Below are 102,779 nucleotides of genomic sequence, written 5' to 3'. Positions count from 1 at the left end.
CTTTGTAACAGAAGCAGCACTACATGCAAGAGCTTGTTTTCTGAACAAACCCATTATGCTTGAAGGCCTACTCGATAAGGAGAAAAGTAAGGTTGAGTTGCTCAGTTACATTAACAGGAGGGATCAGAGCTGGGATTTAAGCCAGAGGTGTCTAACTCTTGAGCTTTTATCATGACACCAGATTTCACAACTACAAGTAGCACAAGCAGACCTTCTGTAGGAGGCTTCTGCTGAGCTCCTGTGGCCCAAGCCACCAGGCTGAGTGTGCCATTACTTGGGCTTTGCCATCTGCTGGTTCTTCACAAACACTTTGGCTTCTGCAGGGATCAGAAAACTTTTGAGATTAGAAACTGTTGACAATATGTTTAAGAGGGCACATGATTTTCACTTCTACAAACTCAGATGTGCTTAGTTTTGGGGATTCTGAATTCAAGAATGTTAGTGTTTCTGTGACTGACACAGCACTACATTAAAACACCAAGTTCATGTTCCTTAAGTCATAGAATTGCAAAGCCCAGGCACTTGTTACTGTAGTAACAAGAGTATGCGAGTCCTTGTTAGTGTAAATTTATTTCCATTCACTATCTTAGAATTGTGGATGTAGGATGTGACAAGCAAATCCTAGAGTACCTAGTACTGTGAGGTGTGGCTGACCCTCAGCCATCAACATAGGAACCTGTCAGCCCTTGGGAGATGTCCTTCCTCTTGGATTGAGAAAACAAGGTTTCCTAGCCAGTTCCCGCCACAGAGCAGACTGATTTGTTTGGGCAATTTTCCATGGGAATTCTACATACCATGTGAAAATTTTAATCAGACCCTGCAAAGATTTGCTTTGAACAGTAACGTTTGTCTCTCTCCAGGGTAAAAGTCAGACCAACTGACTAGTAGACAGTGGCTCTTCATGTATGTGTCCTCAGCTTGAAATGCAATAGTTGTGGTACAGTTCATGTGGAGTACAGTATCCACTTAGCCTACCCATTGCCTTCTTAGGGGACTTTGGAAGGCAAGTGGAATAGATGCAAATAGCTTATGCCTCTTGGTATGACCAGAGGCCTTAAACTCTGACCAGGAGTGCCGCCAACCATCACGCTGTGTGGCAGGCCAGATAAGGTTAGCTTATGTTGCACCTATGCTACAGAAGTTCTTTGATATACTTATCACCGAGCCCTTTGGAGCTAATGGGCTTGGACTCAGGCAAGTCCTTGGGACAGCTGCCTCCTCAGAGGCTTATGTGAAGGTAAGTCAAAGTGAATGATGTACATTTCCATAGAAATTATTAAGTAAACTGATATAAATCATTTGCCCTGTTGATCAGATGGGTCTGAGCAAACTAGGTTTTTATGTAGTGGAAATCTACATAAACATATCTAGCTTTCAGCTCTACCTCTTTTTTTTCTGAGGACCTCAACCTGCCTTAATGGTTGTGGTTCTTACTGGTAGCAGTGACACCTGAAGTTGTTTCCCTAAAAAGACTGAGCAAGACCAAGCAGGTGTCTGAGATGTCACCACTACAAGAACCTTATGGAGCATTTAAGAGAGTTTAGGTTCCAGGTACCATGGCGCTGTGCATACAGCACTTCTGAGAAATAAATAGGAGGTGCAGACGCATTAGATTCTGGTAGATCTGACGCAGACCACAATTAGAACTCTTGCAGCTGACATGGAAGCATCCAATTTGGAGGCTCAGACTGTTCCAAAAATGCATCTGCAGTAGGGCATGACTATCAGTAATTGACAAGAATTTAAGTGTTTTTATTTACCAGTGAAAGAAAAGCCATTGATTTTCACATGTATTTTTAGCTTCTGAAATTTTCTTGAATAATGGTAAAATATTGCCTTATATTTTATCACATAGGTTGGGAGTATCAGTGGTAAAGCATTTGCCTAGTATGTGTGAGGCATACCTAGGGTTCAACCTCTGGCATCACAAGATGAAGGTATTTTTTAAAGAAAATGACTACCCAATACCAATAGATGGTTAAGTGACTTAAGGCCTGATAACTTTATTTCAATCTGTGGTACTTATATGGTAGAGGAAGAGAGCAATTCCATAAAGTTGTCCTCTGACTTCATGGTATATACACGTACTATAATTTTAATTACCACCTGGTTATGCTTCTAAATTTATTCACAGTGCCTAAAAAATTAATGTCAGGTTTGATAGCATGTCTATAATCCTAGTATTTGAGGTCAGGAGTTCAAGGGCATTCTCAGCTACATTGCTAGTTTGAGGCGAGCCTGAGCTATGCTGAGACCTAGTCTCAAAAATAAAAGTAAACTGAAGATGTCAATAAGACTCAGGTCAAGAATTGTAAGTTGTAATTTCAGACATAAAGCATGCTAATAGACTGGAAAATCTGTACCTTTGAATATTCATTATGTAATTTTCCTTCATACTTCTCATATTCATTTCATAATTTAAAGGAAATGTAATGAATTTTTTACTATGTCCCCTCCAGTTTACCTCAGCATGTTTTATAAACACTATTCCTTTACATTTATTTAATATGTATGGGCATAATACTATTTTACATGTAGTGGTCAGAGGACAACTTTGTGGAGCTGGCTCTCGACCTCTCCTCTACCATATGGATTATGGGGATAGAACTCAGGCTTGGTAGCAAGTACCCTTATCCACTGAGTCATTCATCAGCCCACAGACATCTTATTTTTGTATGCTTTGCATAACATGCAAGCAGGAAAATGTCAGCATTCTGATTGCTTCACCAATGGACTGACTTAATAACTGTCTTGTGGTTTCATATTTGCTGTTGTAAGATAAATGTTCAACACTGATTTTTCTCAGAGTTCCTTTAGGTTTAGGAATCTAGATGGAAAGTGTTTCTAAACTTTGCAGACAATTCAGCAGAAGCCAATACCTGACATGGCTCAAGACTGTTACAGTGTTATGCAGATGCATGAGTGAATCCAATAAAAATCTTGTCAAGTATTTAAAGTGGTGCTGCACAATGAGCCTTTAATCCCAGAACTCAGGAGGCAGAAGCAGGTGGATCTCTTGAGGCCAACCTGGTCTACAGACCTAGTTCCAGGGAGTCCAGAACTACACAGAGAAACTGTTTTGAAAAACTCAAACAAAAGGATTTATATTCTTAAAAAAACCTTTTAGTACCCCTTTTATTACAGTGGTCTTAAGGTTTTGGACTTCTGGTGTATACATATTGGGAGTCACATTAGTGGGTTACTTAGTTGTGTCAAGTCTACCTCAGATAGATGTGGATAAATCCAATAAAATTCATTTTGCTAAATGAGTAAACCTGGACTATTGTTTCCATTCTTCATATTAGTCTTTCTTAGGTGGCCATGATATCCAGACATCAAACTGACTGACTTGAAAAACTTCCCCTTTTCATTCAGCTTTAATTAGCTTTATTAATGTCTGATTAATACTCTTTTCCTCTTCCTTCTCCTCTCCTTTGGCAGAGCTGATGGTCATGGGACTTTGCTCATGGTAGAGCTCTACTCCTGAGACACATGCCCAAACCCTTTCATCCTCTTTAGCGGTTAAGCCTACTCGCTATCTTTTCAGTCACTGTTACCAGTCATGATCAGAGTTGTAAAGCCAGAGGTCAGAACTCAACCCCTCTACCTGCTGTTTCCCCTAAATGGCTGGTTTTAAAATGCAAATCAATGTTGTTCTGAAATCATGAAGGGCACAGCTTGTGGGCTAATATTAGTAAAACTCCATTCACTTTTTCTAGTGACTTCTAGAAACTTCTAGTGACTTCTGTCATTACCTGTCTTAACCTTTTAGATTTTACTTCTAGATGTGTGTGTGTGTGTGTGTGTGTGTGTGTGTGTGTACCAGAATTTATGTGTGCCAGGTGCACGCAGATACTCACAGAGACCAGAAGAAGGCATCTGATGCCCTAGAGCCAGAACCAGAGTTGCAAGTTGTGAGCCATTCAGTGTGGGTGCTGGGAACTAAACCCCATCCTGTCAAGAGCAGTAGGAGCTCCTAAGTGCTACATTCGTTCTAACCTTACTCCCATTTAAAAATAATTTCCACAGTACACTTAGTACTGAGAGATTTGAAATCCTCTACCCAGACATTGCACAATTTCTCCTTCATCGGCCTGCTTCTTCACTAATTTCATAGCATTTTTCACAAAAAATTCCAACTAACCAACCAACCAATCAAACAAACAAAAAACCTCCATATTTGGCCTACAAACATGGACTTAGAGGGCCTCACAAATGACAGATGTCCTATTTAATCCTTGCTGCAAAACCATACAATATTACTAGGATGTTGATACAAAACGTGTATTACAATTTTTGTCCTATCCCATCATTTAACAACCCAAAAACTAACAATCTGGGAAATGTCAAATAAGACACAGAACTAAAAATATAGTCACTGGGCCATGAGACAGCTCTGTGGTAAAGCTGCTTGCTGCCAAGGCTAGAGACCTGACGAGTTCAGTTCCTGGGGCCCACATGATCGAAGTAGAGAACAGACTCCTGCAAGTTGTCCTCTGAACTCCCCAGTGTCCACCATAGTATACATGCATCCCTCCACAAAATTAACAATTTAATGTATATACACATGTATATTATATAAATAACAACTTAATGTACATGTTTGTTTAAAAACAAGCAGATATTTTGGTTTACTGTTTTAATAATACTGCAGGCTAGTTCCTGAGTCCCCATTTGATCAGTACACTCTCTGCAGTGCCCTACTCAACCCAGTTTCTTCAGTAGCAGGAAAACACTGAGGATAAGAGTCTACTGACTTTAGGGTCAAAGTTGCTCAAGTCAGAGGTAGAGAGGTAGAAGAGAGTTCCAGCTGCTCTAGAGAGCTTATGTAAGGTGGTTTTACTCTGCCTAGTACTAGAAGTTACTAATTAGCAGTCAGTGGTAGGTGAGTTTACAATAACACCTCTCTTCTAGAACAAATCTGAAAACGTGTGCTTCCTCTCATGTTGATGCAGACTTTAATGTATCATATTCTCTTAGATATTTTCAAACCACGGAAGGTAGATTCAATCTCAAAATTCCTTTTATGTACATATCAAAGGTATTTATTTTTTAAAAAGCAATGCAACTAAGAAATAATGAAGTGTGTGCTTTTCACAAGAAAAATACTCTCCATTCACACATTCGATAGTCAGTGTATCGTTATTCTTCATGCCCTGATTTCTTAACATTAAAAAATGTTAAGTCACAATTTTGGAATAAATTCTAAACTACTATGAACTTGTCAATTTAAATAAAAATGCAATTCAGAGTTTATGTAGGATATATATTTATTAACAGTGAAAAATCATTTACCCAAAGTGAATGTTACAAAATACAGAGTCCCTCCTCCACAGTCTGGGTAGTTCATTATGGTAGCATTATCTCATTATCTCTATCTACATAGAGTTGTATCTTATTTATTGGGGTTTTTTTTCTCTATTACTAACCAAAGTTTTAACTTAAAATTAATACAAACAGAAATACTTTAACTTCCTTCCAAGCAATACTTACTAGAAAAAACATGTTACACACATTGCCTGTTTTCAATCTCTGGGTATATTAAAACTAAATTATCCACTAAAATACAAAAACAACAAACTAGATATAGATAGCAGTTAGAACATAAGTCAGATAAACTAGTTTGATAAACTCACAGGTGCTATGGTAGTAGCTAATATTAAATACAGCCCATCCGCTGTATGCATGCAGAGAGAGCAGGAACGGGAGGGAGAGCGCACTACAGTATGTAAGGCCTGGCATTAGGATTAAAGTGAAGTTTCTTGTTTTGAGCCTGGAAAAGACACAACTTGTTTGTACATATAAATTACTGGTCTAATGTCCCTGAAGTCTATCCAATTGTGTAAATTCTGGATTAGAAGTTTTGCAAATAAATTTTAATGAAGTTTGAGAGATCTGGTCCTAATTTAAATTAAGTAATACAATAAAATTCTTCAGAGAAAATTCATCATTTGTTATTTACTGACTGGACATTTATATTAAGCTATCAAGTAAATGAGAATCTTATTTATTTATTTTGGGTTTCGAGACTTGGTTACTTTACTGGCTGAATAAAGATTGATTGGCTGAATTCAATCTGTAGACCAGGCTGGTCTTGAACTCAGAGATCAACCACCTTCTGCCTCTGGAGTGTTGGGATTAAAGGCAAGTGTCACTACTGCCCAGCTGCAAGTGAGAATTTTAAAGGAATACCAAATAAGTTCTTATAGAATATTCTAGACAACTACTTAAAAATTTAAGCAAATACTTGAACACTTAGTCCTTCACACTACTACTTTTTCAAGTAAAAGTCTCAAAGACTGACATATTCATGGTTGACTGGCTTTGCAATATTACAGGAGGTGGTAAGTATAGAGAGAATTAGAAGGCAAAGCACTCTTTGAAAGTTGGTTTACTTAGTGATGAACAACTCACAGAAACTTTAACACTTGAACTGGCTTCTCTCTCAAAACACACAAAAACAACTACTAGGCTTTGGTTTTAAGTTATTATTTCAGAAGACATGTTTGTCCATAGCATTAAAAATCTTAATATTCTGTTACATAAATTTAACTCTATTTATCCTAACTTGAGTTTATTTTTTTTTATTTTAAATTAATTAGAATGCTACTTGTCTGTACAGAAATACATATAAAGCTTTGTTTAATTTTTAGAATGAGGCAACATAAGACAGGATTTAATTCTGAAAAATATTAATCTAATAGACAATTTTGTTAAGTTCTAGTTACTAACAGTGTCTAAACTTTGTACACAGTCTGAGTTATTAACATGTTCTAAGACCACTCAGATCCCTGGTTACCTTTATAATCTGCTTTATTCTTACACAGAAGCAGGAACTATGAGAACGTCAGACCCAACATCAGCAACACTGACATTATTTGGAAGACTGGTCTAAGGCAGAGCTTTAGAATAAATAAGAATCAGAAGAAGTAAGAATTTCTCAAATTCTTAACCACTGCTGTTTCTGAATAGTGTTGTTACATAAAAGAGCAATTTGCTGCATAGAATTCAACAAAATTTCCCAAAAGCATACTTTACAGATAAGTTCAAACTTTATTTAAAACTACACTTTAAAGTTAACACACCAAATGTCACAATGAGGGGTGGGGGCAAGATCATAAGAAAAAATAATAATAAAAGCAAAAGAAAAATCCCACAGTGTGTCAAGGTTTGAATCTGTCCAGGATTCAGATTCTAATGTTTTAAACTGCCATGGGCAGAAATTAGCACACCCATCAAAAATGCAGTGTCAAACTAATTTACATTTTATACAGATCAAAACAAATGTTTATTTAGTGTCTTTTTTTTTTTTTTTTTTAAATGTGCTGACTATGTAAGAGAGATGAGTCTCTGAAGACATTTCATACACTCTGGGCTCCCACTGTTTCTGAAAAGAAGAATAATGATCAATGTTTTATAAATTAGTGAATTAAAATACTACTAACTAATATTTACGCTTAAAATTCTTTTTCATAAAAGTTCTTACATTACATACAAGATCACAATTTAAAAAATGTGAATTTAGTTCAAATTCCCTGACATACAGTGATGGGAGGCAGACCAAATATTTTCTAAAACAACAACAACAACAAAAAAAGACCAAAAAAAAAAAAAAAAAAAAAAAAAAAAAAACCCACAAAACTCCATTAGAAGAAAAAGAGTAACTATAAAAGTGATAAAACGCAGACAAAAGAAAAGTGGCTGGAAGAAAACAGAAGAGATGCCAACAATTTCCATGAATGACTTAAGTACAGGAGGCTGTACCGAGAGAGCTGCACTGTAGCCCACCAGAACAGGCTGCCACTGCTCTGGATGCCATAGATTCAAATGGACAGACTGAGCTGAAAGGTAAAGCGCTGGTCTATTTAAATATTCTCATCAGCACCCCATTTCCAGAAAAACAAGGGAAAAAAATCTTATATGATTTTTAACTATTGACAGAGAATAACAAAAAAGAAATCCTTTGATTTTGATACAAGAAATACTCTGAGCATATATACATATATGTGTGTGTGTGTGTGTGTATGTATATACACACAAATATACATATATACATACATATATATTTATTTGGGAAACAAGGTATAATTATTACAATTATAAAAACAATGTGTTAATCTGAATAAAAATTTATAATGTAAAATAGGGGTTTTTACTTTTTACATCAAAGAAGGTTAAAGGATATTTAAAACAATAAAGACAAAACACCCCAAAATAATGTGAACAATGACAGGAGGGGAAAAATGTATCTCAATAAACACTTTTTACAAGGGAGATAAAAGATATTACATGAATTTTAAGCATTAAAAAAAGCATTGCAACTAGTACTTTATTAAACTAAAGATTTTAAAAATAAAAAACATAATCTTACATAATTTGAAAAAGAATCAAGCACCTGAATTAATTGACAAAACATCTCCTTTTCCAATAGGAGGCTTAGATTTTCTGGGAAGTAACAGTATATTTTTCAAAACCAAACTAAACTGGTAGGATCATGATTTTTCAATACAAAATTAAAATTGGTAAGTTTTACCAGGTTCTTTCAGTATCTGAGAATTTCCAGCTAATTCTTCAGTCTGCATTTCACATATTTCACCAGATAAATGGTTTTTCTGTTCTTCTTCTATCATTTTCTTCCTCAGCTCTTCCTTTAGAACAAAAATTAAAAATATAATCTTCTACCTCAATATTTGTTATAAAGGCAAGCTTAGTTGAAGAGAGCCCAATACCTCTGAATAAACTGTCAGTTTGAGCGGCAAATCCTCAACTTTCACAAAGTCTTCTTCATCGGACTTTTGACTTATGTTACCAGATTCTGCTTCCTATGAGATAAGTTAGAGATAATGAAAAAAAAAATGACAACACCTACTTCTGTAAATCTAAATCACTCATCCCAAGAAAGTGGATTCTTACATAAAATGTATAGTTCAGAAAACAGGGTACATATGCACTATGAACATACTATTGAGCTTTTTTTCTTCACTGAAGATCAGTTTACAAAGGCTGAATGAATAATTAATAGTAGTTACAATGCTGGAAGCTAAATGACTAACCAACAATTATTTCTTTCCTCTTTCTTCCTCTTTTTTTTTTTTTTTTTTTTTTTTGGTAGTACTGAGGATTGTACCCAGGATCTTGCATATGCTAGACAAAAGGTCTTTCACTAACCCTTACAATTTATGTTCACAGGATGCATCAGAATTATATTCAGAATATAACATTAATAAGCTTTTTAACTTACCATGTTTAAGGTTCTTATAAAGATACTAGTTATGAATTTAGTAATTCACATCTCAATTTTTTTTCTTCAACATGAATTCTCTTTTCTCCCTAATTATCACTTGCAATTTTTAAAGGTCTTAGTGTATCAGCAACCTAAGTAGAAACCTGAGGTTGTTTTCCTCCCTCCTCCACCATCATCACCACTCACCCTCCTATTCAGGTGCATACCTCTCTTTGACAACATCTTTTTTAATTTTTAAAAAATTCTTATGTGCACATGTCTGTCTGAGGATGTCAGATCCTCTGGAACTGGAGTTACAGACAGTTGTGGGCTGCAATGTAGGTGATGGGAATTGAACCTAGATCATTTGGAAGTGCACCCAGTACTCTTAAACACTGAGCCATCTGTCCAGGTCCCAGATATCTCTCATACAGTCATTAATCTTCAGAGAGAACATAGCACTAATCATTTCACTGTTTTGTGAAAAAAAATTGCAGCATAGATCTCTGCCTAAAAATTCAAACTCAAAAACCCTTGTAATCTAGTTTTCAGGTATTATCAATAGAAAATCTCCTATGGTAATTTTATACTCATCAAATGATAGAATAAATCAAGCTGGGTGTAAGAGCACATGACTTTAATCCTAGTACTCAGGAGCTCAAGGCAAGCAGAGGTCTGAGTTTCAGGTCAGTTTGCTACAGGCTAGTAGGAATACACAGAGACCACATCTCTCAAAGACAAACAAAGACACAAGAATAAATTTGGTGGGGGGCCCATGAGATGGCTCAGCTGGCTCCCCAGACCCACACTGTGGATGAAAGAACATCCACATCAACGGCAGGCCTCTGGTCTTCACACATGATCTAGCACATGCATGCTCATGCACATGCACACTCCCAACTAATTCTTAAATGTAATAAATATTTTTGAAAGGGGCTAGAGAAATGACTTAGTGCTTAACCTCACTGGCTGCTCTTCTAAAGGACTCAGATTCAATTCTCAACACAGTGACTCACAGCCATCTGCAACTCCAATTCTAGGGGAATCCAGTGCCCACTTTTGATTTCTATGAGCTCTTGAACACACACTGTGCACATGCATATACTCAAGACACAAACACATAAAATAAATATTGCAAAAATGTTTTAAAGATTAATTCAAGCAATTTTCAGAGCTTTGAATACTTAAGTGTATACAGCACAAAAACAAAGCAGTTTAAAAGTGTAAGTTTCTACTGATGTTTTTGAAACATTACCTTTCTGGCCAATCTTGAAGACCAAAATTGATTTTAATTTTTAAAGAAGAACTGAAGTCACAGAGGCAGGGGGCACACCCAAAGTTCCAGGCTAGTCTGTCTACCTATCAAGTTCCAGATTGGCCCAATCCATATAAACGAACTCAAGAAACCACACCAAACAACAACAAAAAGAAGAGAGGGGTACACTGTACCCACTGGGGCTAAAATATGCTAAAACTTTTCATTTCCGCTAGGAAACTTTGTATTAAAAATATACGACCCATGTATTTGCAAAGTAACCTGTTTGCTATAAAATTTAAGTGAAATCAAGGTTCAGAGTAAAACCAAAGTACTTTTTATTATAAGTGCAATTCCTTAGTACATTGTCATGCAATTTGCTATATAAAAATAATGGCTCTGTCAAACAGGTTTCTTTCACACCCCAAATTTAAACCTGTAGATATATCAAAGAATTTAAAAATGCTCTAAATGGCTAAAAAGTTAAAAAAAAAAAGTGTAAGAGAGTAACTGATTTATCGTCTATCATTAGCATTTCAGATATGAACATGAACTCTCTTAAAGTTGTCACCCAAAACTAATTTTTTGGTTTTTAAAACTATAAAATCTTTCAGATTTTGAAACGGCCATGTAACTTATTATCCCTTTACTATGAAAGTAAGTTTAAAGAGTAAATGTTCTGAACCTAAGCACAAAGTGGAGTTTAATTTATATATTCAATGTGTTACTCTTGAAAATGAAATATACACACATGCAAAAGCAAGAATATGTGGAAATGTAAACATTACATACATAGTCATTCACTAACACTGGAGATTCAGTATCAGGACTTCCAGCCAGAGAGCTCTCGGGAGTTTCCTGAGCAGATTTAATTTCTTTGACTCTAGGCACTAATGTTTCGCTTGCAGTCAAGGGTAATGGCATAGGGTCAGGCTGTTTAGATGAATCAGTAGTGGTGAGTGAGTCTTTATGGGTAGCATTATTTAAATGTTGTTCATTTTCCAAGATATTGAGATAACAAGGTTTCACAGGAGAGCTGTCTTGATCATCTGCTATTAAAAGAAAAGTCTCAGCATTAGAGGAATGAAGCATTTGTTCCATTTTACTCTGTAACACTAAGGACCAAATATATGAATGAGAGTAATCATGACGTTTAAGATCCAAAGGAAAAGATCCCTATCCCTTTCCTTACTCATGGTTCCCAAGTTAATTGAACAGATTTAGCTAGGAACATTTTAATTGAAAATTTTCAAGGCAAACTGTTTTAAGGCTCAAGCCCTAGAATGAATATCATTTTAAAACAAACTGAAACAAAACATCCCTCTCATTTGTATCTAAACAATAAAACTCTGGATAAATTTTCTGTATGGTAATATTTGTCACATATCTATGAAGAGGGTTAGGGGTACTGAGGAAATAGCTTATCAATTAAAAGCACTTGCTGAGTTCAGGCCCCAGCAGCCACACAAGCAGTTCACAACTGTTCCACATGATCTAGTGCCCAGTGGCCTCTTCTGGCCTGAGGGCACTACATGCATGTGATACATGCATATATACTTAGGTACATATGCATTAAAAAAGATGAATATACAAACATAAAAATAATTGTACTGGGCAAGGGTCCTATGTCTTTAACCCCACAATGCAGGAAACAGAAACAAGCAGATAGATCTCTCAAGTTGGAGGACAGTCTGATGTATATAGAGACCCTGCCTCAAAATAAATACACAAACAAATACAAAAATGGAAAATAATTGCTAGTTAGAGGCACAATATGGGTACATGTACTTGCATTTGATGATTCAGGAGGGTAGAGGCAGGAGGATTGAGGTTTACCTCAAACTCTATAAAATAGAGTTCAAGGCCAGCTTGGGCTACATGAGATCCTGTTAAAAAAACACTATACTAAATTAAACAAAAATTAACCAATTAATCACTGTTATCTTACATTACAAAATATTTATGAGGAGAACAAAGATAGACACCAAGTCCAAAATGCCTTTACATGTACTTACATTAGCTACAAATTAAAAATGACTTTTTTTAGTTTAAGGACAAAAAAGATATTTTAAAGAATTAAAGTTAGAGTTCTTTAGATTTCTTACTCTTACTAGTTGATTCTTGGTCTGATGGTACATTTGTACTTTCTGGTGTTTTTTCAAGATCATGTTGCAGAACCTAAAAGAGAAATATGTTTTAAAAGCAAGACCTTAAAATATAAGTTCCCTATAGAATAAAATAATACTGTGTGGTTTTTTTTCTAACCCCAGGACTATAAAACAGGAAATGTAACAGTATCTAAAATGTTTCCAGGAGACTTTGGTTAACAGTTAAAAGATGGGTAACTAAACCATATGCTAGTTAAATAAGCACAAAACAGTTTAGATGACTAGACTAAAACAAATCCTACAAGTCTTTATTATTTTTCTCGGGATCCTCTCTTAATATTAAAGGATGTATTTGTAACCTTTAATTGAAAAGACACAGAAGTGAGAAAGAAGAAAAAGATGAACAAAGTCAAGTGCTTATAGCAGAGGGAGACACAGAATCTGAGATTCACCCCACAACAGGAGTACCAGTTACTAGGGAGGACTATGACGGTAGGACATTGGTTGATGATCACAGGAGTGGTGCTGGTAGTAGTTCTAGTCTTTTAAGGAAGGATCAACTTCTAGTTTTTCATGGAAGATTACATTTTAGAGACCCGGATTAGCTTCACATAAAAGGTAGAAGTAGAGGGAGGTAGAATTTAAAAAAAAAAACAATGCATAAATAAGGACATGGTAAAAAAAAAATCACATTGAAAATAAGGATTTAATGTAAGTCTACATAATGATGGAATACCTACTCTATCCATTTAACTTAAGAACACCAACAACAAAACTTCCATTACCCAACATGGAGAATGGAGAACCTTTTCAAAATAGAAACCACTCCAAGGAAAGTACCAACACAGACCAACAACTAGGATTTTCTACCAGAAAGCAAGCTGTCTACAAAAAAAATGCCTTATAGAGAAACTCCAAGGAAACTAAGCCATTTGTTTCAAAACATGTATATGAGTGTGTATATCTCACATGAGTGTGTATATCCCACATACAGAGTGTATCGCTATACATCAGTGTGTATATCCCACATACAGAGTGTATCGCTATACATCTTAAACACGCAAGGTTCAGTAGATACATGTCTACAGCAGGAACAACTACATCAGGTATAGCCTCTGGGGCTAAAGTAAAGGCAAGAAAAGTACTATTCTAATTCATGACTAGGAGAAAAATACGAAACTTTAACTAAAAATTCAGATCTTCTGAAGTTATCCTATAGTTTTAAAACTTGTTACAAAGGAAATGAAGTGTCTTAAAGATATTTAGATATAAAATAAAACCAGTGCTTCAGATTTTTTTTTTTCAATTTTGAGACATGGTCTCCTTATATAGCTCTGCCTGGCCTTGAACTCATGAGAGATCTGCCCACTTTTGATTCCAGAGGGCTGGTATTAAAGACAAATGCCATATGCATGACATGTTTCAAATCTAAATACATATATTACTTTTAAATAAATATTTTTTTATTCCTGAAAATAACAATGGAAAATAAGTATACACTTTAACAGCTTTCAGAACGCTCTTGGTTTCAGAAGCTGAAATAGGACTCGTTTGTAACAAAATACCTGACTGTCGTGTTCATTTTCTTCTGTAGTTTCAGTGTTAGCCTGAAGTGAAGTCTGGACATCTACAGGACTCTCTTCAAAGTCTTCCATTTCTTCATCCTCATTCTCATCTTCTCCACTTCCATAATTAGTTAAAGCCTGACTTTCAGCTTTAGATAGATCTAAGTTGATTACATACAATTAGTTAACTCACAACTTAATCTTCAGGATTGGGGATGGGGTGTAGAGGAGAGTCTCTCTGTGTTGTTGGTACAAACTCCTGGACTAAAATTACAATCCTACTTTGTTCTCCTACTGTTGTACATCACCACATCTACCCACTAAATCTCAAGAATGATTACTGTCTGTTGCATCACTGAGTGGTACAGGTACTTTATACACTGTATCTGAAGTAGTCAAATCGTGCACACTAGAAGATGTGGTGCTGAATGGCAATGTAATTTAATCAGGTCACACAGATCATTCAGTCAAGATGGTGCTAGGATGCAAATCCAGAGTTTGGCACAATACTCACTGCACCCCTACAAACTTGAAGTGAACTATAGAAAACGTATGCATAAATGTTTCAAAGTCTTTAAACTTACTAATAGACACTGGACACCGTTCACTTTCTTCATCTTCCTCTTGATCAGAAACATCAGATCTTACATTTTTGGAACCTTTAGCATCATATATATCTGAAGTCTGAGTCTGCTTAACAGTTTCAGTCTCATCCTTGTCCTGTAAACAATGTAGATAATTAACTCCTGAGAGTACTTAAAAAGGTATATATGGGAGAGCTTTCATAGTAACAATAGTCACTGTGAACTGATTGCTTTTGATATTCTAGTTTGTTTTTAAAGAAAAAACATGGTTCTTCAGAAGAAAAGAGATTTAACTGTATACTTTAAATGTAAAAAAAGATAAAAACTGTTAAAATTTTGTTTTGTTCTAAAAGTATTACTGATAGATACTAATTAGCACATACTTTGTCTTCATCATCAATCTCTCCAGCAGGTGAGCCGTGATCTCCTTCAAGAATCCTTTTGGCCTAATATAATAATAGCAAATCAATTAAGAAGATTTTAGCAAGAACACGTTTGTAATTCTGGTTTTTCTAATCTCAATAAATAAATCAGTCTTTGTTGCCTGTAATTAGCCACATCTAACCCACTAAAGACTTTAGCTTATCAATCCTTTAAAAAATTTATTATTTCTCAGCTTTACACAAATAAATGGCATTCTTTATCACACCCCCTCATTATCCTCTCTTAATGTTTGGCTTTCTTTAAAAAAAATGTATGTGCACTGTATGTGTCTGTGAAAATACTGCTCCTTGCTCCTTGAGACAGTCTCATTTTGTTGTTTGCTGCTATATACTAGACAAGTTGTCTGTCAAGCTTCCAGGGATTCTCCTATCCTGCTATAGAAGTACTGAAGTTACAGGAATGCACAACCATGACTGTGTTTTACATGAACTCTAGGGATTTGAACATGAGTTCTCATGTTAATCCAAGTCCTTTCTTTGCTGAGTTATCTCCCTGGCCCAGCTTAACACTTCTTTTAAAAATTTTTTTATTTATGTGTATGAAGCGTTTGTTTGTTTGTTTTTTGAGATAGGGGCTCTCTATGTATCCCTGTCTAGAACTTACTATGTAAACCAGGCTGGCCTTGAGCTCACAGAGGTTCTCATGCCTCTGTTTCCCAAGTGGTGAGATTAGTGGCATGCATCACCATACCCAGCCGTATGAAAGTTTTGTTTACATGTATATATGTGTACCACATTCCTGGCTGGTGCCCAAGGAAGCCAGAAAAGGATTTAAGATTCTCTAGAACTGGACTTATAGTAGCTATGAGGCATGTGTATGCTGGGAACCGAACCCAGGTCTTATGCAAGAGCAAGAGGCACTCTTAACTTCTAAGCCACTGCTCTAGATCTCAAGAGAAAATATTTTATGTATTATATGTATAAAATCACTTGTCAATTAAAAAAAAAAAACATACAGCCTATAAGAAAGAGTAGACTAGAAGGTGGGACATCTGGGCGGCAGAGAGAATTCTGATATACAGCCGGGCAGGGGAGTTCACCCGGGAAGATGTGACAAGACTGACTCATGACACTGGAGCACAGGTAACCAGCAATGTAGCAGAATGTAGATCAAAATAAATAGGTTATCTTAAGTTAGGATTTTAGTGAGAGAAGAGCCTAGCAATATGGCCAAAGTATTTTTAAATATATTTTTAGTCTGAGTCTTACTTCTAGCAGCATGGGCTAGGAGGAAGAACCAGACTTAACTTCAACTAGCTCCCTATAATTTCTAATCTGGAAAAATATGATTTATAACTGGTCTACCCAATTCCATGTCTACTCTGACAGTCCCCACTAAATATATTATCTAGAAGATTATTTTAAACTTTACATGAAATAATGTTATTCTACTTTAGACTTTTCCACAATGTTTAGAATAAAATGACCATATTAAGATTTCTCAAACACCGTAACTTGGTCTTTACTATCCCCATGACCTCACTTCCTACACTCTTACCACACTACTTTCTTTCATTAGCTTGGTTCAGGACCTATATGCATGCTCACATTACCACTCTCCTTAGTATACTGTTGCTTTTATGACCATACTTTGTTCAACTGCTCGACTCAGCCTTAGAATCACTATGATGAGTTTTCTTCATGATAGACTCCTGTCTTTGGGGTCATCTTCTATTTCAGGACCTGGGAGGACCTTCATGAGATTGCCTACCCAAAACAGACTGAAAAACTTCTTTCCAGTAACTTACTATGGTATTCTATTGCTTTATCTTCTTTAAGTACTTGGCAATGTTTGAAATACATCTATATCTAGAATAAAAACAGGAGCAATGTGGCAAAGATGGGCTAACATCTTAGAAGAGTTTCTCTCTCTCTTTTTCTGTCTGGGTCTTAGCCTGCTTCCCCTTCTCAAGGTCAAAGGGTAAGGAAAAGGGTGCCTACTATGAAAAAGCCTCCTAATAAGCTTTATATTATAGAAGAACTAACTGATCTAACTTTGCATGCAGTCACAATTAACAAGGCAGAAAAACTACATATAAAAAACTAAAATATCAGCTTGGTCTTCATGTGGGTCCCAACAACTGGAACAGGGGCTATCCCAAAAGCTGTTGCCTGTAAGTAGGATATGTTCTAGCTGGGCTGCCTTGTCTGGCCTCAGTGGGAGAGGATACATCTAGCCCCGCAGAGACCTGATGTATCAAGGTTGGGGGATACTTAGGGAGGCCTCCATCCTCTCAGAAGAGAAGGGGAGAGGGGTGACAGAGAGAGAGTAGGGGCAGTGAGCAGGATGTAAAGTGAATAAATTAAAAAAACAAAACAAAACCCTAAAACCCTAGCCAATAAACACATGTATTTGTTAACTGGAAATGACTTCTTTATGAACATATTCTTGGAAACTTTGTGGCATTTGTCAACAGATATGGTAGGAAGCTGGCCAGGAACAAGATCCCAATTCTCCCCTCTTTGGAGCTCTTAATAAGCAATACTAAAATGAACTTACAATTCACAGTAAGCACCAATTCCTGTCTACTTTTGTCTTGCTTTTGTGAATCCTAGGTTTGGTATGTAGACCACATTCTGATACACAATTTGACTAACTGGTTTTACTAAAAATAACTTATTAAGGTTAAATGAGCGTTTATTTATTAATAATGGCCAACAACAGTACTTATACACTAATGATAGCTACTCTTAAAGGCAAAGTGAAACTGACCTCTTTTGCATAAGACTGTATTACTCCAGCTGCTTCAATCTTCTTCTTGCATCTCTGCTTAACAGCTATGCTATTATTATCCAAATCTTGCATAAGCTTAAAGAAAGCCAATTCATTAAACAACACTTCCGATATCTCCACAAGAAGATCTTCTCCACAGTCTTTGAGTTTTCTTCCTGCAAATTTTGCTAGTGAATCCTGTTTAAAGGGAAAACAAGTACTTTTAAGATATAGTAAACTTCAACTGTGTATAAAACAATACAGGTAACTTTAAAGGTTAAAATAGTTGCCTAGAGAAAACCAGTATTTCTAATATTTATATAGACTTCCTTCAAGACCTTCCTATCATAGCTGTTGACAAATGCAATGAACCAAATAAACCCTTTTCCCCCACAATTTGCTTTTGGATTATGGTGTTTCATTGCATCAATAGAAACTCTAAATAAGCCACATATATAAATGTATATGTATGTGCAGATTAATGAATGTGTATGTACACACACATATATGTATATATTCCTTAATACATAAGTAGATCCTGTTCAGGCTATATAATAATATTACTTGTACACTTGGTGTTTTCTGCGTATGGGCAAGATCTCCTGGGGTTCCCCATATTCATATTAACATGTCTAACATGGTTGCCCTTGTTCCTAATATTTCTTTTTAAGTACTGGAAAACTTGAAATTAATAGCCATGGTGTTATAAAGACAGATTAGTATTACTATAAAATATTCTTACTACAAAGCAGGAATATTTCTAGCCCCACATACAATTGGGGAAGAAAAGAACACACAGTTATCTATAAATACAGTACTTCCTTAATATAAACAGACTACTAATCTCCCAAAAGTTCCCAGAGAGTACATGTAGGAACTACTTATGCACTACAGTAATAAGTCATTTAATATTCAGTGAAGAGTCTTCCTCATCTACATGGTGCCAATTATTGTTAGTTTCTTCTTTATACCAGTCATTCTCATTGAAAGTTTTATTTAAAGTAAGTTTACAAGTAAGCATTAACTTTATTCAAGTTGACATTCAGCATAGTCAAATGAACAAATGTGTTATTTTATATAAAGGGAGCTATGTTACTTAGAGAAAAGGTAACTATGATGTAAACTAGCCCCAACTCCCCAAAAGAAAACAACAGAAAAACACTATCTATACATCAGAGAAAGAGAACGTATTGAGGAGGCAAAAGCAGGAGTATCCGGGTTTGAGGCCATTGTGGTCTTCTGTGTGAGTTCCAGCGCTACAAAGAGAGCAGGCATGCTAAGAGACTCAAAGCACAAAATGTCAGAAAAGATTGCAGAAGAAAAAATGAGAAGTCAATACTTTAAAATTAGAAGCTCACAAAAGAAACAAAATAAAGATAGAGAGGAGCAAAGATAAGGGGAGAGAGAAGAGTCTAGGTAAAATTTAATTTAAATTAGCTTTTGCTCTTAACATGCTTGATCCTGTGATGTGATAAAAATCAGAAAAGAAACAAAAGTAGTCAAATTTTCTTAGAAGGGTTGACCAAATATTGATTAAAATGAGTTATGAATAATTTCTTTTGATCATATTCTAAAATAGTTATATCTTTCTCTTAGAATAAGTTAGCTAAATTTATAGAAATTCATTACCTATAAGTTATTTTAAGTACTTTTAATACTTCAGATATTTCCTTAAGAATACCTTATTTATAGTCTTTCTATGTCATGCTAATAAATCCTATTCTACAAAGTACAAGATTATTGATAAATTATATATTATATATCAACATTCTAAACAAAAGGCAGAACAACTTTGAGATTATTATTGAATTTGTGCTTTAGTCTTAATACTAACAAAATGGAAGATTAAAATGAAGAAAATTAGTATCTCACTCGGATTTTAAATCAGCTAACAGGCAAAGTGATAGTACTACACTTAATCAGTTTAAGAGGCAGCTTGTGGGGTCAACTGGGCCCAAGTAATAGGATCATGGTGCTGAAATGGTTCTAGAAGGAACTGACTGGCTTACTGTTCTGTAAGTGACTGCTTAGTGTTCTGTAGGACCTGTGAGTGATGACTAGTGATTGTCCTTAATAAAGAGTTGGGTTTTTTCAAAAAAACCCAAAGGTATAAGACAGAGTTCTTGGACTGGCTGAAGATGGCACGCGAGGGACCCTCAGAGAAGCCTAAGAGACCCATAGTGATTCTGAAAGCATATGGGCATATCAGAGTGCAACCGCACCAGACAAATAACATGGCATTACTGAATAGGGCAGTCAGCCCCCAGCATGGAGCCTCGGAGCCCATGCTGCTCATTTTGCTGGAAAGAAGGGAGCACAAGGCACATTATTGCCTACAGGCTATAAGCACAACTGTCATGACTAGTGAAAAGTAAATGTGATTTTGGTGCATGTGAAATTCTTAAATAATCAATAAAAATATTATATTGGTAAAAAAAAAAACAGTTTAACCTCTGAAACAAGAAGCAAAACAAAATTTCTTAGAGAACTTCATGTTAAGAGAAAAATGTATTGCTTTATTTCTGATGTTCCTTCTCTCTGTTCTTCACATATACTCTCTCTCTCTCTCTCTCTCTCTCTCTCTCTCTCTCTCTCTCTCTCTCTTCCCCCCCCCCCCCGGCTCTGCTCCCTATCTGCTTGTCTACATGTCCATTTGTCTGCCTCTCTCTCTTCCCCTAGGTCCTCCTCCTCTCCTTTCCCTCAATAAACCTTTTACATCAGATCTGTTGCATAACCACTCTTTCTCAGGGGTACACCTTGACTTGAGGCTGCCAAAGATAACCCGTCACTGCATTATATTATAAACAATAGTGATTACTAGAGGCTGGGCAGTGTAAGAGAAAAAGAAATAAAGGAAGTGAGAAAATAGGTATAAAACAGAAGGTTCATTGTTAGTCATAGTGACATGACCACAGTCCACTGTAATGGATAACTGTTGCCTACTTATGAATATCTGAAAGAGAAGAGCTTAAAGGCCCCTTAAAAAAGTGATAAAAGTGAAATGCCAGTTATCCAATTTTTATTAAGACATTTAGTTTAAAAACCTTACTGTTATGCTCTAAGAAGTTTCTCTAATTAAAGAGGCTGGTTTCTAATGTCTAAAATTTCTCATATTATTTAAAATTAAATCAGAGCATGCTAAGCATTTCAGTCTTGAACTATTCTTATTGGTAAAATAGCAAACTAGTAAATGTAAACATTTTTAGTCATATGTATGTGTACCTATCTATGTGAGTATACCTTTAAAAAAAATCAGAACAGAGTGCCTAATATCTAAGCTCTGGAGCTAGAGTGACAGGCAGTTGTGAGCCTCCTGACATGGGTGCTGAGAACCAAACCCAGGTTCTTTGGAAGAGCAACAAGTGTTCTGAACAGCTGAGACATCCCTCTAGCCCTTTAAACCAATAATATTCTACTGAAGTTGGGATAGTCCCTCTGGAGATGGCTATTTTAAATGAAAATATAGAAAATCCTCTTATCATTTTTAACTAAGTAAAGAGATAATATTAAAATGCCATCCAAACTGAGCATCAGGATAGAATATTGAATCAGTTCTATAATATCAGAAAATGTTAAGAGCCCTAACCAAATGGAATATAGGTAACTCATACAAAAATAAACTCTTACCTGTAATATACTTCCTAGTTGTTTATGAAAGAACTTCACAAACTCTTTGCTCTCATCATTCTGTTGAGTAAGGGTCAAAACCATACGTCTTACTGAAGTGAGAAGTTGAGAAGAACATACTTCATCCATGTGCTCCTAAGAAAAATCCTAGTAGGTTAGGATATAAACTTATCTGTTATTTAAAAAGTATTAGTCTACACAATTTGAAATTCATTTCTCTTGCATAGTTTCTCATTTTTGTGATAAAGATTTGAAAGATTCATTCATAAGCATAGCCATTCTTATAGTATACATACTAAAAGGTTTAGTGATTTTAACCCATACACCAGAAAATGACCAATAAAACAAATTTCCTGTTCTCATACTCTTCATCATTTCCTTTCTGTAGTAAGAAAACTATGCATGCTGACCATCTTCTGCTTGTAGTTCAGTTACTCTCAATTACTCTTAAAAATCTTATCCACCATCTACCGATTTCCTATTATATCTGTGGTGGTTTGAACAAGAATGGCCCTCAGCATCTCATATAGTTGAATGCTTAGTCACCAGGGCTGAAACTTTCTGATAGGATTAGATGGTTTAGGAAGCATGGCCTTGTTGGAGGAAGAGTGTTAGTAGGGATGGGGCTTTCAGGTTTCAAAAGCCCATGCCAGGCCCAGTATGTCTCTGCTCATGGATCAGAGCTCTCCACCTCCTCTAGCACCATGCCTGCCATGTCTTCCATACCTATCATCATAGTCCCTGTTAGGATGATGACAATGGACTATCTTTCTGAAACTGTAAACATGTCCTCAATTAAATGCTTTTTCTTGTAAGAGTTGTTGTGGTATGGTATCCTAGTAATTTCACCAGCAACACTCACATAAACCAACAATTAAAAGTATCTCTAGATAGTATGAAATGTCTCTTTTCAAATGCCACTTTAGGCAAGCCTCTGAACTACACCATAAAAACCTTGTGAAAACCAAGTGTCGTGGCATGTCTGTGATTCTAGTACTTTGAGTGTAAGACAGGAGGATTGTTTTAAGTTCTAGGCCAAGCTGCTCTATCCACCAAAATTCGTCTCAAAAAACCAAAACTGTGTGTGTGTGTGTGTGTGTGTGTGTGTGTGTGTGTGTGTGAATTATGAAATAAGCCTGAGTCTGGTTGGCTTCTCAAGGTCAGTCTAGAATAGACTTGAAACAATCTCACAGTTCTCCTTTTTGGCTATTTAATTTATTTAAGCAGGTTCTGTCACCCTTTCTCCAGGTCAAATTCCCCTCCCCCCACTAACGAGGTAGCCAAACCAGATGATACCAAGGGGTGTGTGTGTGTGTGTGTGTGTGTGTGTGTGTGTGTGTACCCAGTGTCTTGAGGCCAGGAAATGGCATTGAACTTGTAGACACTTGCAGACTAAGCTTAAGAACAACAGTATTTGATGTAATATCCTTATCTTACCAAAGACAGATCATCAAGCTAAATGATATTATAGATCAAATTTGTCTAACAGATATCTCATAATGCTTTGCCTGGGCTTTTTTTCTTAACTTTACTGGTCTTTTACTTAGATACTCTGGTTGAAAGAAGGCATGGAGTTAGAAGAGTGGGGAGGTAGGGAGGATCTAGGAGGAGATGAGGAAAGAAAACCATAAATATATTGTATGAAAAATCTATTTTTAAAAAAAGTAACAGGAAAAATTAAAATGAGCTTGACTGTAACACATTTTTATAGTTTTCTATATCTGGATGCAATGCAAACTATGTTTTCATTTCCAAGTTTTAAAATTCCTTAGATTATTGCAATTTTAAATGAAAACATGATGTGGGGTGCAATTTCAGGTGTAAATTCACCTCTTCATCTGACCTAGAACTCATTGTGTATACCAGGTTGGCCTCAAACTCACAGAGATCTGTCTGTCTATGCCTCCTGAAAACTAGAATTAACAACCATAGTCCACTTTCCCATTTTTTTTCTTTGCCCTGTTAATTTTAATGGCACTATTTATAAGTAAGTCTCATATGGTCATTATTAGAAATTATATATGCTTTTTTGTATTGTTTACCTTCAAAAAAGGAATGACTTCTTTCATAATTGCTTTAATTTGACGGTCCAGTTGCTGAGTGTCAATTCTAGGACAGGTGACGGCAGAAATGTCACTTATAGGTTGTGGTGAACTGTGATTCTCAATAATGGGAGTTGCTATTTTTTAAGATAAAAATGGTATGTCAACAAAAGCCAATGACATTATGTACATAGATACATAGACATTTAAATAAGACTTCATAGACTATTATAATAAATTTATGTTAAAATATTATAAAGGAAAAACCAAATAGTTTTAAAAGTCCTTATAATTAAAAGAAAGCAATAACAAAACCACTAGCATTAAAAAGGGCTTAACTTTTTTTAAACATAGGGTGGCCAGTCTATAGTTCAAATTGGTCCTGAATTTGCAATGTAGCCAAAACTAGGTTTAAACTCCTAAGACGACTCCTTCATCCTCCTGAGCTCTGGGATTATAGCTATGCCTAGCTAGCTTTAGAGTTTTTATTTGCAACTCTAATTATTACTTTTAATCACACTAAAAATATACCTTCTGAATTATTGACTGTGGTAGTGGCGGCAGCACCATCTTCATCCTCAATAACCCTGCAAGTGCAGCTCATATTTGAGTTACCTTCTGTCTCGGTCTTCATGCGTTCATATTCTCTCATTCTGGCTAATGCTTGATCCAAGTGAATCACAGTGTTACCTAAATTTGGAACAAAAATATTTCTAGAACATATTAAAATCAAATCCTTTTGCATACTCTCAAAAATATAAAAACATAAACATAAGCTTTTTTCAAACTCCTCTTTTTATTTATGTGTATGTAGGTGTCTGTGTAAGTGAAATGACACGTGTATAGGTAGCCCACTGAGGCCAGGTTGGTTCCCTGGGAACTGGAGTTACGAGTAGCGGTGAACCACCTGATGTAGGTGCTAGAAACCAAATCCAGGTTCATCTGGAAGAGCAGCAAGTGCTCTTAAGTGCTGAGCCATCTCTCTAGCCCAGAATTAGATTTTAAAGTATTCCATTTACTGTACTAATGAGACACTTCATGTACATCATCATAATTATCTGTTTAATCCTTAAATGACCCTACAAAGGACAGCACTTAAGTAGCTTGCCTCAGATTGCACAACCACCTAAATAAAGGGATTATTACAGAATCTGAGTTTTTACCTCTAACTTTTAACTTCTTATTTTATTTTATTAACTTTCTTATTTTATTGAAAATATGTTCAGAGGGTCTGGAGACAGAGCTCAGTGGTTAAGAACACTGACTGCTATCCCAGAGGTCCTGAGTTCAATTCCTAAAAACCACAAGGTGGCTTACAACCATCTGTAATGAGTTCCAATACCCTCTTTCTGATGTGTGTCTGAAGACAGAGACAGTGTACTCCTATAGATAAAATTTAAAAAAAAAAAAAAAAAAGAAAGAAAATTTTTGGAGAAACTGAATTTTCAATAACTAAGTAGGTGACCTTTCTCCTTAAGGTAAAATAAAGTTCAACTTAAAAAAAAAAAAAAAAAAAAAAAAAAAAAACCTACTATTCATATTTGAAAGTCTACATTTTTACCAAGAACACAGCAAATTAGATAAAGTCCGACTTTGTCAGCATGTGCACAGCTACAGAGAGTTCATCCTAGTTATTCCCTTATTCAATCAACTCTGCCCAGAAAGCATCTCAACCATGTGCTAGGTGAAGAAGAGAGCTCGCTTACCAAGGTCGTCTGTTGCAAACGGCTCAAAGTTGGAGGACACAAACATGACACTCATGTCAGCATCATTTTGTTCATTTACTTTATGTGTTTCTCTTTCAAAGTTCTTCTCAAACGTTTCCTAAGTTAAAGAAACAATTCCTAAATACTCCTTCTAAAACCTTTCATAAACATTAAAGATTTAACACAGAAACTGTTATTTGCATAAAACCATACATTTAAAAGGGATACTAAAAAAATTGCAATGAGAACTCTACTCAGACAAGACTGCAATATACCCATTCTTATTAAAGAACCATAATGAACATTAAAATATTAAGTAATCTTGGAGAACATTTTGGCTAAATGAAAATAAGAAAGCCAACTTTCAATAAAGATTATAAATTGACAGCCTTTTAAATTATCTATACATCTCATGGACACTTTATATCCTTACTGTATATATCTCACTGTCGTATCTGACAAAAAACATGACATTCATAATTTTATGAAATTACATTTTATTGGTACAATTAACATACAATAATGTATCAATTTTAAGCATATAGTTTGATGAGTTTGGACAAATGGATACACTAACACGATCAGGTTCTCTAAAGCTAAAAACCATTATCTGATTATAGTAGTTTTAGACACAGTACTTAGGAGACAGAGACACACATATTTCTGAGTTCAATGCCAGCCTGGTCTATATAAGGAGTTCTAAGTCAGTCAAGGCTGAAAAACCTTTCCCAAAGCACGCGCGCGCACACACACACACACACATACACACATACACACACACACACACACACACACACACACACACACACACACGTTTAAAAATAAACACATATACAAAGACAATTTGCATCAGTCAAGAAGGTCCTTTTGCATTTTCTATAGTTAATATCACCATCTCTCATCAATACAATTTCTATCACTCGATTATAGTCTTTCCCAAGTTATTGCGATACCCGATAACAGTTATATCGTAATATAATCCAGTAATTCTTCCCCATGCCCCAAATAAATTAGATTGATGGCTAGATAGACAGACAGTTGTCTGCTTTTTTTTCATTTTCTGCAAAAAGAAACATCATTTCCAGCTAACTGTAATAAGTAGTCATTTCCTAATTTATATTTAATATTATAAAAATAAAAACTATGGGACTGAGTCTTTCTCAAGTGATCACAATATCCAGTAATCAGCAAGCACCAGGTTCAATGAGAGATGCTGCCTCAGAAGACAATGTAGAAAGCAATCAAGGAAGACACTCTGTGTCAACTCCTGGCCTCCATACGCAGGGACACAATCACATACTACTACTACTACTATTACCACTACCACACTGCACTCGCACATGTACATGCACTACATATGCACACACACAACAAAACATGAACTGTGTAACTTTTAGACACAGTTTCTTTTATAATAGCATATGATTTACAGCATAGTATAGAACAATCTTAAGAAAAAAGGGACAGTTCAGGAGGTACTGTATTCAGCATGAGTTTAAGAGTAAAAAATAAAAGAAAATCCTCGATAGTTTCTAAACAGATTATTCTTTCCTAAAAAGGAGATAGAATATTTTTTTGGAAAAATACTATCTTCAGAATACTTTGTGTTAATATTACAATATTGGTAAAAATCACAACAATGCTATTTCAACTATCTATAAGCAGATATCTGTTAATCCATTATTTTATTCTTTCTTAGAGATCTCCAGGTGCTTGAATTATACAATTATGTGCTATACAAGAACTATAAATCAATATCTGAACATGTAAATTGGTGTTTTTCAAATATCTAGTACATAAAAGTATCCTATCATTTTTCCCTAGTCTTTCTATTTTATCCACAAATTTGTCTAAGTAGAATATATTAAATTTCATTTTTTCCTGGATGATTTTCTTTTGTCCAGGTTTTTCTTTTATACAAAGATTTGATTTATTTTATACTTATATATTTAAAGGTTTTCTGACTTGACTGCTATTTGGTGTACCTAATGTTCTGAAGAATACAACAAAGACTTATTAAATACCTATTAAAGGTACATGTGGCTATTGCAGGCTTCAAAGTATATTATTTTTTAAAACATCAACAATCCTATCTTTACCGACAATCTGATAATGACGTCAACTTTTCTTTATTATACACTGAAAGTGTGCCCACATTTAACATATCTCATTGGCTTACGTCATCAGTAGTAACAAGGCTCTCACTCGGAGTAAGTTCTGAGTTTGATGCTACCCAAGTGCCAGAATTCACAGATTTTACATTTTCTCCTTCTTTTTCATCACTTTCAGAAATATGTCTGGATACAATATCCTAAATAATGAAATAAAGACATTTATACACAACATATATATGCTTTATTCCAAATTTATGTGACAAACTTCAAAGCAGTGGCAGATGGAACAAAAATAAAGTACTTTTCATAGATTAAATATTAAGCAAAGAATATTAAACCATAGAAAAAATGTGTGTAAAGATAAAACTAAAACGTACTGAAGCTATATAAGAAGTTTTAAATAAAATGTTGCAAAAAAAAGCAAAAACAGAAAATAAATCAAAATATATGAAGAAAAGAATGGGCTTCATTTAAGGAAGTAACCATACATAAGCACTGAGTAAGCTGAGAGAAAAAAATGTGAGGTACCAGATACCTGCAACGCATATAAAGCTCTCTGTCTCAAGTAGTCTGTATTAAGTAGCTGCAGTTCATGAAAAAGTTCAATAAGAAAATGTGGACGAGACTCATTTTGAGAAATTAATGTAGCCACTTCGGAATAAATAGTATCCCGTAAAGCTTCAAACATGGAAAAATCACTTCCAGTTTCTGGAAGATAAAAAAGATCAAGAAAATAATGACAATAAAATACCTTCATAATAACTCCTATTAATCTACATTGTTTTCTAAGCTTTAACACAACAAATCCAATTTCAGGGTTTTTAAAGAAATAATCTTAAAATATTAAGATAAATACCATGTATTAAAATATTTAAATTCAAGAATAGCAATATCTGATACCACTTAGAATCATACTTATTTCTCAGTTAAAAATGACCAGGTATGGTAGAGCCTACCTATAATTCCCGAACTGGGGAACATAAAAAAGGGCTATAAGCTAAAGAGGTCAGCAGCTTGGACTACATAGCCAAAAACTGGTCTGAAAATTAAACCAAACCAAAATTAAAACAAAACCTGGAAAACAGTATATACTTCATGGGACTAGTCACTGAAAATCAATAAGCTCTTGAATGCAATAAGGAAATTAAAATAATTTGGGTTTATTTTGGTAATAAGAACACATCAAAAAAGGGAAGTTTACTTATTAATTGCTGTGGCTTAACAACGCATAATTATGTCATTAACTCATCACTACAATGTAATATTTACTTAACATCAGATAACAAATCAGAGTAGAAGCTACCCAATCATAGTTGTCACAGACTCTCCATACCACTGAACTATTTAAATAAAATACTGCCCCATGAACTTACTGGCAACACTCTTTCAAAGTTATATTCTTTTGAGTGGGTGTTTAGTGATGGAGAGCAATCCCTGCACTTCACATATGCTACTTTGAACCATATGGTGAGCCCTAAACATTTTTGCAGGGTATAAATTAGGAAATCTTGTGTTCTTTCTAGAAACAGAAATGGAACCAAAAGCAACCTATACCCAAGTAGTTCTTCTACCTTTCAAATTCTGTAATTTTATGAGAACAGAAGAACTACAACTATCTAGTTTTTTCTTCAAAAATCAATGATTCTAAGAGATAAAAGGTTGAATGTTTCAATATATGTTGTTTTCTTTTTAAAAAGCATGCAAAGAGCATGAAGATATAATTACTTTTGCAGAATAGAAATAAGACATACAGAAATAATAAAAAAATAATAAATAATCTTTGTACTAATTAGCTAAGTTGCACTACATGTCCAGGTGTTAATTTCCAATCATAAGAGTAAACACATGTAACCTATCCAATCTGTCCTTAAGACAGTCATACATTTTAAAAGATGCTATATTAAATTTCTCTTAATAATTTCAAAATGTCCACATGTGATATATTAAAATAAATGTGACATCAAGTAGAAATGAAAACCAAGAAATCCTCACTTAAAGAAAAATATCCAGATCATTGTTATGAACTTTCAATTCACATATGACAAGTTAAATCATAGTTTAATTTTTAAAATGTTGTTTCAAAGCTCTAAGAAAATAGTTTATTAATGGCTTAGTAGTTTGCTATGATAAATTATTATTCTACAATAAAATCACTCCTAATTAATTCTAAATTTCTCCTAATTAATTCTAAATTTCATCTTTCCTTTTATGTAGTTAAGAAATTTAAATTTCATGTCAGTCTTTCCTCCTAAACTAAAATGAATGCTAGAAAAGCTCCCTTTTCTCTGCTAACCTAATCTTAATTGCACTAATGTCTGTCTAGTTTTGTCAGTTCTGGGTTTTTGTTTTATCTGAAATCTAGTTGTGAGTTGAACATTTAACAGCTCAGCCATCTCTCTTCCCTTTGTTTTACCTTCTTTAGAGTCCTTTAAGGATTCAAATGGGACTTTACTTTCTATTCATATATTGCTGCAGAAAGAAGCTAAGATGTTTTAATAATTGTAAGTCATATGCAAATCATATTAAAATAAAAAATCCCTCTTATGTTCTGCTACAGGAGGTAAAATATACTTTTGTAATTTTAAATAATATAAATATGTACTAATATAAATATATACTTCTGAATCAAAATAGCATTTTGGAATGTTTCTAAATTTCTATGATCTTTACTTATTATAGCCTATGCCCATCATAGTTGGGCTTATTGATGGATTATTATTTTTTCAGATACTGACTGGTAGCAAAAACTGGTTGCAGCATAAAAATACCTTTATCTATTTATCAAAACCTTAATGTGTTTCAGTATCTCAGATATATGAAACAAATAATTTTTAAACACTATGTCACAAAAAAATGTTTATACTGCCTTTACAGATGTGTTGGCTAGGTTTCATGTTTATTAAAACAAGAAAGGTTGCCAGTTTTGCCAACTGTCAATTATAAATCAAAGACTTCAGGATATGAAGTCTTTTTTTTGTGAGTTTAATAACATATGTATACCAAATATACCAAGCTAAATCTAAAAATGAAAAGAAATTCAAGGGTTGAAAAGATGGCTCAACAGTTAAGAGTGCTAGCTGCTCTTTGAGAGGACTCAGGTTCAATGCTCAGCACACACATGATGTCTAGCTACCGTCTGCTGCTCTGGCACCAGGCATTCAATGCACAGACACACACAGACAAAACACCCACACACATAAAAGTAAAAACCAAAACAAGTCAAGTATGGTAGCACTCAACTTTAATCCCATCACTCAGGAAGTAGAGGCAGGTGGATCTGTGTTCAAGACCAGACTGGTCTATGCAGAGAGCTCCAGAACAGCCAGGGCTCTACAGAGAGACAGACTCATAAAACTAAAACAAACAAACAAACAAAAATCAAGATACTATAAGAATTTTAAGTTCAATAAAGAAAAGTAACCAATATGGACACTAAGCAGATTGTTACCTCCTGACACTTCACATGTATTTCTGTTAAATTGTTAAGACTGCTGTAAAATTCTAGCATATGCTGTAGGGAAGGGTAGACATAGAATAAGCATAAAATGTTGTGAACACAGGGCTTATTATGAGTAAGTGAATGAGAAAAAAATACAATTTAAAAAAGATTATTTATCTACATGTTACTGCAAATAATAGTTTATGCTGTCTTTGGAAATATTCTCATTAGATGGTCAGGAAAGCTTGCTCAATGGTTAAGAGTAAGCACTGGCTGATGTTCCAGAGGATCTAGGTTTGATTCTCAACACTCACACAGTAGTTCACAAGCACCTACATATAACTATGATCCCAGGGGATCAGATACCCTCTTCTTGCCTCCTCAGGCACTAGTCATCCACTTGGTGAAGAAACATATATGCACAAAACATCCATAGAAATAGTTTCAAAATGGGAAGTGTTTTCATTAAAAAACTGCTATAAACTAAAGTTGTGATCAGTGATGACAATCATAGTGATGTACTATCTTTTTTTTTTTTTTTGAAGGTAGGTAGGGAGTATAAAAACACTGACACTCCTATAATTACTGTGGGAAAAGAGGAAAGCATAATCCAATAATAGCAATAAATGTTGCACTCTAATTACCATGTTATAGGCCAAGTCACAACAAGCATCAATAAATACGTAGAGAAACATTAGGGTCACAGTAAACGAAAAACATGCCTTTTAAAATATTGATGAACAGCATACTTACACCTACTATTTAATTTACCAAAAATTCAATAAATTATTTGAGACAGGTTTTTTCGTATGTACCCCTGATAGACAACCCAATATGTAGACCAGACTGGCTACCACTCACACAGATGTGCCTGTCTCTGCCCCAGTACTGGGATTAATAGCATGTGCCACTGTGCCATTTTTTATTTTTTTTTTAATGACAACAATAAGATCTGGAATACTAACTTTCAATGAACATACTACTACTCAATTTTTATTAAGCCATTCAATTCTGTGCCTTTCTTCAACTGCCACCTGACTCTTTGACAATAACACTATTAGGTAAAAATAGTGAAAGGAGATAAAATTTAAAAATTTTGCTGAGTACAGGACAATAGAATTATTATTTTTGCCAAAGGAATCTTGAACTTTAAGTTGAAAGGTGCTACAAACTCCTAGCAATATGAGAAAGCCATTTCAAAATGTGAAGCTTCTTTTCTGATTAACAAACTAACAACTATCTACTACATACAATTCAGAAAACATAGTTCATAAAAATCACTGCAAACATTGATACATTTTCTTCTATGCTTGTTTTCCTTTATATTTCTATTCATACATAGATGGAATTATACTGTTCAGCCAACACTAAACCTTCATATTTATCACTTCTCCATTAGGATACATTCCAAAGAATAGTTAAGGGCATTGTTTTCAAAGATTTTACAGAAAAGTACAATTTGTATTGCCAGCCTTTTTAAAAAGTGTTGAAAGAAAGCAGGTACCTTCCCTATAATTCCACAGCTGAAAAATAAAAATAAAATTAAGTAGCATTGTAAGGTTCAAATGACATGCATAAGAATTCTATAATCAACCTTCTGTATATAAAGTATGATACAAATAGATGATACCATATTCACAAGAGACAAATGAGACTGAATCTCTATTTACCAACTTTATGTTTTTGAGATGTACCTATTCTTTTTATAAATCATTAAATATTGGTGAATACTTAAAACAAAATGATGACAGTCATTGACTCCACTCAATAAACACTTATTGAGAGCATACCACCAATCACATATTATACTGACATTTAGTATAAAAATATAAAAAGTAGTTACTTGCCCCCAAAGGACTCAAAAGGCCAACACAAACATCTAAAATCACTTAATACTATATCCTGTGATTCGGATAATGGAAAAGCTTTGCACTGACACAAATGGAAATAAAAGAGGAAAGGGAAAGCTACTCAACCTTAGATTCAGATACAATTTTAAGATTATCAAATTATACTTTTATTTATGAGTGAAAGAAGAAAAAACAAAAGCAAAAAAATTAACAACTAGTAAGCTGAGAAATAACATGGCAGTCATGGGACTGCCACTGGAAAAAAATAGGTTCAAGGCAAAGGATTGTGAGATATGAATATACAAGTCAAGAAGGAACTAATTCCTTGCTAGCTGTACTTGTTAAAGTAATGTACATATACTTTATCACATGCCTGATGCAGCAAATGTTTTAAGAAGAGAAGAAATAAGATTTCATATCAAATCCTATTTAGGTAAAATTTTTAGAATTTCAATTAGGAATTCCATACTAATAACAATTATTTGTTTACAAAGAATTTTTTAATGTGTCAGAAACACTAAAGAGATCACAGCAACACAAACCATTTGTAGTTTACATTTCTCTATGATTAAAACCTTTTACATTATAGGAATCTGTGATAGTCTATTATTAAAACTTGCTTTAGTGTAGCTTTTCAAATTTAAGATGAATTCCCTGGATTAAAACAAACAAAAAAAGAACATACCTGAAGATATTTCTGCAGACCTACTATATTTTATTATTTTTTCCAGCTGTTCATGATTCTTTCTGCTGAATAATTTTGCTTGAACAGGCTCTTCAGTCTGGGCTGAATGTCTGTTCCTACTTTTGCAAGGTTCACATGTGCTAGACACACTGGCACTTTCATACCCTCGGGTAAAAAAAGTGACAGCTGTTATCAGTTGCAACTAACTTAATCTGAAAGGGAAACTCATTTCCAAAGTAAAATAGTACAAGTAACTCAATTTATAGTAGTATTATGGCCTAGCATAAACGGAATACAAAATACTGTCTTTGAATACCTTCAGAATAACCTTTAGAATGATTGAGTGACAATAATCAATTCTAACAGTTCATTTATCTTCTGATATTCTTTGCAACGCCTCAACCAAAAGTACAGTAAGGCAAATCTCATAAGATCTGAGTTCTCTACTAGACTCCAAGGTAACACATTTTCAAGGTTACAAAACAAAACACAAACAAAAACCCACACTACTATATTTTCTTTCTAAGGTTTTTTTGATTTCACATTCATTTTATTGTATGACACAACTCAATTTCTTTTATTCTATATGGACTGATGGTTAGGTCGATCCTCTTCCCACTGAGTTAAAATAAACACTGATATAGTAATTTCATTGTTTTAGTTTCTACTTCAAAGTATGTTTGTTTGTCTGTTTGTTTGTGACAGAGTTTCTCTGTATAACAGCTCTGGCTCTCCTGGAACTCACTTTGTAGACCAGGCTGGCCTTTAACTCACAAATATCTGCCTGTCTCTGCCTTCAAGTGCTGGGATTAAAGGCACGTGTCACCACACCACTGCCCTACCTACAAAGTCTTTTTTTTTTTTTTTTTTTTTAAATTTTGGTCACAGAAATTATGTTTTTTCATTTGGTAAGCAAACCCCACTTAGCTTCTTTTCTTGGCTACTCTTAGACATTTATCTTTCTATATATGCTGAGAGCCTTTTCTGTCAGTTTCAAAAACAACCCAAGGCAACACAAAACAGACTAAAATGAAATGCACTTAATCTGAAGTTAATCTTATACATTTTTATCTCAGAAGTAGCTTTGTTTTTATACTTAATCTTCTTTATATTATCATACACACACACACACACACACACACACACACACACACACAGAGGTTTTTATAGAACTACTATTTTTCTTGTTAGCAAAGTGTTTGGCCACTTCCTCAGCTACCATTTCAACAGTTTACCTTATTAAATTAACATTGGTAAAAATACTAATAGAAACAAATATTTCTCTTTAATAGTAGTTACTCCAATATTTCTGGTCCTAAGTTTCCAAATAAGCTAAATAGGCAGGTAACAGAAAAAGTCCCTCTTTATTTTTCCATTTTGACAAAAATGCCCGTGAAATGTTTCCATTCTATAGTGTGATAGACCTTGGCTAATGGCTTTATCATCCTTAACTGTTTTTAGTTTTGTTTTGCTTAATCTATTTTAATTTAATTAGGAATGACTTCAACTCTAACCTACCACTGTACATATCGCTTTTTCCTTTTAACATAGATTTTCTGGTAATATATCATGAGAATGTTTCTGAAGTTAACTGTACAGTCAATTGTCTAATATGCTTTTGATACATTAGCAGTTGCTAGGATTCTATTGATTTTTTTTTTTCTTTTTCCTACATGATCTTACCATAAAAATCCCATCTGTTCTTGAACACAATACTGGGGTACATGACCATAACTAGCTAGTGTACTACCTTATCTTTCTTATACAAATGTAACTCAGTCCTCCTTCTTCTGCCTCTTTACCTTTGAATATACACTGAGATTGGTTTGTATGTAAGAATTTGTAAGAATATTTACCTCACTGCTGAGCAGTGGTGGTGCATGCCTTTAATCCCAGCACTTGGGAGGCAATGTTGGCAGATCTCTAAGTTCAAGGCCAGTCTGGTCTACAGAATTCCAGAAATACACAGAGAAACCCTGTCTCAAAAAGCAACAACAAAAAGCGTGTAAGTGTAATGTATGTGTCTGTCTCTTATTGGTTCCTTGTGGCAGGATGTAGACTGCTACTCTGCAACCTAGATACTCATCAGATTCACAACAATCTTCTTGACTCAGCCTCTATAGTTTTGGAGCTGCAGGTGTGTAAGACCATGTAGCTAGTGTTCTATCTTACCTTTCTTAGACAAAGGTAACTCTATTACAAGTCACATCTGGTTTCCATGGTTTGCTTCAAACAGGTTAAGCCAGGTCACTTAGCTGAATATGGGATTCTTAAATTGCAGTCCCAGCCCACTGTAACCTGTACCTCTTTTTGTTTGCTTGTTTTGTTTTTAATAAATTGGACACAGATCTAGATGCCTTTAAGTGAATTATGTCCTCCTTGGACTCCCAAATGCCAGTAATAGGTATCTGCATTTATATTTGGGTTATGTATCCATCTTTCTTCTATAGAATGTAAGACTGCTTGATGCCAGTTAGGGGTTTTGTTTTGTATAAAACTTATTCTTTTTCTCTGTAAACAGAGCCATTTTTTTTTTTTTTTTAGCTTATCTTTGATAGTCAGGAATTTGGACAACCTGTACATGCAGTTTCCCCATTCCCTTCATGGATGGACAGAAGTTGGCTTTACCTAACTGTACTACTACTCCCAAATCCTTTGTCATCTTTATTATGTATTTAAATATTGCTTCTTGCTTTTTATTTTACAACTCATAACACATTAGAGCTCCAAGATTTCTCTTAAGCCTCTAAAATAAGCCCCCCCAATAACTTTAATCACCTACTACTTTATGGTCTATATATACAAAAGTCTCTGATTTTCAAAATTGGCAATTTGGGAGTTAATGGTATCTATCTACCCTCTTTAACAAACAATATTAAGATTACCAAAACCATTTCTCTATTTTTAAAGAATTTATATATTATAATTCAATCTGCTTACATGCCCTTATTTTGTTGAACTATGTATTTCCTTCAAAAAATTCTTTTGCTAAATTTTGCTTGCTCTGGTAGTGTCCATCTAGTTTTCTCTGGTGAAGCATCTCAGCTGCAAAAGCTAATACTTATTTATGTGCAAGGGTAGGAAGAATAGCCACATCATTGTTCACTAGTATCTCTGACAATTAGTATCTCCAAGAGACACAAAATTGATAATAACCGGAATAAGGGCAAAGATAGAAAGGTCGCACCTCTTTCACTATAGCTTGCCTTAAGAACACCACAGTCATTCTACATAAGTAAGAAAAGAATCTTTGCTACTTATGCTCCCCAGATTGAAGCAGCTGCTCTGATGGTATCAAGTAAACTCCCATATTATTGCACTGTCTCTGTGATATCTTATGAGGATTCAAACTTCCTTCTATTTCTAAGAACATAATTTAACTTAATATTTCATTACCTCAATTTAAATTTCTGAGTTCTTTTCAGGTTTTTCAGACTAAAGCCTAGTCACAATTACCCATTCTGCAAAAAGTTACTGGGAATAGTTTTCTCAATGGCTGGCTAGTTTACTACTGTATGTACATAAAATAGGTCCATAAATAAAGGGAATTCTACCAAAAATATTGTGGAAAATGATATGAGTACCACACATATGGTTGTTTAACAACCCACATTGATGTAATGGGGGAAAAAGTATATTAACCTAACAAGATGATTTACATAAATGGAATTAAACTTCTGACTTTATTACCAAATTACATGAAAAGTATTAAATGAATCCTAATTGAAATTAAATATAGCTTATGGATATATGCAAAATTCTCTTTATGAACTTTACAAAGGCCTACATGATATCAACTTGCCAAAAAAAACCTGAAATTAAGAGAGAAACATCCTAAAATTCAGATGCTATAAAGAGGAATATGCTGGTTGGGTTTTATCCACTTGATACAAACCTAGACATATCTGTAAATAGGGAATCTTAATTGGGAAACTAGATCCATAAGATTGCCTATAGGAAAATCTGGGAGGCACCATTTTGTTAATGATTGATGTAGAAGGACCCAGTCCAGTGTGGATGATGCCAACACTGGGCAGATGATCTTGAATATAATAAGAAAGCAAGTTGAGCAAGCTAGTAAGCAGCATTCCTCCATGGATTCTGTATCAGTTCCTGCCCTGACTTCTTTTGGTGAAGTAGAACTTTAAGCTGAAATAAACCTTCCCTTTTGGTCATAGTATTCTACCACAACAACAGAAAACGTAGCTAAGACAGAGAGAAATAATTGTCTACTACAACTAGATAAGATTTCCTTTACTAAAGACACTATATATTCTGGATCCAGGGCATAGCAAAATTAAGCTGGAACTGACCTGGAAACTTACTCTCTTCTGGCTAACTTTTATAGTGCTGAAGGGTGCTATGTAGGCCAGTTGAGAGACTCTATCAATCATCCATCAATAGTCCCACCTAGTGGTGGCCCCTGCATCCTACAATAGCTATTTGTCAGGTCACTGGTAAAACAGTGGCATGAACATTATGTGGTAACTGACTTCTTATTGGACTTGAGGCCTACACTGCAGGGGGGAATTATTGCCTGGTACCAAAAACTTATTTTAAAAAGTCCATGACTAGAGAGATCAAAAGCCCTACATGAGAACCTACTACCACTGTTTTGCTAAAAGAACATGTTTTCAAGTCAAGTCATCTTCTAAATATTATGCTTATTGCCATAGATTTATGCTGCTCAACTGTAATCAGTTAAGCTTCTTTTTGCAGTGGGCATAGGTTAATACAGAGACTCATGGTTGGTTAAAGTTCTATGAAAGTAACTGTTAAGTGTTCAACTCTAAATGGGACATCTTTGTCATTCTCACAAACAAGATCTAGGAAATATTGTAGAAGAGGAGGCAGAAAGACTATATATAGGAGGCAGAAACTAGGAAGGACTGCTGTGGAATGCTGTCTTTTGGACACGACAACTATACTTATTAACTCATAGAGCCATTATTACCTGCAATTATTGTGCACAAGCCAGTCAACCATATAGCATGGATAAGACAGGGACCATGTAAACATAGTCAGTACTAATTTATTCACTGGTTTGAATGAGATATTCCCATAATCTCAGACACTTGATACTTGATCCCCAGCTGATGGCACTGTTTGGATGTGAGCTTAGGAACTGTGGCACTGATGGAGGAGGTATGTCACTGACGGCAGGCTCTTGAGAGCTAAAAGATTCACACCATTTTGATTTCATGCTGTTTCCTACTTGTAGGTCAAGACATAAAATAAACCTTTAGCTTCTTTCTCAAGCTGACATGCCTGCTGCTTTCCCATCACAATGGATTCTCATCCCTCTGGAACATAAGCCAAATAAATCCTTTCTTCTGTAAGTTGCCTTTGTCATGGTATTTTAGCACAGCAACAGAAAAGTGACTACTACAATAAGTTATTTTTTTAAAAAAGAAGACATCAAGAAAAATGAAGGATGGGTTAGGGAAAGAGTAGAAGAGAAGAGTCTAAGACTGAGTAATGTTCTTTAAAAGAGTTGGGAATGAAGGTGGTTTAGTAGTTAAGAACATTTGTTGTTCTTGACTCACAGCCCATCTATAACTCCCAATTCCAGGGGATCCAATGCCCTCCAAGGGCACCAGCCATGTGGTACACATACAAACATACAGGAAAAATTTAAATAAAATAACCTAGAAATGTTTTCAAAGATGGACAGACCAAAGAAGTGTCTCTGCCTAGAGACACTAGAATTTGATTCTAGAACACATAAATGTGGACGAAAACAACAAACTACATGGGGTTTTCCCCTAGTCTACACACATGTGCCATGGTATATCTAACTGGGGACTTTCAACCAACACACACACACACACACACACCAGAAAGAGAATAATGATGATAATAATAATATATATAATATAGTAATAAAAATTATTTTTAAATATTTACAAAGAGGGAGGCAAAAACATGAATCAAGGAAAATATCAAGGTCAAGGGCTAAATTTCTTTTGAATTTTTTTATTATAGTGGCAAACATTTTTATCTGATGAGCTATCTTTCCAATCCAAAGTCTGGATTTCTAAGTTATGATACTAATGTGTGACCTCTAGGGCATTTTGGGGATGTTTTTGGTTTTTGTTTTGTTATTGACAGTGTCTCACAATGTGCCCAAGTTAGCCTCAAACTTGCAACTATCCAGACTCAGCCTCTCAAATAACTTTAATTATAGATGTGAGCTAACAGGCCAAGTTTTTTCCAATAATAAGGATTAATGCTTCATATTATCACTGGTTAAGTGAGACAGTACTGTAAAAGCATGAGGCTCTAATCTCTAATTTCTGTCCACAACTCCCCCATATGTTTGGTTCTGATTTATTCTTCACGACTGAATTAGCTACAAGAAATAATACTTCTACTTATGCCTTCACTAATGAAAACGACATTAGCCATGGCATTCTAAAGGCCCTGCATGATTCCAAACAGCCACTGAAGGAAGAGCTGACTTACTGTCTATCAGCTTCCTAGTACACAAGAGTTGCTATGTGGCCACTTCTCACTTACTCTCTTCTCTCTCTGAGAGGCTGTCAAAAAAAAAAAAAAAAAAAAAAAAAAAAAAAAAAAAAAAAAAAGCTTACTCCCTCTCAGCTCCTAACTAAATATGAGAACTTTGTCTTTCTGCTAAATATGAGAACTTTGTCTCACTTCTGCATGACACCAGTAGACTATAAAATGGCTAAAGATGCAAGTGTCTCCTGGTTCCTTTGGTTTCAGTGTTGCTCTTGGTACAATGCACAGATTCAGGTGGGCTATAAAAGTTTGTATAGTTCTAATAAGCTTACAGATGTCAATGCTCTTTATCAATGGTTTACATTCTACATAGCAGGAATGTAGATGACCAATTTTATTCTGCCATATATTAATCAAATTTAGTGCTATAGTTTGATTCTGCTGTGAAATAGGACCTTAACAATAGCAGTGAATGTCAGCTGAACAAATGTGAATTATTTGGACTGATATAATAACAATCTTTGCCCCAAAGAAAAAAAGCTAACCATCTATATGTCATTAACAGAATAGCCATAATTAGTAATACAAATGATAACAAACATTATCATTTTTTGTTAATTTTTTGTTAATGTTTGTTATCATTTGCAAGTGAGAAGTGGCCACATAGCAACTGATATGCAAACATTAGTTGCAGATGCTGTTGAGGGAAATTCTTCTATACTGTTGGTGAACATATCAACTAGTACAGTTACAATGGAAATAATTTAAGAGGTTTCTCAAAAAAGCTAAAAATAGCCTTATGACTCAATATATGGCTCTTAGGCATATACTCAACAGACTATATCCTATTACAGAGACACTTGCATTTCAATGTTCATTGCCATTCTTGCCACAACAGCTAGAAAATGGATTCAATCTGTGTATTCATCAATACATAAATGGATGAGAAAACTGTAGTATGCAAACATATTGTAATATTACTCAGAAGTAAAAAAAATGTTATCATGACTATAGGTTAACTATAAGAAATCAGAAAAACAACTAGCAGTAACTCTAGTAGAGAAAAATAAATACCAGATGTTCTCTCTTATATGTAAATTCTAGCTTCAAATCATTTGTTTCATGTGTTTAAGGAACAAGGGGGCATTTTTCAGTTGGGGCTGGGAAGGGTTGGTGCTGAGAGTAGAAAGGCTTAAGGTATGGGGGGCAAAAGTATAGGTAAAACCAAGGGGTTGTGAGAAAGGCTAATCCAAAGGAAGGTGGTATGGAAAACCCTATAGAAGCCTACTATCTCAAGATCCATTTACAAAATGTAACTGGACAGTAGAATACATGCGCTATGAAATAAGAGAGGAGCATATGAGAAAGAAGGGAGTATAAAGGACTAGGCAAGAATAGAGGCGAGAGACTAGAAGAGGGATATATATAGAGTGTGAATTAGCCAAAAATGAAAGAAACCACGTTAGTAAGCTACTTTTAAAATCAAATAGAGATGTTTGCATGGTGGACAATGTAGCTCCCAGAGGACATGAATTATTATATAAAAATTGCAATGCAAGTCATAAGACACCGCCCTACAAGTCATTGGTCAGGGAGATTCCAAAGGTATAAAAAACACCACAGGTTACTGTTATTACCTTTGGTTACCCACAGTGATGGTTAGTTTTATATCAATTTGATACAAGGTAATATCATCTGTGAAGAAGGACTCTCAATTGGCCTATAGGCAAGTCTCTTAGGCATTTTCTTGATTAATAACTGATATAGAAGGGATCAGGCCATTGTGGGTGGGGCCATTCCTAGCCCAGTAGTTCTGGGTGCTATAAGGAAGCAGGCTGAGCAAGCCATGAGGAGCAAGATAGTAAGCAGAAAGTCCTCTATGGCCTCTGCTTTGCTTTCTGATTCCAGGTTCCTGCCCTAACTTTCCTTCATGATGGATTGCAACTGTAAGATGAAATAAAACCTTCTCTCCCAAAGTAGCTATTGGTCATGACATTTTATCACAGAGAAAGAAACCTAAGACACCCACCATAACTCCATGGCTGTAGTATGTAAAAATATCAATCTCAAACCAACAGGGGAAACTTCCTTTCTATTGGCTAGCTTTCATAATGCCAGATGGAGCTACGAAGGCTGCTGAGAGGAAAAAAAGGCATCAGTGACCTTACCCAGTGATGGATTCTGCATTCCACAATATAGACCTTCTGGCAAATGTGCCCTCTCATGCAATACTGATGAGATTTGATCCCTGCTCCAGAGGAGGAAGTTTCATCCCAAGGCTAGGGAGGTCTTAGGCCCTAGGACTGAACCTGCTAGTATTATTTTGATCAGAAAGGCTTCTTTTTCCAGTGTACAGCAATCAATGCAAAGATGTAAAATTAGTCAAAATGCTGAGAAGAAATTGAGTGCTCAGTCCTAAGTAGGATCTCTTTATTAACAGTACCCCACCAAGCCCCAAGTTACAGGTATATCTCAGAACAGACAGTAACAAGAATCTAAGAGCCAGAGAATGGAGAAAACTGCAGAGAAATGCTGTCTTCTAGATGTGAACCATCACTGAACTCAAACCCACAGCAGCCATGGTTACCTGCACAAGATCAATCGAGCCAAACTTCTGACACAGATACATGGGGAGGTTTCCCCGGGAGAGAGAGAATCAGTCTCTTTTGAGGATGTTTCCACTGGCAACATGTCCTATGCTACCCTGGCAACATTCCTGTGCTCCAGTGGATGACCCCCACATCCATGCACATAAGTGAGTTACCAAAAAGGACAGTCTTTTCTCTCACTGGCAATCTGAAGCTAGGTCATCAGCAGCTCACACAAGTTCAGGTCAAACACATGAGTTTGGGAAGGTTTCTTGCTTTTCTAAGCCTACTCACACCATTACATTTTGATCCAGAAGTATGAATTGAACAAGTTTCGGTAGTGTTTCTCCATCAGTGTACAAAGGACCATTTACCAATGAATGAGATCATTCAACTCTTTGTACATTAAATTTTTTTTCAAAAAATAAAAGAGAAATACGATAGGGAATAGGTAGGCAGCTAGAAGGATATGGGGTTGGGCATAATATTTCACTGAATAGAACATAAAATTCTCAGAAATAAAGAAAAATTATAATTAAAAAATAAGGTATTTCACAATAAGAAGGATTTTTTTTCCAAACCTACTAAACCAGGATCATTTGTTTGTGTAATAAAAAGGGTCTTGGTAGGTAGCCCAATCTGACCTTGAACTCTAATCTTCCTTCCTCGGTATCCTGATGAATCAGCATCTATACTTAGAATGGTATTCCCAGGGAGCCCCATATAAAACATTAAAACAGTTTAAGGAATACTGCTCGCAGCACATAAAATTATCCAGCTACACAAAAGAATGTTTAGAGTGTTACAATAAAAATTGCTCACGTTTCTTCAGTTATGTATCTGTGGGGACAAAGCACCAGGAAATCAAAAATTATGTGATTATTCATAGGGTCTGTCTCAAAAATGAACCATTTTCTACTTGAATACTTATTTGGTTTTAACAATTTAAACATGTGATCTTCATTTAGAGTTTAACTAATAAAACTGCTTTAAATCTAGTACTTCAGCAAAGTCTTAAGAAAATTATAGAAGAACCTGTGTTTTAAAAGCAGGCCTACACCAGCAATGCAATAAAGAGAACTTTAATATGATACTCAATAAAATCCAAAGAAACACTAGTTTATCCATATATAAGTAAATCTGTTTTTAAAGTGGTTTCATCTATGGTAATAAAAAAAACAATGTATTATAAATTAGAAGCCCATTAAATGAATCAAGAAATCAAGGAAGTCAAATTAAAATTCAATGCAATGCCCTGGTATAACACTGAAAGACAAAAATTAGTAACATTTGAGCATCTGAGCAATTTTTCAGTAACATATAATTTGAAGAACTGTTGAGCTGAGTTTGGCAGTTGGTAGCTGCTGGGAGAGAATCATTCTTTTTTGAAAGAGTTCCCACTAGTAGCATTTCTTATGATCCAGTGGATAGCCCCATACCCATACACATAGTAACTTCACTAACTGGATTTAGTAAGTTATGAAAAAAAAAAAAAAAAAAAAAAAAGAAGAAGAAAAGAAAAGAAAGAATGAAGAAAGGATGGAAGAAAAAGATAAAAGGACATGGCATTGGAAGGTGAATATGCTGGTAGATATGTGTGAGTATATATATTCACACACACACACATATATATGCACAACACATATATATATACTTCATACACATGAAACAAGAGGAAGTTTAAAAAACACAACAAAGAATACGAGCAATGTTTTAAGATATCTACATTAAATGATACTTAAGAATTTAAAAGAAAGTAATCCTCTTCCAACAAATCCAAAAGAAAATAGCTACACAAACATAATTCTACCTTTAATAACAAAAATAACAGGAAGCAACAATCACTTTTACTTAATATCTCTTAACATCAATGGACTCAGTTCCCCAATAAAAACACATAGACTAACAGACTGGATACACAAACAGGACTCAGAATTTTGCTGCATACAGGAAACCCACCTCAGTGACAAAGACAAACTCTACCTTAGAGTAAAAGGCTGGAAAACAACTTTTCAAGCAAATAGTCCTAAGAAACAAGCTGGAATAGCCATTCAAAAATCTCCAGCCCGAGAACTCAAAGGGAGGGACTCATGGCTCCACCTGTATAGGTAGTTGAGGGTGGCCTTACCTGGCATCAGTAGAAGTGGATGGCCTTGGTGCCTAAAAGTTTGGATTCCCTAGTGTTGGGGAATTAGAGAGCAGGGAGGCGGGAATGGGAGGATGGTGGGAGCACATCCTCATAGTAATAAGAGGAGAGGAAATGGGGTGAGGGGTTTTGGGGGGGGAATGGGAGAGGAGAGGTAAATAAATAAAATAAAATATCCAATTAAAAAAAAAAACAGATAATGGGTCTGGCAATTGTAGTTGAGCAGTTGAGACTTTTTCTCAACAATTTATTACGAGAATTTCGTATACTCCTCAAGGACAAGATATTGTGGAAGAGGCCCATGGAATTTTAAAATGATTGGTGAGACATACTGTTGCTGAGACAAAGAATGATGCTGACCTGTGAGCTTGCTGAGTGCCCTGACAAGGGTGAGTGGGAAGCTGTATTAGACATAAGTTCCTGACCCACCTTTACTTGACTATATCCCAGATGGGACAAGCAGCCTTGGCTCAAGTTTTTAGACCTTGTGAGATAGAGAATTGAAAAGAAAAACTATGTCTCTTGTATTCTTCTTAAAGGTGCCCAGCTATTAGGACTATGAACAACTTGGGGGATTTTGTATTTTCAAGAAACTATGGCAAAAGTATGAAAATGTGTATTAATTAAAACTGTAGGTTTTTTTTTTTTTTTCTGTCAGTGTATTAGGAATGGAAGACTTAAGAAGTTAGGAAACATGAAGACAGGGACCTAGGAAACCATTCCCTTAGTGACACGAGTGTGCTATTATTTTGTCATTTTTCTAATAAATCTGTGTATTATGCTGTTTAGAATATATTTACCTATGACACTAGCTATGTTTGTAATTTTCCATGTTATATATGTAATTGTGCAATTACTGTGTAGTGTGTTGTATGTTATATGTACATATACATAAAAATTTAAATAATAATAATAAAAGAATTTTAAAACTATAAAGACAACTAAAAATGACTGAAGTAGGTTTCAACAATGCTTGTACATCTAGTTGTACAAAAATGCCAGTATATCTAAGAAGACCAAGAGTTATATTTATACTATACATGTTCAACAAATTTCAAAACTTACCAACATTTTTAACTCTACTTTTCAGCTGAGTAGAATTCCTCTTCTTACTCTTTGATTTGGGAGTTTTGTCTTTAGAAGCCAGGCTGGCCTGTGCAGATGCTTTTCTTGTTTTAAATGTTTTAGTTACTGTTGTTGGATCTATGGGATCAGGCATACTGCTAAAGCTTTCCAATGATTCTTCATCAAACTGACGTCTTCTCCTGCTTGTATCTGGTTGATTTTTGCGGTTACTACTTGTAGCTTTCTCTACAGACACTGCAAATCCAGTCTTGAAAAATGGTTTTTCTACTCCTCCTTCTTGATCATATAACCATGGTATCTTAGTGTTTTCAGCTTCCTCTTCAGGTTGTTTCTGATTCCTTACCAATAAGAAAAAGTTTTACACATCACAATTTTGATTTATTTATATTTGTTGCAATCTCCATAGATGGAATAAATTTCAGTTCAACAGGCTAGGAAAACATATTCACAAAAACATGCAACCTTTTATCATAGAGCCCAGCAAGTGTTTTACAAAGAATATTTTTGGGAGATATTGACTTAAAAATTTTAACTCAAAATAAGAGTCAGTAATCTCCAATTTAAAGGACAATTTCAGCCGCAATTTGGTCTATATGACCTATGAACTAGAAGTTCTTTTATTTGTTTCTATTCTTATATTATTTTTTTAATCAGAAAATTATTACACATGGGAATGTTATACATGAAATTAATGAATTTTAGTTATTTCGGTTTTGGTTTCCCAGGACAAAGTTTCCCTATGTAACAACCCTGGCTATCTTGGCTTTGTAAACCAGGCTGGCCTCAAACTCAGAGATCCACTTGCCTCCTCCTAAGTGCTGAGATTAAAGGCATTATGCCAATATGCCCAGGGAAATTCACACTTAAATTCCTATAAATAAAATAGCCACTCTCATCTTTATAGATTGTCTTTGCTTGGCAGTTTATTTGTTTATTTTAATAAAGACTGTATCGATGAATGACTATGACAGAGTACAGTCTGCATTACTTAATACTTCCTTGCTAGCACTTTACAGTAAGCCTTAGGATCTTTATTAAAGACTACTAGGTTTTAACTCTCTTACTATCTTTAGTCACTTAACCCAGGTTATCTAAAGTAGTTCTGACTTAGTAAGATAACAATATCTAATTTGAAATATTTCAAGTAGCTAAAACAAGATATGTAGTTTCATTCTAACCATGACATTCTTAATGAAAAAATATCAGTTGTTTCTTCTACGAAAGGTATAAAAACATTGATAATAAAGCAGAAAATCACAACAGGAAGCCCAGTTCACTGAAGCTTTGAATAAATATTCATTGCTTGTGATTCAATCTCCTTTTCTAAATGGCAACTATACACTAAGCACTGTGTAAAGCTCTGATGAAAGAACACTTTCATAACAAAATGGAAATTTGGTAGAAAAAAGAAAGGTTAGGCTAACTAATAAAAAGTTAACAGTGTCAAGGGGATGAAGTAATTCCTAGAGGTAACTATAACAGGAATTCTAAGATTTATATGTTATCAAGTACCCCTCCAAAGTCATGATTTTACAACAGTGCCCAATCATATCACTAGGTGGAGGCATAGCGTGCACTGTGTATCTCTAAAGGTCTGAGGTTGGAAAAAGAATCACAGAGATACTTCTAACAGAATACTGGGTCCAACTGATATCTATGCTTTTTCATTCTTCTGGGTTGGTGTTTTACTTTTAAGTTAATAAAAATGAGGCTATAGAGTATTCTTGTAGCTGCCTTGCCTACTGCCTCTTACAGTATCTCAATGTGCCCATTTCTCCAGAACAAACAGACTAAAAAAATTATAGGAATTTTTTGAGTTGGCTACCAAAACAAATTTCTGGATTAACTATTTATTTATGTAAATTAGTTATTTTTATAGCTGTAGATATGCCTTAAAAAATGATAGTTGAGCCAGACCTCATCTTTTATACTATTTTGTCAGAGATTATCATATTAAAAATTAATAAATGAGAAAGAGAGAACATAAAATCCTAACTATGACTGATACGATCTACCATCAAAACTTCAAATAAAAGTTTGAGAGAATTTTAGTATGTAATCCTGGCTGGCCTGGAACTCAGTATATAGACCAAGCTGGCCTTGAACTCCAAAGACAGATCCTGCCTCTGCTTCATGAGAACTTGTATTCAAGGCATGTGTCACCAGGCCTAGCTAAAAGTTGTTTTTACAATCAAGTAATTTTCAATATAATAATATTTGAATGGTATTTAGAGGCTGTGAATCAAACAACTATTCCCTAATAGTTACTACAGTTTCTAGTACTAAGATGGTAAACACTGAACTGTTTAAATCTAAAGACAAACATCAAATCAAGATTAAATCATATATTTCTGCTGATGTTATATGAATATTGTAAGATACCCTAGACTAACTCTGGTGGCTGTTAAGTTCTTAAGATTGAGGAATATCTACATGATGTATAAATTTTATATAACCAATACTATATCAAACTACACAATCACAAAAATTCTCCCTGTGTTGTGTCACAAACTGAATCATGGGCCACCAATATAGGTCAACATGTAAATGGTACCAAGCCTAATCACTGAGTTTTATTCCTAGGACCCATATGGTATAAGGAGATAAATCTAATACGTCAAATGATTCTTTGACGTCCATATGCATACACACACACAAACTAAATGTAATTTTAAAAAATTTAAGTGAATGGTAAAAGGATCCAACTTTGATACAATCAAGTACCTTTGCTTTTCCGCTCCAAGAGAAGAACTGCTTTCAAAGGGTTTTGGAAAAGCCATATATTCTGTTTTCCCTGTAGGATTTTGAGCTAATGGCTGCTGCTGTTCAGTAGGTGTAGAAACATTCTGAGAAAAATCTCCAAAATTAGAAGGGAATAAAGGGCTGAAATTCATTCCTAATAAAAACACAGGGAAGAAAAGAATGAAGTACCTTAGCCTTAAATGAAATTAAAATTTATTTTTTAGAGATTTAACTGATTTAATATCTTGTCCAAATTTATCAAAACAAACTGTCAATTCAATAAACTAATGCTTATTTACTACTTAAGGCCAATATCCCTCCCTTTTATAAATAGCTGAGTTTTGTTAGCAATCATCTTTAGTAACTTTTCATTAAAAACACAATGTAGAAGAATGTAAGTTTAATAAGTATTTCTGGGCAACTCCAAAACATGTCAAAAATTCATGCAACTTGTTCACGACTGATCAATGTACAGAGAATAAGTGTCAATAAAGAGCTCAGCCACAAATGGGACATCTATAAAGAGGCTGTCCCCACAAAGTTCAGGGAATATCTAGGAAGACAGAAAGGTTCATGAGCTCCCTCTGATTGAGGAACTACTGACAGTTGGCAGCTTAGAAGGAAGAAGAATCAGTTTTCTTTAAGGGTGCAAATGGATGGCAACAGACTCAGGAGTTTATGAGTAGCTAAATTGGACTTGGTCATTAAAAAACAGTATATTAAGTTGGGAGAGGGTGGAGGGTGGATCTGGACAAGTAGGGAAAATGACTGGGCAGTGAATATGACCATACTACATTTTATAAATGTAGGAGATTTCCCAAGAATGAAAGAACTATGTATTTTAAAACACTCATATAATACAGATAGGCAAGGGGTCACAAAGTCCTATCCCTACTTGGAAAGCTGCTGCCAACTGATGGCTGATAAAGGAGAAAGAAAATGCTGCTTATACTCCAGTAGACTGCTCCACCCATGTTCATACTAAATAAACTAAGTGGGTTCTTTTTCGTTTTATTTTATTTTTTTAAAGGAGTCCATGATGTTGGGAGTATAGGAAGAGTCCACAGGGCAGGGTAATTTTCTCAAAACACATTATAAGAAATCCCCATAAACAATAAAAACAGAAAATCCAAACAATAGATAAATTATAGTCTCAAATTCTTTCTTTTCTTTTTGGAGACATATCTCATTTAGCCCAGCTTGGCCTCAAACTCAGTATGTATCTAAGACTGGCCTTGAATTCCTAATCCTACTGCCTCTACTTCCTGAGTGCTGGATTAGTAATCATGTAATATCATACCCAGTTCAAAATCTTCATATTTACTTATTTTTCCTTCAGGTTTTCAGTTACCTACCTGGTGCAAATGATGGAAAGTTAGTAAATCCAGGCAAGTTAAACAGATTTACAGGCTGTGTTGGAAAGCTGAAAGGACAAAATAAATTGGGAGAAGAGGGGTGTGACGCACTACTGCCTCTTTCTTTGCTTCTAGGCTTTTCCGGGTGCTGATTTTGTTGGCGCATAAGTTCAGTTAGCATTTGTTTTAACCTTTAAAAAAAAAACAGTAATTTAAGTCAGTTATAAATTACCATCAATAAATTAAGGTCAAAAACAATACATGTAAAAAATGACTGAATAACATTCAGAATAGACAGATTGTTCTGACCCTACAAGTATTTGCTTACGCTGTTGACCCAATTCAATAACTTAGCTTGCCTCGATTTAATAACTTAGTCATTGGAATAAGTATTGAGCTTAGTTCTAATAGAAAGAGACAGAAATATAAGAACCTAAATTTTGCTTGCTCACTGATTTGTTGTTGTATAATTTAAATACTATACACTTTATCTAACATTAAGTATACAATTCAATATGAATTTTATAAACAAAAGCCAAAGCCCACAGTGACAGATCATGGCTGTAATTTTCAGTCAGTCGACTGACTGCAGTTTAGTTCATGCCTCTTTTTGAAGGAAACTGTAAAACTCTCCTTTCATTTGAGCACTCACTGTACAGTATTAGCATTTTTAATCAGGCAGGTTACCTCTGGACATTATTCTGCTGCCATGTTAGCTGTGTATAGCACTGGTTCAGCTGATGCATGATAAGGTGTACTTGAGGGGATGCCACATTGCTAGGCAGAACACTGTACGGACCTGTTAGAAGAGTCTGCAGCAAACAAGATAAAGTCTGTTGGAATAGAATGTTGACAATAGTTACAATATGTTGAATAAACTGTGTCCTGCTTCAAAACAATGTAAATTTTAAAAAAAATGTATTTCAAAGATAAAATTTACCTGCTGGTCTTGCATCAGAGTCTGACAAATATTGACACTGAAATCAAGTTGTTTCTTGAGCTGATTAATTTGTTCTTGCCACTGTTCTTTCTCTTCTATGTAAGAGAGCTCTGACACCCATCGAAGGTTTTCTTGTCGTTGCATGCTGATATTCTGCTGCCTCGTCTTGGCTAAAGGACGGTAATTTCCATCTGCTGAAACAGGGCGATTGTTCTTCCACCTAATGCAGAATTTAGACTGGTAAGTTATCATATGAGATAACTTGAGTTCTAAAATATGGCAACAAACCTCAAAACCTAGTCTATAGAGCGTTATTTCTTTATTCAGTATTAAGTATGAAAAACAGAGAAGAGAAAAATCACATATTTTCAGCCCATCCAATTATTCTTTAATTGCTTTCTAGTCTTTATTTGTATTCTTACACTATAGTCTAACTATATTCTACAAAATAAAGCTACATTTTAGACTAAAGCACTTTTCCATCCTTCATTCTTTACTTCATCAAATGGCACAATTTTATCAGGCTCGCATTTATTCATAAATGTTTATCATTACTAGAAGTAACAATGCAGATCAGAGACGGCTGAGCAGGATCTGCACTTGCCACCAAGTCCGATAACCTGGAGTTCAATTTTCAGGGGAAAAGGAGAGAACCTCCCCCTGAAAATTTTTTCTAACCTCCATTTGTGCAACACAACACAAAACGACGCAAATACACACATTTTTAAAATATGTAATTTTAAAAACAAGCCACAAATAACAATATAATTAATGTTGCTTCCAGTTGTTTCTGATTTGCTTTGTTTTAAAGACAAGGACTTATTACATTGTTCTAGTTTCAAGTGACCTCAAGCACCAGCTGGATTACCAGTATACACTGCTGCTGCCAGCAATAAAAGTTCATTAACAGAACTTTTCACTACCTGAAAAATGTTCATTTTTGCTTAATTCCCCCAAACAACAGCAAAGATGAAAGCTTAGGTATGATTCTTGATCTGGTCTAGGTGGGAACTATTACAGCAACATCTTTATGTAAAAAAGAAAAGTATCTGTCATTTATATTTGCAAGCATCTACATATAAAAATACTTCTGACTGCTTAAAAAAAATGGGTATCTAATTTAAGAACCCCAGCTGTTCTCTCCACCCCTAAAATGTTTGGAATCTCCTGAGTGGCAGATTCTGTTTTATTATGCAGAACAAGCCCCCTTTAAGAGTTTATAACTCTTAGCCCTTTATGAGGTCACCACAAAAATCAATCTGGTTGTTATTTCCAGACCCACCCACTGATCTTTAGGGAAGGAAATGAAACCAGAGGTTGAATCTGAATATTAACGGCATATTACTTAGTCAATCGTAGCTACATAAAACCTCTTAAATTACTTCAAAAAATTTCAAGGATGGTGATCAACTTCAAAGGTAGAACTCAAAGAAGGCAATGAAGCTCTAACATACTTCCATTCATTACAGACATGCCTCATATAGCTATTCCACTTTAAGCAGCCAAGTTGAATACTTCATAATAATTTGGTAAAGTGTTTTTTGAAGTTGTAGCAAATTATTAAATCTAAAGACAAATTGTGGAAATTCTCATTAGTCAAGACAAGAGAATATAGTTCAGGCAATGGTAGCACACGCCTTTAATCCCAGCACTTGGGAGGCAGAGGCAGGCGGATTTCTGAGTTTGAGGCCAGCCTGGTCTACAGAGTGAGTTCCAGGACAGCCAGGGCTACAGAGAGAAACCCTGTCTTGAACCCCCCCGCCGCCGGCCCCCCCCCCACACACAAAGAATATAGTTAATTTGGGGACTTGTACTGAAAAGAATAATATTCTTGTGGGACTAAGTTCTTTAATTTGTAAGATCTACATTACCTTTGAGTAGCTGGTGCCACTACGAACTAAATTTTAGGATATTTGGTTAATTGGTGTAAACTGCTTGGTGTCATAAAGACTTGAGATACTTAAATTCAAATAAAACTTAAACACTGTAACTAACCTGGCTTTGGTTTCCTTTACATTGTAAGAATTTTGATTCATGCTAGGATGATACATAGGGAAGTTATCATTGGAACTGGCATCCTGCTCCTCCTCTTCTTCTTCATCTGTGCGAACAATTCCTTCTGAGAGATAACCATCTTCATCTCCTTCTTCATCTAATGCACACTGAGTAGAACCTCCCCAAGTTGCCATTGTTCTAGGGATAATGAGAGATGAAACAGGCATCATTATGAAGATTAGCTAGATATATTAAGAGCGATAATGCTTAAGATTGTAATATATAACATACATGTATACAAAATTTCATTTCATCACAGCAATTCTGAGTTGTTATCTTACATTGCAGTCATACAGAATGTGTAGTTTGCCTTCCATAAAATAATATTTCAAAGATATTAAAATAATCATTGCATCTACTGGAACGTTTTTCTTTGACTAAACTTCTCCCTGCCATTCCTTAAGTGATAGCCCTCTATTTCAGTGCTATCTAACAACATTTTGTGCAATAGTTGTAATGATCTCTATCTGTGCTGCCCTATACAGTAGTTACAGACTCATGAATACTGAGCACTTAAAATTCTGCTGATATGACAGGGGAGAAAATGAAATTTTAACTTTAACTTATTTAAATGGCCACTGTATTTACCAGCTGTGATATTAAAACTCTAGACCTGGCCATGCTAAATTAGGGAACCTGAGTTTACTTTTCAGTATCTACATAGAACCACCTCACAAGCACCTATAACTACAGTACCACAGGGATCCAATGGCTGTAGCCTCCACAGGCAGATGTGCTAGCATGCACATACTCCCACATATACACACACATAATAATACAAATTTACAGAAGGATGTTTAAAATCATTGTGGAAATTATTGGAACTTCTGCCCTAATCAAACCAAAATTCTTTTTTTTTGTGTGTGTGTGTATGTATATCAAATGTGGGCATCTTGGCTACACAGAAAAGCTCTGTCTCAAAAAACCAAAAAGGAAAAAAAAAGTCAGCAAATCAATAATGTTTTAAATTAAACTCTGGGACAAAAATAAATCCAAAGATATACTAAGTTTGGTACTAGCAGGATGAGGTATGATAAGGTATGACAGGAAAACACTACAAGTCTTCCACAAGTACACTGTTCAGAGCAGAAGACTTTGTATGTACAGTAAAACAAGTCAGGAAGCCTTTGGTAACATGATGGGTGGGCCTTGTAGACTGGCAGTACAAAGTGCACATGTATGTTTCTTAGAGCCAAGGCTATAGTTAAGGCACATGATGTAGCACAAGTTTGGCAATGCTAGAAACACCTTGTATTAGCTCAGCATTTAATTCTGACTACATTTTTGGCTGTAATATGTTGGAAATAAGCAATTTTCGTAAGCCCCGTCCCCGTTCAGTTAACATTCAGGCACATGAACCCATGGGGGGGGGGGGTTCACACGTTAAGAAGCTAGCTCTACACAAATGATTCTGAAACCAGATGCTCATCAAAAATATCTTAAGAGTTCTGTGAAAGAGTAGATACACAGTGGCCAGAACAGGCTATAATATACTTTATTCAGTAAAATGCACATCAAGACTCCAATATTATGAAATCTCCTAAGAGGAAGATTGAGTATTTATAATATTTTAGAAATGCCATCTGAATATCTGAAAAGATAAGACTGCAACATGTCTGGAGTTCAAATTTTTAGATTAAATATTACTATACAGCTAATTAACTTATCTTAACAAATAACTAATTCTTTTGCAAATATTCCAAATAAGGGACTCTCAAACTCATTTCTAAAAACTTAATGTTTTATATAAAAAGACTTTATGATTATCCTCAAGAACCTTACAAATGGTAGATACACAATTTAAGGTAAAAAGTATTTCAACTGAGCATGGTAGACACTGCCTATAATATGGGCACTGAGGAGTCGGAGGTAAAAGGTTCAGCAGTTAAAAGGTCATCTGAGCTCCATACAGAATTCACAGCCAGTCTTTATTACATGAGACTCTGTCATAATACAATATAGCATTCTGTTCTGAAAAAAACAAAAACCGCACTACAAAAATCATGTATTTATCATTTTGTAAGTATAAAACTTTGCAATGAAAATAAGTTTTACAAACAATCTGTATCGCCACTTGATCAAGTACCAGGGTAACTAAAATAGAAAAGGAAAGCTGTAGAATAGAAAATGGCTGAACTGAGTTATTTTTAGTTACACATTGAAATACACTTGCTTCAGTGAAACAGCTGATTTGTGCTAGGTTGTGCAGAAAAATGAGTTTGCCTGGCTTAATGTTCTGGGTAAGTGATGTTTAAAAGATGTTTTAAATGACTTTCTTACTTTTCTGTTCTACTTTGCTGAGGAGTGCACAGGTTCTCAGATCCATCACTTCTTAATGATATAGCCACTGGAGATGAGGTCTCAGCTAGACCTTGCCTCCTCTGGTGTTCAGCCATTAGAGCTTCAAGTTGCTTCCTTCTCTGTCGTAGCTCTTCCCTTAACATTTCATGTCTTCGCATGTCTGACCACAACTATTATTTTAAAAACCAGAATCAAGTAAATATTTGGATTTGCTTAAGCCTTAAATAAAAGTCTTAAGGATACTATCAGTACGATATTCTATTTTCAAAGTTTCTGTTTCCATTCTCAGATATCCATAAAGGGATGTTCAGTGGTTAACAGTGTGTGCTGCTCTTGCAAAGGATCCTAGTTCAGTTCCCAGCACCCACATCAGGTGACTCACGACTGCCTGCTAGATCTGGCTCCCAGGGATATCTGACACTTCTGACCTCCATGGGCACCTACACTCATTTGTACATGCCTCCACCACAACACACATAATTAAAAATACTAAAGTTAAAATCTTTTAAAGATGTTCATAAGGATTAAGTAGTATTTTAGGGATACAAAAAAGTCAGTTATTAACTATTTATAAAAACAAGAAGCACTAAACATACTTCATGAACTATTTAAGAAAAGCTATGGCATTATGCAAATCAAATAAAAATAAAATATCAAAGAATAGGCCCTTCTAAAGGAAATAATTCATTTTTTCTGTAACTGCTCCTATATTTGCTAATAAGGAATATGACTATTTTGAAACAATATAAAGGTTTATTCCTCAACTAAATAAATTTTTTTAAAAAGACAGAAAATATATTTCATGAATATTACCTGCCCAGTAGGTCAAAGGGCCCAAAGTCCCATTCCTAACCACATCCCCCCCCCCCAAAAAAAAACCTGTTACAGACTCAGGAATTAGTAGCCAATTGAGGAGCAATACAGTAGACTGTATCATACCGCATTATCCACCACTGAAGAATCTTCAGGCTCAATAACACATTTGCTTGTACTGCTCTCATTTTCATTAACAGTTGGAGTTGAAGTAATAGCTGGTAGATATTTTTTTGTGGGACCACTATTTAGACTAGTGGCTGATAGCTAAAAAACAAAATATTGTGTGTGTGTGTATGTGTATACACATACATACACATATATATATACATATATATTTATATGCATATACATACAAACCTATACAAATACACATATGTAAGCAAATACTATTTATATATTATATATAATGACAAATACTACTATAAGGCACTAATATAATAATTGAACTTATTTCATAAAGTAGTTATTTTACTTCTCTAGAGCTCTAGTGCCATATTTAATTGCTATTATGTGACTAAAATAGGCACTATGATCCATAGACAACAGAAGAAAACAAACATGATAACAGGCTAAAGGTGATGAGAATTAACAATTAGAACAGTAAAAAAATAAATCAAATACTGGGAGAAGGGGAGAGTTTACATTCAGCCCAACCTTGACATATACTCCTTTGGACATTATTTATATTGAAGATAAAGGACAAAAGTATTAGAAAAAAATGGGAAAAGTACAAACATAGAAAACAGTTGTGTTAAAACCATAATTTGCTATTTTTCTCTTTCATCAAAAACAAGTTTAACTACACAGTAAAGTTAACCAGACTGGGGAGATGGTTCAGTGGGTAAAGTTCCTGGCTTGCAAGCTTCGAGGACCTGCATTCAGATCCCCAGGACTCACATAGAAAGCCAGGCATAGCCTATAATCTCAGTTCTGGTAGAGAAACAAGAGGATACCAGGGACTCATTGGTCATGCACTTAAATCACTAAGCTCCCACTTCAGTGAGAGAAACTAAAAGTATGACTGAAGTGTGACAGAAGATGACACCTGACATCAACGTCTAGTCTCCACACAGGATTGTGTGTATGCAAACAAGTGTGCACGCATGCACACATGCACACACACACAAATAAATAAAGCTATACATAACAAATCAGTATATTTTAGGAAGATCTTAAAAAAGAGTATACTCTATCACCCTGACTTCTAACATAACATGGGAAAAATTATCTTATTCTCTGCTCCACCAGAAAAACTTACAGAATACTATATACTAAGCAAAAGCATACAAGTTAAAATTAAAGCTATATGTAACTATTTTCTTTAGATAACTCATGGAGGGAGGGATCAGGGTGAGTGAGGGGATGAGGTGGTGAATGGGGATGGAGATCAAGTGTGGAGAGAAAGAAGGCTGCAGAGGGCTGTGAGTGAGAACTGAAAGCAGTGGGGGCATCTCTAGTGAATAGCTGGAGACCTGAGACTAGGGGTTGGAGGAGGGGGGAAAAGCTACAGGGATGACCCTAGCTGAGACTCCCACCAGAGGATATGGAGACTGAAGTGGCCACCTCTTGTAGCCAGGCTGGACTTCCAATGGAGGAAGGAGAACATCAACCCACTCACAAAACCTAACCCCAAATTTGTCCTGCCTATAAGATGCGCAGGGATAAAGATGAACAGAGATTAAGGGAATGGCCAACCAATGACTGGCCCAACACAAAACTGGTCCCATGAAGGGGAGATCCAAACCCTGACACTATTAATGATACTAAGGTATTCTTGAAGATAGGAACCTAACATAACTGACTCCAGAGAGGCTTCATCTAGCAGCAGATAGAAACAGATGCAGAAACCCACAGCCAAACATCAGGCAGAGCTTGAGGAGTCTTGCGGAAGAGTTTGGAATAAAACTGAGTGAGCCGGAGAGGTCAAGACACAAGAAGACCTACAGAGTCAACTAACCTGGGCCCATGGGGGTTCACAGTGACTGAACCATCAACCAAAGAACATGTAGGGCCTCAAGCTAAGTCCCCTACATGTTTGTGACAGATGTGCAGCTTGGTCCCCTACAACTGAAACAGAGGCTTGACTCTAGCGCTCTTGTCTGCGACTGGATCCCCTTCCCCTAGGCTGGACTGCCTGGTTGGTCCTCAGTGGGAAAGGTTATGCTTAGTCCTGCTGCAACTGAATGTCACAGGGTGGGGGTAGTACCCAAGGGGAGCTTCCTGTTCTCTGAGAAGGAGAGAGGTTATTATGAGGGGAGTGAGGGTGGAAGTGGGAGGAGAAGAGGGAGGGGGGTTGTGATCAGAATGTAAAGTGAATAAATAATGGAATAAAAATAACTCATGATGGTTTTAAAGTTTTACTGTATAATCATAGGTCAATAAAAAATGGATTGTTGATTTATAGCTGCTAAATGTAAGCCAGAATATCTTAATGTAATAATAGTTTTGAGTTTACATGTCAGGAATAAATGGGTAACTAGCCCAATACAAAAATACAAGTAACCACTTAATTCCCGTGTACTATTTTTCAAAGTAAATTAGTTAATTAAATTAGTTAATTCATTTCAGTAATAAGAAAATGGGCAAATATAATCTGTCACCTCAGCACCAGCAAAGACAGACTAATTCAAACTGACATTAGTTTTTAAACATTTTCAGAACACTGAAGGAAATAAATTTTATAGTTACCTGAAGGTCAGGGCATGCCTTTTGCACTGCTTGAATTTTCTCTTGAATTTCAATCAATTTCTTTCTTTCCTCCTGCAATTGTTTAAGTTCTCTCTGTTGTTGCTGTAGTTTAGCCTTATAAAATTTCTCTCTATAATTAAATTGACATATTTGTAGACTCCAATAAAATAAGAATACTATGCAAAATACAACACAGTAAGCACAGAGCTGTAACTGGCTCTTGAGTGTTTATTATGAAAGTAAAGTAAAAGCTTACCATACCTTGTTTTTTCATTTACTCCAGTATCTATTTTATTAGAATTTTCTCTTGCATTATTTGAATTTTGTTTGGTATCTTCTTCTGGTGCATAGAAATCATCCAAATTTGATGCTGCAGGGACAACCACTTGAGTTGCATCATCATCCTGAAACAGCAAAATTATATAAAACTATCTGGAAATCCAAAGACATTATTATCTAATTTACACTTTACATAATTTAGCAGGCTAAAAACTGACATATACAAATGTTAGTTGATACAAATATTTGATATACTTTCTACAGAAAACTGAAGTGTATCCCCCAATAATGATAAAAAATTAAGCGCTAAAAGTAAAATGAGCCCATTATAATTTCTGTCATGCTAGGGACTGACTACAGGCCTTGGGCACATCAGGCAAGTGTCCTATGATTTACTGACATCCTTAGCCCTGCCATTTACAGTCTGAGCTGTCAATACTTACTGCTATAGTTGGGATAAGGCTTGAGTGTACCCAAAAGGTTCACATGTCATTTTTAACCCCCACTGTGAAAGATTAAGAGAGTGAAAATTTAATCCCGGTATAGTATTTTGACACGAGGCCTTTTAGAGTTACCAAATTAAGTAACTTCATAAAGGTGGAACCCCCATAGCTGAGCACTCATGGCTTTACAAGGAAAGGAAGGGTACAGAAAGGGCTATAGGAGGGGCAAGAGAAAACAGTGGACAAAAGGACAGACTCATCTATATACTGTTCATTCCCCATCTTCTGCCATGTAATGTCTTGCACAGCCTTATAACATTTAACCAGAATGTGGACCCTGAAAACCTCAAAAATTGTAAACTAAATAAGCTTATTTTTTTTGTAAAGTGACACAACCGCAGGTATTTCATTACAGTGTTAGGAGTTTAACAAAAATTAACCTGCTTTTTGGGGGAGAGAGGGGGTGGTAGTGGCAGAGTTTGTATAGCCTGGGCTGTCCTGAACCTATCTCCATAGACCAGGCTAGCCTCAAACTCACAAGAGCTCTGCCCGCCTTTGCCTCCCAAATGTTGGAATTAAACGAGTATGCCAACACTGCCCAGCAACTTGTCATTTCTTATTTTGTTGAAATAATGAGCTATCAAAGAACAGCACTGTATCAAATATGCAGAAATTAAAACATTATTATCATGGAGCAAGAAACTTGATATTAAATTTTAAGAAGCATTTCTTTAGTATTTCAAATAATCCATGCCCACTATCTGTTTAAAAATTTCTCAACTTCCTCATTTTGTCTTTAATTTCCCAAACAAGTATGAATATTGATGATATAAAAGACAGTAAGATAAACATGGCAGCTCATTCCTGTAATCCTAAGTACTAGGAGGCTAACAAAGCAAGAGAACCTCCATTAGATTAGTTAAAGACCTGCTTGGGTTACAGACAGTTAATTCCTAGTCAGTAGCATTTACAGGGTCAGACTTTTTCTTTCTGTAGGATTAAGAATTGGCTTATATTTAAAAACAGAAAGGGAGTGAGGGAGAGGGAGGAGAGGGAGGGAGGGGAAGGAAGGAGGGAGGGAGGGGAGGGAGGGGAAGGAGGGGAGGAAGGGGATAGGAGGGAAATCCTATCAAAAATCTGTCATGATTAAGTAGAAAAACAAAGTTTATCTTTCTATCAGTAGACTTGCTTCTGTTGCTGAACTTACACAATGATTAGTAGGAGGATGAAAATGAGCTCCTGCATTTTCTTGAAAATATTTATATATAATCCATACTTTTTCTGAAGATAATATCTGAAATTTTAACTTCTGGAAACAATATTCTAATAAAATCATAATGAATTAGAATTGATTCTTATTAATTATAGAACTATGAATTTTGAAATGTTGATACTATTCTAATCTTTGTACAAATCAAAAGACTAACCTAGCCCAGTGATCATATGAAATAGGAGACTGGCAAGAACTGTGTTACAACTTAAGTAATTACGAAGCTGTATATGAAGTATTTTCACAAAAATAGGACGTAGAAAAACTAAAGTATGAGAAATAATGTAAAACAAAGCTGCCTGAAAGTTATTTCTCATACTTTAGTTTTTCAGTGTACTATTTTGGTAACTTAGGTCACAGTGGATCTCAACCTGCCTAATGCTACAGCCCTTTAACACATTTCCTCATGTTGTGGGGACACCCAACAATAAAATTATTCCATTATTACTTCATAACTGTAACTTTGCTAGTCCTGTGAAAGGGTCATTCAACCCCCAAAAGGGTTGCCACTCATAGGTTGAGAACCTCTGTCTTAAAGGATTAATGGGAAACTCAGAGATAATAATAATTAGCATGATATGAGTTCTTACAAATATAAGAATATTCAGGACAGCCTAACTTCTTACAACTACTTGTTTCAGAAGCTATTTCGTGCTTTTCAAACAGTAATAGTCATGTGACCTGGGTCAAAAAGTAAAGTGGAAATTCAGAAAAATACCAATTCTATTAATTTCTTTAGCTTGCATGCTTTTCCCAAAACATTTCACATACATGAGCAAAACTAATAGGCACATATACCTCAAATACTGTTTATGCACATTTTACACACATAGGTTTGTACATGTTTATATACTTTTTCTTTAATAGCTCTTCTTCTCATAGAGAAAATTAGAAAAAGCCAAAATCCAATGTATAAACAAGGTATAGTACACCAATATAATAAAAAATGTAATAAAAGGTATAGAGACATGAACTCACTTTGCTTAGATTATCAAATAATAGTGATTCTGGTGAGCAATTAGAAATTTTCCATTCAAGTTAAAAGGTTTGGTAATGCATGCCAATGATCTAACAAAACACTTGAAAGAAACAACAGAGAAAAAGAAAGCAAAGGAATAATTTCACAAATTAAACCATTTTTGTTACTCTAGAAAAACTATACCGACCATAGTAAACTGCAAAAAGCTCAGCGGATCTTTGGACCACATTAGATAATAAGGAAGTGTTAATATTTACATAATTACCTGTACATATGTATACATTATTTTCAAAACATATATTAATAGTAGAACTTTAATAATATCCTGACATTTGGATTTTCTTTCTTTTCTTTTCTCTCTCTTTCTCTCTCTTCTCTCTCCTCTCTCTCTCTCTCTCTCTTTCTCCCCACCCCCTTTATATCAAGTAGGTTAAGATCTCAGGCTTGGAGCTGGAGAGATGGCTCAGTGGTTAAGAGCACTGACTTACTGCTCTTCCAGAGGTCCTGAGTTCAGTTCCCAATAAACATATGGTGGCTCAAAACCATTTGTAATGGGATCAGATGCCTTCTTCTGGTGTGTCTGAACACAGCTCACATACATAAAATGAACAAATAAATCTTAAAAAATAAAGATTTCAGGCTTTGTTCTAGGCCATCTAAATACTCGCCAGCATAAGTATATAACATTGGGCAATTAACTTTTTTAGTTTGTTTAATATCTACCTCATGATGCTTTTATGAGATCAATATATGAGGCCAGTGTGATCAACAAAAATAATTACGTTGTACTGTTCATAAAACTGCAGTGGTATACAGCCATGCTTCCGTTTTTATACACATATGGCTGCATTCTCACCAATAAGTTGTAAAAGGCATTATATGCTTTATAAAGACTCTTAACTCGTTTCCCCATTTTTTTTCTTGGAAAGTCTCTTGTACCCAAAGTGGGCCTCCAATTTGCAAATAGTCATGAATAACCTTGAACTTCTCCTAATTGTCCTGCCTCTACCTCCCAAATGATAGGACTACAGATGTGCACCACCATGTCAGGGTCAATTTCTCAAGTTTGCCAGTATCTGATGTGTATAGCATGTAAACTACTAACCCTTTAAGGGGAACACCTAGGATTCAAATGTAGGGCTGGGGAATGTGACTCAATGGTAACATGCTTGCTTAATATATGTACAGGGCCTTCAATATAAGAAGGTTCTATGTAAGAAAATGAAAAGAAAAGAAGTTATACAACATAACTATCAACCACACACAAAATGTTCATCTTACATGACTGTACTATTTCAACAAACTGACCTGCACCATAGCAACAAGATCTTGGAGCTGTTTAAGTTTCTCTTTTGCAGCCATGAGTCTACTAATCTTCTGTTCAAATTCTTCATCTTCTGGTGCCTCATCAACCAGACTACTCCTACGACTAGATAATGAAGCCCCACTGACTCCTTCCTCTTCTACTTCCTCCTCCTCATCTTCAGCACGTCCTACATGCAACCTCTGTTCTCCTTCTCTGTTGTATCGACAGTCTGTTGAAAACAAGTATCATTCAGGTACATGATTTTGAAACATTAAGAGTATAAATCAAAGATATCTACTTCACAACAGTAACATGGAAAATTTCCTGTGAATATAGGAAATCATACCTAATGGAGGCATGTTTAAAGCTCTGATGTTGGCAGCAGATCTGTTATTAATTTCACAGTTAGAATTAACTGATCTCCCGTCTCTATTATTAGAACCACACTGGGTATTACTGTTAGTATTCACTTCATTCCAAGTAGAAGCTACCTGTGGATTTCTGAAAGAAATTAAAATCAAGATATTTAAAACAACAACAAAAATAAATAAAAATTAAAAATATACCTTAGGCCTATAATAATGTAGTTGCAAATAAGAACAGCATTAACTAAGTCATTTAAGCTAAAATTCTTAATAACAAACTCCTGCTTTTTATTTGCTTTTGCATAAACTTAGTAGTTTATAAATAAAAGCATCTGAAAACTCAAAATATACCTAAAGTATAGAAATAGGGAAAGAAAATGCTAAATTTTGATACTTCATAAACTTACATTCATTAACAAACAGCAATTTTCCTAAATTATTGCCTTCAGTATTTCCTTCTTTTTCTTCATAGGACAAGAATGATTATTATACTAACAGATAACTTCCATGGTAAAAGCTAGAATATGAAGCTAATAATGAACACTTCACTGATGTACCTCCCTGCCCCAACTCCACATACATGTATACGTTCAGATGAATACATTGGGAAGAAGAAACTTGTTGTCACCTAATGTTAGTAACAGGTTCAGAATTTTCATGTTCAGAATCATATTCTGACTCTTCAGTTTCTTCATCTTTTGTATTTTCATTTACAGCATCTGTCATCATATCTGATGTTTGTTCATAATAATGAACTAATTCTCTCAGTTCATTCAATCTCTTTTGAACTTCATTTAACTTCCTGATTAAAAAAAAGTAACATTAACACCAACACCATGTTATATAAAAGAAAAAAAAACCCTTATTTACACTTAATAGCAGTTGACAGGCGCGCGCGCGCGCGCACACACACACACACACACACACACACACACACATTTAGACCAAGTTCTCAGGGAATCTGTCAATTTTAAAAAAGAGTTTCAGCTGAACATCTTGTCACATGTCTTTAATCCTAAAACTTAGGAAGCAGCGGTAGGCTTATCTCTGTGAGTTCAGGGCCAGCCTCATCTATACAGTGAGTTCTAAACCAGCCAAGACTGGCTATAAAGTGAGACACTCTCTCAAAACACACAAACAAAAACAAAAAGTAAAACAAAACTCCAACAGCATGAACTGAATGTCATACATCCTCCCTGTTTTTCAGGTGCAGAAGCAAAGGCTTTAAGTGTTTTGCTCACACTGACAGAGTCTTGTATAATATAGTTTCAGGGGTATTACTCTAGAGCATGGGGCTTGTTTGAATATTAAAATATTTTACCTATAGTTCTTGCTATTTGTAACCTTTTCTCTGAAAACTGATTAACAGCAGTTTACAGAAACTACCTGTGCGCTGCCATATTTCTTTTAGTCAACTGATAAGATTCACAAATATTACATCTCCTCCTCCTTCCACCATGTATCTTAAAAATGTTTCTTATTAAACTTCAGTTTCTTACAAATTTAATAGTTTAAAATATTATCTTCATTATTTAAAAGATGTAAAGAATGATTGCAAAAAGTATTTTACTGTAGTTTTTCAGCTGGATTTAGATGACCTTCATTTTCACCCTCATTCTGAGAAACTAGAGAGGCGACAGGACAAGGAACAGATGAGATAAGACTACTGGACTCTCCATTGACAACTGGTGCAAAGCCCACAGGAGCAGAGAGAGCTACAGTTGAACTTCTCTTATCTCCACTTCTTTGGAGAGAAGTTGAAGGCACAACTATGAGAGAAAAAAATAAAATAAAAAATTACTAGCATGAACCAGCATATATTTACAGTTTGGATTCTTACAAACAAAATAAAATTAATTAGCATCTTAAAATCTGCAGATTTAAATCTTGAATGCTTATGTACATACACAGGCCACTTTAAATCTTGAATGCTTATGTACATACACAGGCCACTTGTTAACATAGCTCAACAACTAAACACATCAAAATACACAAGGAAAAGTATTTTTACTTCCTCTTTCCAGAGTGTCTAGAACTTTTGCATTATAGCTACTAGATTAAAATAGAAGGTTAAAGCAAGATAGAAACTGACAAGAATTATAATGCTATATGCTAGAAAAACAACCAAAGAACCATAGGATAAACTTGTCTGAGATTAAAGAGTGTGGGTCACTATGTCTCACATATAGAACATGAAAGGCCAATCCTAGGAGATAATTAATTAGTCAGACTGTAATTTTCTACCTTCAACTACTTCAAAACTACAACCATTTATTTCTCAATAACTATCGTTGTTTATGTCTCCTTTGAATGCCACAATTATTACAGCTGGTTTCCAACGGTCTCGTTACACTGTTCTTTAATCGCTCTTCCTTTTACTTCTGCTCTTACATGATTTTCTAGAAGGAGTGTTCTCTTAAGAGTTGCCAAGCAGCAAAGTATGACTTCCTTTGTATATAAAACTGACACAGAGCAGTAAAGAGACCTTTCAAATCTTAAGCTTTCCTTAGTTGTCTTCCTGTTCTTAAACATTAACAACTGATATTATCCTCTACAAGAAGAGAAAGGTAGCTGAGATTAAGAGGAGTGAAATAAGTGTGTTTCAGGGCAAAAGTAGTCAGGTCCCTTTGAAAGTGGCAGAGAAACAGGAGGAATAAAGAACTACTATTCCAAGATGGGTGTGGCAATGCAACCATGTCATCCCAGACCTGGAAGACTGAGGTGGGAAGACTGCAAATTTGAAGTGAGCCTGATCACCACTGTAAAATCCTGTCTCAAAACACAAAAGAGAACATCTAATTCTTCTGTTATTTTGAATGACTTATTTATATTTTATGTATATGTACCTGTGTGAATTTATGTTCATCACCTCTATTCAAGTGCCCATAAAAACCAGAGGCCATCAGATCCCCTGGAACTGGAATGATAGGCAGTTGGGAGCTGCCTAATGTGGGTTCTGGAAACCAAACCTGGATTCTCTGCAAGAGCAGTAAGTGCTTTTGGATGCTGAGCCATCTTTCTAGTTCAAGAATGGGGATTGTAAAAATGGTGTTCTTATCCAGTTTAATATTTTATTCAGGCAAAAATGGAAATGTTACAGTAATAATGGCCAGCTGGGGCTACGCAAGCTGATTCCTAGTTCTAGCACTTAAGAGTTCCTATTACTGTGGGGTGGGAGCTAGGACTGAGAATGTGACTAGAGCCTAGCTCTAAATTATCCCAACTTTATTTTTTTTTTCTTTTATGAATAGATTTAACATCTATATTTGGCTCTTATATACTGGCTTATTAAAAGGATTCAAATTTCTTTTTCAAATATTATGGTTTTTTGGTTTTTTTTTGTTTTGGTTTGGTTTTTTTTATGAAACTAGTTAGTAACCTATCAAATACGTACTAAGTAACTGCTATGTGCCAGCATGGGTACTTACATGCCCTTAACATAATACTGCAGAATCAGATTTACTCACATGATGAATTGTTCAGATGCTGATCTCGAAGGTTATGAAGTTCTCCAAGTAATTTGTCCATTTTCTGTTTCTTTTCCTGTAGTACTCTCATTTTGCTAAAAAGCTGTACTTTCTCATCAGGTATATGTTCAGAAACTGAGGGATTTCTGCTCTGAGAAATCTCTCTGGTTAATGAAAGACTTTCTGCCTGTCTTCTGTTGTCTGGAACAGCTGGAGGCTTAAGTTTAAAAAATAAAGAAAAAAAGGAAAAGATCATTTAAAACAAAGACAGTTAAGTTGCATTTTACTGTACATTGACTTTTATTTTGTTTCCAATTTTGTTATTAACACAGTCTTTCCACTAACAATCTTATACCTATGTCCGTAGAGTATCTGAGAGTTTCTTTACCTAAGGTTTGACAGGATTCATTAGAAAACTTAGGCTTGCCTAATTTTCTTTGTGGACAAGACAAGCATTGCTACATTTCCCAGTAAGAGGCAAAGTTCAGCCATAATTCTCCAGATCCCACACACTCAAACTTCACACACATATCATTGTTTTACAAAGTTTACAAAACTAAGAAATTATTAATTCTAAAATTGCCTGCTAGACAAGGCAGTACAAGCCTGTAATCCTAGTGCTTTAAGAGGCTAGCACAGAAAGATGGAAACGTGAGGTCAGCCTGTCTTTGCTTCAATACCAAACCAAACAAAAATTCTCCGCCTCCCTCAAAAGCCTTTCTTAAAATTGTCAGTAAGATAAAATAATGTAAAGGCATAAACTTAAAACTAATTTTAAGTCTCTGGTTTTTTTTGGTTTTTTGTTTTTTTTTTAAGCCAGGGTCTCATTATGTAACCCTGGCTGTCCTGGATCGCACTATGTAGACCAGGCTGGCCTTGAATCTATAGATCCACCTGCTTCTGCCTCCCAGTGTGGGGATTAAAGCATGCACCACCATATGCAGCCTAACTTCAAGTCTCAAAGGTCATAACCACCTAATGTTTCAAAGAGGTAAAAAGAATGCTTATCTAACAGCCTACACAGAGAACTCTACTACCTGGCACAGTTAAATAGGCTTTTCTGGGTATGGACCCTTGTCTCCCTGGTTAAGAGCACTTGCTACTTTACAGAGGACCTAGGTCCTAGTGTGCATATCAGGCATATCAGGCACTCACAATCACTGTGACACTAGTCCCAGGGGATCTGATGCCCTCTTCTACCTCTGTTACACATAGGATACACACATACATTCAGGTACACATGTACAATGAAAATAAAATAAATATTAACATAGTAGATTTTCCTCTAACCTAGAATTTCTCACAGGATAGTGTCAAGAATAGCCATGTGATTATATGGGACCCACTCAAATCTTATGAATCATAATTTTGGAGATTGAAGGGTTCTGCATCCATTTTTCCTTCTTTTTCGTTTCTCAAGACAGGGTTTCTCTGTGCAGCTCTGGCTGTCCCGGAACTCACTCTGTAGACCAGGTTGGCCTTGAACTAAGAGACCCACATGTCTCTGCCTTCCCAGTGCTGGAATTAAAACCATGCCCCACTACGACCCAGCTCCATTTTCTAAACAGTCAAGCCAGGTGATATTTATGTTTACCAAGGCTTGAGACCTGGGTTAATTAATGTGATTTCTAAACTTAATATAGACCAGTCACCTGAGAATCACGAAGCTGATTATGGAAACGCTGAATTAAATCATTCAGTTCTTCATTTAGTTCGGATGTGATGCTGACTCCAGAAAAGCTTCCTGTAGTTTCTGTAACAACTGAAAACAGAATTAAATACTATATTCAGTGTAAAGAAGTATCAGGTTAAGCATAAATTTTGAAGGGGGGAGAACTTCAACCTAACATAATTTGAAACTTTTAATAATCTTATCTATCAGCCAATCATTTTATTAGAAGTTATATCTGGCAATGGAAAAATAATGAGACAACTGCTAAACTCTAGTGACTCATGTTTTTTCAATCTCAACATGCAAGGAAGGCTAGGACTATAATTCCACTTAGTAAATGTGATTTGTTGGCTCAAAGGTAGGAAGGTTCTATCAGATAGAGGGAACAGTGTGGACTCTGCCTCCTCCAAGAAAACCAATACTGCAATTTAGGAAACGGGCACTCTTTTCTTCAAAGTGTAGAATGAAAATTAGCACAGCTCTCAGGAATACAGTTCTTGCCTCAACCACCTATTTCTCCCATTAAAAGGCAAAAACTTAGCAATATGCAAATAAGAATGGCAGTGTTCTACAAAACTATGCCGTAAAGTAGACCAAATCCAGCTAGTCAAGCTTTGTAGTCTCACAGTTGAATAAATTTATTCACATAGTTGCTTGTGATACAGCAATTATACTAACCACCACAGGTTTTATCATCTTTATTAGAAATAAAACAACAAAAATCCTCTCATCCTCCTAAAGCACATTTATGAAGACAATTCTGACAATACCTACTGCTTTACTACACAGTACCCCATTCTTTATCCTTTCTTTTAGACTTTCAATTTTAAAAGCCAGAAGCTACAAAATGTTTTGTTTTGTTAGAAAATTCCATCATTTTCTGCTAAAACAAACTAATTAACTAACCAAAACAGTAACAACCAAAAAACTAAAAACTAGTATTTGAGACTGACAGAAACCTTTTTCTAGTCTAAACTCTCTGTAGAAAACACCAAAATCACAATTCGGATAATTAACAAACAACTTGCTAGACAGTAAATAAAGCACTCTTTCACATCTATAAAGAAGATGTGTTGTGTCTCTGAACAAATCAGAAATACTAATCTTTAATTTCATCAGTTTTCTTCAGGAAAATTTCATAAACACAGGGGAAAACTGTTTTAAAATTATTAAGCTAAAATTCTTGTTGAATAAGTAAAGTTCAAATTTAAATCTCCTAGTTATAGACTTTTAATGAAATTCCTAATAGTATATTTTTGTAAAAACAAAATTATTTGTATATTTCAACTTAAAATTCAATAGCTTTCTATACTAATATTCTATATAAACCCTAGCCAGGTCAGAAACTGTGTTTGACATACTTTTCTACTAAACATTGCCAAGGGTAAAAAGGCCTTCCTTACCCAGTACCCTACAATTCTGATGATCCAACAAGATGATGTAAATTCAACTACTCAAGACTCTGGAGAAGAGATTAGGAACTTTGTGAGCCCTGCTGTTCCACAAGGATGTACAGGCAGTTAAAGGCTGATGGGCATGACATAGACACTACTTCAGTAGTGCAGCCACTGGTTACTTGCCCATAAATCTGTAAGTAACCCACAATCCTGTAAGTAATCCTCATGAAACGTACTATGTCTCCCAAATAGCAAAAACTAAACAAACAATAAAAAAATCTGACCTAATTATAATGCTCAAAGATAAACAAACTTAGAATTGATGAGAAAACATAATTATAATTAAAGACAATGGAAAGCTATTATATCACTTTGTAAATATATACAATTCTTATCTGTCAATTAAAACTAAAAAAACCCTTACTTTTATTGAGTTTTAATAAGCAACAATCTTACTTTTAACCTAATAAAAACTTAAAACAGGTTTGAAGACAATAAGACACAGTACAAAATTAAGACAATACTAATCAATTCAATTGTCACTTAAATTATAATTATACACAGCTCTGAAGGAAAAAGAAAAACCTGTTTTGAGTCTCACAAATAGTGAGTAAACTAAAATAGCAGCTTTACAAGCTCATCTATCCACTGGATATCTAACTGAAATAACAGAACTGCTAATACTGAATACTAAAGATGCTCCATTAATTTACTTCCTCATTAGACTTTATCTGTTTGTTTTCTCCAGTGCTAAGGACCAAACCCAGAGCATATTTAAGCTGACAAACCTACAGCCCTCCCTACTTAATTTTATGAGGCAGTCACTATGAAGTATTATTAGAGGAGGGTGTCTGTGTACACATATGTGTGCATCAGAGGTTGATCTGGGGTATCTTTCTTAGTCACACTCCATCTTATTTTTGAGACAGGATTACTCACTGAGCCTAAAGCTCATCAACTGGCTAGACTACAGAACCCCGGGATCTCGTCTCTGTCCCTTCTGGAGCTGGGTTACAGATGTGTACCACTGCGCTTGGCTTTAATGTGGTTGCTGAGAATCCAAACTAAGGTCCTTATGCTTGTGGGACAAGCACTTTACTAGCAGAGTCATACCTAATTCTTGAGTCTCCTTGCCTCAGCCTTCTGAGTGCTGGGATTACCAGGTCTGGCTCACTAATGATTTTTTTAAACCTTCTTTGCAAGGCAAATAAAGAACAACCTTACCTCAGTGAGATTTAAAACAAAAAACAGAAGAAAAAAAAAAAAAGCAGTAATTCCTTCAAAGTGGAAACAAAGGAAACAAGAGCCCTATCACTTTGAGGTTACAAAACAGTACTACATACAGGCCTGTCTCTTTTACCTCTCAAAGGTACTCTCTGATGAAAAGGAGCTGTCTGTCTGCACCGTACATTATGTTAGCCAGGAGCAACCTCTTCTGTATAACCAGAGAAAAGCACAGGACAGAGTAAACTTGCTTGCAGGTTGCTAAACTAGTCAACACCCAAGATCTGATTCTACAGGAACAGCATTCACTTTGTAATACAGTTAGTGAGCCTTTCTTCTATTGCTCTATGACTACCACATACATACCAGAATCGTCCATCACAGCTATAGTTTGCTCTGCTTTATGCTGCAAAGCTAGAAGAGCAGCCTGCCGGCCCTGAAGAGCCCTCAGCTGTTCCTGCTGTTGTAACATTTTTTTTAATAAATCATGTTGTTTCTTCAAATTTTCTGTCTCTTCCATAGGCTCCTGCTGAGGATCTCTGGCCTGAAAAATAAGACCAACAATACTGATACCTGATAGTTCAAATCCATGGTCCTGTTTCATTTGCCATCGGCAAAGTACAGCAAATACTAGTTTCAATTAAACACACAACTCTAGATACAGTTTTAATAGACTTAGAAAATTGGTATGTCCCATATTAAAAATTAGGTAACTTTACAGTGAAAAACTATGAGGAGTTAAAAGGAAAGGGGAAAAAAAACTTACAAAACAGAAGGTTCAAAATCTAGGAAGGCAACTGGAGCTGTACATATTGCAGATAAACTAATAGGGAACCAATTACAAATACTCAGTTATACTCTCAACTTCTCTACAACCTATCAGGTAACAAAACTATCTACCCATTCCAGAAGATGATTTTTAACATATACAACAAAAGCAAAGTAAGTGGGGCGGAGGGAAGGGAAAAGACACACACACAGAGAATAAACATACCAACTTCTAACCAAGGTCAAGAATTTTTAAATATATTTGCTGATTATCTTATGTAAAAAAGCCTAACTGAAGCACATTAAGTATATAACAAAGCAGAAAACTCTATTTTGTATCAAGTATTTTTCTTAGCTTTTTAACTCTTAAATTATGTCCATTCAGCTGAGTTTGGGGCATAAATTGAGTCTGGAAGACTTCCCCAATACACTAAGAATTTATCATCCTCTCTATATACAACGTAATAGATTTAAATAGGAACTACTTAGAAGAAACTACCAATGGGACTGGAAATGACTCAACAGTTACACACTTGTTACTCTTGCAGAGGACTCAGGCCAGGTACAGTTCCCAGAACTCACATAGAGGTTCACAACCATCTGTAACTCTAATTCCTAGGCTCTAACACCCTCTTCTGATCTCTATGGGCATCAGACATGCATAGGACATACACACATACATACAGGTAAAATACTTATACATATAAAATAAACCAGTATTTTAAAAGAAAAATTTTTAGAGAAGTAATAACCAAGTGGGCTGGTGATATGGCTTAGTGGCAAAGTTCTTGCTTAAGGCCTCATTTGTTAAAATAAACAAACACATATATACACAAAATTAAAACTTAAAACACAGCAAAACAAAACTAATCAAAAACAGAAATGTAAATACAACCCCAAACAATAAATTTTAAGACCAATTAGATAAAATACATATTGTAAAGATATCCTTCATAAGTGATTTGCCATCAAAATATTTAAAAGTTCTATTATTTTAATCCATTGGCATTAAATATTCCCTTTAATGTATTGACTTTGTTTAAAATTTGCCACACTAACAATTTTTTGGGGGGAATATAAAATTTTAAATGATTTCTCCCCTAAAATTACTAAGGCAAGTAAAAAGTTAAATGATATCTTTTGAAAGTAAAAACAAATACAGTGATCTACTTTCCCTGGGCACATGTTATTTCTAGAGATACCACAGGGAACACAGACAGCTCAAAAAGTTTCCTTTTGGATGACATCCTTCACCAGCGCTACACAAAGCTTCTTCCATCTACCTCCTCCCAAGTAGAACCATCAATATTGTAAATAAGAATGGGTAGCCATGACAACATCTTACATTATGACTTAGAAATGGGGGGGGGGAAGAAAGTACAGTTAAACTCAGAGAAAGTTAAGATGAAATTACAAGTTTAGTGCAGGTTGATGACACCTAACAACTTTTATATACATATAATTTACATTTCAGATTGGTATTTATAATCAACTCTGAAGAAAGCTGAGAAGCTGGGTACAGTGGCACATGCCTTAAATCTCAGTACTTGAAAGGCAGAGGCAGGTACAACTCTGAATGCAAGGCCAGTGTGGTCTACATAGGAGTTCCACCCTAGCCATGAATCCTAGCTACACAGTAAGACCCTGTCTTTAAAAATGGGGAGAACTGGAGGGAATTGAGTTGCTTGACTTATAAGCACAAAAACTTGAGTTGGATCCTCATAACCTATTTTTTTTTTTTTTTAAAGAAAAAGGCCAGACCTAGTGGTTTACACTTGTAAACTCACTCCTTCAAAGGTGGAGAGAAGCAGATACCTGGAACTCATGGCCAATCTCAATAGTCTATTTGGTCCAGTTATAAGCACTGTCTCCAAAAAAAAAAAAAAAAGGTGAGACAGTACTCCTCTCACAAAGGAGAGGTATACATGAAGCTGTTACATAATACAAAACATTACATCTATAAAATACACAAAAATATCAGTCTTTGTAGACAGTTATCATTTCATATCAACTCATAAGGCTGTTTTTAGCTCCAAATCTAACGTAGGACCTCAATCCTTTTCCTCTATTCTTCAAAACACAGTATATTTTGAAAGGTTTCTTAGAGGGAAGAAATGGAAGGAATTAGGCTTTGTTTAATGAAAACCATGTGTGAATCATGTGCAAGTATGTGGCACTAGGATGACCTTAAGAATCAAGCCTAGGGCTGAGCACACGCCTTTAATCCTGGCACTTGGGAGGCAGAGGCAGGTGGATTTCTGAGGCCAGCCTGGACTACAGAGTGAGTTCCAGGACAGCCAGAACTACACAGAGAAACCCTGTCTCAAAAAAACCAAAAAAAAAAAAGAGAGAGAGATACAGGATATCCTCCACATGCATGTTGTGGCCCACTACAGGCACACACACGCACGCATGCATACACACACACACACACACACACACACACACACTAAAAATAGTTTTAAAAGAACAAGATTAAGAATAGTGAAATTATGACAAATCCCTGAGCAATTTAAAGTTACAATCATTCTTATTTGTAAGAATACTTTCCAAGAGACAGAAACAGAAGGGTTTTGGTTTTTTATTTTGTTTTGTTTTGTTTGTTTTTTAATGTTCATAAACTACCACAGGGTGAAAGAAGACCTGGTAAAGGAAAGTAAGAACCTCCCAGGACCCCACAGGAATGACATTAATAATTAAATACCCAACAAAGTGGAGGGAGACTCTGTCAAGACCATATCCAGAGGTTAGGCATGACTCCCCAGTTAAGAGATGGGGTCACTCAACCATTTCCAAAAATTTAATCCAGAATTGCTCCTGTCTAAAGGAAATACAGGGACAAAGAGTGGAACAGAGACTGAAGGAATGGCCATCCAGAGACTGACCCACTTGGGGATCCATCCCACATACAGATACCAAACCCAGAAATGCCAAGAAATGCTTGCTGACAGGAGCCTGATATAGCTATTCTCCTTAAAGAAGTACCTTAAGCTTAACACTTTGTATAACTAAAGACAACCCCGGACACACCAAAAAAAGTAAAAATAAATAAATAAATAAATAAATAAAACTGCCAAAATATTTGAGGTTATTTTGTCGTCTTAAACATAAAAAAGATAGAAAGAAGAAAGAATGAATTAAAGGAAGGAAGGAAAACAAAGTAAAAAATTAATCAGGAATGCTCAGCAGATCCCGGGGGACAGCTCTGCACCCAATCTCACAGAACCCAGAGGAAGCTGGGCTCCCAGGAGTTCTAACCTGGGCAGTATCTCAGGTAAAAATGAATCACCCGTGATGTCTGCTGTTCTAATCCTGATGCTGGCCTCCAGACTTATACTACTCAGACCTTCGATGGACCATTGACAAGGACATCAAACAGCTAGAGATTGACATCACTAATCTGAAGAAATCCCTCCTTTCGCTGTCTGAAGTGATCTACAAAACTTGCAAAGGACTTTATTGGACGTGATTTACGCTTTTACAATAGAAAAGACTGTGTACAGCTCTAGACTGTGCACAGTCCTTAAAGAAGAATGTTGTTTTTACATAGACAAAACAGGGATGGTTAAAGAGAGCATGAAAAAGGTCAGAAAGGCCTTGATAAAAGACAGAAAGATGAGAGCTGGTACAAGAATTGGTACATTAGCCGGGCAGTGGTGGCGCATGCCTGTAATCCCAGCACTTGGGAGGCAGAGGCAGGCGGATTTCTGAGTTCGAGGCCAGCCTGGTCTACAGAGTGAGTTCCAGGACAGCCAGGGCTACACAGAGAAACCCTGTCTTGAAAAAAACAAAAAAAGAATTGGTACATTATCAGATACATTATCATAAGTTAGCTATGGAGGACCACGAGACTCAAGATGAGGCTGTTTCTCTATCCAGAGCGTTCCCAAAACCAATCTCCACCCACCCTAAAAGAGGGAACTTTCGCCCCTAGACCAAGCAGAGAGGGGCCACCCAGAACACCCTCTGACTGGCAATCTGAATTCTTGCTTAGGCTGCGAGGCTAAGCACTGTAAGGGAATATAAATAAAAACTGAAAATATCTTTCTGGGTTCCCTGAGGGACAAGCCTGACTGCATAGGGGTTGATGTCAAAAGTATCCCCTCTCCAAGAAAAAGACATCAGGATGGGTATGGCCCTCATGCCTCACTGGGCAATGACAGGAGGACCAGAGCCATTACAAGGTTCCCTTTAATTATTGGAGGTCAGGCCATCTATCCCAGCCTTCGCAAGATTAGAATCACCACAGCCCTTCTATACTTGGAGAAGGGAGGAGATGTCAGGGGCAGCCCTGCTTATACACTGAAGGACTAAAATCAGCCATAGGCCTGACATATACGCCTGCTAACACAAAGTCTTGGGACTCTGTGGAAAAACACTGAAACAGATGGCTATAAAGCTATTGTAAACACGCAGCTTTGGTGGAAATTTACCAGCCTGAGTAGTCACGGACCTTGTAGATTGGTAGCCTTAGCAGATAGTACCAACTTAGATAAGGACAAGTGAATCATAGACAGAGTCACAGTGACCTGTCCCTAGAACCTTCACCCAGCCGATAACCTGTTCTGGAAGATATCTGTACTCCCCCTGAACACCTACGCTCCTGGGTCATCCCCTTCCCCACATCCTGCCTTTTTGTGTTTATAACCCCTGTGTGAAAAAGTAAAAATTAAGACTTGATAAAGAAAAAAAAAGAAAGAAAAAAAGATATGCATATATATATATATGTATATATATGCCTATGCATGCTTTTTAAAATTAGTAAAAAAAAAAAAAAAAAAACTATTCTCTTTTCTTTATAAAGCAACACTCTTATGTTAACATGTTCATTTAGTATGAAACACTTCTATATCTTAGCAGAGGTAACTGTCTTCCTTTCAGCAGTCTTCTAAAAAAAAAAAAGGTTGAACCTCTCAATAAAGAAATATAGTAATTAAAAAAATGATCACTGGTAACAAGCTAGTAATAAAACTTACAAAATTACTATGGTGTACCCCAAACTATTAAAATGATATTTTGCTCTTGATAAAATAATACACATGCTTTTACAAATGCTATTTCTTTCAAATGTATTAGAAGAACCACAGAAACATTTTTCTTCATTTTTATACAAATCACAGGAAACTAAAAAAATTAAAATCAAACACTGAAGAGGGAAATCTAGCAAAACATCAATTAGCAAATCGACTAGCTAAATCTTTTTTTTTTTTCCCCAAGAGGGAGAATGAGAGGGGAAGAAAGGGTTTTAAACAGTAACACAAATATTAGCCAAAACCAGGAAAAAAGCATTTCTTCCATTAAGGAGAGAAAGTCTAACATCTTATACTATTTGCTTTTTCCCTAATGAACTTCTATAGTAATAATACAAAAATTTAAAGTATCTTTCAAATTCATAAAAACTAATATTATAAACAAAAGCAACTGTCAAGGTCTAAGAATGTTTTATATAAGCTAAACCTTCAATAGAAAAAGAACAAGTTATTATTCTAATCCTTTATAATTTATAATAAATCTAAATCAGCTACCATATTTTATCCATGCTGAGGTATATTCTAAAGCAAAAAAAAAATTAAAAACACTTAGCAAGAGCATTTTACTAAAACAGATTGTAGTATATTACAGAGTTGATAATACAGAGTTAAGAGTTAATCAGTAACAGAAAAGCAAATAAGGAAGAAATAGAACTAAAGAGCTGCTCATTTAAAGACTTCCCACGTTAACATGGTGAAGTATACCTTTGAGGGAAATCCACGGTTTTGGCTACATTTCCTATTAGGTCTCAGTTCCCTGTCATTCTGAGTAGCTGTGTCACCTTTCCCCTTGGGACTTATAGTACCCTCAATGTCTGAAACCTGTTCTTGTGAAGCTGAATTCCCTAGTTTGTCCTCAATGCAGGGCCGAATTCTCAGACTAAAAGATGCCTCCTTTATTAAATAGTGTAACATATTAATTTCTTAACACAAACTCCTGTTTAACATATAAGGCAGCCTTGTAAATAAATACAAAAATGTCTCATTTCACCTTTAAATAAAAATTAACTCAAAGCCATCTCCAAGTGGAAGTAAATGTAATTACACTTTTAAGTTTCTATAGAATAAAGTTACTTATTAATTATAAGCAAGTACTATATCTGGGACAAGTTTCAAGTATAGAAAACTGATAAAGCATATTTTAACATTTATTAGGTACATAACAATTTACAAAAAGCCATGATTTTTTGTCATTATAGAGGAAATTCTCATCACAGTAAATGCTTTGGATTTTGGAATGTAAATTATAATCAACTATACCATTCCCCATACCTCTCCTATCAAATCTTTTAACAAGCCAACCCCAGCCCTTCTGTTTCTGCTGGTATAGAAGAGAAAAATTATTCCCAGGACCACTATGAACAAAAAACAATTTCCCACAGCAGAATCCATTTTTCAACAACTGTTTGGATCAAACCCCCTGAGTATTTCCTTAAATAGAAAGAAAAAAATCAAATTCCTTATTTAAAAAAAAAAAAAAAGTTTAAATAGGAAAGGATAGGGAGAAGCAAAGAAACAGGTAAAATTTGTAGAGCAGTAATAAAAGGAAACAAACCCTCAAATTCCTAGTGCTGAATGGTATTTTGAAATATATTACAAAAATCAATACATGGGTGCTAATCATTTCAATACAAAAGGCTTACTAGTACTGTGTGTTCAACAGTTACACAGCTGTATGATTAGTGTTATTTTTCATGGTGGAGTAGTTATCATATGCACTTCAGACAAGTGCACATCTGTTCAAATAAAAGTGTTCAAAAGCCAAGCAGTTTTGAAATGTACTACATTCTTTGAACAATCTTATAACCTTTTCTTTCTCCAAAGTTCTATATAAATTACTCTTTCCCAAGGAGAAAATGTTTTATTAATTTTATTTTATAGTCAGAAACATTACTTTTTCTTCACTGAGAGTAAATAATATAGTCAATATTATCCTGTCTCATTTATTAGGTGTTACTTCAACATTTTAAACTTCTAGCTTTGCTAAAGTACTACAGAATGAGAAATTTTTAAAAATCTTAGCACATTCAAAATGAGTCCTCACCAGAAAATGAATGTGGAAACTTCTTACAGGTTTAATATTCGTGAGTATCACACCCTAGTGATACAGTTCTTATACCTCCAATGAATCTAGCTTTGCCAATGCTTCTTAAAATTAGGAAAGCTGTGCTGAGCAAAACCAATTTCACTGACATTTCTGTGCAATGAAATCTAAAAGTGACTAGATTTCCAACAATGTTAGTAATAAAGTTTTCAAACGTCCATGTTTAGAAACTATATATACCATTAACAGTTTGAGGGTTTCTTTCCTAGAATACACTTTTTTACTAAAGAATGCCAAAAATTATCATCTTGAAAACTGGAGGAAAACCTTAAATCTTCATTTCCAGCACTTTAATTACCAAAAAGCCGCTTACCGTGGTATCTGAAGCCTCAGACTGCACATCTACGTTTAGCGATGTGCTCTCAGCTACAGAACCAGATCCCACAGCTGAGTCTATAGTCCGAACATCCTCCTCCTCCTTTTCTCTAGCCTGAAATATTTTAGTGGTATAAATCATACAACTATTAAAAAGGGCAATAAAAATGTTATAATGGATGGCACGATTTTTGAAAATATGTTAACTCCTCTGGAGTGACATCAGAATGTCATCACTATTTGTATATGGTACATCATAAAAATAACTCAACATACATCACTTAAAAAGTCTAAAACTTACAAGAATTTTCTGGAGAAATTTCATATATGACTTTTCTTGCTCTTTAAGGTGCTCTATGAGATGAGTGAGACGCTCAACATTAGCAGATCTTTCATTTTTCTCTACAAGATCTTCTCGCATAGAACTAGCTTTAGTAATATAGTCACGAATTTGAACAAGCCTGCTTACAATCTGTAAGAAAAATATTAAAAAGAAATATAAGAATGGCAGTATACAACCTATAACACCAAGCGTAATTTAATTTACTCCATAGTAATAGTGTTATCAAGCAAAGATCTAGGTTTACCATATAAATTTATACAGATAAGAAACTTTTAATTAAAATTAGATATTTCTTTAAATTAAAACATAATGGTCAATAAACTTCAATCACCATCAATTTAAAAGTAATTATAAAACTATTTTAATTTATATTATCTGAAAAATTGGAGTTGGTGATGTCCTATTTTATGTGGTTTCCAGGTACTAAATGCTCAGGTGCAGCTTGTAGACAGCGGAGGAAGCCCAGTTAGCAAAGTCCTGAGTGAAGATGTACAGTTTACAGCAGCACAGCCATGTATCTGTTCTTCCCTTGTCCCTACAGAGTGCCAGGACCCACGCAGTATAGGCTCTCCCACTAAGTAATCTCGCCAGGCCCCAAAATTGTGTTTATAAAACAATTGCTGAGAAATTATTTATATATTCCACCAGGTGGCGGAGGAATGGGGGTGAGGTGGTACTTACATGTGCATGATATATGTATATGTATGCACACATGTGCCCGAGGCATATGTAGCAATATGGCACTGGTTCTTTCCTTCTACCTTTACATGGGTTCCACGTATCACATTCAGGTTGCCAGGCTTGCACAGCAAGCACATTTACCCTCTGAGCCATCTCACTGGCCCTAAATATTCCTTCTAATAGTTATATCTCTTTACAAATAATTGGTAGTATTATAAAAATAAAATTAAAAGTAGTATGCCTTGATTTAAAAAATAGTAATAAAATTTTTTTTTAAAAAGTAGTATACTTTTAAAAGTATTTTCCAGAAATATCAACATTGTCTTATTCTTTTTTTTTGTGATTTGCCTTACTTTTATTTGTACACATGTATGTAGGCAGTACGTGTGACGTATCAGATCTTCCTAGAGCCAGAGTGTGTCTAGTGTGTATGCTGGCAACCAAACTTGGGTCTTCCACAGAGCCATGTGAGCCTTTAACCACTGAGCCATCTCTCCAGCCCCAATAGCTACACTGAACAAAATTCTTTTTCCAAAAGCCTCATCAGACTGATTCTAATCTCCCTTTATTAAAAATTAGCTGTTCAGTATGTCACAAATTAGAAATTTAATGAACATGAATATGTAATTTCCCAACCATTTAGAAATAAAGTATTATTCTACTTAAAGTAAGTATGGTAGATTATTGAAGAAGGTTAGAGAAAAACTAATTCTACTTAACTGAAATTCCTATATGTATCGGCTAATACTTTTTAAGATCTTAATGTCTATACTTTGAAATCTGTAAAACAGCCACCCAAATAAACCCATTTTATTACCTGGCTGCTCTCCATTGCAGGCTCTCCTCTCCCATCTTCTTCAGAGACTTGACAGTTTTGCAAAAGGTCATTACTTAAAGCAGAAGCAAACAGCTCTTTGCACTGTACTGACATAGTAGTCTCTCTTTTTGGAAGACTTGCAATAGCATCCTTGCTCTTGTTAGTATTAATCTGCATAGGCAAAAAGTTGAAGGGCTTTCGGTTTTCACTAAGCTGACGTTTGTTGTTAGCCGCTGTTGCTCTACCTTGAGAATCACTTCCAATACTTCTCTATACACAAAAAGGAAACCAAATCACACAAAATTAATCTTTCAACAAATTTTTAAGATTCCAATGCTCTTAGTTTCAACATTAGATGAGGATATAGTTTTATAAAAGAGCTTTGAGCTTCAGATCTACAAAATGCTACTACATTATCAAAATTTTATTATTCTCATTCTCATTTTTTTAGATAATACAGTTAATAAATATGAATAAGATTAGTCTAACACAAGTACTGTGGAATACATTATAATCCATATTGCTATTTATTTAACAAAATTCATTGGCTTTGGATCCAATGAATCAGTATTAACTAACAGAATACAAACACAATGATTTATTAACATGAAACACTATTTTAAAAAGTAGTTTAGAACTGGCAATACAGCTGAGATAGACTCTTTACAAAGTATCTTTAAGGCCATGGGTTTACTCTCCAATACCATATACACATAAACATACACACAAATCAGTTTAATGGCTGGCTTATATGTATATTACATTTATATAATCATTTATACTATCACTGTCATATTAGACTTGAACCTATTTTTCTGCATCTTTGGAAACCTCTACCTCTGCAAGACAGAGATATGACAATAAAATACAGGTAAAAATACCAGTGAAGAGATTATTATTATCACTTCTATTTGTCTTTAGATCTATACTTTATTTTGGTGAACATTATTATAAGTCAGTTATATTCTAAACTTTAGATAACCAAGCACATTCACATTTATCCAATAAATGTACTAAACTTAGTAGCAATTTTATTTAGGTAGCAAAATCTCCTTTTATAATTTAAGCTAGCTATTAGAAAATAGCCCAGAGAGAAAAGTAGCTTCAGCAAATGTAAAAATACAACTTTGCTTCTCTCCAAAGATAATACCATCATCAGAATTTAAAATTCTTCCCACAGATAAACATTTATTCTTCCCAATCTTTTATTCTTAAGATATACTACTTAATCTATTTCAAATATTTCCCACAGTTATATCTTATTTTGAAAGCAATTCACAAACCTGATCTAAATCACTGAAGTTTATCCGCTGCTTAAGTTTCTCTAGTTCTGCCTGCTCTGGAACAGACATCTGAGTCATATATCTACTGTGTGGAAACGTATGTGGAATCTTTGTTCTTCGCCTTCCAACTCCTGGTGATGACTCCGGAGAAATATCGTTAGTTACCCTCTTATCACTTGCTACACCAAACTTTCTCTTATTCTTTTCTGATGATCTATTGGCCTTCTTCTGTTGGCCACCCCACTCCTTTAAAAAAGTAAAAGCAAAAGTTAATCTGACCTATATCAAACCACAAAAATAATTTGGTATGTTCAAGAAAAAAAAAAAAAAGAACTTTGGTGTGGATGTTAAAACTCCAAGACATTTTCACATACAAATACTCTACCTTAGAGATTTATTTCTATCAACTGTTTGTTTCATTATTACATCTATCCTAAAATTTCAGCTTGGTCTTTATAAAGTCTATTACCTTCCTATTATTAATAATAAATATTAAGCTCCAAATCACAAATCTCGACATGAAAATCAATTTTAATATTTTCAATAGTTTCCTTTTTGAAATAAGGTCCTGTTAGTTCAGACTGCCTTGAACTCACTATACAATCCAGGTTATCCTTGAATTCATGATTCTCCTACTTCAGTCTACCAATGTGTACAAGACTACAGGGATGCACTACTAGGCCCAGCTAAAAAGCATTTCTAGAAACTATTCTTCTAGAACCATTTATCTGTTATGATACATATCTATAGTCTTAACACTGAGGGGACTGAGACAAGAAGCTGGAGAGTATAAAAGAATTCAAAGGCAGCTAGCTTAGGCTGTGTACTGAAACATCTTAAAAAGGTAAAAAACTGTTCTAAATTAAGTAGTGAAATAAGTACGCCTTTAACAGGCCTCCTTTAGATGAAAAGCTGTATGTATAACAAAAGAAGATAGAAATACAATTGACCTAGGTTCCAAAGCAATTACTACTAAAAAAACAGTAAGGCAAATCCCTTAATTTCATGCGGTTTCGATTTCTTAATTTTTAAAATAGGGTACCTTAAAAATAAGATTAAAAATAATATGTATGAGTATTTAGAACAATGTCTAGCACTTGGCAAGCACCAGTGTAACTATTATTGTTCTCATTAGTAATTTATAGGCAATAATCTACTACATACTATCCAATACAGCATGAAATGATATTTTAACTAGAAAATACCTACAACATTTATTCATACCTACATAACTGAATTCATTCAACAGAAACAACAATGCATTCCTACATTATCCACACTGGAAGTTGTTTAGCTACTACTATAATAAAACTGCTTAATACTGTACTCATTTCTAAGAAATTCTGTCTCTCTAGGAACTGCCTCATATATGGGTAGCCTGAGAACCTTTTATATTACTTAATTCATCCCTTTCAGGACACTGATAAGTGGGGGGAAAAATCTAATACAAATTTAGCTAGATAATCATAAATTTAAATTAGTATATAATTTCCTCTATGGCTACAAATCTTCAAAAAGGCAACCTCAGTATATGGCACAAACCAGAGAGAGAGAGAAAAGGCAGATCTGGAAGGGAAAGCTAGGTTAGGGAAAGGTTCTTAGAAGCACAGGCACAGTGGTGAAAAGCAATTTTGAACAACTTTACAGTTACTCTTTTCCCTAAAACTGAGCTCTACTCCTTTAACATGGCTTCCATAAGTACTTTCACCTCCTTTTAATAAAACATTTTTTTTTTTAGTTTAAGCTAATTCATGCTTTCTATTAACTTCAGCTAAAGTGTCTTCAACCAAGAGTGCCTTAGTCTATTTGCAGGTTTTTAAAGAGTTTCAGTGACTACAATTGATGGGAAAGGATCACTGAACAATAATACACCACCCACAGTACAGTATCATACCATATTGTTGAGTCGGTCATCCACACTGTCATTGCTCCAGTTCGGCAAGTCCTGATCATGCATGACTTCTTCAAAAGGACCTCCTCCTGTGGCCATGTTGGCTCTAATTAATTCTCTGCAAAATAAACAAAAATTAATTTTTAACACATAAAGACAAACTTTATTCTAAAATATTGTGTGTATGCATGTTTTTATATGCAAGTGCAGACATGTATATACTGCAGCATGTATACAGAGGTCTGCCACTGTGTGATCTGGGATCATCACATCTGTATGGCATGCACGTTGATATGCTGAACCATCTTGTTGGCCCAAACTTCAGATTTTAAAACATTCTATCAAACTTAATAATATAAAGGAATTTCTCAAACACTTATTTTAAGAACTACACTATGAAACACATATCAAAGATAACCTGATTTATGTGCTATACACATTATATAATGGAGATGGTAACACAAGCTTGTAATCTCGGTACCAGGACTTAAGTAGGAGAATCACATGTTCCAGATCAGTCTGAGCTTATAATAAGCTATTTAAGACCTTGTTTCAAATAAAACAGAACAAATGCACTAAACACGTTTCAAAGAGTGCTTACTGTCTCTCATAGTGTTGTGTCGATCTCCCTAAAGTCTACCAAACTCATAAATCCTCCTTGCAGAGGTTTTTGTATTCAGAATTTTTTTGTTTAATTTTTGGTGATGGTGTTTTTTGAGGATTTAATTACATTTATTTATCTATCTATCTATTTATTTATTTATTGGAAGAGGGTGCATGCCACAACGCAGGTATGGAGTCCAAAAGACAACCTACAGGAGGCAGTTCTCTACTTCCACTGTGGAACTTGGGGATTGAACTTCAGTTGTCAGGCTTTGGGGCAAGTATCTCTCTACCTGATTACCTTCTCCATATGCCCTGTTTTATTTTCTGAGATTTGGCTTCCTATGTAGCCCAGGCTAGCTTTGAACTGGGCTGTCTTAGGACCCCCCCCCCCCCAAAAGAACTAGAATTAGAAGTATGGGCCACCAACCCTAGCCAAATACCCCATGAAGTTTGTACTGGTACATATAAAAATAAGGGTACTAAATATTATGCCCAGATCAGAAAGGAGAAATAGAAGCAACAAATTTAAAACTGAAGCAGAGGATCAGAAGTAGAAATGACCATGACAAAAGGTTTCTATAGGTCTAAGGAAGATTCTGGATTTTTACTAGCTATGGATTACCATGCTAAAAGGGGGACAGATAAAGGAAGAAACACGAAGACAACTTTAATATTGAAAGTCACTAACTACAAACAAAAGGAATAATAAACTTCAACAGATGTTACTAGAATCATTCAGTTTTTAAAAGAGCAAAAAATTATACACTCGATTTTCTTTGACTCCAAGATCCTACCTCATTTCATGTTATAATATCAAACATCATGGTTGATATTATAGAAAAAGATTTATCTTATGGATATTTTAATGTTATACTATCTACTAGAGTAATATATAACAAATTATGCAGCATATTAAAATTTTATTTCAAAATAAAAATGACATAAAATTAAACACAATATTAACTTGGAAATCTTAAAAAAATACTTGCTTACTATTACATATAAATTTATTCTGGGTTTCTTGTTTTTGGAAGCCATCTCTCTTTTTGGTTCTAAGTAGAGAATATGCCTTTCACATGGCAGGTAAGTGCTCTAGCACTGCTATTTTAATAATTCTCTAAAATATTGGAAAGAAGCATATTTTACTCTTTTTATGCACACGTGTGTGTGTGTGTGTGTGTGTGTGTGTGTGTGTGTGTATGTATTTGTGTGGGCATACACTCGTGTGTGTTCATATGCGGGTGGATACATAGAGACTGCAAGTCAATTTCAGGTGTTATCTTTAATACCACCAGCCACCTCTTTGAGACATGATTTCTCATTAGCCAGAAATTTATCAATTGGGTTAAACTAACTGGCTGGTCATCAGGCCCAGCATTTTCACTTGAATTTTGGGGATCACACTCAAGTCCTTGCACTTGTATGCAAGCATTTTACTGTGGGGCCGTGAAAGAATAGCTTGGATCCTGGCTGGACACAGGCCTGGAACCCTGGACCCTAGTGGGACAAAGGCAGGTATTCAGCCATGCCCCCAGACCCCAGGCTCCTGACACGCCATTGACCCATGATTTTCAGTCATGTAGAGCAATACAGCCCCTCCCTAAGAGAAGTTTGCATCACCCAACACAGGTAGAGGGCAAGACAGGTAGAGGACAGGCCTTAGCCTCAAGAGATTTACAACTAATGAGATACCTGAAGGGCAGAGGGCGTAGCCAATTAAACATTCTTCCCCAGACCCTCCCCCTTCTCCCTCCCTATTTAACTCAGGTCTGCCCTGAGTTTCACGGGAGAGGGAGATATGCATACATATCCATCTACCATCTGCCATGAAAATAAAGCCTTTTAGAACCCTGGACTTCCTCGTGTCTTTGGGGCCTGCTGTGAGGAACCATGGAGAAGGTCTCAACTATCTAGCTGTAGTCTAATCTCCTGTGGAGGACTTCTCTGCGTTCCAGCCATGGAGGCCGCTGATTCAACCAAGCTAGCTGGCTCTGCCAAGAGAGTACAGTAACCAAGAGTTTCTCACCCTGTGGGGGCACCACTGGAGCTCACCTTTTTGGCCCTCTCGGCATACGGGCCAATCCAGCCCACACACACCCCCAGTCTCAACTCTTCCCCGCCTGGGAACCTAGGAGTCTGAGACCAGTCTATCCCTGCAAGCCTTCTTGTCTAGGGGTCCCCAACCAAGAGCTCTGCCCCGCACTCACCCCCTCCCGCCCCCCACGGGACCTCAGACTGAGATCTTCCCCCAGCGCCAAGCATCTTTCCACACCTGAGCAGGGCCTCACAGCGCCCACCTGGCATGGTGTGGAGTGAATTCAGTCAAGATTCCCATGCTCCAGTCTCTTCAGAGCCGTGAAAACAACACAGCCCAACAGAATACCAAGCCCGCAACCACGTGTGAGCTAATCATTCCCCACATTTTACCAAGTAAGCTACCTCCCCAGATCAAAAAACATACTAGATGCTATCAACACCATTCTTTAAGACATAGAGGAAAATCTTATTAAAATAAAAATGTTGTATATCTGTCACCTGGTTCTATTCAATAATTCTATCAAGCATAAGAAAACATGAAACACAAGTAATAACAGAAGAAAGAAAAAAGATATTAAGGAACATACATTTTAAAAAGTATAGAAGATCAAAATATCACCAATAACAATTTTAAAGAGGAAAAATGATGCACTTAATGGCAAATATGTAACAAAAGACAAAAGATACATCCAACTAGAAAAATGTAGTAATAATTGTTAACAGAGCTAAACTGCTTACTATTCAACAAACACATCATTAAAACTATTATCCTTCAAACTTTGTGATACATGATTGTTCAACAGATTGGACAATTTTCTAACAAAGAATTAGAACCTTAGCAGTTTTGCTTAGCTAGGAATATTAACCACAGAACACAGAAACAGTATTCAGCCACAGTTTTCCCATATCTCCCAAAGATATAACCCAGTATCTTTCTATATCAGTATTTCCTTAAAGTTATCAGGAAAACATTAAAAAAAAAAAAAAAGTCTTCGTCATTAAAGTTCTAGCCATTTCACACAGAGAAAGCTCATTTTACCCAAGATAATAAACAGATTTAAAAAGTATCCATGAAATGGGACTTTTATAAAGCCAAATGAGAAAAAAAACAAAAAAAAAAAAAACAAAAAAAAACTTTTTTTAAAACAAGAAGAAATCTCACTAAATTTAGAACACAAAGAAATAAAAAAAAATCTCAGATTGTATTTACATAAAAAGTGAGTTCCAAAAATTCTGATAACAAAAAATGATAGATTGGGGGAAAGAATCTCAGAGAAGTATGAAATATATAGTTAATATGCTGAGAATCAAAGTCTTCTGAAAGAGCTGTAAATGCTCTCACTAGCTGAGCCACATCTACAACCCCCATCTTTACCAAAAAGAAAAACAAGGGAAAAAGTATACAAAAGAAAAAAGTAAATATAAAATAAAAATAGTAATCAAATCCAACTGCAAACTAAAATAATTAAGTATTAAACTTGCTAAATTTCACATAAATTATTTTTTAATACTGACACTAAAAGCAAAATGAATCCTCAGATACTGTAGGAATATTAACTGGTATCATCTTTCTAGAAGGCATTTTGGCAATAATGTACCAAGAATCAAAGCTCACACACTTTAAATCCCAGCAGCACTCGGGAACCATAGCCAGGCAGATCTCTGTGGTTCAAGACCAACTTAAGTCTACAGAGTGAACTTCAGGACAGCCAGAGCTACACAATAACACACACACCCCAAAACAGAACAAAACTGTTACATCCCAGTGATTACACCTCCCCATATAAATAAGGGGCAAGGAGGTAACACTGGGCTTTAAGCATGCTAAATTTAAAATAAGTAGATGTTATCATCCTATAAAATGACAGAATAAACGCTATCAGGCAAACATCCACTAAATTTTTAGAATGCTAAGCATCCTTCCAAATGTATAATTATAAAGGTTGGACAATATAGCATCTTTATTTATGGAGAAGTTATATAAGAGAGGAAAAACAACATTGAAAATTATGTGTATGCTTAATTACTAGATATGAATGAGAAATACAATAACCTTTACTTTTTTCTGTTATTTATTTTAACAATCATTTACACTGTTGCATGTTAGAAATAATTAATATTCATAGACACATGCACACTGAACTGAGACTTGAACAATAAACAGTTATTGAACATATTCTACATGCAATTTCTTGGACTAACAAGAAATAGCTCAAAATTAAACAGGCAATAAAAATGAGCCTGTATTTAAAGGCACTAAAAGCAAACTATTTTAAAAGGAAAAAGTGGGACTGAGAAAGGTTCATCAGGTAAAGTACTTAACACACAAGCCCAACAGCCTAAGTTCAAATCCCCATAGCCTAGACAAAAGCTTAATGCAGGCGTACAAACGGTCCTCCTACGGAAGAGATGAAAAGGAGACAGGAGAATCCTGTCCAGAAATGTATGGGCAACAGCAATGTCCAATGAGAAAGGCTCAGTTTCAAACAAGATGGAAGATGAGAATCAACACCCAACCTCCCTATGCACTCCATGTGTTCCTGGAACACAGAGAGAAACACACACACACAGTTAAAAATAAGTGACTAGAAAGACTACTTATTAAGCAAAAATTCTTAAATATTAAAATTTTCCTTGAATGGGATATGCTATACTTTCTGTAAGTAAAGTTATAAAGTAAGCCCACTTTAACATAAAATAGGAACGTATTTGGCAAGAACCTGGCTATGGTAGTTCAAACCTGAAATTTTAGTACTAGGAAGGATAAAAAAGGAAAGTGGCAAATTCAATGGCACACTTGGCTTCAGTGTGAAAACCTATTTCAAAATAAAAACAAAACACCAAAAACAAGGCTGGTGATATAATTCAGCAGTTCAGAGTCTGCCTAGCATGTGTAAGACCCTGAATTTGATCCCAGCACTGCCAAACTAAAAATATATTTGAGAAGAAAATGTTACACATTCTAAATTTATAACTAAAACTCACAGCTTGTTCTAAAGATATATGCATAGATCATGGACTTTTTAACACCATATAATTTTCTAAAATAAAAACTATAATAATTTGTGTAACCCTGGATGTCTTAGAACTAGCTCTGTAAGCCAGACTGCCTGAGAACTCATAGCCTCTGTCTCCTGAGTGCTGGAATTAAAGGTGTGCACCTCCACCATCCAGCCATGATCAGAATTTGTTCACCTCTACCTAGAAAAAGCAACAAAACTTATTATCCAAACAAGGGCTTAATTATTAGTTTAAGAGGATTATCCTTGCTAAAGTATACAACCAAAATTAAACCATCTAAGGAGAAATGTTCAAAGAGGTAAACCCAATAAGGCAGTTCTCCATGTGGCACTAAACAGCGTGCTTCCTTGCTGTTCTAGCAGTTACACTGCTCCTACCATGGGTTATAAGACTTGTAACTACAAGTAAGCTATCTGCCCAGAGGGAAAGTCAGGGCAGAACTCCTAGAGACTATATTCTTCTGTCTTATAAGGTGGCATGCCTTCTTAATGACTATGATCCTCCAAATGAGTTCAAGCATACCTCTTAAATGGCTGATGCACTAGAGAACACACTGCATTGCCTGAAAGAAACATTATCTGGAATGAGATTGTAAGGAAGCTGCAGCAGCAGGTAAGACATGCAAGTGATGATAAACTCTCTGCTCAAGGGAATTTGCTCATTTAAGTGGGGAACTACCTAAGAAAGACATACAGCTAGTGTCCTCATTTTCATCTCTGCTTTGACAGCTAAAGTGAATCAAGAAGATGAGGAGATGGGTCATTGGCTAGGTATTTCTTATAGCTCGTGAGGCAGCCTAAGGAAAAATGAATAGAAATAAGATCTGTGCTAAATGCCCTTCTCAGGATTTAAAAACAACCAAACCAAATGAAACAAACAAACTTGGACACATGAGAAAAACCCAGAGGCAGAAAATGAGGTATGATATTCATTTCACTTTGCTAGACTGGACTAATGTTCACTACAGAGATAGGAAAGAAGGAAATTCAGTGGAGGCCTCAGTTCTGGTGTAGGTGTACTGGCTAGTTTGTGTGTCAACTTGACACAAGCTGGAGTTATCACAGAGAAAGAAGCCTCCCTTGAGGAAATGCCTCCATGAGATCCAGCTGTAAGGCATTTTCTCAATTAGTGATCAAGAAGGAAGGGCCCAGTCCACTATGGGTGGTGCCATCCCTGGGCTGGTAGTCCTGGGTTCTGTAAGAGAGCAAGCTAAGCAAGCCAGGGGAAGCAAGCCAGTAAGCAGCACCCTCCATGGCCTCTGCATCAGCCCCTGCCTCCAAGTACCTGACTTCCTTTGGTGATGAACAGTAATGTGAAAGTGTAAACTGAATAAACCTTTTCCTCCCCAACCTGCTTCTTGGTTATGATGTTTTGTGCAGGAATACAAACCCTGACTAAGACAGTAGATCTTTTGTAGCTTTGCCTGGTGGTGGATCAGTATCTTCAAAAAGTAGGAAAGGCTCCAGCAGATCTGACTATAAATCAGGTTCATGAAGTGTAAAAACAATTAAGAAGAAGGAAAAACAAAAAGGTATTGCTGTGGACAAAAGCAAATATGGCAGGATTTGTCCCGGTTTCTAGGAGGAAAAAGATGGAAGGACAGCAGAGTGCTATACTAGTGAGGTTTTGGAAGGCTTCAGGCCTGAACACTTCACCTTACTCTTTAGCTGAGGGCACAAATGAAACTCAATTCACTTTTTGCAGCCAGGTGTAGCTAATAAGAGTGGTGGCTGCAGAGCAATCCCAGTATGACAGAGCTGTCCCAGTGTGACAGGCCTGCAAAGCCCAACAGAGAGCAGGCTGAGGGGATGGTGTCATTCGCAACCTCCCTTTTACTCAAAGGGTAGGGAAATGTAACACATGCCCCAGGATGAGGAGGTAGAACAATTCCTAGAGAACGACTGTAGAGTATGCCTCCTATCCACACAACTGTACTCAAAAATGACCTTTTGAAGAAGAATTAATACAAACATTGGATCTTTTTGTGCTGTAATGGACCTTACTAACTGTATATGTATCCCCTTAGATCCTGTATCCCCTTTGGTGATGAGTTACAAGACTAATTGGCACAAGCCTAGAACAAACTATGCTGGTCCTTCAGAGATCCTACCTATGCTCTATTAAGAGGACTTATTATATAATGCTAACTTGAGTACCTTACAGATTTAGAAAAGCATCTGAAAGTACAAACACAACTAAAGGTACAAGGATGTGATATTAGCCACATAAGGTACAGAGGCCGGGCACTCTTGGAAGTTTATGGTTGGATAAGGCGTGTGTGTGTGTGTGTGTGTGTGTGTGTGTGTGTGTATACATATATATATACCACTGACAAAGTGGTGAAGAAAACTCTACAATAATCTGTGCCTAGGTAAACAAAAACATTGTTTAAGGATATATGTATATATCCTTATATGTATAGTGAAAGGCACTCCCTCTGAGGTACAATACAAGCTACTGCCACTGATATTGGTTGCATGTCATAACTGGATGTTAAAATCCTACAACTCTTAACACAGCACATCATGGATCAGAATACAGAAAAATCAAACTAGAAGTGAACTCCCTCCTTGATGGCTATTGTTCTTAGTGCAAAAAACAAAACAAAAAAAAAAAAAACAAACAAACAAACAAAAACAAAACCACATTATAGAGACCGGGCTGGGGGTTGTTGTCTCCATACTATTCAGGTATGTTAACACCATATGAATGCAAATCAAGATGCACTCACTGATAAAAGTGCCATGACTTTTATGAGGCATAAAAATTACTTTCGGGTGGGACTTAAGGCTTAACTTCAGAAGAGGGGTGTAAACTTTAAATTTAATGCTGTAAACCAAACAGCTGTGGCTAAGAAGGTGACAGGCCCCAATGAGAGAGCTATGGTCAGCCATGTACATGACACACCTCTCAAAATTCTTCCCATCAAAATTCTTCTAAACATTTATGTTTATGCCCATAACTATTGCTGCTGTCAACCTTGGCTGGAAAGCTTCTTTTTGCTTTGGGCTGCAGCTACAGAAGAACTGAGAACAAGTCACTGTTGCTGTAACAAAGTAACCCAATGCTTACCATTAAATGGAAGAAAATAATCATACATGGGGATGACTTTCCCCCATCTACCCATACACAAGGCTCAGGGAACACTGTGGAAGAGAGGGCTAAAAGTGTATTACAACATGAAGAGGTGGAATGCTGATGTCTGTGCTCTCCTGAGGTGCACATGGCCACTCCACTCTAGGAATATACAACCATTAACAATGGTTGGGAGAAAAGAGACTGTTCTTTGATGGTGTTTCCGCCCATACTCATGTAAGTAACCCTAATTAAATTTACTACTGTTGAATAGAATCATTTCTCTGGTGTCCCTGTCTTCTTTTAGTAGAGTGAATTAGGTTCTTCAGAAAAACTCATACAACAATATTTAATAACCTAATTGTTGCAGGATATCTGATCACACTATGAACCCCAAGATTGTGTTATTTACTGGAAAACCATGTTTTTAGTTGTGGTATACATCAGCTTTAGCACAAACCTTTAACCCAGGAGCCCTCTGCTTGAATATTGTAAACAGGGTTAAATAAAGTCAACCATAGTTCAAGAGGCAGAGCAAGCAACCAGTTGGCAAGAAGTATCAGGATTACTATGAAAAACACATAGAGTAAGAGGGAGTCAGAAGGACAGACAGAGATACACAGGAAGTAGAAGGGAGGAGCACTCAGTTTGAAGAGGGTTTTTTGAGATGTCAGTGAGGAGGGGACTCTGGCTGGGAAGTGGAAGTTGGCTAAAAAAGAAGGTCAATTGGCTTTCTCTGCCTCTCTGAGCTAGTAGGTTTTTACTTTTCACAGCCTCCGCCAACTCCCCCACCCCTCCAACAACCCTCCCCACCCTGCATCTGGCCCCTGAGTCTTCATTGGTAAAATTGAATGGTTGATATTTTGTTAAAAAAAAAAAAAAAAAAAAAAAAAAAAAAAAAACACCTAACAGTGTAATATATGTTTAAAGGGTACTCTAATATTGAAGCAAAATTAGCATAAAGCTAGAACTGGTTAAATCTTAACAGCTGTGGACACAGGAGACAACAGCAGGTTCAATGCCAGCTTGAGCTACATGAGATCCTGCCACAAAAGAAAAAGAAAAAGAAATACAGAAAGCTGGCGTTGGAGACAGCTCAGTGGTTAAGAGCATGTATATCTTGGAGACGATGAGTTCCACTGCCAGCACCTATGTCAAATGGCTCACAACCACTTTCTAGCCTTTATGGGTACTCATGTGCAACACACACACACACACACTGAGAGGAGAGGGAGGGAGGGAGGGAGGGAGGGAAGGAGGGAGGGAGGGAGAGAGAGGGGGGGGAATAAAACTGTGAAGAGGAAAAAGTAGAAAGCTAAATAACATATGCATATATATCAATTCTCAATACATTAACATTCAGTAAATTTCTCAAAAGAACTAGTATCTCCGCCTATAAGACTTTTCTAAGGGGTCCTGGGGAGTCAGCTCAGTTGGTAAAGCATTTGATAAAGGGTGAGGATCTGAACTCAGATTCCCAGCACCCACAAAAATAGCAGTGGTATGTAGCTGTAATCTCAACACTGAGAGAGCACAGACAAAAGGCTCCTTGGAGCTTACACTGCCAAAACAACAAAAACCACATACCCACATGAGATCTTTTCCATTGCCCTTTCTATTTAAGACTTAAAAAATAAAAATTCAATAAAAGCTGATGAGGTAGCTCTGAACAGGTCAAAGCACTTGCCATCAAGCCTAATAACCTGAGTTTGACTCCTGAACCAATATGATGAAGGAAAGAACTGATTCTACAAGGTGTCCTCTGACCTCTACCTATGTGCCCAAGTACACACACATTCACACATAATGTATTTAAATGTCTTTTAAAAACTGAGTTTCTAGAATTCAAGATATCTTTTTCAAGTTAAAAAAAACCAAAACTCCAAATTCTGAAGATTTAGTGGAAGACAAACAAATTACAACAAAATGTAATTGGAATTGACAAGAACTTAAGGTTTGGGCTGCAGAGTTGGCTCAGCAGTTAAGAGAGCACTGACTGCTCTTCCAGAGGTCCTGAGTTCAATTCCCAGCAACCACATGGTGGCTCACAAGCATCTGTAATGGGATCCAATGCCCTCTTCTGGTGTGTCTGAAGACAGCGACAGTGTAGTCATATGCATAAAATAAATAGTTCTTTGAAAGAAATAGAGAAAAAAATTAACGTTCAACGTTTGGAAGGCAAATGCAGGAGGATCACTGAAAATTGTAGGCAAGCAAAAGGAACACAGCAGACCTTATCTAAAAAAGGAAAACAAGGCATTTAACCGCACAAACTGAACTTATTGTATTAAGTCTTTCACTATATAGTTACTTATGATGTAGTTCTCTCTCTTTCCCTTCCTCCTCTCTCCCTCTCTCCCCTTCCCCCCTCGTCCTCCTCAGTAATTTAAAAAAAAATTTTCATCGTATGTGTATAGGTGTTTTGCCTACAAGTATGTCTACGTGCCATCTGTATGTCTCATACCCTCAGAGACTATAGAGAAGGCATGGATTCCCTGCAACTGTAGTTACAAAAAGCTGTGAACCACCCCGTGGGTGCTGGGAACTGAACCACTGTCCTCTACAATTACAAAAAGTACTCTTAGCTGCTGAGGAATCTCTCCATGCCCTCCTGTGATGGTGTGAATATGCTTGGTCCAGGAAGTATTAGAAGATGTGGCCTTGTTGGAGGAAGTATGTCATTGCGGGCCTGGGCTTTAAGACCATCATCCTAGTCTTCTCTTAGCAGCCTTCAGAACAAAAGGCAGAACTCTCAGCTCCTCCTGCACCATGCCTGCCTGGACGCTGCCATGTTCTCTCCTTGATGATAATGGACTGAGCCTCTAAACCTGTAAGCCAGCACCAATTAAATGTCCTTTATAAGAGTTACCTTGGTCATGTATCTGTTCACAGCAGTAAAACCCTAAGACACGTCCCCCCATTTAAAAAAAAACCAAAAACAAAAACAGGATCTTATACTATAGCACAGTGGTTCTCAACCTTTCTAATACTGTGACCCTTTAATGCAGTTCCTCAAATGTTGCTACTTCATAGCTGTAATTTTGCTGTTATAAATTGTAATGTAAAAATCTGATATACAGGATATCTGATGTGACCTCTGTGAAAGGGTTTTTCAACCCCTCAAAGGAAACCCCTCAGCCCACAGGTTGAGAACCACTGCTATAGCACACATTGATCTGAATCACACTGTGTAGTTCAGACTAACCTTAAATTCAGAGCAATTCTCCTCCCACTGTCTACCAAATAAATGCTAGGATAACAAGTGTGTGCCACCAGATCAAGATTTTTTTTTAATTATATATATTTAAAGAGTACAATGTGATTCTGATACATGAATACACTATATAACACTGAAGTTAGGTTAAACATTTCTATCTCCTCAAACAATATTTCATTTTTAAAAGATATACTTTTATTATTTTTAATTATGTGTGCATGCACAAGAGTGCAGGTACCCCCAGAGACCAGTAAGCCAGATCTCCCTGGAGCTGAATTTAAAGGTGGTTGTAAACTGGACATACTGAAAATCTAACTCTGATGCTCTGAACAGGCACTTTATGTTCTTGAGTATATATTTGTTAGTTACTTATGCAGAATACTTTAATACTAGCAAAATTTGTTCGGTATATCTTTACTTCATAAAAGAGTAAGAATAAGCCCTAAAGTCAATCCCCAGATATATAATCTTGTTTGCTAAGACCATTTCCTTCCTACAATTACATACACTAAGTCTATTATTTTTTTATAAGTATATACTCATTTCTAAGAAAATGTCAATTTCATTTCACCCTGCTATTGTTATTAACCTCAAATCTCCATCTTCGATGACATTCTGATCCATACCTATAGTCAACAACTCCTCCTATCCAACACTTCCAACAGAGTATTATAAACCAACTACCTATACATCCCCCACCTGCTCCAAAGCATTACTCTGTGTCAATAAAACTTCAAATCCTCCTTAAAACATCAATTCCTATCAAATCACTTCTAAGAGATGCTCCTTTTCCTACTCTTCTGGCTACCGGGGGGAATACTAAATGCAGACCATTGGTATTAACTAATCCTCAACTTTTCCTCTTTTAAAAAATACACATCAAAACTAATACAATGAGGCAGTTCTCACCAAGAAAAATCCAAGTCTTCCCATGTGAATTAAGTCAGTTACTCTGTATTTTCATTCCTCTTATCCATCTTCCCTAATTTTTCCTTTTAGTAAAATTATTTTACTAAAGTGTAATTCTTTTTAATCTCACAAAATGTCAACCACAATGCAATCATTTAGTATTAAACACATCTGACTTTTTCTAAGTTCCATTTTTTCCTATTGTTTTGTTATAACCTTCCAGGAAAAAACAAAAAAACAAAAAACAAAAAAAAAAAAAACAAACAAACACTGAGAACTGCAATTGAGATGTAAATCAACTACCAGTCTGTAATTCTGTATAACAGTCTCACTTCTGGTCCTCATAAGGGAGTTTAAATATTTGTTTGCTTTCATAGAAAGCAAGAATAAATAAAACAATTATAAAAATAAGATTTCTAGCAGGTCATGGTGGCACACACCTGGAATCCTAGTGCTTGGGAGGTGGGCACAAATAAATCAAGGTCTTCCTCAACTACACACTAAATTTGAGTCCAGCCAGGGGGTATATGAGACCCTGTTTCAAACATAAAGAGTTTCTGGGCTAGTCCAGGTTTTATTCCCAGTACCCACATTTTGATCACAACCCTCTTTTACTCTAGTCCCGGGAAATCTAACACCCTCATCTGAGTTCTGCTGGAACCAGGCAAAGAGATAGTACATATACATACATGCAGACAAAACACACAAATAATGTATGATTTTTTTTTTTTTTCAAGATTGGGTCTAGCTATATAGAACAGGCCAGCCCCAAACTCCTGATCCTCCTGTCTTGGCTACCCAACTCCTGGGGACTACAGGTTTATGCCACTTGCCTGGCTTTTCTTAAAGCAGCATGAGAGAATTAACTTCAGATTCCTTCTGAAGATAGATTCATGCATGAATGTATGCATACATACATACATACACACATACATACATATACAATAAGGATCAATTACTTATAAAATATTTTAAACAAAATCTCTACTTCATCCTTTAGCCATTATATTTCTTCATTTCTATACAGCATTTCATGCATCCCAGGCTGCGTGAACTTGGCCAGCCAAGAATACCCTTGAACCTCCTGCCTCTACTATCCCCAGTGAGGGGGGTTTTACAAGCATCCACCATCACTCCTGTTTATCTGGTGTTGGAGAGCAAATAACACATGCTAGGCAACTCCTCTAGCAATTAAGCTGGCCCTAGCCATTTATCTTCTACACAGCCATTCATGATTTAACTTTAATTGAACTTATTCTGTCCCAACACTAACTTCTAAGTGGCAAGGCACTACCCCCACTAATGTTCAAAGTAATTTCAGATAACTAAATTAATGCCTGTCAGTTGTTGGTATAACAAATTTAAGAAAGCAGAAAAGATCAAGAAAGAAAGATAAAGCCAGATAAAAAAAAAATGTGGTCATCACTTGAGAGAAAATGGATTTGGGAAGGGAGGCTACCCAAACAGTTGTCATATGACAATTCAAACTCAAATGAGATTTTAAAAAAAATTGTAAAGGCAAATGAATTCCAGAATGTAGTACTATATAAATCATCTTTTTTTTTTTTTTTTTTTGCTTTTTTTGCTTTTTGAGACATGGTTTCTCTGTATAGCCCTTGGCTATCCTAGAACTCACTCTGTAAACCAGGCTGGCCTCGAACTCAGAAATCCGCCTTCCTCTGCCTCCCAAGTGCTGGGATTAAAGGCGTGCACCATCACTGCCCAGCAGAAATCATCTTCTTATTTAGCTAGTAGGAATGGCACAGCCCTTTTCTAACAAAAGATGAATATACACCAAAATGGCAGGTCAAAAAAGGCAGCACACCCAAACTGTTTACTTACTAAGTAGACCCTTCAATCCTGCACCAGTTTTTAGATCGCATACCGCAGTATAAAGTGTTCCCAACTTTAATACATATGAAACTAACATACTACAGTGTCAACCTGTTTAGAAACAAATTTTCCCCATTTCAGAAATACCTTTTCTGTTCCACAGTTCAAAGCAATTGTCTGCTTATTTAAAAAAAAAAAAAACCATCAGTAAATTCTTATGCTTTATACTGTGAAAACAAACACTAAATTTATGACCTAAATGTTTCAGATAATTAAAATATGTAATTTATAAACAATTTTAAACTCAATTTACATTAACAAAGACGTTTAGATACCCAAAGTCTCTAAGAGCCTTCCAAACAATTTGGATATAAGACACACTTGGAATATAATGAAAATAGCCCCCAATTGCCATTTAAGAACCCTTGAAGAAAACTTACTCTCCTGATTAAGGTCATTAAATCCCTGTTACTCAAACTATTCAAGAACTTGTTACTCTCTATTTTTAAAAAAGTCGTATGCATAAGAATTTTTTTCACTACCTTTACCGAGGTGTACCTTCAACTGCGAAATTCAGTATTAACGACAGCAGCCAGTGGCCCTGACCAGGAAGGTGATAGGGAAAAGGCAGAAGCAGGTGCACAAGAAGCTCTTTAACACCGGCTCTGGTAACCAGAGATCACAGAAGGCGGGGCCTGGAGAGCGGTTATGGGGCGGGGGTGGTAGGGTCACCCAGAAAGCCCGCTTCTTCTAAGCGCCAGAACACGACCTGTTACCCGTAGTTCACAACTATACAAATCCTAAAACCGACAAGAAAGAAAGGGGTGGGGTGGGGGAAGTTTTGTGTTTTGTTTGGTTTTTGGACGAGGCTAGCTGCGGCAGGAGCGGGCCGCGAGAGGAAAAGTTGGTTCCAGCAGGCGACCCACAGGGGGCCTAACACCTAATCCTTAACAACAGTTTCTGCAAAGCGAGCCGTGCGGCCAGAAGCCCGCAGGACATCTCGTTTGCCCTCCCTCCCCCTCGACCCCTCCACCCCGACCCCCGATTCTAGACGTAAAGAAACTGGATCCTCACGAAGGGGTGGAGAAGGGAGCAGTGGGAGGAGCGCGGAGGATTATTAAATTAACATTTTCTTAGCGAGAACCTACGAGCTGGAGTCGGGAACGCCTACCGGAGGCCTTTCTGCTCCAAAAAAAGAAAAAAAAGAAAAAAAGAAAAGAAAAGAAAAAAAGCGACGGCAGAAACTTCCCGGCCGCACACGCTCGGCACCCGGGAGGATTCCTGCGGCCGGGGGCTTCCCACGATGGAATTTGGCGGGTGGGCTGGGAGGGAGGGCGATCACTGGGCCTCAGGCCGCCGAGGCCTGTTTCTTTCCTAACTCATCCCCCAAACTACAAGCCAGCTTCCCCCTCCGCCCTGAAGGGAAACAGCTCGAGCACCGCGGGAGCGGTCCTCAGATCGCCACGAGATGGTGGAGGCGCCAGCGTGTCCCCCAGACGCTCACCAGAGAGAGCTACGGTGTCAGTCAGGGTCGAGAGGACCCGATGTCAGCCGAAGGGGGACGGTGGGGGTGGGGAGGAGACCGCGCAGCCAAGCGACCTCAGAGGTAAACGGGCAGGCGTGGCCCCGGGCCGCGTCCAGCACGGCGCCCGCCTCGCACCACCCGGCTCTCCAGCCCGCGGTTGCCAAGGGCCGCAGCCCCGCAGGCATTACCTGTAAACGAAGCCGCCCCTCCTGCCAAGGGCGGAGTGGCGGTCGGCTCCTCCAGGAGCCGCCACCAGCAGCGGTTCTTCCTCGAAGACCGCGTAAAGGGAGGCCCACGAGTTCCCTTGACTGCCCAAAGCCCAAATGGCCGCCTCCTCTACATTAGCTAACTAGGCGCCAACCGCCGCAGCCACCGCCATCTTAGGACCTCATTGTGGTGGGAGACGAAGGGGGCGGGGGAACTGCAGAGAGAGTGGGGGGGGGGCGCAACGCTCCGCGAGACGAGCGCCGTCTCCTCGGCAACGGCCGCGCGGGGAGGGCGAGAACTCGCCCGGGCTGCAGCCGCAGTGCGAACTCAAAAGGAGTGCGGGACTGAAGTCACGTGACGCTCGAGCGGCTGTGGAGTCACTTACGGCGCCTGTAGTCAGGAACGGATTCACTCAAACGAACAACCTGAGAACTACACATCCCAGAATGCCCACTCAACCGGGTAGCGAAAGGATACGAAACTACAAGTCCCAAGATGCTGTGCGCCTTCCAGCTGGGTCCACTGTCTTAAGCCTTGAGGCCTGTCCCGAATTATAAGTCACTTAGCTCACTGCAAGTATCGCGGCGCTTTCTAATTTTCTGTGGGGGCATGCGCTTCCAGATGGAGACCGGAAGACTGGAAACCCTCGGATCTCTCTTGTAGTGTATTCCTACCCACATTCCTGTCACGAAGAATACTGATTGGCGGGCCTTTACAATCTAACCCCTAATTTTAACAAGGAGATTAAACCGGTTTGTCCAGTGTCGTGTGTGGTTAGTCGGTAGAAGAATCATAAATAATTGTCAATGATCATTGCCACTTGGAACGTTGTCCCGCTGCTTTGGTGGTAGAAACAAGTGGTTGTAGTGAACTTTTCTCTGAACCGATAGTCTTTGAATTAATGTATATTCTTGCAAACATCTGTATTAAGGTTAGTAAAATGGATAAGTAGTGGCTTTGAAACAGCACAAAACATGTTTTTAAAAGTCGCAAGGCTTTCAATATGCTAGGTTCCAAAGTTAGATTGCCTGTCAATTTTAGTTGCATGCATGTACATTCTGTTTTTAGACAGTTTGTAATTATGGAATGGGTTTTTTTTTTTGTTTTGTTTTGTTTGTTTGTTTGTTGATGTAAGATAATGTAATTGGGGGCTGGAGAGATGGCTCAGCAGTTAAGAGCACTGACTGCATTTCCAGAGATCCTGAGTTCAGTTCCCAGCAACCACATGGTGGCTCACAATCATCTGTAATGGGATCTCATGCCCTCTTCTGGTGTGTCTGTGTAGACAGCTACAGTGTATTCCTATACATTAAATAAATAAATAACATGTATTCTTTTAAAAAAAAAATGTAATTGGGAAAGAATAGGCTTCTGTGTTCCCACAATTAAGTTGCTCCGCACAATTACCAACAAATTATTTACAAAATAAAATAGTACAACTCAGAGCACCATATTAACAAAACTCTTCCAGCCCACGGCAACTTACTACTGTGTCAATATCCTGCTGTATTCGTTTTATTTTGTTTCGGAGGCAATGTCTCTTGTATTTCAGGCTGGCCTCAAATCTCTGACTTCAGCTCCTTCTGCCTCTGGAATGATGTAACATTGCTGGAAATCAAACCCAGGGCTTCATGCATGCTAAAGCAAACGTCATGTCAACTGAGCTACATATCCAGCCTGGGAGTGGATATTGAACCTAGGGCTTTTTGACATGTTACCATTGACCTATGTCTTTAGGCCTCTTTTTATTTTTCATTTGGATCTGAGTCTCACTAAGTTGCTTACATAGAACTTGAACTGACTCTTTGTGTGTGTGTGTGTGTGTGTGTGTGTGTGTGTGTGTGTGTGTGTGTTTTAAGAGGATATGATTTTTCCCATTTTGGGAGAAGTGGAGGGTGGACCTTGAAGAATCTATGAAAAGGAGTTGATATGTGTGAATATGATCAAAATACATGGCATAAAACTCACTAAGAATTAGTAAAAAAAAAAAAATACTGTATATTTTTAAAACTTTCCTCAAACTAAAAAACCAGCATCACTGATCTTTGTAGGGAAATATGGGTAGTGGGGAGAGCCTGAGAAGCTGTAAAATTATCCTGACTTCCAAAAATTTAGCTTGTATATGCAAAGACATACAATACCTTAAGGAAACTAATCAGTTTGGTATTGGTAATACCAA

At 36.1% G+C, this 102,779-nt stretch overlaps 1 protein-coding gene across 12 annotated transcripts; it reads right to left on the bottom strand.

Moving 5' to 3' along the window:
* Positions 1-7,033: 7,033 nt before the first annotated feature.
* On the bottom strand, positions 7,034-100,729 carry Pcm1 (pericentriolar material 1). Of its 12 annotated transcripts, none has more exons than XM_034520757.2 (39): positions 100,582-100,729; positions 84,174-84,288; positions 82,280-82,525; positions 80,997-81,266; positions 79,457-79,627; positions 79,154-79,270; positions 71,305-71,482; positions 68,298-68,407; positions 66,646-66,862; positions 64,749-64,947; positions 63,807-63,980; positions 63,160-63,314; positions 62,816-63,042; positions 58,798-58,940; positions 58,537-58,666; positions 55,972-56,112; positions 55,012-55,202; positions 52,672-52,869; positions 50,677-50,896; positions 50,424-50,569; positions 49,737-49,927; positions 48,364-48,535; positions 45,619-45,977; positions 33,355-33,519; positions 27,916-28,088; positions 27,446-27,577; positions 25,267-25,384; positions 24,092-24,250; positions 23,561-23,697; positions 21,519-21,653; positions 17,892-18,089; positions 15,119-15,181; positions 14,736-14,871; positions 14,152-14,312; positions 12,584-12,656; positions 11,271-11,530; positions 8,730-8,822; positions 8,534-8,648; positions 7,034-7,387 (listed from the first exon to the last, which is right to left on the bottom strand). In XM_034520757.2, exons 2-39 carry the CDS (start codon positions 84,267-84,269, stop codon positions 7,362-7,364), a joined length of 6,195 nt encoding a protein of 2,064 aa, XP_034376648.1. In that variant the 5' UTR covers positions 84,270-84,288; positions 100,582-100,729; the 3' UTR covers positions 7,034-7,361. The 12 variants fall into 12 exon arrangements, with proteins under 12 accessions (XP_034376648.1, XP_034376649.1, XP_034376651.1 ...); XM_034520758.2 differs by having other exon boundaries at positions 11,271-11,527; XM_034520760.2 differs by having other exon boundaries at positions 24,176-24,250.
* Positions 100,730-102,779: the final 2,050 nt, after the last annotated feature.

The sequence above is a fragment of the Arvicanthis niloticus genome, chromosome 16 (assembly GCF_011762505.2).
Source record: "Arvicanthis niloticus isolate mArvNil1 chromosome 16, mArvNil1.pat.X, whole genome shotgun sequence".
NCBI lineage: Eukaryota > Metazoa > Chordata > Mammalia > Rodentia > Muridae > Arvicanthis > Arvicanthis niloticus.
Note: the sequence above shows the minus strand (reverse complement) of the source record. Positions and strands in the feature narration are given on the sequence as shown.

Bases quoted from the DNA above. Each gene is read 5' to 3' on its own strand.
- Pcm1 (XM_034520757.2), bottom strand. From the start codon at position 84,269: ATGGCCACAGGAGGAGGTCCTTTTGAAGAAGTCATGCATGATCAGGAC. The intron at 71,483-79,153 runs GTAAGCGGCTTT...CTTATTTTTCAG, and splicing joins CTGAGGCTTCAGATACCACG to GCCAGAGATCCTCAGCAGGA. The intron at 66,863-68,297 runs GTGACTGGTCTA...TTTAAACTTAAG, and splicing joins ATCAGCTTCGTGATTCTCAG to CCTCCAGCTGTTCCAGACAA.